Genomic DNA, 142,968 nt, shown 5'->3' on the forward strand with positions numbered 1-142,968 from the left:
ATTTGAAATGCAGGGATTTCATGCTTAAATGTGAGGCATCTCACTACTCTGTAGAATTGATGCATTTGTTCTTAATGTATATTTCCAAGGTCATAAAGAATGTCATTTGAGTGCGGTTTTCATGTGTGTTATTACATCTACAAAGATGGTGTACCAATATGGTGACTGATAGCCTATTTCAGAGCAACCTTTTCCATTGTGCTGATGGCTGCCGTCGACAGCAATTATCAGTACACCATAATTGACGTTGGTGCTCAAGGTTGGCAGAGTGATGGAGGAATATTGAAAAGCTCGGAATTCGGGAAGGCACTGGCCAGTGGGACTCTCGGTACACCTTCTGCAAGCTGCCTGCCTGGTACAAGAACTGTAGCACCCTATGCCTTTGTTGGGGATGAGGCATTTCAATTACGCAAGGATTTCATGAGACCCTTCCCGGCAAAGCAGCTCACTGATGAAGGGAGGGTCTTCAATTACAGGCTGAGCAGAGCAAGGTAAAGCATGGGAAATACTTTCAGTATTGTAGGTCACTGCGATGATGTTGAAGAAGCCTGTACTGCATGTGTATGCACTGCATGTGGTATGTTACTTTTTCTACGTCCTTCGTGTTTTTAGCACTCTGAGCTTTTATTAATTATTCAAAAGTGCAGAAGTATTAATTTATCTGATATTCTTGTTGCATGGATAGCAGATTATCTTTCTGGTTGCATGCAGCTTGTTTCAATTGATGGTAACAACTCTAGCTATCTCCCCGTTACATCCGGTATATGGCCATTGCTGTTTCTATTGTACATTAATGATATTGTACACCTGATGCAAAAATTCGACTCTTTGCAGATGCCTTCATTTTTTGTGAAATATCTTTCAGTGCATGAGCAAACTGAACTTGATTTAAACCTACAATATATAGTGTGATGAGTGGGGCACGGCTTTGAGCAAAGGCAGAGCGGTCCGTCGTTGCAAAACACATAAGAACCTGCTAAAATAAGAGTACACACTGGCCTCTGTCCCGCTAAAGGAAGTTAAAAACTACAAATACCTAGGTGTAACATTCACTAATACCCCTTGGAAATCACATCTTAACAATATTTTCCCTTGTGTTTTCCGAAAAACTTGTTTTAATGACACAAGCTCAGAAATTAACCTGCCAGTGTTAAATTACTTAGCAATGTTACTTTTATTAGACGCAAGCTAGAATATGCTATTATTATATGGGACCCGTACACTAAACATAATAGAAAAATTGAAAAAATGAACAGAAAGGCTATTCATTTTATCTACTGCAAGTTTAAATGTACCGATGGTTAATGCACCGAGTGCTTTAACAATAATTTTTTATTTGCTGACAGTGTCCTGCATGTTTGCCTTGCAGAAGGTGTGCCGAGAATGCCTTTCGGATTACAGCAGCAAGGTGGAGAGTGCTCCTACGCACAATAAACCTCCATCCGACTAACGTCGATTATACCGTCAAAGCAGCCTGCATCCTGCACAACTTCATAATGAAGTTAAATGCACAGAGGCATGGGTACGTGGACAGAGAAGATAGCTTTGGAAATGTGATACCAGGCCACTGGCGGCAAAGTGTGGGAGGAGAAGCCCCGGATGGATCACAACCAAATTATTTTTCGCTTGCTTCTACACATGCTCGAAATTTCCACACACAGGCAGCAGATGCGCGAAACATCTTCACTGCCTACTTCTGCAGCACATTTGGGGAAGTTCCTTGGCAGTGGCAACAGCCGGGCGTGTCAAAAGATGCTGCTTTAAAGCATCTACAGGAGCAACAGCTTTTGCCACTTGCAAGGAAGTAAATTTCATTGAATGTATTTATTCAAATATAGGTCACATGCCTTCCCATGAGTTTTCGATGTTCAAAATCTGTCGGGTAGCAGCAGGATTCCTCACCTTTGAGATGCTCTCTGATGAAGCTGATGTTCTCTATGTAGTATTGGTTGCTTTCATCTCAAACAGGCACAACCACTTGTCCACAGAAGCATCATCTTTGGTGTACTTGGTCAGGTCGATCTTCTTAGATGTGCTCATGGTGCTGTTGAGGTAGATCCTATCGACTTATGCGATGAATCAGTCATGGCGTCAGTCAGAACACCAGTTTATTGACAATCGGCACCCATCCTCATCTTCATTCCCTATCCACCCGTGAACCGTCACATGCAAACATAAATCCTGGGGCAATTTCATATTGTGACGCACAGTTGAGTGACGGTACTTTAATCACTTTACCTTGGGCGAACTTGTGCCTGACAAACAGCGAAACGAGAGCCTCACTAGAACGTCCAGTCTTTTCACAAGAGACCCGCACCTCTTCTTCTCTTGTGCCACTATCTTTCGCAGGTAGCAGTAAACAACTGGACGGACGCAGGAGGCGGCTAGCATGTGTAATTTGAAATCATCTTGTCATTGTCCCCCTTCCAAGAGTGCATCGTCCCGATGCTCATACAGAGGGCGGAGTTTTCTAGACTGTCATGAATTCGCAATGCTTGTAGGCGGAAGCAGTTATTGCCTGTCGTAGTACGGCTTCATTCAGACGACATGGACGATTTCTGTTCGATGCCGCTGTTGTGATGAGGTTACTTGACCTTCTGGAGCAACCTCGTAGTTCAAGGGACTAATTCGGCTAATTATCCTATCCAGGTGCATACTTTACGTCTCTTCGTCGCAAGTTGTATCGCTCCGCGTCAGTTTGCTGTTGCTGCTGAATGCGGTGTTGCGCCAGCTGCCGTGCTTCTTCAGCTCTTTGTGTGAAGTCACTGACGTCATTGTCAATTTCGGAGGTCATATCTACTGGTAGCATTGCATCTAAGGTCGTGGTGACGGTCCGGCCAAAAACGAGTTGGAAAGGTGTCATTTGAGTCGTCTTTTGCACAGCGGTATTGTACGCGAACGTTGCGTATGGTAGTATCCTGTCCCATGTTCGGTGCTCCGTGTCCATGTATACTGACAACATATCAGTCAGCGTTCTGTTAAGTCGTTCAGTCAGTGCATTTGTCTGGGGATGACATGAGGTGGTTTTTCGGTGACTGGTGTGCGTCAATTTCATAATGGACTGTGTCAAGTGGGCAGTAAATATGGTTCCTCGATCCATGATGAGAACTTTAGGAGCGCTATGCCGTAGTGCTATGTTAGTGACAAAAAAAATCGGCTACTTCACTGGCCGCTCCCTTGACAAGAGACCCTGTGTCGGCATATCGAGTTAGGTAGTCAGTTGCAACTACAATCCAACACTTTTCTGATGATGATGTGTGATAGGGGCCAAGTAAGTCCATTCCCTTTTGTGCGAATGGAGTTTTCGGTTGCTGTATCGGTTGTAGGAGATCTGCTGGCTTGAATGGTGGTATTTTACGTCTTTGACAGTCCCGGCAGGTTCTTACGTAGTGTTGCACAGAAGTCAATAACTTTGGCCAGTAATACTTCATGCGGATGTGTGCGAATGTTCTGCGTAAGTCCGGTTCAGATTGCTGATGCTGAGCCATTTGCGATGTTGTCACAGCTCCTAAGAACGGGCAATCCTGTCTATTTTCCCTAAGCGTAGATTCCGTGTATTCAATTGGTGCACGTGACAAGCAATCAGCATCACTGTGCTTGTGACCGGACTTGTATACGACCGTTATATCGTATTCCTGCAGCCATAAATTCCATCTTGCCAGCCGTCCAGATGGGTCTTTGAGATTCGCCAGCCAGCACAACGAATGATGGTTGCTGATGGCTCGGAATGGTCAGCCATATTAGTATGGTCTAAACTTGCTGATGGCCCATATCACCGCGAGGCATTCTTTTTCTGTTGCCGAGTAGTACCCCTCAGCCTTGGAAAGTGTTGGACTAGCATGCGCAATGACTCGTTCCTCTTCGTTTTGCCACTGAATGAGGACGGCACCGAGGACTAAATTGCTTGCGTCTGTGTGAATATGAGTTTTAGCTTCCTCATGGAAATCAGAACCACCCGGTGCTTGCTAAAGACTCTTTCGGAGCTCATTGAAAGCATTCATCTGCTCATTGAACCAGCCGAAAGGCATGTCTTCCTTTGTTAGCTGCGTTAGTGGTTCAGCGATCCTTGAAAAATTTTTGACGAAGCATCTGGAGTAGGCGCAAAAGTCCTAAGAATCGCCTGACAGCCTTTTTGTCGGTTGGTTTTGGAAATTTCTCCACTGCTGCAGTCTTCTCAGGGTCTGGGCGAATGCCTTCTGAACTGACGACATGGCCGAGGAAAAGGAGCTCGCGAAAGCTGAAATGATATTTCTGCGGCTTTATCGTCAGACCTGCTAATCTAATAGCTTTCATCGCAGCCCGCAGTCGTTCTACATGCTGCTCACAAATAGCACTGAAAGTGAAAAAAATAATGGAAATTGTGCCATGCTGTGCCAAATCAGCTGTGGCTCCTCCAGGCATTGGCAAAAATTCGCCAGCGCAGTGTGGGCCGTAACTTTCATGTTCTGGCCACTAGTGGGTGTGAACAGGTGTACACATTCACTTAGTGTGAACTCCAGATGTTGCAGTGCCTCAATCGTGAGTCTAGTAAGAGGCAAAGCAAAGTCAGTCATGAGCAGAAGCGAGCTTTGAGCTAGTTGAAGTGTAACAGCCCAGAAATTTCATGGCACTAGCTAGACGTGGACAGGGAACACGTACAATATGGCGTCCATTCCTTTGTGTTCTCTGTTAACATCTATTTGCGCTGCAGAGCTTTTTGATTCAGTCATGTGAGTTTATACACCTGTGTGGTTTTATAGCTGTTCAGCTGTTGCATTGTTAGCACCGTCTCCATATAAGATGCATTTATTGCCCGCATAGGGAACCTCTCATGTAGTCCTGCTAACAGTTTTGTTTTTCACTGATCATGCATATGGACCATCCTACAGTGACGGAGAACATGAGAAAAAAGCTTATTGGTGTTATTCTAATGATGGCTTTAGTGTGCTATAAGTTGATGCAGATTGTACATGTTTGCTTATTGTGCTTTCTGCAAGCTGGACAAAGTGCAGTCAATTTTTTGGAGGACTTCTAGTTTGATATTAACTGAGCTGTTACTTTGTGTGCATGTTTTTTCCATGTTTTGTTCTGTTATGTGCATGCTATTTTAATTGCACAGTGCACCTCATGGCTGTCTGCATGCATGAAGCAGTGACTATTATAGATTGTTTCGCGAGGAGAAATTTCACTCTGCATTTTTTCACAGTTCCAACATCTGAGCTTGCGGGCTACACAGTCTCATTTTACATACACTGGTCGTGCTGGCTGATTTTTGCATATTACAAACAAATAAAGATATGGCTAAGTTCAGAGAGACCACCTACTTCTAGCAAAGGGAAACTTGAGCCTTGAGGTTGCAATTGGAAATGCAACAGCAATTCTTTCGAGACATGAAGAGACTGGTATCTAATCATAATAAAGTATTTGAGGTGCTTCTATGCCATGCTGTTGCATTACTTAAAAATGTCTATGGTGTTCGTTTTCTTTTTCACATCATTTGTTGAGAAGCACCTCTTGTCACTTCACCAGCACCTAATACAAAAATAGTATGAAAAATGTCTTTAGGCTGCTTAACACTTTTTTAATGCTGCAGGTGCAGAATGCAAGGTGTAGCAATTGTAACCCCACTTTGCAGACTTGTATAAACAAGACTGCTCCAGAATCATTTTACATGCTTGAAAAATCACTGCAGGATCACTTTTGACATTCCCAACCCCTGTATGTGCATCAACTGTACTGTTTTTGTCAAAATGGAGTGACAATAAAAAATTCAGTTGTGGTGAGAGTCTGGTTTGTTTTCGGGTCATCGGTGTAGCACATCTCAGTACAGCAGGTAATTTACATTGTCCACGTTACACACATGAACACTAATTTCATGAAAAGTTAACTAGGTATATACTGCTACTTTCTGTCACGATTTTGTTCAGAAGAGAGTGGCTGTATTTATCATTTTTACTAAGCTAACATCAACAGGTGTTGCGAAACTTGTCATACTCAATGCCAGCAATGGTGGCACTGTGTGCACAGATGCTCTCTCTGCTCGCAGTTTTCAAGTACAGCTGGTTATTTTACACATACATACACATAGGGGCTGCAGTATGTGTAAAATAAATAACCAGCTGTACTGGCCTTTGCGATAAAATAGAATTCTGCGACATTATCACATTACATCAGAAGGCCATGCAAGCATTACTGTGCTTCTTGATTTTCATTGGCCTGAGTAAATGCCTTTTTCCGCTACCTCCTAGTACAGGGCAGCAAAGTCAACCGATTTGGTGAATGGAAGTGAACCTTTAAAATTCTTTGTTTGTGTAGTCCTACAATGCAAATGATATTTATTCTGGAAGACAAAATCAGTTTCATATGTCCATTTATTTTCACTAGTCTTTAAATTCTTTTACAACCTGCAGCAGCTTCAGCTGCAGGTCAATCTTCTTTTCCGGCCTTACAGTTCGCATGTGTTCCAACAACGCGAGGGCGAAATGTTCGTCCACATCTCTTGGTTTGTAATTATTGAGTTGGTTAGCGACATTCTGCAGCTCCTTTTCATACACGTCCCTATTTCGTTTCTTTTTTGGTTGTGGCTGGATGGGTGTACAGGTTGGCTCGTTCAGTGTGCTCTCGTCCGAGATTGTGTCCTCTGCTGTGCCGGATGCCGGTGTCAGTGGCACATCCTGTGTGCACTCGGATGTCACTGACACAGCATCTATATCGCTGCAGCTGCCTTGGCTGCTGATGTCAAGCAGCAGTTGTTCGGCCGTTTTCATGTTGTCAGATGTTCTGAAAATGTATATATGATCACATTCAACACCAGTAAAAAAGACTAACAAGCATCCACATTTCTCCAAGTTGCCAAATGATGTTTGCGACATTTGATAAGTTGGGCTGCCAGCCTTTTTAAGGGAGCTATTTTAAGATGAACGCCCTTTCTCCAGAGTTTACAAGAATTGCTCACCATCTGACCAATCTGTTTATCATAAAGAAAAAGCTGCTGAAAGCACTGTAGCTTCTACCATGAACAAGCTATCCTACCTGCCTGAGTGTAAATGAGTCAAAGGTACTTTTATTTCTCCATGAGAAATATTGTGGTAGTGGGGAAAGAAAGCTGCATATTGCAGCTTGACGAGCCCCCTACAGAATTCAACAGCAAGAGAGCCGTGGTTTACGTCTAAATTATGTATGTGCAGGAACAAAAACTAAGTTCTGCACACCCAATAAACACAGAAAAAGGTATCAGTTGAGATGCATTCTTACAAAAAGCTGTGCAAAGCATTAAAAACCAAAACTATGACCGAAATAGAATAACACTTGGCTTATTAAACCCCAGGGTGTGCACTGAAGACAGGTTAGAATGCTAGCCATCCCGAATCTGCTATCTACTTGCACCACTCATTCTTCCACGAGAGCCTGTGACTGGTAATAACAATTGGCAATGAATTTTTAGATGTTTATCGCAACAACCTGTTGCACCATTCCACACCATGTATAAATGAAGGCCCCCAGTGATGCAAAGCAGAGATAAAAACTCTGAAAATACTTTAGAAGTGCAATGAACTGCAGTCCGACTATACACAGCATAAAGGAAGCGAGATTGATCTACCGATAATTAGTTCGTTAAAAGTGAACTTACAACTAATGTGTGCAGCAGCAATGTGTCACTATTTTTTTCTTTAGCTGAGCTGTAATGCTAAAGTTTATTTTAAGTCTGCGCTAAATCTGGAAACCTAAGTTTTTTTTTTTTGCTTTCAACACAGTTTATGGGTGTTCTTTCTGCAATACAGGTTTTACAAAGTAGGCACTGCTGCCTAAACAGGTTCACCGATGAAAACATGACTGGTTCTAGAAGGTCACAAAATTTACCCCAAAAAACTTACGGCCTTCCTTCAACACTGTCTTTCAAGAACATTAGCAGTTCGAAATATGGCCAAGCCACGTGCTCTGTTGTATCTGTCTCCTCCGCACCGGCTCCACTCTTTTGTTCTTTCTTCATTGCCATAAGCAAGCGGCGGAACTTATCCCGCAGGGATTTCCATCGGGTCTGCACAATATTCTCTGCAAAAATCATAACACCTGTTAGCTTCGCAACTCCACACCTGGCAACCATGAACCTCAACTGCCCCGGACACTACACCTGCGTGTGGGGGGGGGGGGGCAAAATGGCATGCATCTTTTTCTAGCCATGAACACTATTTGACGCATATATTTACCTTTTATTTAAGATCATTCACCTTCGGATGCAGCACACGCGGGGAAATAAAATTGGCACGGCACCCACTGACAAGAAACAGTCTTTAGTTTGCAGTTACTGTTTCAGTAGCTTCAACATTGTCAACTTTGCCTGCTTAAAGAACTTGTCTCTTGAAGTGTGTAAAAATTGGAAGCTTTCCAATAACGAGAAGAATATGGTCCTACTGCAATCAATCATCGAATCAAATAGTCATATTTTGAAATAAAATGCTGCGAATACTTTGTAGCGAGTACTCTGTTGCCGACAGTACATGATGAAACAATGCAGTTAAGCAAAAATGCGATATTAATCCAATCCACAATGGCCATAACACACTGGAGCACGAAGCATTGCTCATTTGGCCACACTTTCTCGGCTAAACATTATCACATGCAATAAATTGTTTAATCGCGGAATTCAGCAATGGGTAAAGTTTGACACCATTTACAGATTCAGCACCTGTGTCCACTCATCGCAGCATACTTTATACCATAGTAGTAGCATCAGCTGTGACAATTCAAAGAGAAAAAACAGCTTTCTGTTACAGCGAAGCTGTACATGACACCCGGGATCGTCTCCGTCGACACATCAATCTGCGAATTGAAGCAAAAAATGCACACTCCAGTGTTCGTTCAAATAAAAAACACGCAAGAGGTGTCAAAACTACATGCGCGTTCGAACAATGCAAAGCACACGGGGTCATTGCATGAGTTTCCCGGGAAGCAGCACTGTAGCCGTCACAGTGTGGATTGGTGCTGATTTTTTTTTCACTAACCCTAATTTTTTTTTTCACTCTGCCATCGCCGCAGACTAGCATATCTGGTCGCGATGGTATGCTGTGATATTACGTTGATACGACATTCGTAAAATATTGTTAAACGATCCTGCATTCGTAAACGTTAAGACACATTTCAGAGAGTTGGAAGGCATGCAATTCAAACGCAGAAATCTTACCAGCATTTGGTACACCCGGTAGGACGATGGCGGCGACTTCAATCCACAAAACGTTTTTTTTAACACGATTCTTGTGTTCCTTGTGTTTGGTCTGCCACAATATCGGCCTTGCTTCTACAATGGCTATAAGAAGCTCGTTATCGATGTTCGCCGGTAGCATGATTGAAGCAACCAAACAAACAGCAATGGCGGCGCGAACTGCGAATCTGCGGAAGTTTCTTGCAAGAGTTGCCAGCAGCGCGGCCACGCCCTGCCACGCGCTGATTGGTCGGCGCTGTCGAGCCGCTTCCGACGGCGGCGGCGAGATCTGGTGTCTCTTGAGCACGACGTTTTGGCTTGGCGCCAGCCTCAGCGTCGACGCCGAGCGACGCCGGGTGACAAAACGCCAGAAAACGCCGGGAAAACGCTGAATGTGGGACGGCCTTTACGCGGTGCGTTCGTCGTCGAGCGACCGCATCATAGTTAATTGAGACGTATGTGCTAATTCGCGTGAGCTTTAAAGTGTGCGAAGCTTAAGATGCGGCGGTGGAGCACTCGCAAAGAAAACGTGCGGTCGCCCGCCCGTTCCCTGGCTGCTTTAGTCGTCGTTCGTGCCTAGTCGTTTGCTCGTTCTTTCGCACGCTCGTTTAGTCGTTCGTTTAGTCGTTTGCTCGTTCGTTTAGTTCGCGCGCTCGTATAATCGTTCGCTTGCTCGTACATTCCACTATTAGTTTCTACAGCCTAATTGAGACGCGCTTGCTGTAGGACTCTTAGGCTGGTGCGTTTATTTACGCAATGAGACAATAAATGGTGCACACGGACTTGTGACTGCAAAGGCAAATCTGTAATGCTTATATGTGAAAATAAACTGTTAACTTGCAACTCGAATGGCGTTTCATATCATTTAACCTATGAATAAAACATCGTTTCACTTGCCGCAATTTCGGCCGCGTCATGGTCGGGGGATTCTTTGCGCGATCATGACTTCACCAATAAAGTCATGTCTCGCAAATGTTACTTTGAAGGGAGTGCAACCGCCCTGAATGCATGCACCTCAGTGCAACTCGGTTCGCGACAAGTACGTCACTTAGTGAACGGATGAACCAACGCACGATGAAGTGTTATTTGTGATAAGTCATTAACCTGAAAAAAAATACTGAAGGCCACAGTGGTCTTGTTTGAAATTGAGTCAAGCATTGTTATCGCGCTCCCGCTTCGCGCACGATGCTAAAAACTTATTTTATTTTCTTGTGTACGCACAGTCCCGACTCGATGATCGGACGCGGTATTTCTGTCGACGTTGAGACACGAGAAACATAATAGCACCAGCGCCCACCTCTGAGGCTTTGCGCGCGCTTAGATTGGCAAGCACGCACGTTGGCCGCACTGTAGCTTGTAATGCACTTTCGAACCTCCAGAGCAGTGATCTCCGTCAGCCTTTGTACGTCATAGCTGATACGCGCCGCGAATTCACATGGTAAGGCCGGCGCGGATTCTTTAGGCTGAGTGCTTGCTGGAAGCCAAGAGGTTGTCATTCGATCGTAAACGTGTTATTTACAACCATTCGCAACAAGATCTTGCGACACGCCCTTAACAAATATTACGTACCTAATTGTAGGGCACGCGATACATTCGCAGTCGTCAACGCACAGCGTTAACACTCCTTCAGATACTTTTTTAAGAAATAGTTATCAAAAAATGAAACAAAAGCTGCCGTTACCGAATTTGTATAACCATCCGACTAGAAATTCTATGCTGTACACGAAGTTACGCGGAGCTGGAAAGCCAACGTGAACGCCTAAAGAGCACTGCCTTGCTATGCGTGCATTCACTGTGCGAAAGGTCGTCTGCTGCGCTCGAGCATCGTAGGCGGCGCCATGGTCGAGGAGGGAGCGTGAAAGAGAGGAGGAACCGGGAGGAGTGAAGGCGGAGGAGGAGAGTGGCACTACTTTACGAAGTTTCAGGGGTTTTAGAAGGAGGGGCAGAAGCGCGCCCTCTTCTGTCACCCACGAGGCACGGGGGTGAGGCGAGGTAGGGCGGGGGGGGGGGGGGGTTGTTCTCCGGCGGCTGCTGCTTATGGCGCGGCCTTGCGGGTGCCGTATCTTGAAAGCGATTTCCGACGTGACCAAAGTGCGCGCCCGCGCGGGCCTCACCGTCAAAGCGATCTGAGATGTTTGCCGAGTGCGCCTTGTGGCGGTAGCTTCGTATGCACTGTGCTTCCGACGTTTCGTCTGTGTAGATGTGAGAGATACACGGAGGCCCATTAGCTCGCTGCTGCTGCCGCGATTTCTCACTCCAGCGTTTCAACAGCGGGTTTCCGCGGTGATCGAGTGAGACATGCTCGTGTTTACGTGTGCGAGCGTGACACCATGCTTGTTAATATAGTTAGTAACCGAATGTTTACAAGTTCATAAGGCCAACAAGACTACTATCCCTACTTCGTATAGCTATCTACTAATTTGCTATCGCAGTCGATGCTTCGTCTTTCCGGCGACACTGCGACTTTCTTGTTATGGGTGGCGAATCCCCTAAATGTGGTTTGAATACATGCAGGTTATTGGATGTTTCAGTGTCTCATAAGAACTACCAATAGCTTCTAAGCTTCGTAAGAAAGGCTTCAAGTCTATGGCAGGGACAGCTACAGAGTTGCTGGCCTTTGCTGCTACCGATGTGGCAGTTTCGTCTGCCAGCACATTGCCCACGATGCCTCTATGCTCAAAAATCCAGCATATTGTGACACGCAGACTAGACATGTATGCTGTACACAAAAGGCAATAAAGATAACTTAGTACAGCATTACTTAAAGATCTTACAACACTTAATGAGCATGTGACTATAAGGCTTTTTGTAGATTTGTGTTGCTCATAATTTCACAGGCGACAGTACTGCGTAGGTTTCAGCCGTAAATTACTCATTACCGGGTGCAGCACATCCGACTCTGAAGAGGATGGCTCGAGTGCTGCAAAGGTCACGCGAGCCTGTGACCTTTAAGCACGAATGTAATACACCGGGCAGGAGTACTTCGCATGAGTATACAGTGCCCTGTATACATTAACCCACTAGAAACCGAGAAGAATTAAATTATAGCCCGTCTAACGTAAAAGCATAACAACACTACCCATACTGCAACACTGGTGAAGGAAAACGAAATTCAGATAATACAGGTAAATAATTTTGGCACTAACTGTAATGGGGCGAAACGACCTACCTCATCTTTGACATTCGCCCTTTCCATAGCTCCACCCTGCGCAGAGCTCGTTTTTCCTTCGGGGAAAATAAAGCCGCTGCGGATCCCACGTACTCTGATGATCGGTTTAAGCGAAATGTTTGTGAATTGGCATTTCTGAAAAACGGTATTGCTGTTTAGCGACCTTTTGCAAGTTGAGGCCATACAACCCAAATTAGCATTTCCACTGAGAGTGGCCTCGCTTAACGTGCACATGTATGACGACGAATGAATGACAAGGATGAAATAACCGCGATGGCACGAAATGATGACGAAGACGTCCTGAGAACGGCATAAGGACACTAAAACACCTGCGATGGAATTACAACGTCATAACTACCACAACGGCATCATGACGAGTGCAGGAGGTATGGCGACGGCGATGTGGCGACGAAGGCGCGCCAAAGATGGGACAGGTGTACTGGTGTGGCGATGTGGTATGACGACAATGGCGTGAAGACCATGAGATGACAACGCTGGAGTGCCGATGACGTAGAACAATGTTTGTGTGACGAAGACGGCGCTACGACCATGGAATGATGACGATGGTGTGATGACGACGTTATGGCGACGATAGTTTGGGGAAGGAAATGACAGAGTTGGAACGACGGCGTGGTCGCAAAGGCATAACGACAACGGAACGACGACCTCGGAAGATCCCACGGCAAAAATGACAACAATGAAACGGCCACTACTGCATGACAGAAACCCTGCGATGAGGACTCGACAATGGAGTCATGACGATGGAATGGCGACGATGATTCGACAGGGAAGGAATGATAACAATGGCCCGAAAGGCGATGAAATGACCACGACGGCGTGTTGCGGCTCACGTCCGTACTAACGCGCGTAACTTGCCGCCGCGGGCCGCATTAATTCGTGCTATATCTGGTGCTTGCTTTCCCTACATCGGTACCGGCCAGTCGGACCACTCTAATTTTCACTATACCCGGTGTTTGCTTTCACAATGTTTGGTGTCGGCCACTCGTAAGACACTGTGGCCAGGGTGGTGCGACGAGGACGGCGTAATGACCACATTACTTTCAGTATATGCCACACATTCAGCCATAGTTAATCGCCAAAAGAGCAGCCAGCAGCAGCAGTAGCGTAGCGGTAAGATCGATGAGGCAAGATAAGCTTGCGCTTTAACGTTTTAAAAGTTGATCTGTCACACCATTCTGAGCCTCCAAGCTTGCATCTGGCTTGTTTTCCGTCAAGCGAAAATTCATCTGCCACAGAATTTCGAGAAGCCGCGCGCGCGCAGACGCTTCCTATCTCCTGTGTGCATCTGTAGTTGATCTTGCCCCTCCCTGGACAACGATAGACGCCCTCTGGGCAAATTTTGCGACTAGCGGTGTGCCTTACAGTGGTCATGCACTTTAGCAGCAGCGGCAGTGGCGAAGGGACCTACCTACGTTTTCGCACTCGCCACTTTACAGAGCTACAGCCTGCACCTAGCTCTTTTTTCCCTCGAACAAAAAGTTGATCGGCCCCAGAATTTCGAGACTTCAGCCTGTGCCCGGTTTCTTTTCCTTCGAGCAAACAGTTGAGCGGCCACAGCGTTTTGTGGAGCCACACAGGCGTAGACGCTTCCGATGCACCCTGGACAATGACAGACGTTCCCTGTGCGAAATTTGTGACCGATGGTGGGTCAACGCAATGGTTACCTTGGTGGCAGCGGTGGTGGCGAAAGGACCGACGACCTCCTTCTTCACATTCGCCACCTTCCAGGTAAGTGCAGTTTTGGGCTTACGTAAACAGCTCTGTTTCTCCGTCCGCACCTCTTGCTACCAAGCTGCTTCCAGTGTTAGTAAATACTTTTAGTGCGTTTTTTTTCGTAGTCTTTAGCACGTACTTGCACGGTTTCGTACAGACATGTCAGCACGGGAGAAAAAAAGGGCTGCGTGCAACACTTCAAGTCATGACAGGACAGCAAATGTTGCGTCACACGTTGCAGTGAACAAAGACCCCCTTTGTGTTAAAGATAAACTTTCTACAAAATACTTTTCTCTGGTGTTTTAGAAGCATAGCTGATAACCGCAAAATGGTACTTTCTAGCCCTTTCATTTTTTTGCTGGTGCAGTGTTTATTCCACACGTACGCACCTTCGCTCATACATTTGCGGTAGGATGCCTCCCCACGCTCCAGTCTTGCATTTCTCTTAAACATACAAATTGGGTAACAGCGTTATTTCTGTACATTGGGAAAAGTAGTTCCTAAATGCAGCGTAACGCTTGCGAACATGTGCTTCACCCCCGCAGGGGCGTCTGCGTAAGCAGGCGTTTGGTGTGTTGCGACACCACGGACCCGAGCACACGAGGGTTGGACCCTCCCGCGTGTAGCCGTGCGCGGCATAGCCGTGTCTGGGGAAAAGGGGATCCTGGAGGTTGAGCCGAAGCTGGGTGTTTGGACCTTTAAGGCCCCCCGGCGGAGGCAACACACCTCTTCGGCCTCGGCTTCACATAGACGGCACCCCCGGACTGACCCACCCGGGGGAAATCGGCAGTCGCTTTTTCCTGTCCTCCTCTCCAATCTTCGTCTTTCTCTCTCCTCCTTTTGCATCTTTCCTGTCTTCTCATCACTTCTACTCACTTCCTAGTTTCCCGGCGGCAAGGGTTAACCTTGTGTAGCTAGCCAGCCTTGGTTATGCTGTATTTGGTTATAGCAGCGATGTACGGCTGGCGTTGGCAGGGTTTCCCTTGCAGGAACTTCTGTCACGTCCCCTTGTAGGGCTCCATGGTGGGTGGCCGGCATCGCGGCCGAAAAGCCAACATTACTTATGGAGCATGCTTTCCCTAAACTACTTGATCGCCCTCAGAAACGAGGGCGCACCGAAGAAGTATTTCAGTTTTTTGGACGCCAAGTCCACAATTTTCCTCGTTTTCATGTGATCCACACAGAAAAACCAGCGAAACAAGTCCGAACGATCTCCCCGTTCCTGGTATCTAAGACCCTTACCGAAGTTTTTGGCCCAGGTTATAAGGCGTCGAGGATGGCCAGCGGTGACCTCCTCTTGGAGCTCCGCGATCAGAAACAATTTGAGAAACTGCCTAAACTAGTATCATTTGGAGAGACCCATGTAGTAGTAACCCCGCACCGCACGATGAATACCAGCCGAGGCGTTGTCTCGGACGATGATTTGCTGGAGCTCACTGAGGCTGAACTCTTGGAGGGCTTCAGCGAACAAAATGTCATAAATGTCAAAAGAATCAAGATTAGGCGAGATGGAAAAGAAATCCAAACAAAACACCTGATACTCACTTTTAGCTCAAGTGTCCTCCCCGAGTCCATCGAGGCCGGTTACATCAAACTTCGTGTTAGGCCGTACGTGCCCAATCCCCTCAGATGTTTTAAGTGCCAAAGGTTCGGCCACAGTTCACAGAACTGTCGAGGCCGGCTGACATGTGCCAAGTGTAGTGACACTGAACATTCCTCTGAAACATGCCAGAAGACTCCACACTGTGTCAACTGTGATGGCGAGCACGCCGCATACTCGCGCGCCTGCCCGTCCTGGAAAAGAGAAGAAGAGATTGTGACAATCAAAGTCAAAGAAAACATATCTTTCAAGGAGGCACGTAGGCGGGTGTCATACCTGTCAAAGAGTAGCTTTGCCGATGTGGCGCGTAAGGGGGCAGCGCCACAACGGCCTCCAGCGGCTGCCCGACCCACAGGCAGTGAGTCGGCAGTTACGCCATCTGCCCCCGCGGCGGTTGCAGCTAGCGCTGCTCCGTCTACCCAGCAGACGGGGCCATCGACCCCGAAGGTGGACGCAGCCGAGGCTGCCCCAGCCTCCGAGGCCCCTTCCAGCGCTGGCAACGGCCAGCGCAGCCAAATCCCTCTGGGAGCCCCATCGACCTCCGGGCTGGTGGGCGCAGGGGTCTTGCCCTCCAAGGCGGGACTCCCTCTGAAAACTTCCCGCTCGCAAGAGCACGTGTCCGGCGCCTCACAAGAGGCAATGGACACCACACCTATCCTCAAGGCGCACCAGGCGCCTAAGGAGCGTCGAGAATCGCTCGAACGCTTCAAAAAGAACAAAACACCTATTACAGGGCCTCGAAAGGGCTCTGTAATCTAAGGCATCTTTCCGTTTCCGTAGACACAGCACTAATTTACATTAAATATGGATACACAAATCATACAATGGAACGTCAGAGGTCTCCTTAGAAACCTTGATGACGTACAAGAGCTCATACACAAACACAATCCAAAAGTGCTGTGTTTACAGGAAACACACCTAAAATCAAAACACACAAACTTTCTCCGACAGTATATAACTTTTCGCAAAGATCGCGATGATGCTATCGCATCATCGGGAGGTGTAGCTATAGTTATCCACAAAAGCATTGCGTGTCAACATTTACAGCTCCAAACGCCTCTTGAAGCAGTGGCAGTCCGAGCTGTCCTCCTAAACAAACTCATCACCATTAGCTCGCTTTACGTACCCCCACACTACAAATTAAACAAACATGAATTCCAGTCATTTATAGACGAATTGCCAGAACCTTATGTTGTTCTTGGCGATTTCAATGCGCACAGCTGCCTGTGGGGCGACTCTCGTACAGACGCGCGAGGTCGTCTCGTTGAACAGTTCCTTTTCTCTTCTGGTGCTTGTCTTGTGAATAAGAAGGAAGCGACATACTATTCTCTCGCAAACAAAACATTTTCTTCAATAGATCTTAGCCTAGTCTCCCCGTCACTACTGTCTGAACTTGAATGGGAAGTAAACGACAATCCTTACGGAAGCGACCACTTCCCTATACTTCTAAGAACATATAAAGAACACGAATGTCTGCCACACGCTCACAGGTGGAAAATCGATACAGCCGACTGGGAGAAATTCCGAACTCTCACCAGGATCTCATGGGATGACATGTCCTCTTTAGAAATTGATGCTGCCGTTCAGTATTTTACAGCCTTCATTATAGGTGCCGCGTCTAAATGCATATCTGGAGTAGGTGGTTTCGCATGCAAACGGCGCGTCCCGTGGTGGAACGACGAGTGTAGGACCGCCCGTAAGAAACAAAACAAAGCGTGGGGGTTGCTACGCACCTCTCCCACTGCGGAGAATCTTATTAACTTTAAAAAAGCAAAATCTGAAGGAAGGAGAACGCGCCGACAGGCCAGAAGAGAGAGCTGGCAGAAGTTTTTATCGGGTGTCAACTCTTATACTGAGGAGGGGAAAGTCTGGAACAGGGTTAACAGGATAAAAGGACGACAAACTTATTCACTCCCTCTAGTAAATACACAGGGCGGTACACTGAAAGATCAGGCCGACTCACTTGGGGAGCACTTTGAGAGTGTATCAAGCTCAAAACATTACTCGCAATCCTTCCTAAAATATAAACAAATAGAAGAATGCAAGCCACTCGTCAATAAATGCCGACAGAATGAACCGTACAATTGCCCTTTTAGTGCTGCTGAGTTGAAAGCTGCCTTGAGCGCATGCAAGAGCTCTGCACCGGGATCCGATAGAATCATGTATGAAATGCTCAAAAACTTACACAATGACACGCAAGTAACACTACTTACACTTTTCAACACTATCTGGGACGCAGGGTACCTTCCAACGGCATGGAAAGAAGCCATTGTGGTCCCTGTTTTGAAAGAAGGGAAAGACCCTTCTTCAAAGGCAAGTTACCGCCCGATAGCCCTCACAAGCTGCATGTGTAAGGTATTTGAAAAAATGATAAATCGGCGACTCATCCATTTTCTTGAACAAAACAAAATGCTTGATCCCTTTCAGTGTGGCTTCCGAGAAGGGCGCTGCACAACCGACCATCTTGTACGTATTGAAGGACATATTCGTGACGCGCTTGTACACAAACAGTTCTTCGTATCGATATTCCTCGATATGGAGAAGGCGTACGATACGACCTGGCGCTACGGAATCTTGAGAGATTTGTCAGAAATGGGCATTCATGGTAAAATGCTAAACGTAATAAAAAGCTACTTGTCCAGTCGTACCTTCCGGGTGAAAGTCGGCAATGTGCTGTCACGTCTTTTTACACAAGAAACTGGTGTACCCCAGGGAGGCGTGCTCAGTTGCACACTTTTTATTGTTAAAATGACAACGCTTCGTGCGTCCTTACCACCAGCCATCTTGTATTCCGTCTATGTGGACGACATTCAAATAGGCTTCAAATCCTGTAACCTCGCAGTATGCGAGAGACAGGTACAGCATGACTTGAACAAGGTGTCAGGGTGGGCAGAGAAAAATGGTTTTAAAATCAATCCTCAAAAAAGTTCTTGTGTGCTGTTTACAAGGAAGAGAGGCCTAGTTCCGGATCCTTGCTTACAAATGTGTGGACAACAGATTCCTGTAAACAAAGAGCACAAATTTCTAGGTATTATACTCGACAATAGACTCACTTTCGTCCCACACATTAAACAACTCAAAGAAAAGTGTCTGAAAACAATGAATCTAATGAAACTTCTATCCCAGACTACGTGGGGTAGTGACAGGAAGTGCCTAATGAATCTGTATAAGAGCCTCATCCGGTCACGATTAGATTATGGTGCCGTGGTATATAACTCTGCCGCCCCAAGCGCGCTAAAGATGCTAGACCCGGTTCACCATCTAGGCATCCGTTTAGCCACGGGCGCTTTCAGAACAAGCCCAATTGAAAGCTTATATGCCGAATCGAATGAATGGTCTCTCCACCTACAGAGATCATACAACAGCTTTATATATTTCCTTAAAGTACGCTCTAATCCTGAACATCCATGTTTTGATACCGTTACCGATATGACGTGCGCTACACTTTTCAGCAACCGTCCCTCCATAAGACAGCCTTTTTCGCTGCGTGTGAAGGAGCTTAGCAATGAAATGCATGTCCCACTCCTCGAGCATCGCCTAATGCACACAATCAAGCTCTTACCACCCTGGGAGTGGCAGGTGATACAATGTGACATATCCTTTATAAAAGTTACAAAGCACGCTCCTGAGGCTGAAATCAGAATGCATTTCCTAGAACTACAGCACAAGCACTCCTGTGCAGATTTCTACACAGACGCTTCGAAGTCAAATGCCGGGGTATCCTATGCAGCAGTCGGCCCATCCTTCTCGCAATCCGACGTACTGGATCCCGAAACAAGCATCTTTACGGCCGAGGCCTACGCATTACTCTCTGCCGTGAAACATATAAGAAGATCAAAACTTTCAAAAGCAGCGATCTATACAGACTCCCTAAGCGTCGTGAAGGCCTTGATGTCAGTCTATACACACAAAAATCCTGTACTTAGTGAACTCTACACCGTCTTGTGTAAAGCGTACATATCTAACCAGCGTATCATTATATGCTGGGTGCCTGGCCACAGGAGCATTGAGGGTAACGTTCTGGCGGACGAGATGGCCACGTCAATCGCATCGCAAACTGTTAACCCTACCGCTGCGGTGCCTGTCACAGATCTGAGGCCTTTCTTGCGAAGGAGATTGCGGGACCACTGGCAACGCATGTGGGACGCGGAAACGAATAATAAGCTCCACCTGATAAAACCACAGTTAGGATTCTGGCCCTCTACTACAAAATCGCGCCGAACAGATGTCCTATTCTGTCGGCTCAGAATAGGACACACGTTTGGCACCCATAATTTTCTACTAACCGGAAGTGAGCCTCCAACCTGTGGTAGATGCGGGGAGAGGCTGACCGTGCTCCACGTCCTTCTGGAATGTCGCGAAGCCGAATCTGAAAGAACGAAACATTTTTCCTTAGCTTACAGACAGCACATCCCTCTCCATCCAGTAATGTTCCTCGGTCCAGAACCGCTTTTTAACACAGACACAGTCCTAGGTTTTCTGAGAGATGTGGTCCTACATGTTATTAGCCCCATGCATTCCTAGCGCTTCCTCTCTTTAGAGGACGCCGCTGGGATAGTTGTACGGTATAGCACATGCCTCCAGACCCTTGTGTTTCAAGGGCTCCAAGGAGGCAGTAGTGCTCTGGCATTTCTTATAATCGTGATATATTTTACTTATGGTATCATTCTTTTTATATGCATCTAAATTTTCATAGAACAAGTCATACGTCATCGCCATAATTTTATCATACAGATTTTACGCACTTTAGCGCGTATATTTTAAGGCCTCTTTACAGCCACCTCACACCAACTTCATAGCAATCATAATTACACCGCAAACTCATTACCACAGACATGGCGCTCTTTGGCCACACCTGGCCCTTGCGCCATAAAACTCCACACATCATCATCACGTGCTTCACGAACTTTTTGCGAAAGCTGTATTTGATCCACGCGCAATTAACTTCGGACGCACATTTGCCGTATTGGTCCGCCAATTGTTGCCAAGTTCGATATTGGTGGTGTTTGTAGTCATTCCGCGGCTGCGCTCGAGTCACTAGGGCGACTCGAGCCCCGCTTCATCTGCTACTTGGCCGCCCGTTTGCTTGGCATGCGCTGGAGAGCCGCCTCCGTTTTTATCTCGCCGCTGCTCTGCCTGCTGCTCGGGAGTAATCAGCAAGCGGAAAAATAAGTTCTTTTTTTTTCTGCTTGCTGATTACCGTCGAGCAGCAGGCAGAGTGGCGGCTAGATAAAAACGGAAGCGTTCTCCAGCGCTGAGGCCGCCACTACAAAAACTGCCGGACCATTTTCACAAAAGTTTCTTCTTTTTTTCCGATAAGCTAGTCATGTGTTTCACATACTGCTCGCAGCAACTGGCCACCATTGATAAAAGACAAGGCAATTGAAGCCCGATGCAGCGAGCATACGAAGCTTGCCCTTCCAACCATGATATGTCAGCCTATTCAACAAGCGGGAGGCAGGGTTGGTATCAGTTGCTTCATAATGCGAAAAAGAAAAAGCCGGAAGGGACAGCGTTCGCTAGCACGCCGGGTGCTGGGGCGGAGAAGTAGCAGACGACGCGGGGCACGAACAGCCCTCATGAATCTATGCGCATGCTCCGCGCTTCCAAAGCTCGCCTGCAGTTAGAGCTCCGCGGACTGCTGAACCGATCAATGAGCCGACTTGAGAAATTTTACCGGCAGAACGCTCCCTAGAGGACATGTAACAACTTCTAGCGTATATGCAAACTTTACTATGGGTCTTGGTGAGGGGTCCTTTGAAGTGGACATGGCGAGCGTCTGGCTGGGCCCAGTATCTTCTCGTCAAGCTCCTCGACAAGTCGCACGTGTGGTCCGGTAGAGAGCGGCACAACCGTTCGCAGGCCATTGCTGAGGGCGCGCCTTGCTTTAGCATCAGTCGTCTCATTACCATTGAATCCGCAGTGTCCCAGGATCCATTGGAACTTTGGTAGTCTTTTTCTTGAGCGCATGAAAGGAGGTCGGTGATCTCCAGCGCCAGAGCCTGGTAGGCGGTGTGGCGCAGGAAGCATACCAAAATTTGCTGCGCGGGTTTCGAGTCCCGTGAAGATGCACCACTCTTGAGCTCATTCCCAGCAGACGTGGCGAATCGTTTCCCGAATGGTCCACAAACTCTGCAACGGTTGATTGTAAACGTAAGGTCTAAAACCAAACTTCGAGTCGTCCGCTGGGCGGGTATCACCACGGCTGCTGTCGATGCCCTTGGGGACGCAGATCCGTCAGTGTACACATGAACACAGGTCTGGTATTCTGACCAGATGTATTCCAGAGCAAGTCGCTGCAGTCCGCCAACACGAACCAATGGTTTCTTTAGTATGCCGGGGACATGCAGGCACACTGAAGGTTGAACCGATCCCTCCTGTTGGTTTGACGGGTAGATATGGAAGGAAGGCTAAAACTGCGCGAAAGAACGAGGACGAGCGGAAAGAGCACACAAGCACATAGCCTGTTCTTATGTGGCGTAGATGGCGGCGGAGTGCACTTGCGAAAGCGCTGTCCGGCTGCTCATGCAGAATCGACATCCCTGGGTGCCGATGGTGTCGTGTGAGTAAGCGTAGATACACACGAAGTGCTTCGTGGTTCATGTATACCGATAATGACCAGACGCGGGTTTCCTCAATTGTGCCTTTGTTGGAGGTACGCCGTGGCAAGCCAAGGCATATTTTGAGTGCCTGCGCTTGAACGCTCTCTAATGTCGATAAACAGGAAATACTCAAGTTTCAGAATATCGGGAGGATGTAGCGAATATAGCCTATGCATGGACTCGTAAAGCCGTAGTCAACGTTAGAAACGTTGGTCCTAGTATGGAGTCCTCCGTGGGGCCCGACTTCATGCCTGCTACGAAGCGAAGCACATGGCAAAAAATGAAGAGTAAGCTTTGCTTCAGCATATATTAACGTGCCTCGAACATGACAAAACCGCGGTCAATGATGCCGAAGAATCTGTGGTGGGAGACATAAGGTATCGCAACACCGTTAATCTAGATCTATGCCGCTGAACATGGGACACTTTGGCCCGTTATATTTTGTCAATACAGCAAATGAGGAAACATATTATCGCACCAAAGTTTTGCCCGACATAAACGGTCTTCCATTCAAAAATTTTTTTCAAGAATTGGAACCGGTTCTCTTATATTTCTTAAAAATGAGCTTCTTTTAAAAAAAAAACATGTGTAACTATTTGTTTCTTCTCATGCGTTTATGCTTTTATGCAGGAAATAATGTTTTGTGTATATCTGGCAAATAGAACGTTCTATGTTTCACACTTCTTTCCAGTTTCTCTGTGAAACAAATCGCGCCAAAACTCACCTGAGTTACAAATTTTTTGGTGATTTGGCCCATGTTTGGAACTTTTATGTTCTATTTAGTTTGTGACAGCAATAAAAACCATGGAACCTATTCACTGTGAAGAGTATTAAAATGAGCTGAAATGTTTTTTGACGCGTTTTCGGTTTGCGTTTAGTTCGGCTGTGAAATCGGAAAATATTGTAAGCAATAGAAGGACGCTCGCGCCGCCACCTTCATATATCTTTTTGGCTTCCTGGGAACGCTTTCTGAGAATAAGATTTTCGGTGTCGTGCTGTTTGAATATTCCTTCATGCCATATAAAAAAAACCAAACAAAACAATTATCAAGAGAACATGCATGTTCGATCTCTCGTGCAATCATCCGTAGGATGATTCCGCTGTAATGCATGTACATGCACTTGCGCTTCTTTACGTGAGTGCCAGTTCTGCATGCAATAACAATGATTCGTTCAGAGGCCATATCTCGCGTTGATCACGTTGCAGTTAGTCATCGAGGCATACTTATCCAAAATTTTCTGCATGGGGGTCTTCTTGGCAGCCCAATTCAAGTTATTTGCAGGCTTTATTTTCTTAGTAGTGACTGCAGTGAAGGACATGCTACCCACAATATTTTAGAATTGGGAGGAATCTTGGAGGAAAAGCGCATCTTATTGAAATCTTTATCTTTACTACTATGTAACTACTGTTACTACTATGTTATATGTTACTACTACGTGAACACCGGTAAATTAGCAAACCTAGCCTACACAATAATACATAAGGCTCCTACGACCACTGAACATATTCAACGGAACAGAATGCAGTCTTCCATACTTTATGTTCTATCAATAAATATAACCTCGGTGTACTTTATTTTAAAATATTGTTCATATGGGTTGTCTGAAATAGCAGAATTTCCATGTTATTTGCAGACTAATTCACTTGCTGGTGAATGAACCAGTTTGTATTATTTGCTGACAAGGCGTATATCTTAACCATTTCTCTACGAGTCTGATCATTGCGAATAGGAATAGAAAACATTCGCTTGTAATTATTAAGAACTGTTGTAGTTAACTTACTGCCTGTTTCTGTTAAACGAAATTCTAAGATCCGTTCGTCCAATATTACCTTTGGCTAACTGCATCGCTGAGGAGCCTTTGTTGATAGAAGTCATGAGCCTATTGTGAGATTATGATTATTTTGCAGCTTGAATTGTCATGCCGAATGGTTGATTTGCGGAGGCTTAGTGATACTACCATTTCACAACCCGTTCCAGTGTACGCTTGCTTGGGGTGCTTTCCTTTGTTTATTGGCTATACGAGTATAATATGACCCCGAACACACCTATATGCAATCCTAAACTATATAGATTCTATTGCAAATGCACTTCTGTTAGACTTATCTAAGCTGACCACATGGCTTCTATCCCCGAACACCTATCGAAACGTTGCTTAAAATATTGTCGGCACATTTAATTTTATATAATCGTTGCAGTGTTTCATAAAGTACATTTCCAGTGTAAAACGTGAACAAGGTGAATGCAGGAGCCAACGTTTCGACAAGTGAACTTGTCTTCTTCAAGGCGACGTATGCTTTCCTCGCCACAGTATATATATAGGGGGGGTTCTTCTAAAAGGTATAGAGGGTGAGGAGGGCGGATGCGGAAACGAGGGAAAATGCGTTAGCGTGTCGAATTGAGAGTAAAGGAACGCTGTGTACAAGGTCAAAGCCAGGGCACAACTGGGGGAATGCTGCTGGCTGACTTTTGCGTGCACTAACATGTCTTTAAAGTTCTTGTTTCGGCGATAGGTAACCCTGGGTACATCCGGGAACGCTTTTCGCAGACGCTCGTTACTTGATAATATTGGGTGGTATTTTGTTAGGATGTTGTTTATGTTTGGGAGTGCATTAGAATATTTTGCTATAAAGGCCGGCGGTCTGTCAGATTCTAATGTGGGCTGTCTCTTCGCCAATTCCGACTGTCTCTCCAATCCTGACGCGGTATCATAAGCTCTATCGAGAGCAACTTGCGGATAGTTGCTTTCTGCTAGCGTTGATTTAAGGTCATTTAGGTGGTGGCTATAATCGTGGTCTTCGCTACAGATTCTTCTTACACGTTTCGCTTGTCCGACAAAAATCCCTTGCTTGCAATGTCGCAGGTGATGACTGCTGTAGTCTCAATATTGCTGGCTATCTGTAGGCTTCCGGTAAAGTGTCGTTCTCAGTTTTCCGTTTTCTTGTAGATCGTCGTGTCCAGGAAGTTGAGCTGACTAGGAGAGTGGTGAGCAGTAAATTTAATACTCTAGTGAAAGCGATTGAAATGGCTAATTAGGTCGGTTAGGGCGCTTGTGCCGTGTTCCCATATAAATATGTCGTCAATGCAACGAAGATAGGTGTGGGGTTTTAAAGGGTAGGATTTCAGCAGGTCTGCTTCAAGCTTTCTCATGAAAATGTTCGCATACGTGGGAGCGAATGGCGTACCCATGCTAGTGCCGAAAATTTGCAGGTAGTGTATAGAATTGAATTCGAAATAGTTGAGCGTGAGAACTAAGCTAAGGAGCGATAAGTAAACTTCAGGAGCGTGCGCTTGGGTATTGATTGCGAGGGATCTAGAAACGGCTTCAATTCCTTCTCATGGGAATGTTGGTGTAAAGGGCAGAAACATTCAAAGTGACTAGAATAGCGCGGTCGGAAAGGATTTGGTTGGCGTTGATGCCGTCGATAATTCGAAGGAAGTGCGGCCTGTCTTGAACGAAAGATGGGAGGGTGGTGGGTATGTTTGACAGGTGGTGATTTAAGAATTTAGATAGTGACTCAGTAGGTGTGTTGTTATTAGACACAATAGGCCGACCTGGGATTTCTGCTGTAAATATTTCTTCGACCGGAACTTTACGTATTTGAGGAAGAAGATAAAAGCGGCCTGCTGTTTTGTTCTTGGGCATCATGAAGCGATATTCAGATTGCGTGATTAGTTCCCTGTACCGGAGCTCCGCTATTGTGCTTAACACAATATTGCTGTAATCTGAAGTTGGGCTAGTCAAGTTTTCTGTAATGGGTGTGGTTGCTCAGTTGTTTAGAGCCCTTATTCTTGTACTTTTCTGTAGGCCAGATTACGATACTGCCGCCTTTGTCTGCTGGTTTTATTACAATATCATTCTTTTTGGCAAGTTCTTTAAGGATTTGGTGTTGAGCGGGGGTAAAATTTTTGCGTTTTCGGCAATGTCGCCTTGACTCTAGAATTTCCTTTGATATCAGTTTTAAGTATAAATCGAGGTCTGGGCACTGTTCGGCTTCCGGTGTCCACGTGCTAGGTGGTCTAAGAGAGTCTCTATCTTCTTTTCCTACATCTGGTCTACCGAAAAAGAACTCCTTGATGCGCATGCGTCGTGAAAACTCTGTTATAGCTTTGTTATATCTTAGTAATTTATGCGCGATAAAAACACTGAATGATAAATGAGCAGTCTTGTGCTTACAGGAAATAGGTATCGATGCCTGTAGATTAATCCTACAGTGCGAGCTAGGGTCGTGGTAAGATGATTAGTGTGCGAGTCCCAGAGCATGTGCGCTGAAAAAATTACGCCTAGAGTTTTAAATTCTGTCACAGTTTCTATCGACTGACACTGTACTTGAAGATTATTTGGAACAATGTCTCTGCCCTTTGCTATGACAACGACCGCTTTAGATTTTTGGGTATTAATAACCAAGCCGTTGGAGGAACACCAATCGTGAAGTTTACTTAAAGTGTTGTTTGCGCGATTAACAAGTTTTTCGTAATCGTCACCCTCGAAAAACAGGCTGGTGTCATTTGCGTAGATCAGGAATTTCGTATCATCATCAATGCTAACAATGTCATTTATGTAAATATTAAATAAGTACGGTCCCAAAATACTGCCTTGAGGAACACCAAAGTAGATTTAAATGTGGAGGTGCTGTTTACTGAAACAGACTGCATGCGATTACTAAGGTATGATTCAAATAACTTCAAGACAACACCACGAATTCCGCAGAATTCGAATTTTCTCAGCAAAATACCTCGGTTAAGAGAATCAAATGCCTTTGTAAAGTCTATAAAAACTCCCAGTACGTAACGTTTTTCTTTAAGCTTTTTTAGAATAAACTCTTTTTGATGAAGCAGAAGTTCGGTGGAACAATGTTTCCTAAAAGTTCCATATTCTCGTCTTTTTCATACACGTAGGAGAAAACTACGCTAGGCTTTTCGCAGTTTACCGGGATATGTCCTAGTTTGTGGCACTTGTAGCAGCGAATCGGTCTGAATGATTCAAACATTTTTTTCTGCTCTTTTTGTATGGTTTCTTCGTTTAATTTCTCCTCGCTCTTTCCTGAGGGCTTTCTTCCACGTCTACAGGCTCCTGTCCCCCGCAGGGGCGTCTGCGTGAGCAGGCGTTTGGTGTGTTGCGACACCACGTACCCGAGCACACGAGGGTTGGACCCTCCCGCGTGTAGCCGTGCGCGGCTTAGCCGTGTCTGGGGAAAAGGGGATCCTGGGGGTTGAGCCGATGCTGGGTGTCTGGACCTTTAAGGCCCCCCGGCGGAGGCAACACACCTCTTCGGCCTCGGCTTCACATAGACGGCACCTCCAGGCTGACCCACCTGGAGGACATCGGCAGTCGCCTTTTCCTGTCTCTCCCTCCTCGAATCTTCGTCTTTATCTCTCACTTTTTGACCTTTCCTGTCTCCTTCTCTCTTCTTTTTACTTCCTTTCTCCTGGCGGCAAGGGTTAACCCTGTGTGGCTATCCAACCTTGGGTACACCATATTCGGTTATAGTGACGGCGTACGACTGGCGTCGTGCAGACTTGTACGCAAGCTCTGCCGCGTCCCCTCGTTGGGCTCCGTGGTGGGCGGTCGGCGCTGTTGCCGAATGCATACATTTTTTCATGGAAACTTCTTTCCCCTCCCTTACTGATCGCCCTCAGAAACGAGGGCGCACCGAAGATGTCTTCAAGTTTTTTGGACGCGAAACCCAGAACTTTCCCCACTTCCATGTTATTCATTCCGAAAAGCCAAACAAAGCAGTGCGAAACATCTCACCATTCCTTGTTTCAAAGTCCCTAACTGATATTTTTGGTCCAGGTTACAAGGTGTCGAGGATGGCAAGCGGCGACCTTCTCTTGGAGCTCCGTGATGTAAAACAGTATCAGAAACTACCGCAACTAGTGTCATTTGGAGAGACCCCCATAACAGTAACCCCGCACCGTACAATGAATACCACCCGCGGCGTTGTGTCAGACGATGACTTGCTTGAGCTGACTGAAGCAGAACTCCTGGAGGGCTTTAGTGAGCAAAATGTTATCAATGTTAGAAGAATAAAGATCAGGCGAGATGGTAAAGAGATTCAGACGAAGCACTTAATAATCACCTTTGGTTCAAGTTTCTTGCCCGAGTCAATCGAGGCAGGGTATATCAAGCTCCGTGTCCGGCCGTTCGTGCCAAACCCACTCCGTTGTTTCAAATGCCAGCGCTTCGGCCACAGCTCGCAGAGCTGCCGAGGTCGCCAAACTTGTGCTAAATGCAGTGCCCAAGAACACACCACTGAAACTTGTGAGAACGCTCTCCACTGTGTAAACTGTGATGGGGAGCACGCCGCGTACTCGCGGTCGTGCCCATCCTGGAAAAAAGAAAAGGAAATAGTAACAGTTAAAGTAAAAGAAAATATAAGTTTCAAAGAGGCACGCAGGCGGGTATCTTACCTGCCCAAGAAAACATTTGCCGATGTGGCGCGTAAGGGGGCAGCGTCACAACGGCCTCCGGCGGCTCTCCGACCCACAGGCAGTGAGTCGGCAGTTACGCCATCTGCCCCCGCGGCGGTTGCAGCTAGCGCTGCTCCGTCAACCGAGGAGAAGGGACCATCGACCCCGAAGGTGGGCGCAGCCGAGGCTGCCTCAACCTCCCAGGTCCCTTCCAGCGCTGGCAACGGCCGGCGCAGCCAAATTCCCCAGGGAGCCCCATCGACCTCCGGGCTGGTGGGCGCAGGGGTCCTGCCCTCCAAGGCGGGACCCTCGCTGGTAACTTCCCGCTCGCAAGAGCACGTGTCCGGCGCCTCGCAAGAGGCAATGGACACCACACATGTCCTCAAGGCGCAACAAACTCCTAAGGAGCGGCGAGGCTCCCTCGAACGCTCCAGAAAGGGCAGAACTCCCGTTAGAGGGCCTCGAAAGAGCTCTGTAACCTAAGGCATCACCTCCGTATCCGTAAACACAGCACAAATTTTTCTTTAAATATGGATACACAAATCATCCAATGGAATGTCAGAGGTCTTCTCAGGAATCTCGATGATGTGCAAGAGATTATACACAAACACAATCCAAAAGTGCTGTGTCTACAGGAAACACACCTAAAAACACAACACACAAACTTTCTCCGACAGTATGTTACTTTTCGCAAAGATCGCGATGATGCAATCGCATCATCGGGAGGTGTTGCAATTGTAATCCAAAAGAGCATAGCATGTCAACATTTACAGCTACGAACGGCCCTTGAAGCGGTGGCGGTTCGAATTGTTCTGCTAAACAAACTTATCACTATTTGCTCGATTTATATACCCCCACACTACAAACTAAGCAAACATGAATTTCAGTCCTTCATAGATGAATTGCCAGAACCTTATGTTGTTCTTGGCGATTTCAATGCACACAGCACCTTGTGGGGAGACTCTCGTATGGATGCGCGAGGTCGTCTCGTTGAACAGTTCCTTTTCTCTTCTGGAGCGTGCCTTCTAAATAAGAAAGAACCCACATATTACTCTCTTGCGAACAGAACCTTTTCGTCAATAGATCTTAGTATAGTTTCCGCCTCTTTACTGCTGCAACTCGAATGGGAAATTACGAGAAACCCTTACGGGAGCGATCACTTCCCCGTATTGCTAAGAACATCTAAAGAAAATGAACTTCCTCCACGAGCTCCTAGGTGGAAGATAGATACAGCCGACTGGGAGAAATTTCGAACACTCACTAACATCTCATGGGCCGATATGTCTTCTTTAGAAATTGATGCGGCTGTGGAATATCTTACATCATTCATAATAGATGCCGCATCAAAATGCATATCCGAAGTGAGTGGTCTGGCATGCAAACGACGTGTGCCGTGGTGGAACAGCGAATGTGGGATCGCCCGTAAGAATCAGAACAAGGCGTGGGGGTTGCTACGCGCTTCTCCCACTGCAGAGAATCTTATGAACTTTAAAAAAATAAAGTCCCAAGGCAGGCGAACCCGCCGACAGGCCAGAAGAGAAAGCTGGCACAAGTTTTTATCAAGTATTAACTCGTTTAGGGATGAGGCCAAAGCCTGGAACAGAGTAAATAGGATTAGAGGGCGGCAAACACATTCACTCCCCCTGGTAAACACACAGGGAGATACACTGCAAGAACAGGCCGACTCCCTTGGGGAATATTTTGAGAGCGTGTCAAGTCCAACAAATTATACGCAATCCTTCCTAAAATATAAACAAATAGAAGAATGCAAGCCACTCATCAATAAATGCCGACAGAATGAACCGTACAATTGCCCTTTTAGTGCTGCCGAGTTGAAAGCTGCCTTGAGCGCATGCAAGAGTTCCGCACCAGGATCTGATAGAATCATGTATCAAATGCTCAAAAACTTACACAATGACACGCAACTTACACTACTCACACTTTTCAACACCATCTGGGATGCAGGGTACCTTCCAACCGCCTGGAAGGAAGCCATTGTAGTCCCTGTTTTGAAACAAGGCAAAGACCCTTCCTCAGTGGCAAGTTACCGCCCGATAGCCCTCACAAGTTGCATTTGTAAGGTGTTCGAAAAAATGATAAATCGGCGACTCATTCATTTCCTTGAACAGAGCAAAATGCTTGATGCTTATCAGTGCGGCTTCCGAGAAGGGCGCTCCACAACCGATCATCTCGTGCGTGTTGAAGGGAATATCCGGGACGCATTTATACATAAACAGTTCTTCCTATCGATATTTGTCGATATGGAAAAGGCGTATGACACAACGTGGCGTTACGGAATCTTAAGAGACCTGTCAGAAATGGGCATCCACGGTAATATGTTTAATATAATAAAAAGCTATATGTCAAATCGTACCTTCCGGGTAAAAGTCGGCAATGCACTCTCACGTCCTTTTACGCAAGAAACGGGTGTACCCCAAGGAGGCGTGCTCAGCTGCACGCTATTTATCGTGAAGATGAACACGCTTCGTGCTTCACTACCACCCGCCATCTTTTACTCTGTCTACGTGGACGACATTCAAATAGCTTTCAAATCTTGTAACCTCGCAGTCTGCGAGAGACAGGTACAGCATGGCCTGAACAAAGTGTCAATGTGGGCAGACAAGAATGGGTTTAAGATCAATCCTAACAAAAGCTCTTGTGTTCTTTTTACAAGAAAGAGAGGACTTATCCCAGATCCTTGCATAGAACTGCGTGGACAACAGATACCTGTAAACAAAGAACACAAATTTCTAGGTGTCATACTTGACTACAGACTCACTTTCGTCCCCCACATTAAACATCTTAAAGAAAAATGTCTGAAAACAATGAACATAATGAAACTTCTGTCCCAGACTACGTGGGGTAGTGACAGGAAATGTTTAATGAATCTATATAAAAGCCTCATTCGATCGCGACTAGACTATGGTGCCGTGATTTATCACTCTGCCGCCCCGAGCGCACTAAAGATGCTAGACCCAGTGCACCATCTAGGAATCAGACTGGCCACTGGCGCTTTCAGAACGAGTCCCATACAAAGTTTATATGTAGAATCAAATGAGTGGTCACTTCATCTGCAGAGAACATACATCAGCCATACATATTTTCTGAAAGTCCACTCAAATCCTCAGCATCCCTGTTTTAATACCATTAATGACATGACATATGCTACACTCTTTCGCAATCGTCCCTCCGTAAGACAGCGTTTCTCGCTGCGTGTGAGGGAGCTTAGTGAAGAAATGCACGTTCCACTCCTCGAGCTTCGCCTAATGCATCCAGCCAAGCTGCTACCTCCTTGGGAGTGGCAGCTCATACAATGTGATATATCTTTCGTGGAAGTCACAAAGCATGCTCCAGAGATTGAAATCCTAATGCATTTCCGGGAACTCCAGCACAAATACTCCTGCACGGAGTTCTACACAGACGCATCAAAGTCACACGACGGGGTGTCCTATGCAGCCGTCGGTCCATCCTTCTCGGAATCCGACGTACTGCATCCGGAAACTAGCATCTTTACGGCTGAGGCCTACGCACTCCTGTCGGCCGTAAAACATATAAATAAATCACAACTCCCGAAATCAGTTATATATACGGACTCCCTCAGTGTTGTGAAGGCCTTGATGTCTTTCCGTAATCACAAAAATCCAGTATTTAATGAGCTCAACTCCGCACTGTGCAAATCATATTTATCTAACCAACATGTGATCATATGCTGGGTGCCTGGACATAGGGGCATCGAGGGAAACGTTCTAGCCGACCAGATGGCCACATCAATCTCATTGCATGCAGTTAACTCTACTGCTTCGGTCCCTGTCACAGACCTGAAGCCTTTCTTAAGAAGGAAACTACGAAACCACTGGCAACGCATGTGGGACGAAGAAATAAATAATAAACTGCATGTAATAAAGCCACAATTAGGTTTCTGGCCTCCTGTAACAAAATCCCGCCGGACAGATGTCCTATTCTGCCGTCTAAGAATAGGACACACTTTTGGCACACAACTTTTTACTCACGGGAAACGAGCCTCCAACCTGTGGTAGATGCGGGGAAAGGGTGACCGTCCTCCACGTCCTACTGGAGTGTCGGGAAGCCGAATCCGAAAGAAAAAAACATTTTCTCTTAGCATACCGCCACCACATCCCCCTTCATCCTGTTATGTTACTAGGTCCAGAACCACTCTTTGACACCAGCGCCGTCCTAGGTTTTTTGAAAGATGTTGTGTTGCATGTTATTAACCCCACACGTTCGTAGCGCTTCCTCTCTCCAGAGGATGCCGCTGCGACAATTATTTTGAATAGCACATGCCTCTAGGCCCTTGTGGTTCAAGGGCTCGGGTGAGGCAGTAGTGCTGTAACCAATTTAGCATCTCGCATATTTTAAAGAATGCATCATGCTTTTACGGTGGATTTTAATGTTCATAGTCATCGCCATAATTTTATAGAACGTAGATTTTACGCACTTTACAGCGACTATTTTTAGGCCACTTTACAGCCAAATCACATCTTTCATAATACATCGTTAACGCTACCACTTGTCATGGCGCTCTTTGGCCAAACCTGGCCCTTGCGCCACAAAATAACACACATCATCATCATCACAGGCTCCTGTCGTTTAGTCTGCGAACCCTTTTTGAACAGAAATGGCTTCCGTGGTCCATTTCTACTATCCCAATTTTCGTACTCTGCGTTCAGCTTTCTACGCGTTGCGTACTCTTCGGCTAATTCTGCTGCCCTTTCCACAATGTTTACATTCCCTCTGTCTTGCACTCCCAGTTTCACAGCTTGGGGGATGCTTTTGTAAAACTGCTCTAGACACATGTATTCAATGATCATGTCTCTGCTGTCGTTCGCTTCTGCGCTTTTCGGCCACTCGACTAGGTTTGCCTTTAAGCTATACGGAAACTCGATATATCCCTCGCTATCCTTCTTGCATGTGCTTCTAAACCTTTGCCGAAAAGCTTCGGCTGAAAGGCGGTACTTTTTCAAAAGACCAGCACTAACTTTCGCATAATCATATGCATCCTGCGCACTGAGTCTGGCGATTACTTCCGCAGCCTCACATGACAACATAGACAGCAACCGCTTTGGCCATGTACTCGGGCCGAAGTTCATCTTCTCGCAAGTTCTTTCAAAATTTTCTAGGAACAAGCCTATAGCCTGTTTCAAATGCTGCGACTGGAACGACGAAAATCAGTGCTGTCGCACGCGGCGTAGAGCAATTTTTAGAGGGCCCATGTCACATGATTGCGACTTTAACAATGCGACTGGTGCGACTCCCAGGGTTGCTTACTGCCAGGTTTCGTGGCACGCGCTGCATAATTCTTTTATTGTAATGTATAAAACGTTTACGTTATGTTGACCTTTCTTTATTAGGAGCAAATATTATACTTGTTTTGTAATATAAAAATGTGTTGAAGTTAACATTTGTTTTGGAGTGCGCAACGGTGGTTGTCGAAGGTTTTTAGAGTGATGTGTGTTATCTCGTGCCTTCTATGTCTTTGTCATTTTGTCTACGCTACGTTCTGTCTACCTTTAAGATAACGTATCAACAAGTTCATATAGGTACCCTTACCGCATATGCAGTCCCCGCAGGGGCGTCTGCGTCAGCAGGCGTTTGGTGTGTTGCGACACCACGTACCCGAGCACACGAGGGTTGGACCCTCCCGCGTGTAGCCGTGCGCGGCTTAGCCGTGTCCGGGGAAAAGGGGATCCTGGGGGTTGAGCCGAAGCTGGGTGTTTGGACCTTTAAGGCCCCCCGGCGGAGGCAACACACCTCTTCGGCCTCGGCTTCACATAGACGGCACCCCCGGACTGACCCATCCGGGGGAAATCGGTAGTTGCCTTTTCCTGTCCTCCTCTCCATTCTTCGTCTTTCTCTCCCACTTTTCCATCTTTCCTGTCTTCTTTTTACTTCTTGTTCCTTCCTTTCCTGGTGGCTAGGGTTAACCTTTGTGTGGCTAACTACCCTGAGTTACGCCATATTGGGTTATAGCCGCAGTATACAGCTGGCGTGGGCAGGGCTTGGTTGCAAGCTCCTGTCCCGTCCCCTCGTTGGGCTCCGTGGTGGGCGGCTGGTACCGCGACCGAAAAATACAATTTTTATGGCCAACTCTTTTGCTTCAAGCGATCGCCCTCCTAACAAGAGAGGGCGCACCGATGTCACTGCCCAGTTCTTCACGAGAACCAAAAACAACTTTCCCAAATTCCACGTGGTTCATAGCGAGCATTCGGAAATTTCTGCACGATATGTCTCCCCCTTCAATGTTACAAGGACCCTAACCGACACCATTGGACAAGGATATAAAATAAAGAAACTAGCAAATGGGGACCTTCTTTTGGAATTGTTGTACCAACATCAGTACGAGAAACTTTCAGGAGTAACAGCCTTTGGTGACATTCCCGTAGCAATCAGCCCTCACCGATCACTGAATACCGTTCGTGGCGTCATTTCTGACGATGACCTTAAGTATATGACCGAACAAGAACTCCTTAACGGACTAAAAGAACAAAATGTCACAGATGTGTACAGAATAAAGATCAGACGGGAAAACAAGGAAATCGAAACAAAGCACTTCGTCCTTACGTTCGCATTGAGCACACTGCCTGAATCTGTGGAGGTAGGCTACACCAATCTGAAACTCCGACCGTACATACCCAACCCGCGACGCTGTTACAAATGCCAAAGGTACGGCCACGGCTTACAGAGCTGCCGGGGCCAAACAACATGCGCTAAGTGTGCTTCCCATGATCACCCTTCAGAAAACTGTGAAGTTGAATTACACCATTGTATAAACTGCGAGGGCAATCATCCTGCCTACTCGCGTGCCTGCCCAACATGGAAACAAGAAAAAGAGATCATCACACTCAAAGTAAAAGAAAATATCACTTTCAGGGAAGCGCGAAAGCGACTTTCATTGGTGCAAAAAAAAAGCTATTCCGTTGTGCTGCAACAGGGCGCGGCAACACAGCGGCCTTCCCAGCCTGCCCAGGTCACACAGAGTGAGGCTCGGGCAGAGACTCCAGCGCCCACAGTGGACGCAACTAGCGTTGCGCCACTACGTCAAAAACAAGCCGTGCAGACCCCCAGGTCAGCAGGCTCTAGGGTCCCTCCCCACACGGCGAGGCCCAACTCGAACGAAACCGCGCGTCCGGCACGGGTGTCCAGCGTATCTGAGGATACAATGGACACAAGTCAAGGAAACCCTGTACCGTCGACGTCGGGTGAACGGCGGGGCTCCTTGGATCGCCACCATAAAGATAGGCTCCCAATCAAGTGGCCTGAAAACAAAACTTAGATCCTCTTTCACCCCACACATATAATACAAAATGGCTTTCGTACACTGGAATTGCAGGGGACTTTTACATAATATAAATGACATAAAAGACATACTGACCACCCTCTCCCCCGTGGCCCTATGTCTCCAAGAAACAAACTTAGGTTCCAAACATAAAAACATACTCAAAAAGTATAAAGTCTTCCGCCGCGACCGTGAGCACGCAAACAGGCTCTCAGGTGGCGTTGCTATTATAGTTAAAGAGGGGATCGCAGCTAAAGAACACCATCTTAACACTAAATTAGAAGCTGTGGCAGCCATCCTGCACACATTTAAAACAATTACATTATGCTGTCTATACCTGGAGCCACATCTAGGATTAACTATAGATGAACTGGAGCACCTTATAGAACAGTTACCCGAGCCATATTTGATAGTCGGAGATTTTAACTCGCACTCTAGCTTTTGGGGTAGTGACAAAACCGATAAAAGAGGCCAAATTATTGAGGATCTTATACTGAGTAATAACCTATGTTTACTAAACACTGGAAAACCAACCTATTGTTCACCTAGCTCAGGAAAAATGAGCTGCATCGATCTCTCCTTTTGTTCACCCTCTATTTTCACTGAATTAGAATGGGACGTACTAGACAACCCATATGGAAGTGATCACCTACCTGTACTAATCAGCTTAAAATCCTCACCGGAAGTAATCCCGACAAAACCACAACGGTGGAAGCTCCATTTAGCCGACTGGGCCCTTTTTGAAGAGAAAGCCAGCCTAGAAAAAATTGTCAGATAATCTCACCATAGACGAACTAAATGAAGCTTTTACAAACTGTATTATTGATGCTGCAACCATAGCTATACCTCAGTCGTCCGGAATAGTAAAACAATATCAGAAAATTTGGTATACACAAGAATGTAGAGAAGCGAAAAAAGAACAAAACAAAGCTTGGGGAATATTTCGCAGATACCCAACAGCAGAAAACTTTATAACCTTTAAAAAAGCGAGAGCAAACGCTCGATATATCCGCCGCAGTGCTGAAAAAAATTCATGGAAAAGTTACGTGTCCTCTATAAACAGCTCAACCACATCAAAACAAATGTGGGAGAAGGTACGAAAGCTAAATAACAGCTATTCCCCATTTACAGTTCCACTTCTCACAGCCCCCGGTATACAGACAAGCATAGAAGAACAGGCAAATATACTGGGTGAATATTTCTCAGCAGCTTCCAGTTCATCACACTATACAGAATCATTTCTAAAAATCAAAAAGACAGCTGAGAAACAAAGTCTACCGATAAATAGCAGCAGAAATGAACCATACAATACTTTAATTAAAATTCAAGAAATCCATAGGGTACTGTCCGCTGGTAAAAAAACTGCACCTGGCCCCGATAGAATACATTACCAAATGCTAGGCCACCTCTCTGAACATGCCGTAAAAGCCCTTTTAAATTTTTTTAACAAAATTTGGATATCGGGGAAGATACCTGAAGCATGGAAGAAAGCTATAATTGTTCCATTTTTGAAACCCGGAAAACCATTAACCTCCCCCAGTAGCTATAGGCCTATAGCCCTTACCAGCTGCCTTGCGAAGTCCTTCGAAAATGTCCTGAATATTAGATTAACCTTCATGCTAGAAATCCGTGAGCTGCTCGATATCCATCAATGTGGTTTTAAAAAGGGATCATCCACTAATGACCATCTAGTTCGTCTTGAAAACACAGTACGAGAAGCATTTATACACAAACAACACTGCCTTGCTGTTTTTTTCGATTTAGAGAAGGCATATGACACAACCTGGAGGTTCGGGATTCTTAAAGATCTGGCCGATCTTGGCATCCACGGCAGGATGTTGAACTGCATAAAAGATTTTTTGTCTAACCGTTCGTTCCATGTGCGCCTAGGCTCAACCCTGTCGAAAAATTTCGTTCAGGAAAATGGAATACCTCAGGGGTGTATTTTAAGCACAACACTTTTTATTATCAAAATGAATTCCATTAGTAAAATAATCCCCAAGTCCATTATGTATTCAGTATACGTCGATGATCTTCAGATAGCCTGCACATCATCAAACATATCAACATGCGAAAGACAGGTACAGATTACAATAAATAAACTAGCAACATGGGCAGACAGAAATGGTTTCCGCTTTTCTCCACAGAAAACCGTGGTCATACTCTTTTCACTCAAACGAGGAGTACAAACAGACCCCACCCTACACCTGAACGAAGCCACATTACCTGTCCAAAACGAGCACAAATTTCTAGGCATAACTTTTGACAAAAAACTCACCTTCCTTCCGCACATCAACGCGCTGAAAAAGAAAGCATCTCGATCCCTGAACATACTTAAGGTCCTTTCACGCAAGCACTGGGGTTCTGATAGGGTATGCCTGCTACACATCTACCGTTCTGTTATACGCTCCTGCTTAGACTATGGGTCCATAGTGTATGGCTCAGCAAGGAAGTCATATTTGAACCGCCTTGACCCAGTACATAATTTAGGTTTACGTCTTTCAACTGGTGCATACAGGACGTCTCCTATACACAGTCTATATGTAGAAACAAATGAACCACCCCTTTCCGACAGAAGAACCATGCTTACATGCTCATACATCCTAAAAATTCGTTCACTGCCGAAACACATCTGCTACCCAATAGTTACAAGGTGCCCATCACGAATACTATTTGCAAACAAACCCCAAGCAATAAGACCACTTCTTCTCCGCTTCGAGGAAAGATGCCAAGAACTAGATATAAGGGACGCACTGCCTCAGATAGCCCGAAAACCCGATCCACTCCCACCTTGGTATTGCCAGCCTTCAGTGTGTGACTTCACATTAACACATCTTCAAAAAAAACAAACACCACATGAACACATAATACAAGAATTTTTAGCACTAAACGAAAAATACGTGGACTACACAGCGTTTTATACTGATGGCTCCAAATCGGCAGGATACGTTGGCAGTGCCGCGATACAAAACATATGGGAAAAAACGGTACGCCTACCTCAGTGTGCATCCATTTTTACTGCAGAGTGCTACGCAATTTCTTTAGCTGCAGAAAAAATATTAAATGAGAACATTGAATACAGCATAATTTACACAGATTCACTAAGCGTACTAACAGCACTTCACCCTAGAAATGCAATTACACCATTAATCGGCGACATCCTACATAACATAAGAAAAACCATTAGAAAAGGACACAACATAAAATTTTGCTGGGTGCCCAGTCACGTCGGAATCAGTGGCAACGAAAAAGCAGATGAATGCGCAGCGAAAGCTCGACATAAAAAAATCACCCAAACAAGAATCCCTTACAAGGACTGCATGAAATTAGTGAACCATAAACTGAGGAATAAATGGCAGACTACATGGAATAACGAAGAAACCAATAAACTACACCTAGTAAAACCTGTAATAAAAGAATGGAAGACATGCTCACACCAAGAGCGCTTCATCGAAGTAATTTTATGTCGTCTTCGCATAGGACACACGCACCTTACACACAATTTCCTCCTGACAAAACAAGACAAGCCTTGCTGTGAAAAATGCGGAAATGAACTTACTGTAAACCACATCTTATTAACATGCGTAAAACTCGAAACACTAAGGAAAAAACACTTCACTTCGTTTTATAATCAGCACATTCCCTTTCACCCGGCATTAATTTTAGGCGAAGACGCACTTGTGGATACCACACATGTTATTAGCTTCTTAAGAGAAGCAGGTATCATTGAAAAACTATAAATGAGCCTATTCCCAACTTCATCTTGATATACACCTCACCCACCTTCTCATATATGAGAAGAAGATTGAGGTCTTTAGTTTGTTGGGATCCTCGAAATCCTTGCCCAGACAAGGATCGTCGCTGAGGTGACGCAACTTTTTAAAAAAGAAATTTGACCTTGCGTTTGGCGCATGATAGCCTGAGTTGCTTATGCGCCATTAAACCCAACACAACACAACACAACGCATATGCAGTATTCTGAATTCGGCTACAGCGAAGTCGTCGTATCAGCTCAACGAGACCTTCGCGCTACACCTGCTCTGCTTCATCTTCTAGAGAAATTATGTCTGTATATTGCTCGTGTTTGCGCATAAGTGGTTCCTGCTCAGAGCCATATTCTTGCACCAACCCGAAAGCCCACGCATGCCCCTGAACGAAGCCGCAAATGATCTGTGTGTGATTGCTGAACGTGGAATGCAAGTTGTGTTGTGACATCAAACTTTAGAGCTAGCCTGGTTCGTCCATCCTGGTTCCTGGTGCGTGTGTGTGTGTGTGTGTGTGTGTGTGTGTGTGTGTGTGTGTGTGTGTGTGTGTGTGTGTGTGTGTGTGTGTGTGTGTGTGTGTGTGTGTGTGTGTGTGTGTGTGTGTGTGTGTGTGTGTGTGTGTGTGTGTGTGTGTGTGTGTGTGTGTGTGTGTGTGTGTGTCCTCTCTAAGTATTTGTAAAGGCCGACACATCAAATTTTTGCGCGGCTACCATCACTTGTGTAGAAACCTGTACGTGGCATCATAGCATTCTCAGACATGCCTGTCGTTCGCTTTGTTGTCTTATGTCTCGTGCTGTTAGTATACTGTGAACCCCTGAGAAGACCATATGAATACGTGCTGTACATAATGCAGGAACGTAGGCCCACGGCATGCGCATTTGCCGTAGAATTGTTCACCTTTCTGCTAAGCCTTGCACACCGGTCACGGTTAGCCTGTATTGTGAAAATATTATTATAAATGTATTAGATGTTATAGTTCCTTCACAGTAATTTATAGCAATCATCCAGATTTCTTAAGCTAGTCATGTATTTAACCGGTGTCAGATCAACATTATGACATGGTAATGGAAGTCATTTCAAACTTGATTACTCAGTAAAAGGATGTACAAACGGAAGCCTTAATCTTCATTCCTATCTGGTATTCCCAAACAAATTCCATTTGCAGAATTGTACGCCTCCTTGAATTGCCTGCAATTTAATGCTCAAAGCTGCTCAGTGCTCATTCCTTTTCTTGTCGTCGAAAGGCTGCTTGAATTTCAAAGCAAGCTATAATTATTAGTTTCAAAAGTGTTAAGCAATGACTATATCTCTAAGCTTATCAATGCGATTTTGTTCCATGAACACAATTTTTATTCTCCCTCATTAACCGCCTCGGAATGAAACTGTTCCCTTTCATAAATGATGATGATGATGATATGTGGTGTTTATTGGCGCAAGGGCCAAGTGTGGCCAAAGAGCGCCAAGACAGTGGTGATGAGTTTGCAATGTAGTTATGGCATCGATGGGGAGAATGTAAAGTGGCTGTATAGGGGCCTTAAGAATAGTCGCTCTAGAGTGCGTAAAATCTATCTGCAATAAGAATATGTCGATGACAATGACGTGTTCTATGTGCAATAAAATCCATCGTGAAAAGAGTCATGCAAAATAGAAAATATATAAGCTGGTAAAATCACTTGGAGCACTGCTGCCTCGCCAGAGCCCTTGACACGCAAGGGACGAGAGGCATGTGCTATACGGAAAAACTATCACAGCGCTATCCTCTATAGAGAGGAGGCGCTGCGAACGTATGGGCTAATTACATGTAATACAACATCTTTCAGGAAACCTAGGACTGCGTTAGTGTCAAAGAGCGGTTCTGCTCCGAGTAACATAACAGGATGGAGGGGGATATGCTGCCGGTATGCTAAGGGAAAATGTTTCTTTCTGTCATGTTCGGCTTCCCGACACTCTAGGAGGACGTGGAGGACGGTCAGCCTTTCCCCGCATCTACCACAGGTTGGAGGCTCGTTTCCCGTGAGCAAAAAGTTATGTGTGCCAAAAGTGTGTCCTATTCTTAGCCGGCAGAGTAGGACATCTGTCCGACGTGATTTTGTTGCAGAAGGCCAGAACCCTAATTGTGGCTTTATTACGTGCAGTTTATTATTTGTTTCCATGTCCCACGAGCGTTGCCAGTAGTTCCGCAGTTTTCTGCGCAAGTAGGGCCTCAGATCTGTGACAGGGACTGCTGCGGTAGGATTTACAGAATACGATGCTATTGATGTGGCCATCTGGTCCGCCAGAGCATTGCCTTCGATGCCCCTATGACCCGGCACCCAGCATATGGTGACATGCTGGTTACATATATACGTTTTACATAGGACGGAATAGAGTTCATTGATTACTGGGTTTTTGTGCTTAGAAAATGACATTAGGGCCTTCAGAACACTTAGTGAGTCCGTATATATAACTGATTTCTCGAGTTTTGATTTCTTTATATACTTTACAGCTGACAACAGTGCGTAGGCCTCAGCCGTAAAGATGCTTGTTTCCGGATGCAGTACATCGGATTCCGAGAAGGATGGGCCGACGGCTGCATAGGACACCCCCTCGGGTGACTTCGATGCGTCTGTGTAGAACTCCGTGCAGGAGTGTTTGTATTGGAGTTCCCGGAAATGCATTTGTATTTCAATCTCTGGAGCGTGTTTTGTAACTTGCATGAAAGATATATCGCATTCTATGTGCTGCCACTCCCAAGGAGGTAGCAGCTTGGCTGGCTGCATTAGGCGGGGCTCGAGGAGTGGGACATGCATTTCATCACTAAGCTCCCTCACACGCATCGAAAAAGGCCGTCTTACGGAAGGACGATTATGAAAGAGCGTGGCATATGTCATATCGTTAATGGTATTAAAACATGGGTGTTGAGGATTAGAGTGGACTTTCAGGAAGTATGTTTGGCTGATGTATGTTCTCTGCAGATGTAGTGACCACTCATTTGATTCTGCATATAAACTTTCTATGGGACTTGTTCTGAAAGCTCCAGTGGCCAGTCGAATTCCTAGATGGTGGACCGGATCTAGCATCTTTAGCGCGCTCGGGGCTGCAGAATGATAGATCACGGCACCGTAGTCCAACCGCGATCGGATGAGGCTCTTGTAAAGATTCATTAAACATTTCCTGTCGCTGCCCCATGCTGTGTGGGATAACACTTTAAGTAAGTTCATTGTTCTTAAGCATTTGACCTTGAGGTACTTTATGTGTGGAATGAAAGTTAATTTCGAATCAAGTATGATGCCTAAGAACTTGTGTTCTTTGTTCACAGGAATTCGCTGACCATACATTTCGATACTGGGTTCTGCAATGAGTCCTCTCTTTCTTGTGAAAAGCACACAAGAACTTTTGTTGGGGTTGACTTTAAATCCGTTTTCTTCTGCCCATTTGGACACTTTGTTCAAGCCCTGTTGAACTTGCCTCTCACATACTGTAAGGTTGCAGGATTTGAATCCTATCTGTATGTCGTCTACGTAAACAGAATAAAAAATGGCTGGCGGTAACGAGGCACGAAGGGTGTTCATTTTCATGATGAAGAGCGTGCAGCTAAGTACACCTCCTTGAGGTACACCAGTTTCCTGTATAAAAGGTCGCGACAATACATTGCCGACTTTCACGCGAAATGTACGGTTGGACAAATAGCTTTCTATTAAGACGAGCATATTGCCACGGATGCCAATTCCCCACACGTCTCTCAATATTCCATAGCGCCACGTAGTGTCGTACGCCTTCTCCATATCGAGGAATACGGATAGGAAATATTGTTTATGTAGAAAGGCGTCGCGAATGTTTCCCTCAATGCGCACAAGGTGATCGGTTGTGGACCGCCCTTCTCTGAAGCCACACTGAAAGGGATCGAGGATATTGTTGAGTTCAAGGTAATGTACAAGTCTGCGGTTAACCATTTTTTCAAAAAGCTTACAAAGACAATTTGTAAGAGCTATCGGACGGTAACTTGCCGCCAAGGAAGGGTCCTTGCCCTGTTTAAGAACAGGGACCACAATCGCTTCTTTCCATGTGGATGGGAGGTTTCCCGCAGCCCAAATAGCGTTGAAAAGCGTGAGTAGTGTAAGTTTGGTGTCAGCGTGTAAATTTCTGATCATTTCGTACATGACCCTATCAGGTCCCGGCGCAGAGCCCCTGCATGTGGTCAAGGCAGCTCTCAACTCAGCAATATTGAAAGGCCGGTTATAAGGTTCATTCTGCCTGGATTTTCGTATTATGGGCTTACATTCTTCTATTTGTTTGTATTTCAAAAATGATTGCGAATAATGGTTTGAACTCGACACGCTCTCGAAGTGTTCCCCAAGTGAATCTGCCTGATCTTTTATTGTTTCACCTTGTGTGTTTACCAAAGGAAGTGAATATGTTTGGCGCCCTTTTATCCTATTAAACCGGTTCCAGACTTTGGCCTCATCTGTATACGAGTTGATACCGGATAAAAACGTCTGCCAACTCTCCCTTCTAGCCTGTCGGCGTGTTCGCCTGCCTTGCGATTTCACTTTCTTAAAGTTAAACAGATTCTCCGCAGTGGGAGAGGCGCGTAGCAATCCCCACGCTTTGTTCTGTTTCTTACGAGCGATCCTACAGTCCTCGTTCCACCACGGGACACGCCGTTTGCATGCCCAGCCATTTCCTTGTAATATACATTTAGTTGCGGCATCTATTAAAAAGGCTGTAAAGTATTCCACGGCAGCATCAATTCCTAACGAGGACATCTCATCCCATGAAATATTACTGAGAGTTCGGAATTTCTCCCAGTCAGCTGTATCAATCTTCCACTTGGGAGCCTGTGGTGGATATTCGTTTTCTTTAGGTGTTCTTAATAGTATGGGGAAGTGGTCGCTTCCGTAAGGATTGTTTATAACTTCCCATGCGAGTTCAGGAAAAATAGAAGGAGAAACTATGCTGAGATCAATTGAAGAAAAGGTTTTGTTGGCAAGACAGTAATATGTGGGTGCCTTCTTATTAAGCAGACACGCACCGGAAGACAAAAGGAGCTGTTCAACGAGACGACCTCGCGCATCGATACGAGAGTCGCCCCATAGGGAGTTGTGCGCATTGAAATCGCCAAGAACAACATAAGGTTCTGGCAATTGATCTATAAAGGATTGGAATTCATGTTTCGTTAATTTGTAATGTGGGGGTATATAAAGAGAGCTAATGGTGATGAGTTTGTTTAGGAGAACAGCTCGAACCGCCACTGCTTCGGGAGGCGTTCGTAGCTGTAAAAGTTGACACGCAATGCTCTTATGGATAACAATGGCGACACCGCCCGATGATGCGACAGCATCATCGCGATCTTTGCGAAAAGTTATGTACTGTCGGAGAAAATTTGTGTGTTTAGATTTTAAATGTGTTTCCTGTAAACACAGCACTTTTGGATTGTGTTGGTGGATCAGTTCTTGTACATCATCAAAGTTTCTAAGGAGACCTCTGACGTTCCATTGTATGATTTGTGTATCCATATTTAATGTAAATTAGTGCTGTGTGTACGGAAACGGAAAGATGCCTTAGATTACAGAGCCCTTTCGAGGCCCTGTAATTGGTGTTTTGTTCTTTTTGAAGCGTTCGAGTGATTCTCGACGCTCCTTAGGCGCCTGGTGCGCCTTGAGGATAGGTGTGGTGTCCATTGCCTCTTGTGAGGCGCCGGACACGTGCTCTTGAGAGCGGGAAGTTTTCAGAGGGAGTCCCGCCTTGGAGGGCAAGACCCCTGCGCCCACCAGCCCGGAGGTCGATGGGGCTCCCAGAGGGATTTGGCTGCGCTGGCCGTTGCCAGCGCTGGAAGGGGCCTCGGAGGCTGGGGCAGCCTCGGCTGCACCCACCTTCGGGGTGGATGGTCCCTTCTCCTCGGTTGACGGAGCAGCGCTAGCTGCAACCGCCGCGGGGGCAGATGGCGTGACTGCCGACTCACTGCTTGTGGGTCGGACAGCCGCCGGAGGCCGTTGTGACGCTGCCCCCTGACGCGCCACTTCGGCAAAGCTGGCCTTAGGAAGGTATGCAACCCGCCTGCGTGCCTCTTTGAATGATATGTTTTCTTTTACTTTGATAGTGACTATTTCTTTTTCTTTTTTCCAAGACGGGCATGACCGCGAGTATGCGGCATGCTCGCCATCACAGTTCACGCAGTGTGGAGCGTTTTCGCACGTTTCAGAGGCATGGTCACGGGAACTACATTTTGCACATGTCTGGCGGCCTCGGCAGTTCTGTGAGCTGTGGCCGAATCGCTGGCACTTAAAGCATCGTAGGGGATTCGGAATGTACGGTCTCACTCGGATTTTCACATAGCCTGTCTCGATAGTGTCTGGTAGGTTGCTTGAGCCAAATGTAAGTATTAGGTGCATGGTATTGATTTCTTTTCCGTCACGTCTTATTTTAATTCTCTTAACATTGATCACGTTCTGATCATTCCAACCATCTAGAAGTTCAGCTTCAGACAATTCAAGCAGATCAGCATCCGATACAACGCCACGGGTAGTATTCATGGTACGGTGTGGGGTCACTGTGACTGGAACACCCCCAAAAGATACAAGTTTGGACAGTTTTTCAAATTGTTTCTGATCGCGGAGCTCTAGGAGAAGATCACCGCTAGCCATTTTCGATGCTTTGTATCCGGGACCAAAAACTTCTGTCAGAGATTTCGAGACAATGAAAGGTGAGATCATTCTTACAGTCTTCTCAGGCTTATCGGAGTGGATGACATGAAAGCGGGGAAAGTTCTGTGTACGATTGCCAAAAAACTTAAAGACATCTTCGGTGCGCCCTCGCTTCTGAGGGCGATCAGGAAGTTTGGGGAAACCAGTTTCCATGAAGATATATAAAAATTCGGCAACAGCGCCGACCGCCCACCACGGAGCCCAACGCGGGGACGCGGCAGAGCTTGCATACAAGTCTGCACGACGCCAGTCGTACGCCGCCACTATAACCAAATATGGTGTACCCAAGGTTGGAAAGCCACACAGGGTTAACCCTTGCCACCAAGAAGAAGGAAGTAAATAGAAGAGAGAAGGAGACAGGAAAGGTGGAAAGTAAGGGAAAGACGAAGGTTGTAGGAAGAGAGAGACAGGAAAAGGCGACTGCCGATTTCCCCCGGGTGGGTCAGTCCGGGGGTGCCGTCTACGTGAAGCAGAGGCCAAAGAGGTGTGTTGCCTCCGCCGGGGGGCCTTAAAGGTCCGAACACCCGGCATCGGCTCAACCTCCAGGATCCCCCTTTCCCCGGACACGGCTAAGCCGCGCACGGCTACACGCGGGAGGGTCCAACCCTCGTGTGCTCGGGTACGTGGTGGCGCAACACACCAAACGCCTGCTTACGCAGACGCCCCTGCGGGGGTTCCCTTTCATAAGTTCCAGGAACCAAACGTTCTTGAGTTTGTCCTTATCATTTGTCCACATCCTATAGTGTGCGTGTTTGTATCAAGTTCAGGTGCTTTCAGTGAAGTGATGTACGCATTTTTATAAATATGTTGCAACAAAGCAATTTATTGAACTGTTTTCAAATCTACAAGATGTGGCCACGCAGTAACGACCACATTAATTAGCCAAAAAACTGCAGATTCAGTAGACATGCTGGAATCGATGCGAAATGAAGTTTGTCAAGTGTAAATCTGGTCAAGTAATTGCAATAGATACAGTTCGTCCTTATTTTCGACAATCCAACGTGGAATATTATGCAAGGTTAGTTTATGCATAGCATAGGTCACGACCTTAATATCATGCAATGTTTGCTTATGCACTACACCGTTCACAAGCTAAACCAAAATGCAAGCGGCAGTTAATTTGGATGCACAGTGACGGATGCACAATGTGGATGCAACACAGCGACGTTTGTTGAAGGCGATATGGTGCGAGATGTGTGCAGGGAATGGAATGGCACATGCTTGTGTATTTATTTATTTATTCTTTGTATACCTCAAAGGCCGCAAGGTTGGAGTATTAGGTGAGCGGGAAGTAAAAAAAAAGTTACAAAAGGAAGAAAGGCACATCCTTATGTAATACTTAGCAAACGATAACAGAAAAAAAGGATAAACAAGGCTCTTGCAAACACAAATGGAAGTAAAAGAAAAATGATTACAGGGCACTAAAACTCGGGGAAGGCGGGAGATGGAAATTCAAGATGATGAGCAAAACGAGAACAAGGTGCAGCCAACATTTCGACAAGTGGACTTGTCTTCCTCACGTCCACTTGTCGAAACGTTGGCTCCTACTTTCACCTTGTTCTCGTTTGGCTCATCGTACAGGGCACTAAGTTATACAAAGTCAAATGATAAAAGACGGATAACGAACAAGGTTTTCACAACTATAAAAAGGCCCATGTGTCACGGTGGCACGCACGCGGTGGCCACAAGAATGGACTAGGTTAAACATAAGAAATTCAAGAAAATCATTTAAAATCGTGAATCTTTGTGTGCTCCAATTTTTTGTTACAAAGAAATTCGCTAGTTGGAGCCTGGCACAACGAGACAATCGCTACTTCAGGAATCTTTTTACCCTTGCTCGTTACCTCGGTGCGTAGTAGGAAGCCAGGGACATGCTCCTTTGGCCAACTTTTCCGATTTTTCTCTAATCAAGTATTCTCTCTCTATCAGCCTATTTTACCAATTGTGACGTGTTTCACAAAGACGGGCCTAGCAATTGTAGGGATGGGGGAGTTCTTATTGCTTCAAAATGTGATCTAAATCGCACACCAGTGAATATATTGCTTCCCTTGGAAATGCTGTCGGTTTGCTGACACTTCCTTTGTGCTATTGCTCCATGATGCCCTACTACAGCTATCAACGTTCCATCAAAAAGCCCTCATTCTGTTATTCAGGGACTAACATCCCATTAGTTCCTTGAACAAGCCTTTGCTGACAACTGCATCTCACCTCCCAACATAAAATCTCCCACTTTTGTCTTTTCCACAGGTTCCACCATACCCTGCCATCAAATAGCACACTTATCTTTCATGGCCATGGCATCCCATTCATGCGAATTCAGTTTGCCCACCACGTGCTCACAGTTACATTTTAGCACTTCTTTGTCCATATAGCACATGACTGTAATGATCTGTCCATTTTTATCACTACTGCAACTGACAACTATTTCAACTCACTTCTTACCACTTATTTGTTATAAACTACTCAACATATTCAAACATTATCTATATGCCCACCCCTCATGTAATGTCCCATGCTGTGCCTTTGAGGTACAGTAAAGAAACAAAAAGCTACATTTAAAACTTCTTGTTGCACTATCACAGCACAAAAATGTAATCACTCCTACTTATTGCGCTGCTGGCGTGGTTCTGCTGGAGCACTATCGTCAGCGACAGGTCAAGAATGCAATGGCAAATGCTTTGGAGGGAAACATACGATTATGCACTTGTAAATCAGTTTATGTGGGGCTGAACTCGCAAAGATATTTGTTCATCAGTGCTTTTGGCAGTTGATTGAGTTTCCTGTTGGGAATAATTCTAGTGAAAGTTCTTGTGAATGCTGTCCTTGATTCATCTCCTCTCTGCTGTGCCCATGACCATGTTGACCTTACTCAGGCGCTGTTGTCTCAAGCTCTGTGTAGTGACTGTTTGTAACACAATGTTGAACAGGGATGTTGCAATCACAACTAGGTGCACTATACAAGATTGCGATGGGGTAGAAAGTTGCGCTAGTTGTAGTGGATGTATACTTAAATTTAGCGTGAAAAGTAATGGCAACACAATGAGAATGACACAGGAAGTGTGCTGTCTAACAACTGAAGTTTAATTATAGGAACACACAAAAGGCAAACATACTTGAATGTGCATGACATTAAGTCACATCATGGAATAAATTAACAAGCAGCTGCATCTCACTATCTAGCAAAGAGAAGGTTGAGGTACCCAATTATTGTGCCGCCTCTGTATTAATGTGAAAAAGCTTCTGAGTTCCTGCAGATTTTCATCTTCACGGTTCTAATTTCGGTTCTTAAAACAAAGGCTTGCAACCATACCTGTCACAGCGTACCGAGAGCAGTGATGTAGACATTCCCTTTGATGTATTGTGCTGCCATAGACACTCACTTACACAGTTGCCAGTCTTCCCAAAGTGAATTTGTAGAAGCTTTCCTTCTGCAAAAGGGCCTGTTAACCTTCTATCTCCTTGTTGATCGTAGGATGCAGCTGCTTGCTTATTTCTTCCATAATGTGACTTGATGTCACATACGTTCAGCTAGTGCTTTCCTTTTGTGTGTTCTATTAAGCTTCAGCTTCAAGAGTGCTCGTGCTGTTACCTTCTCTTGGTGTTGCACCTGGTTTCCACGCTTATTTTAAGCGTGCGCACAGAATTAGACTAGGTACACTATTTCCATGGAGTGCAGTAGTATGGCAAATGGTGTCAGCAACTTCTATGCAATGGCTACTACTGCACTCTTGACTTGTGACTAAGTGTAGGCTCTAAAGGGACACTAAAGAGAAATATTATTTTATCTATATTAATAAAGTAGTAATTTAGCAAACGTAGAAAAAGCTTGCTTACCATGAGAACAGACACGGTAAGTGAGGAAAGGTGCACAAACAAAATATGGGTAGCAACGTCGCATTGATATTCCTGCACTGGCTCACCACAGTGTCATAGATTTTGGTCGTGTCTGCTCGAGGCTAGCTATTTTGTCCTTCATGATTCAGAGCCAGAAACTGAACTGACAAGGCAAAAAATTTCAACTTTAATATGGATGAAGACAAAGTATACACATAAGCCCACCCAGCTCGCCTATATATCTGTTCTTATGAAAAACTGAGCTTAGGAAGTTTCAATAACATTTACTGTGCCACAATGACTCAATTACGCAAAAAAATTTGAAATCCGACATCTCACTGGCATACCAGCTCTGAGGTGCCATTGCAATATTAGAAAAACTGAATATTTACTTTTTTTCTCGTCTAATAAAAATCCTACTACTGCAAAATTAGTGAAAATTAAGTTTTTAATTCATTGGGTCTACACTGGCAATGTTTCTCCTTAGTGTCCCTTGAGCAAAATGGTTTTATTCATTTTCTGGTCCATCTTCGAAGATGCCAGTGTTTGGGTCTGGTTTCCGCACAATCAGGTCAGGGAACACTCCACGACTACATGACTCAACCACATTCGGCATTTCTTGTCATAGTTATGGCTGCATATTTTTAGAGGTTTCACTCATCGCTTCCTCTAGTGAGAGTAGAAAGTAGCCTGTAGATAATAATGGCATAAATGCTGCTAATGCTGTGTTCACAGCTGCAAGTTGGGCATCGACTACCTCCAACTCTGTTCCTCCTCTTTTCCTTTTAATACCTTGCCTCTATGGCCGGGGGGCTGGAGTGCCCGAGGGTCCAGGCGTCTCAGGAGGGCATTCTGGAAAGTTTTAAATATCCTCAAACAAAGGTTGTGTGGAATGCCCGTCGTCCGAGGTCTTTCTCCCTTGCTTGCTTCCCGGCTGGTCATCGCCTTCTGGCTCGCGGTCGCCTTCTAGCTCGCAGTCGCCTCCTGACTCTTCTGGCTGGAAGTCACTTGCCGGTGTGCCAACCTCGGGTAGGTCATGTACTTCCACTTCCGCGTACATATTGCTGTGGCTCCTGCAGAATTTGAATTTATTTAAAATTTATTTAAAAAGTGTTCCTGCTTGAAAGCATGCAGTGTGACTCACTGGTTCTTACTGGCGTGGTTCCATAAAGTCCGACATGAATCGCATGCGCTCCATGTAGGGCCATCGTCGCGATTTGGATTTCAAGCCAGAGCCACTCCTTGTCTCAACCTTCAGTTCTTTCAATTTTCTTCGGTACGGGTCCTTCAAATTTCGCCACCGGCTTTGGATCTCCTCCAGTGTAACTAAGAATTGTACAGAACAGAAAAAGAAGTGTAATGTGTAACACTTACATTTTCTAGATTTAGTTCTGATGCTTTACAATTCACCAACAATTGCAACTTCTGGAAATATAAATACCAATGCCTAGTGATGACTGGCCACTAAAAACCATGCATGAAAATTCTACTGCACATTCATGACTTCTGCTGAGAAAGTAACTGGCTTTCAAAAAGATCATTACATTATGTGGCATTTCACTTGCATTTAGCCACACCCTATGAGCTGTACTTGATTAATGCCTCAGTCATGCTGCCATGTAATTGTGAACAAATACTGATGTCAGTGGAAGGTTGCTACAGAATTCATGAACCTATGCTACGTTCGAGATTAAAGTGCTACTGTATGATTGCATAAGTTCAGCAAGCAACAATAAACGAAGTGCATTGGCCACCTATTTCTTCTTATTGGATTTCGGAACAATAGACCTGATACACTAATAACGGTGCATGTGCTGGTATACTAGTTTTGTATGAGGGGGTGCACCAAATGTATTGAGCTGTACCACAACAAAAATCCCAATGCAAATAATAGCCTATAAAGTTATTGACAATGAATAGCCTATGAGCCTTGGGATTTAGTTGGACGCAAGAAATGTTTGAGACTTGTAAATTGTATCAAAATTCACACACACTCCATCGCAGTTCACTTCAATTACTTGCCCATCATTTCACTAGGTGCGATCTCTTGCACACTGTATATATCTGCTAGAAAATTTGGATCAATTATGTGCCATTTGGTGAAAACAAATAAGTAAATATTTAGTTTTCTAAGTTGACAGAAAATTTATATGCTCCCTCACTACAAACGTATCTCATTTCGGCACTGAAATTATAGTTACGCTATTGCCATAGATACGCTATTGCTATAGTTGCGCTACTGGCCTTTCTTTACTGAAAAAAACCACTCGGGATGACATATCAGATGAGTTAACCATAGATGAAATGAATGGGAAGATTACCACCTGCGTACTCGTTGCTAGCAGAACAGACAATACCACAGTCCTCTGGCTTAAGAAAAAAACCTGAAACCCTGGCGGACGAAGGAATGTACACAAACAAAAAAAACTACAAAACAAAGCGTGGGGTATCTTGCGCCGATACCCAACAAAACATAATGTACTCTTTCAAAAAAAGCAAAAGCGAAAGCCAGGTACACACGCAGACAAGCCGAAAGACAGTCCTGAAAAAATTATGCCTCGTAAATAAATAGCTCGATAACTTCCAAAAGAATGTGGTATCAGGTTCGTCAGTTTAGAGGCGACTACGCTCCTTACACGATACCCATACTTTCACCCCCAGACACACAAACAAATTTAATAGAATAAGCAGACATATTAGGGCAGCATTTTCATTATATATCAAGCTCGGTAACCTATGTTGCTGCATTTCTAAAATATAAACACTCAGCGGAAAAATAAACTTCCGAGCACTGGAAGTTCAGAGATCGTATAATGCCCCCTTAACACTACCGGAAATCAAGAGTACTCACCACTGACAAAAAAACAGCACCTGGTCCGGACAGAGTACATTACGCAATGCTCGCTCATCTATCTCCTGATGAAGTTAAAACCTTGCTTCGTTTTTTAAATATAATCTGGGAAACGCGAAAAATGCCGAAACAGTGGAAGAAAGCCATCATTACCCCTTCCTTGAAAGCTGGAAAACCTCCCACAACAGCAACCAGCTACAGGCCTATAGCACTCGCAAGTTGTCTTGCAAAGTCTTATGAAGCCATTATAAACATAAGATTGTCCCCTATTGAATGTATATTTCCTCTAAATATGAAATTTGTCGTTTATGGTCTGCCCACGGAAAACGGAAAACTTTTAAAGAGTCTCAAATAACGCATCTAAACAGGCTGAGAACGCGGGTTGGACAGCTCTCGTTTATTAGGTACCTGGTGCACACATTTCAAAATTTTCTTAATTTGCCCGTTGCTGCTAAATATTCCCACAATCTCTCAAATTACAGCCTTGGTGAATAATTCAGTTCATTTCCAATGCCGTGAAAACTGCCGTGTAACGTTTTGAGTTGTTTCTAGTCACATTGACTTCGTTGTGAACATTTCATCTAAATCGAGAAAGCCTATACCTCAAATGTAGCCGAAGAAATGAAATCTCCTATGAAGGAACAAATAGGTGTACAAGTGATTAGAGAACACATATCACATACAGACACATTTACCAACAAACTTACGCACTTCACAAAAACTTACAAGATACGGGATGTTCCTTTCGTACTTTTCAAGATTTAATACTACGGCAGGGTGAGAATGCCAATGTCGAGAAATTATTAAAAGTTTTCATAATTATCTGGGGGCCTGCCCAATCGTAACCACAGAAACACTTCAAAAAATTAGATGACAAGCAAAACAGAACCTGAAGTTATCAAGAACAAGTAAACGTAAAAAATTAAACGTCATGGTACGGAAAATCAGCGAGACTATATCACATAGCTCAACACACAGATACATTACAATTAAAAAAAGTACAAAGGAACATCTATCAATTAACAAACACAAAAGTGGTTGTGAAAAAGAAGTGGAGCCGCAAAACCATTTTTGGTGAGGTTGCCTCAGCTCTTACTTCTTATCAAGCTGCTAATCAACCCAATCATGCACCAAAGTAACATAACAAAAATCATGGGCTATAATCAAAGATGAGACAAGTATGCCGAAAATGTCCAACTATGTACAAAAGCAAACTCCCAGAACCCCCTTCAACACCTCTAAGTAGAGGGGAGCATCAAGAACCAAATATTACCAATGAAAATTATCAAAGGTTCAAGACAAAGCATGAACAGCCGAAAATTAAAGATACTTGTTTCAATAGAGTTTTCGATTAGGGGGACGCAAGCGTTGGGGCGCCCTATTGCTTGGGGCGACGGTATTGCGCATGCGCACACCTCTCTGCGGATGCGCAGCACCGTCGCCCCAAGCGCTAGAGACCCTAAAGCTTGCGTCCCCTTAATATAAAACTCTCTAACAAATGCCCGGTTACAGGCGCGTTCCCGTGGCGGAGGTCACTGATCGTACCTTGCTTTTTATTAGAATATATTTTCCCACCCCACATCTTAAGTCATCCTACCCTCTCGCTCCTGGTCGCTTTTTCGGCGTTACTTCGCCCTCGTTGCTCCTTTATTTTTACCCCAATAAGATGCGACACCTTAGTGGTGCTGGTTGGGCGCGCTCCTTGTCCTCCGAAAACGTCGTGTGGAACTTCAGAGTTCAGCAGAGAAGCCAACGCCAGAACTGCACTGTCCATGTATTGCTGACGTCAGCACTGGCAGCGCCAACACTTGTAATGCTGCCTGTGTAGTATGCACTTACCCTTGATACGTATAATCGTCGTCGGTGCTGTACGAAACTAGAACTGCGCCAATTCGTTGCATCGTTATCAGGGACGCAATGTTTTTTCTCTAGTGCCCTATACCGTTTCCAATGTGATTTAGCACAACGATGACCATCGCAGGCTTTTTACCTGTACATTATTTTGCTTTATTAGTGGTCCTGTTTAATCTAAACAAAATTAACGATAATGAAGGCGGCGCCGTAAAGCCTTAAGGCCAGAATACATGGAGCGAATATGCGACGAATAGTCGGCGTTCGACGCCCGGCGGCGTACGCGCGACGCGCGGCGGCGAAGAAAACGTCGTTCGCCGCCGATCCAGCTGGCGCAGAAAAGTTCGTCGGGCGGCGACGATACCGGAAGCGGCAAACGAGCGGCGCCCCAAAGCGAGCCAATCAGGTCTCACTATTCGTCCCGACTTCCGGCTAGGCTCCCCCGCTTGTCCGTGTATCCCGATCCCGCTCTATCGTTCACGCCGGTCTCCCGCTTTTCGTATTCATGGCATCCAAAGCGGTTAATAAGTTAATAACAGCCATGGTTAGACAAGCTCACGTGCGCTACTTTCGGGTCTGCTTGCTTCGGCCGCGCGCGCGTTGAGCCACAGAACAGAGCCGCGGAGTTGGAGGAGCCGAAAGTTGTTTGCCCGCCCAGTGTTGCCACAGCGCATAGTATCGCCGCTTTCTTTAAACTACATCGGCACATGAATGTCTCAAACACATAAAAAACATTAGAAATCATTTCTAAACAAAATTTTACGCGTTTTTAGAGTGTTCCGCAATTCAAAAGCGATAATAGTTGTCGTAAAGTTCTTTTTTTTTTTGTTTCATGTGTTTGACTACAGCGCATTTGCCTCGTCTATATTTGAAGTAGTGGCTTAGCGCGAATTAAACTGCCTAGCCACACCGATAACAACGCAGCGACTCGCCGGCGGCGGCCGCCGTGTCTTCGCTCCATGTAGCGCAGCCCGACGAACATTCGGCGTCGCGGCGTGGCAGATTTTCTGCCGCCCGAACTTCGTCGTGAAAGTTCGCTCCATGTATTCTGGCCTTTATACGGCGCAAGGGTGTTTAGAGGCGTTTCCTCTCCCTCGTTGCGTTTAAGGTGGAGACAACCGCGTCTTGTACGATGGAGCCCATCGCATTCGCGCTGGCTGTGTAGCGACGCACGCCTGGCTTTAAGAATAGTGTTTTGTGCAAGTAGAGGGTTTCAAATGCAGTGCGGAACATTGCGAGTAGCGGCCGTATGGAAGCACGGCATGCCAAACGTTTAACCGCGTCGCTGCGTGTTTCTTGCAAGGTGGCATTTTATCATATTACTACAAAATTGTTCTAAAGCGTCTTGTTCACTTCGCCGAAAGCGAGAAGCTGCGGGCAGTTTGTGTGCGACCTGCCCGCAGTTTTTGTTTCCTTGAATTGATCAACGCGGTCAAACATATTGTTAAATATATTGATGTACACATACATGTACATGTATATATATACATGTACAATATATACATGTACACATTCTGTACATGTAATACACGCTGCATTGTTCATTGACTACCGCAGTTGTTATCCTGCGCCGTTTAATTCGGAAACGGCATATACAAGAATGAGAAGCAAAAGCAGCGCGTGTATAGAATGTGCTTCTGCACAATGACTTCCTTCTTCCGAAAACTGACTCCCGTAGAGGCGTACGTGTGCGAGCGTCAGTCGGCCTTAAATGCAGCAGTCACCTTGGTAGGGAATGCAAGGCTTTTATGTTCAGCGACGAGGCGCCACGCGCGTGCGTCAATCTTCTGTGCACGTATTAGGAAATGATAGCGTACCTAAACGCTATATATAATGTGTGTATATATATATATATATATATATATATATATATATATTGTGTGTGTATTGCGAAAGTGATGTCACGCAGGCGATGAACAATGCTCGCGCCTTTTGTTGCGCGCTGTCTGTCATCATGCAATTGACGCACCCTCCGAACCTGCCGCACATACTGCTCACATCACATCGCCACTACTACAAATTGGGTGGCGACTACTGGATGCGTTCGTACTCATCACCAGCGCAGCGATTGTTCGAAGCCCACCTGCTTTAATGCGAACAAATTTCTGCCTGATACCATACAGGCACCATGATACCATGCATGCCTGATACCATGCAAAATCGCCTAGCCACCGCCACTTTCTCTCGTTATAGAAAACAACGCGAAAACAACGTGACGCGATGCCGCGCGCGCTTTCACCTACTGCAGTGGAGAGCTCTGTCACGCGATGCGAAGCTCGGTTTCATGGAGCGCCACAAGGTGATCGTGCCCTCCTCGCTTCACCAGTGTTATACCTGTGTCACACGGGCACATTTGGAAGGCCTTCCAATCGACGGCCTTCGAAACGCCACAACTCTATCGACTCAAAGGAGTTGTCGCGCTGCTACACGGCACTTTTGAAAGGCCGTTAAAGGGACACTAAAGGTTACCAGAAAGTCAAGTTAAAGTGGTAGAGCAATGTTCTAGAACGTCTAAGGCGTCAATATAATCGCGAACAGAGCTTTAGTAACCGAGAAATTGAGGTATATGCATGACACGATTTGAGACCCCCCAGCGACATTCCGGTACTAAACCGATGACGAAACGTCTCCCCGTAATTTATGTTACTAATACTCAACTACTCGTATTAAAATATCATTTCATTCGATTATAAGACGGAAGAAAATGCTACTTGTCTACGTCTACTCAATTCTAACAAAAAATAAGATTTTGACGTTACCCTTCAGTAGTATGGGTGGTAGAAAGGTTTCGTTTTCGCTCGACTCTGCGCGCACGACTCTGCGTCGCGCACGCGTTGGAGTTTCAGTAGTTTCGGTATCGCGTCGTGCTGTGCGGGTTCTGCTAGCTCGTGAAACTTTCATTTGGAACAAGCAGCGAGAATGCCACGTCCATGTGATGTCGTGGGATGCCCGAACGGTCCGCGGAACTTGGCCAAGGGCAAGCGCAACGGCGAATCCAACGTTACCTATCGCCGCGTGCCAAGGAGTGAACCTCTCCGTTCGAAGTGGTTAAGTGCCGTACCTCTGCTACAACTCCTTGGCAAAGAGCCGAAAAATCGCGTAGTGTGCTCGCTGCACTTTCTTCCAGAGGATTACGAGTTGAACGCAGACTTAGTGAAGTCGTCTGGTGTGCCTATCAGAGCAATGCTTTCCCGTAGCGATGTTCCGTCGGTCTTGCCTGCATTCTCCGAAGCGCAAGAACAACTGCAGGACGAAGACGTGGCGGTGAGTGCGGCATTTTGTTTCCACGAATGAAAAGCTACAAATGTGCGAATATGTACAGCCATGACATAAAGTTGCTTGTATTTTCAGGCTGAACGTAGCGAATCACAAGCCAGCGCTTCGACAGTCGACACCTCCTACAAAAGCGACGTACAGGTACGCAAAATGCGCGAAAACTGGCTATTACTGGCGCTCTCGCTCGATGACTGCAATGACAGAAATCACTGCACAAACTTGTTGCACCTGACGTGTTCGTTATTTTCTAGGCGACTCGTGACGCGGGGACAGATGCAAGCCTCTCGTCGAGCACTGCCGAACAAAGTTGCAGTAGCGTTGGAAATACGAAATCTGTAAAAGTTCGTCTGCCCGGCAACAGCATTGGTGAGTTTGCTTCTGGTAATGTTGGCATCAGCACTTACATTCAAGGAATGTTCATTTTGATCACAGGTAGTCTCATTTCCATTTACAGTAATATTTAAAGCAATTCTCACCTACAATGGTCAGTTGAATAGCTTTTTTCCAACGTGACTTTTATTGCAGGAGTTCAAGTGAACACAACAATGAAGGAAACAAAGGAAAAGGGAACGCAGGTTTGCAGGCGAAGGAAGCCCGTGACGTCAACACCTGTGAAGATGTTGATGTTGATGTTGAGTTTAATGGCGCATAAGCAACTAAGGCCATCATGCGCCAACAGCAAGGTATAATGTAGGGAAAAGCTGGGTAACCTCAAAAGGTCCTTTTCTGATAGAGGACCCCGAGGATTCCAACAAATTAAATAAACACCTCAGCGTTCTTCTCAGACATGAGAAGGTGGATGAGGTGTGTCACTGGATGTGAAAGAGAACAAGGTCAAGCTTTACAATTTTTCGAGAAAACCGGTTTCTTTTAAAAAGCTAAATACATGAATTGTGCCAACCAGTGCATCTTCGCTTAAAATCAATGAAGGATGAAAAGGAATGCGTTCTCTGTAAAATGGCGTAAAATATTTTTTTCTCAATGTCTCAAGTCGTCTGCAGGAGAGTAAAATGTGGGTTACTGTAAGTTCGTCTCCGCATTTGTCACAAACAGGCTTGTCTTTTTTTGTCAGCAAGTAATTATGGGTGAGGTGTGTGTGTCCAATGCGGAGTCGACATAGGACAACTTCAATAAAACGTTCTTGGTGTGAACATGACTTCCACTCTTCGATGATGGGTTTTACAAGGCGTAGCTTATTATTCGTTTGGTTGTTCCATGCGGACTGCCATTTTTCTTTCAGTTTATGGCACACTAATTTCATGCAATCTCTGTAAGGAATTCTTATGTTTTTGATTTGCTTATTTCGAGCTTTCGCTGCACTCTCGTCTGCTTTCTCATTTCCACAGATTCCTACGTGGCTCGGCACCCAACAAAATTTGATGTTTTGTCCCCGCCTCGCGGCTTCTGTTATGTTGTGTAGGATGTCACCGATTATTGGCAGAACTGCATTCCTAGGCTGAAGTGCTGTAAGTATGCTTAGTGAGTCTGTATAAATGATGCTGTTTTCAATGTTTTCATGTAATATTCTTTCCACAGCCATGGAAATTGCATGACTCTCTGCAGTGAGAATTGATGCACATTGCGGCAGCCGTACTATTTCTTCCCAGCTATTCTGTATCACAGCACATCCCACGTAGTGTGCAGCTTTGGAACCGTCGGTGTAAAATGCTGTGTATTCCACATATTTTTCTTTTAGTGCTAAATATTCTTGTAATATATGTTCCTGCGGCGTTAGTTTTTTCTGAAAACGTGTTAATGATAAGTCACAAACAGAAGGCAAGCAATACCATGGTGGCAGTGGATCAGGTTTCTGGGCAATATTAGGCAGTGTGTCCGTTACATGTAACTCTTGTAATTTCTCTTCAAAACGGAGAAGGAGTGGTCTGATAGCCTGGGGTTTGTTTGTGAATAATATTCTAGATGGGCATTTGTTAACTATTGGGTAACATATATGTTTTGGCAAGGAACGGATTTTTAGAACATACGAGCATGTCAGCATGCTTCTTCTGTCGGCAAGTGGGGGTTCGTTAGTTTCTACATACAAACTGGTTATGGGCGACGTCCTGTAGGCACCAGTTGACAAGCGTATACCTAAATTGTGTACTGGGTCCAATCGTTTCAAATATGATGATCTGGCAGAGCCATACACTATACACCCATAGTCTAAGGAGGAGCGTATGACGGAGCGGTATATTTGTAGAAGGCATGCCCTATCAGAGCCCCAGCGTTTCCGTGAAAGGACTTTAAGTATGTTGAGTGCTCTAGAGGCCTTGTTTTTCACCGTGTTTATGTGAGGTAGGAATGTTAGCTTTTTGTCAAATGTAATGCCAAGAAATTTGTGCTCGTTTTTCACTGGGAGTTCGGTTTCATTAAGGTGTAGGGTGGGATCAGCCTGTAAACCTCGTTTCAGCGAGAACATAACGGCCACTGTTTTCTGTGGAGAAAACTGGAACCCATTTTTATCTGCCCATGTTGCTAGTTTGTTTATAGTTAACTGTACTTGCCTCTCGCATGTTGATACGCTTGATGATGTGCAAGCTATCTGCAGATCATCGACGTAAACTGAATACATAATGGATTTCGGAATTATTTGTGCTAGGGAATTCATTTTTACAATAAAGAGTGTAGTGCTTAAGATACACCCTTGTGGTACCCCATTTTCCTGACTGAACTTCCTTGAGAGAGTTGAACCGAGGCGCACATGGAAGGAACGGTTGGACAAAAAGTCACGCAGGCAGTTTAACATCCTGCCGCGAATGCCCAGATCTACTAGGTCGCGGAGAATGCCATACCTCCAGGTAGTATCATAAGCCTTGTCTAGATCAAAAAAGACGGCAAGGCAGTGTTGTCTGTGTATGAATGCCTCTCGAATTGTGTTTTCTAGTCGAATGAGGTGATCAGTTGTAGAGCACGTTTTTTTAAAACCACACTGATGGATGTCGAGTAGTTCACGCGAGTCTAGAATAAACATCAATCTAATATTCAAAATGCTTTCGAAAGATTTCGCCAGACAGCTGGTAAGGGCTATTGGCCTATAACTACCGGGAGATGTCGGTGGCTTTCCGGTTTTCAAAAAGGGTACAATAATAGCTTTCTTCCAGGCCTCCGGTATTTTCCCTTGTAACAGTATCTTGTTAAAAAAATTCAGAAGTGCATTTATAGCGGATTCGGAGAGATGTGCCAGCATTTCATAATGAATTTCATCGGGCCCTGGTGCAGTTTGTTTCCCGGCAGACAGTACTCTAGTGATTTCTTGATGAGTGATTAAACTATTATATGGCTCATTCGTGCTGCCACTAATCGGAAGCCTTTGCTTTTCAGCCACGTTCTTATATTTTAAAAATGACTGAGTGTAGTGTGAAGAACTAGAGACTGCAGCGAAATGTTCTCCTAATATGTTGGCCTGTTCCTCTATACTTGTTTGGATGCCGGGGGTTGTCAGGAGAGGAATTGTAAATGGGGAGTAGCTACCATGGAGCTTACGTACCTGCTCCCACATGTTTTTTGATGTGACTGTGCTATTTATTGATGAAACGTATGCTTGCCATGACGTCTTTTCGGCATTACGGCGGACATATCGTGCTTTAGCTCGTGCCTTTTTAAAGATTAGGAGGTTTTCCTGAGTGGGATATCGGCGAAGGACACCCCAGGCTTTATTTTGTTTTCGCTTTGCTTCTCTGCATTCCCGAGTCCACCACACCTTGTGATTTTGTCTCACCACTCCTGAAGTCTGGGGGATAGCTAAACGGGCAGCGGCTAAAATACAGGTTGTGAGTTGTTCATTGAGATCATCGACACTAAGGTCTTCAGAAAAGACTTCATCTAGATTGGCTTTTTCTCTAAACAGTGTCCAGTCAGCTGCTTGGAGCTTCCATCGTCGTGGTTTGTTTGGAATGATTGCAGGTGAGGATGGAAGAGTGATTTTAACTGGTAGATGATCGCTTCCATATAGGTTATCTATGACGTCCCATTTAAAATCGTTAAAAATACAAGGTGAACTAAAAGATAAATCGGTACAGCTCATGTTTCCTGAGCTTGGGGAGCAGTATGTTGATTTGCCAGAATTCAACAAACAAACATTATTGCTTAAAATAAAATCTTCTATAATTTGTCCTCTTACGTCTGTTTTCTCGCTTCCCCAAAAACTGGAATGCGCATTAAAATCCCCAACTACCAGATAGGGTTCTGGCAATTGTTGGAACAGGTCCTCTAACTCATGAAGGGTTATTTTTAGGTGTGGTTCTAAATACACGGAGCACACCGTAATCGTTTTGTATGAGAGCAAAGTGGCTGCCACAGCTTCAAATTTGGTTTTTATTTTGACTTCACGAGCTGCAATGCCACTTTGTACAATGATGGCTACCCCTCCTGAGAGCCTGTTTGCTTGCTCTCGGTCACGGCGAAAGACTTTGTATTTTTTTAGTACATTTGTATGCTGAGGACCTAAGTTCGTTTCCTGTAGGCACATTGCTACAGGAGAGAAAGAATTTATTATCTCCTTTATATCACTAAAATTATTTAGGAGTCCTCTGCAATTCCAGTGTATTAGGAACGCCATATTGATTTATGTGTGTGGGGTCGGGATACGTTTAATTGGTTTTCGCCCCGTGATTCGGGGGTTTTCTTTATACGCAGTATCCAAGGAGTTCCGCCGTCCCTGTGACGTTGACGGCACGGAACCACCCTGGCTCGTCTCCATTACCTCATCAGAGGCGCTGGAGGGTCGTGCAGACTGCACGTCGGCACTTTTTTCAGACCTCTCCTCGTGGGCAGAGGCCTTGAGGCTTGCCAACTCGAGGGACGGCATAGCCTGCTTTGCGGCTGGTGGAGCAGCGTGAGCTGCTCCCACCGGGGGCGAGGATGGCTCCGTCCCAGCCTCACTATGTGTGGTCTGGGCAGGTGCCGGAGGCCGGTGTGGTGGATCGCCCTGTCGCACCACATCGGCGAAGTTCATGTTCGGTTTCAGTGAAAACGTGTTTTTAACTAGGATGCGGTTTCTAGCCTCTTTGAATGAAATGTTCTCAATTGTTTTCAATGTAATGATTTCTTTTTCTCTCTTCCATGAGGGACAAGATCTGGAGTATGCAGCATGCTCTCCTTCACAGTTCGCGCAGCGAGGTGCTGCTTCGCATATTTCAGAAGCATGGTCTTTGGATGCGCATTTCGCGCAGGTCTTGCGACCACGGCAACTCTGGGAGCCATGGCCAAATCTCTGACAGTTGAAGCAACGTCGAGGGTTCGGTATGTATGGGCGAACTGCAACTTTCGTATACCCAACTTCAATTGTCTCTGGAAGTGTGCAGCAAGTGAAAGTCAAAATTAGATGCTTGGTAGGTAACTCTTTGTTGTCTTTTCTTATTTTAATTCTCTGAACGTTGCTGACATTTTGTTCGGAAAGCCCATTTAGCATTTCTTCTTCGGAGAGATCCAAAAAGTCAATTTCAGAAATCACCCCACGCACTGTGTTCAGCGATCTGTGGGTTGAAATTAAGACGGGGATGTCTTCAAACGACACGATATTAGCAAGTTTGCACACTTGAGCTTTGCTTTGGATTTCTAGCAGTAAGTCACCGCTAGCGAGCTTTGTTACCTTATAGTTGGTGCCTATGGCTTCTTTCAGACATCTTGCTACTGTGAACGGGGATATTTTTCTAGCCGGTTTTTCTGGCTTTTCACTGTGTATCACGTGATACTTAGGGAAGATTTCTTTGGTTTTTTGAAAAAAATCAGCTGTGACATCGGTCCGCCCTCTTTTGTGAGGGCGATCTGGTTTGGAGAGAGGAGGTGCCATGGGAAAAATGTATTATTCGGCCGCGGTGCCAGCCACCCACCATGGAGCCCTACAAGGGGACGGGAGAGGAACCTGTAAGCAAGTCCACCCCACGCCAGCTGTACAGCGCAACTATAACCAAATATGGCTGAACTCAGGACAGCTCGCCACACAAGGTTAACCCTAGCCACCAAGGAAAAAAGGGAAAACGCAAGAAGAGATGAGGAGATAGGAGAGTTGTGAGAAAGGAGATAGGAAAGTGAAAGATATAGGGGAGGACAGGAAAAGGCGACTGCCGATTTCCCCCGGTCGGGTCAGGCCGGAGGTGCCGTCTACGTGAAGCAGAGGCCAAAGGAGTGTGTTGCCGCCGCTAGGGGGCCGTAAAGGTCCAAGCACCCGGCATTGACTCAACTCCCAGGATCCCCTTTTCCCCGGACACGGCTAAGCCGCGCACGACTACACGCGGGAGGGTCCAACCCTCGTGTGCTCGGGTCCGTGGTGTCGCAACACACCAAACGCCTGCTGACGCAGACGCCCCTGCGGGGACACCTGTGAAGAGGCGTTATAGTGCTCGAAGAGCTGATGGAGCCAAACGACGGCGACAAACATCTAGACAGGAGGCCAGCTTTCTCACCTCACCTGATGCATCACCGGTAGCTTGCAAAGCTGACAGGCATGACACGACATATGAGCCAGACAACTCGACTTGTACCTTGGATGCAACATTAGCTGATGAGTGAGCAGGACTCATATTTTACTACATAGGAACCCATGCTCAATAATAGTGACATGCAATGATAAAGAGATGAAGTAGCAACTCCCGACACTAATTCCGTTTCTTAGAACCATTCCCCTTTGCAAAAAAGAGCTCAAGTGCCATAAGTCTTGGAGCTTGACTTTGGACAGTGTTTTTTGCAACTTTAATCAACACAAATTAGAGAGCAAGGTTCAAGATTACCGTTAGAATTTATAAGGAAAAAAACCCTCACAATCAGGATGAAACTTTCACAAAATTATTTCTAGCGCTTTCTATTATGAGTGTCATCACAAGAAGTGTTTCCTGGAGTAATTGGTGCAGCATAATTTATGGAACAGTACCTCCCAGATATAGTGAGGCAATTTATCAATCATGGTTTAAACAGTGTGTATTGTCAAATGCATATATTTGTGAAACCTGACAGTGAGCACTTCCTTTTCCAGAAGCGACGAAGAAGCGCATGCAAACCGGAAGGACTACTTCCTTGTCCACAGCACCTGCCTGGTCACCCTTCTGAGTCAGTGCCGCACTTGTTTAGCAGCTTCATGCACAGTGAAGCTGTTCTACACTGGCACACGCATTACAGCAGAAACTGAATGTCCACACGCACATGTGCATACGTGGTCCAGCCAGCCACTTGTTGGAACCAAGCCGAGGGGCAACATCGACCTGGCAACGGCTCTGCTTTTTTCCGGCTCAAGTCCTACTAGTGCTCTCAGGATGATGCGGCTGATGGGTGTGCAAGTCATGAGCGACCAGGCTTTCTTCAATTACCAGAAGGCGTACCTTCTTCCTTCAGTCACCACGGTAAATGCACAGCTTCCACTTTTCATAATGCCAACCTGCAGTACCTCTGGCACCATTCAAATATGCTCAAAAGGCACTTTATTTCGAACCTGAGTATTAGTTCTGTGCTTACTTTCACCAAGAGAGAGAGAGAGAAATTTATTTACAGAAAGGCAGAGAGGTCGGCCTGAGCTATAACTTGCTCTGGCCTGCTACTCTACACTGGGGAGAAGGGACGGGGAGGAAAAGGGCTGATGAGTGATGATGGTATAAGGAAGAGATGCGTATAGACAAATTCAGAGTTGTGGCATCTCTAAAGCCGTGCCTCCAGCTCAGTGGCTTGGAGAAAAGCTATAGCGGCACTTGTTACCAGGGCTGCGCTGTTTGCATTAGGCCAAGGACCTAAAAGAAACTCGTCTGATAGCGGTCTCTTATGGATCACTGCAATGGAAGAGACCATTTGCTGTCGCTGTTGCGTGTACGCGGGACACACGCAAAATGTATGTTCAAGTGTTTCTGGCGCCGCGCAGTATTCAGTTTGGGCTAGTATCACTGGCACCTATCGTATGTCTATAACAGTTGGTGAATGCGACACCATGGCGAATCCGGTGCACCGTGCTTGTGTGGCTTTTTTTGAACTTGTGAGGCATACGAAATTTCATTTCTTGGTCCCATTTGTGTAATCGCTTGTGTCGTCGATCTGGTTGGGTCCAGTGTTCCAACGTACGGTTGCGTATTACTTTCACCAATGTGAAACATTTACCCCAGCCAACTAAAATATGGCATGCAACGTTGACATGCAATCCGAGCCGTTCAGTAGCTCATCGCAGTAAAGAGGTGGTCCTTCTTTCGAGATTTCTAAACTGGGTATTGTTACGATTATATTTTTCAGGCTGTATATTAATACCTGAAATACCAGGCACTGAATAAGAAACACCAATGTATGAAAGCCTCTAACCCTACAGCTAGAAAAGAACTAGCAGAACTTTCCAAGTTAATCAACAAGCGAAAGACAGCTGACATAAGGAAGTGTAATATGGATAGAATTGAAGATGCTCTCAAGAATGGAGGAAGCCTAAAAGCAGTGAAGAAGAAACTAGGAATAGGCAAGAATAAGATGTATGCGTTAAGAGACAAAGCCGGCAATATCATTACTAATATGGATGAGATAGCTCAAGTGGCTGAGGAGTTCTATACAGATTTATACAGTACCAGTGGCACCCACGATGATAATGGAAGAGAGAATAGTCTAGAGTAATTTGAAATCCCACAAGTAACGCCAGAAGAAGTAAAGAAAGCCTTGGGAGCTATGCAAAGGGGAAGGCAGCTGGAGAGGATCAGGTAACAGTAGATTTATTGAAGGTTGGTGGGCAGATTGTTCTACAAAAACTGGCCACCCTGTATACGCAATGCCTCATGACCTCAAGTGTACCAGAATCTTGGAAGGACGCCAACATAATCTTAATCCATAAGAAAGGGGACTCCAAGGACTCCAAAGCAGGAGGCAGCAGAAAGTTAGGTGGGCGGATGGGATTAAGAAGTTTGGAGGGACAACATGGCCACAATTAGTACATGACCGGGGTGGGCGAAGCATAGGAGAGGCCTTTGCCCTGCAGTGGGCATAGCCAGGCTGATGATGATATCAATACCAGCGGTGTTTTCTGTGCATTCCTGTTTTGCAGAGTGAACAAGTGCAGGCAAGTGCCCAAATGGAAAAAGAGGGCCTCGTAAGAGGTCTCAAATTTCTTTGAGCAAGGCGTGACTGTGGGCTCATTGACTACGGACCGCCACTCGGGAATTAAGAAGCACATGCGGCTGCAACGTCCGGACATCGATCATCACTTCGATGTGTGGCATGTTGCAAAGGGTACGAAGAAATTCATGTTGTTCGCTTGCAACAGATGGCCTGTGCGTCACCTAGTGCACTTAGTGAACGTACATGCCATTGTATAATGGAATGTTCAGTGGACACGTATGCTAAGAAAAGGAAATTCATACAATCACGATTATGCCGCTGCTGTGATGGTTATTGCAACATGGTCACGTTTGTCGTAATGTGCTCATTACTGCTTTCGTCACCCCATCGTGATCATGATACTTTCGTTGTACTGCCTTCATCATTCCATCGGCATCACTATTCATAATTTCATCGTCCATGTCTCATGAGTGTCGTCATACACTTGTCATGCGATCATGATCATGGCTAACCCTGGTGATGAAAAAAATTTCAGTACGAAGCATAAATTCTTTAGCATGTCAAATTTCACCAGAAAAGGATTTCAGATAAGGAGGAACAATTGTGCTTTGTAAAAAGTCATACTTCTTATTCAGCACTTGGCCCATTTGTCTGCGTTGTTCTTTACACTATATTAAAATTTCCTGAAACTGAACTAGTCCATAAATAAATACTACTACATGCCTGTTGTGTGCACATTGTTCGTTCAGCTCCTACAGGAAGTTGATTTGGGATTTTGAAGGAGTGGTATGGCTTTTATCGCGGTAGGCTATTCACTGCCCTCATGGCTCCTCTGTTCATACCCCTTTAGTATTCAAGCTGTATCAGCCTTGGTTAGATTCTCAGGCACATGATTCCTTTAATGAGTTTGCTTGCAACCTTGGTTCATACAATGCATACCAGTGCTGCTATATCTTTACGAGGCTTATGGCATGCAAAATGCAGATCCACCTGACATGGAGCAATAGTGTATTGTGCTGTTGCCTTGTTGCAGGCATCAGGAAAAAGCTGACTGCAGCTTCCCGAAGGGCTGGATGCAGTGCCATTACAGAATGGACTCAAGCCATCACCAACCACCTGTACTGGTGTGCATGCGCTTGCGGTGGCAACGGGGACATGCTGGTGGCAGCATGGAGTAGCATGCTGAACCACATTAAGAACAGACATGAAGGACATGGTGGCCTGTACCCCCGCTGTCTTCATGGACAATCCCGCCGCATGCGATGGCTCACTGCTGGTAGGCATAAATAACCAAAGAGCACCAAGATAAAGTGCATGAAAGAGCTGTATTTATAATTCCCTTTCTTGTCAGACTCTCCAGCCTACAAGCAAATTGAGCGCATTGTGGCAGCACCACTGTTGCTGAACGACATCCGCCAGTTGTCACCATCTGTCCAGACATACAGCCTGGAGTCCTTCCACAGTGTTCTAAATGGTTTTGCCCCAAAGTCAACTGCATTCACATATGAAGGCATGAAGGCCCGGTGAGTTTGCATAAGCTAATGTTTTAGCAATGAAACTACAGTGGATTATTAATGCTGAGACAAAATAATTTTCTAGCACACTGATTGCTGCGCTTCATTTCAATGAGAACTCCCAGCGAGAGCAAGGAAGGAGCTGTGATGGTGCAGAACAGTGGCGAATAAAGTCATCCAAGGTCAGGCAAGGTACCTCAACAGCATGTGCACTCAAGACAGCTCCCACATTTGGCAAGTCAATTTGAAAATACTTGCTGTGCTATGCTTTGCCTACTATTGCAATATGTTATGCAGCAATGTTTGTAAAAAAGGGAATGTTTTAGTCCTCCTGTACTGTCTACCAAAAGCATCGATATCTCTTGCAATGGAGAGTGAAGTGACTGCGACAGCTGTTTTTCACAGAAATTTTCTTAACCTTCATGGCAGTCTGTCCAATGAAGACATTTTGCCAGATCAGTGGAATTTTGCTCAAGATTGCCATGTACTGCCAAAAGCTGCACATCATAGAGATGTGTCACTGAAAGGGTGCAATGACAGACTCTCCGCGATACATAACGTGGGACATTTGAATGGCCAATGCTTCCGGAGCAACGATGAAGTCAAAGAGGTGAAACGCTTCCTCAACGGGCTGGCGGCGGAGGTCTATGACATTGGGGTACAAAAATTGGAGCAGTCTGCAAAAATGCGTAGAAAAAAGATGGCGATTATGTAGAAAAATAGAGTAAAGTTTCACTTTTCCAATGATGTTAATTTTTATGAGATTAAACAATGTTGTCTGTTTGTGAAATTGATGGTAACCTTATTCCTGGATGAACTCTAGCATATGGAGTGTTTGTATATGCCTTAGGACGTCCCCCCTTTTAGGTGTGTGCAGGTATGAAAGGGAAGAAATGCAATAATCTGTTGAACTTTTCTTTTTTTTAGACTATGTGAAAGACCTGCACAAGAAAGTGATGGAGCTGTGCGCAGAGTATGAAACATTCTCCAAAGCACTTGCACAAGTAGAGGAAAGTGTTCCAGCTGCATTCTCATCTCGGGATGACCAAAGAGTGCCCAAGAGAGACCTTGCATCCCATGTTAAATAAGTGCCCACCAGGCACTGAAAGTAAACAAGCACAGTTGTAGATCTATTCGTCAGCCAGCTGGACTATAGTGGCTTTACTTCACAAGCCTAGAAGGGGGTGCTCTCTCCCTACAATTTTTTTTTCTCATAAAACTGCTCCATGTTCAATGTAAATACGTTTATAATGTCTTTTTAAGTGGCTAGTTCCCTGCTCATATATTACGTTACATAATGTGCCATAACTTTACTTCAACATTAGGTAGCAGTCGACAGCCAGTGTACAAATCCAATGTGATATCAGTTTTTCATTGTTCGTATGTTTACTATAACATGAATGTGTTGCTCACAGTTCTATTAGGAGGTTCCTGTTGGTGTCAGTGAATCCATCCATGTCAACCATGTGTATTAGTAATTTTTTAAAAACTCGATCTATTCTTCTACCCATCCGCTACATCTTGTTGCCACCCATTTTGCCACTGTCAACCGAAAGATATTTTGTACGCATAAACCTTGACCTCTTTTGCTGCATTACTTTATGAATGAGCATACTCAACTGTCCATTTGTATTTTTATTTTGTATATCTAGCATTCTAACTGTCATTTTTAATATGTAGCAGTCATTATAGATCAATAGTCCTTGTAAATAAATAGACTTATCTGCTGTTTGTTGGATTCCTTCTAAATTCCTAACCATCCTGAACTGCTTCTATCACTGCATGAATAAACAAAGTGTTTTGCCAAACAGCTGTTTCAACACCTATTAGCTTTGCTGTTGGGATATGTCATGCAGTATGTGTACATCAAGAGGCTTAGTGGCACAATGTCACAATGAGAAGGCTGGCTAAAAAAAATAGAAAAATGATGCCTACAGACACACCGACTAAGTATTCCTGAGTGAACCCTTGACAATTCCAAAGTGTGTGATGAGGCCACTATGGCAAATAATGTTAATAAAACAGTGCGCATGACCATTATAAATGAGACAATGCTTTGATGTGCAGCTGTTTCTTAACCAATGCTGAAATTAGGTGCACCACAGGAGTAACAATCTGGGTGTAACAACTGTATGCAATATGAATTGCATTAAGAGCATCAGAAACATATTTGGATTCATTTGGAAGATCAACTTTACAACAAAAAACTATAGACGTCTGCCCAGTGGTACCTGCGGCCTCCTGGATGAGCATCAGCTTGATCAAACTATATGTATGCCAGGCACATACCCGGAATTTTTTTTCTGCTAGGGGGGGAACACCCAAGGTTTCTGTGCAAAATCGGGGGCGGGTCTACTTTTACTAGTACAAACTTTAAAATTTTCCATCGCTCACTTAAAGGCGCGTCGCAAACCCACAAAATGGAAAAGAAACAAGGTGCATCTGACAAGTACGCCTATGGTATACACCTCTGCTTGAATTGGCAAGCAAACAAGGAACCACATCACATTGACTCACGCAGGAAAGAGGCACAGAAAGGGCACTGCCAAGAACAAGCAAAATGAAGATTTCTAGTAGTGTTTTTCTAAGTAGCTCTGGATGAATTATAGTGAAAGATGTGTTTGCAGAACAATCGCAGTTCTTTTAGGTCCCTCGTTTCCTGCTCTACCAAGTGAAGTACTAAGGCCCCTGGAGTTTCACACAATAATTACTAGATAGAACTCTGGTGGTAGTGTCTAAGGGAGCTGCAATGGGAGCAGTTGAGCAAGCATGGCAATTATGGGAAGTACACGGATTTGCCTAAACTTCATTCTTTCGGCTTGATACGGCTTTGCAAACTCGTCATTTTCAACAATGTACCGCACAGTAAATAATTAAATAAACAAACATTATTAAAATTGTCCGACCGCAGGATTCAAACACAGGACCGCTAGGCATAGACGTCCGATACTGAAATCATTATGCTGCGGTGGTCCGCATCGACACGTGACAACGCCCTTATGAATTTATTGCGGGCACGCCAGTACTTTGAGATGCTAGGCGCGTTTCGATTTGGCCACCTCAACAAGCTGAACCGTTGCAATTAGCAGTGATTGTTTGCGTTTGTAGCGTCTTCTGCACTTGGAAAAGTATGATGATGATGATGTGTGGTGTTTTATGGCGCAAGGGCCAGGTTTGGCCAAAGAGCGCCATGACAAATGGTAATGATGACGATGTATTACGGATGGCGTGCACAATGAATTCCTCATGTATTCCTCATTCCTCATGGAAAAGTATACATTGCTTTGAAATTTATGACAATGAATGCATACAAGGTGTGATAAACAAATCCACAAGCACGAAGATCAGACAAATACGTGTACTTCCCATCATTTCCATGGTGGCTCAACAATTGAAGCACCAGAGTTACTTATTGTTCGAAACTCTATGTCAAAACCGACTCGTAGTGTTATTTGGAAAGTTGTGTAATGATGCGTGGCCGCTAGTCCCATACAACCGTGTGGAGCACAGGACGCTATGGTTGTAGACGTACTGCGCCCACCGTGGAAGGTTATTATTATGGGGTTTTCATGTGCCAAATCCACTTTCTGATTATGAGGCACGCCGTGAGAGGTTAGAAAAGCGCCCACATAGGCACAGCAAATAAGTGCCTACGTCGGGCGGCTTGACTGATAACTGTAGAAGAGCAATTCAAAATGCACGGAATCATTCTCCACTTCTGGCGGCGTTTTCTCTACTTCCTTTTTAAATAAAAAGATTTTCATCCATAAATATTTTCATAAACAACGGCTTAATTTTTTCCATTTTTGCAACTCTTTTTTTCCCGTTGCCACTTTTCCACGAAAGATACTCTAGATTTAAGGGAAAAACCAGACGAGGTAACGGGTGACATTGCTTATGGGTTCAAGAGTTATTGCAAGGTTTGATTCAAATTTTCAAATTTTTAGGGATGACTAGGAAATGTAGATCGTTGAAAATATATCAATGGGGCCTTTCTAATGGCAGCACCTTCAGATTTTGAAACAAACATCGAAATAATGAGAAAGGCGAAAACATTCCGCCATTCTTTAGGCGGGAGAATATCGGTCTATTTCACGCCCTCAGTTCAGTGACTTTTACCTTTCCCTTGACCTGATCAGGGATCGCTTCTATGCCTTGGCCATAACAATACTGTAACAGCAGCCCAGTGTTGACCACGGAATAGCTGGCAAGTCTCAAGATTGATTTGGCGGTGCTTTAGGCGTGGCCGGGAGGAGATAGGGGGGCACCCCCCCCCCCCGGGCCCCTCCTTGGGTACGTGCCTGATGTATGCTCTCCTGCCCTACACACACCTAGAGATTTGATGTGCAAAAAATTTTCATTTCTGATGCCAACAATTGTCGACTGGAAGTCTTGACCTTGCTGTCTTTGCAAACTAATTCTGTTAACATACTGAAAGAAATACTTCATGTTCTCTGTTTGTCCCTTCCAAAACAACCCGAGTAGGCGAACAGCATTTAAAAAAGTTGACGTGTTTGCTTGTTTAATAAGCTATGTGTTTTAGCGATGCACGTTTATTTCATTGGTCCAAAGAAAGCTGTGCAAGAACAAGAACTTACTTGTGCATTTCATCGTCCATGGTGTGCCCCCATGAACGAAGTTCCAGGTAGGCCACACGGAGCACGGCAACGTTCAGACACAGAACATTGAAGTCGGGATGTTCCGTGATGCAACCCTGCGGTTGGGCGAGACTTACGGGTGCACCCATCTCGCGACAGCACAGACACTCGTGCTCGAGGAAGTTCGCGAGCACCTGGCAGTGTCCACATTCGCACCTGTAATGTGTAATGTAAAAGTAACAGCAATGCACGAACCAGAAGCCGGTACAGATTACACACGCAATTCGCAATGTTGCGTCCGGCACTGTTGACAGCTCGACTCATAGGTCCATCCAACACGAAGCTACAGGCACCGTGCTTGTTTAGGGCTTGGCCCTGAAATGCTTTCAATTGTTAAAACACGAAAATGACACGCCGCGTCATAGCTGGCCGCGAAGGAGAAAACGAGCAGGTTTCGATTAGATTTAACTGCGCATTGCGAATTGCAGGTAACGTTTCTAAGCCACCGATGCAGCACGTAATAACAAGCATCTGTACGTACCAGTCTGTGCTTGAAAGTCGCGACGGCATGTCCATACTGTCTTCTTCGCCCGAGGTCGCATCGCTGCTCCCCTCGATGCTTTCCCGCTCCGGAGAGCCGGTGTCGAGGGCGCCGTCATAGTACGCAACGACGCCGGCAGCGCGAGCCCTCAGCAGCAGGTCGCGCTCGTCAGTGCTCAAATCGCTGAAGTTGAGCCCAGAATCGCGAGCCAATGTGTCGTTGTCAGGGTCCATCGCGACGAGCGTCGAAGTTTGCGTCACAGAATGAGGTACCAGCTTATGGTCGCGCGTTTCTCGTTCCGCTAGCCATCATACTGCCGCCATGCTGCCGCTTTCGCTCTGCTGTTGGCTCTGTCTTGGCTCCGTTTCTGGCCGCGCGTTCGCGTTTTGCGCAGAAAAGCCGTAGCGCCGTCTGTGGACGCCGTTCCACTCACCGACGGCGCAACGTCACTATGAGACCGTGATGTCAGTGCTCCTCGATCGGAGGGCGGGCGATTTAAACTGCGCTAGAGGCACGCGGACGCTTCAAAACGCATTTTCTCTTAAAATAAGTCTCTCCTTGGCACGAAACAAGCGTTTCGAGGTTTCTGGGGTGGTATTTCAACAGTCCACGTTGAATTAATAGTAACCTTTAGTGTCCCTTTAAGTGGTTCAGGCGTTTCTCGCGAAATTCTGTGGTGCTGCGGACCTTTATTTTCGTTTTCATGTCACAAAAAGTTAAACATTAAAAGCACTATAATTTCTCTTATGTTTGTTTATACATTAAAAAAAATGTTTATACATTGCTATACATATATGTTTAGGTTTTAAGTTGTTGAGTAACGAAACTGCGGCAACGTTCGCTCCACTCGATGCTGCTGCCGTTCTGGTGTGTGTTGACATGTTTCTCTTCAAAGTGCGCCCATAGAGAAAGAAATTGTGCGCCTTGCGCTTCGACTGCATTCTTGCTCTACCGCTATGGGTGACAGAGAGACAGAGGCTCAAGATGACAAGACTGCTATCATAACCTATATGGGTGCGATCATGCAGCTTGATGCCGAGATTGAGGCGGCAAAAGCGGAAGCCGACGCCATCGAGGAAGAGCTGCTGATCGTCCACAATTTGATGATGACGATAGACTCGGTGACCGAACGAAGCGTCAACAGAGATAGATGGTCGTTCTCTCGCCGGACGAGGTGGTTTGAGGAGACTGTGCCATTGCTTGGTGAGAATTTTTTCAAACGTGCATTCCGCGTAACGCCGGCGACATTTCGCTACATCGTGGACGCCATGAGACCGCTGCTCGAGCGTCAGAACACGAACATGCGTGAAGCCATCACGCTCGATAAACGTGTCGCGATTTCCTTGTACCGGTTGTGTTCTTCAGCCGAAGACCGTAGTGTCGCCGAATTGTTTGCTGTGGGACGCTCAACCGTCAACGTGGCCTATAGAGAGTTGTGCGAGGCTGTTATCCACACTATGGAGGCGGAGTAGATCAAGATGCCCACAGCTTCAAGCATGGCCGAGCACATTCGCGAGTTCACGGCCACGTTGGAATTCCCGCAAGCCATGGGATCACTAGACGGGTGCCATTTCCCCGTTTCACCGCCCAGGGAGAGCGCCACCGACTATAGGAACTATAGAGGATGGTAAGTCGTACCTCTGACATGGTGTGCACTTTCATTACATCACCTACAGCTTCCAAGCTACGTCATATTTTTAGAGTACGGAGAATGGGTAAATACTACCAATCCGAATTAATGAGGTCTTTTTTTATGCAGGTACAGCATCATCCTCCTCGCACAGGTCGACCACAAGTATAGGTTCTGGTACATCAATGTGGGTTCTCCTGGCCGCTGCCACGATGCATATGTGTACCACCGGTCAAGACTAGCAGACGCAGTCAAGGGCCCCCTGTTCCGCCGACTACTATTAACAATCAGTGGTACAGCTGTGCCACCCTTAATACTATGCGACCAAGCATTTCCGCTCACTGTAAACCTGATCAAGCCATTCAGCCACAGGGCACAGTTAAGTGAAGAACAAAGGTTATTTAATTACAACTTTTCCAAAGCTCGACGGATTGTGGAAAATGCCTTTGGTAGGCTCAAGGCAAGATTTCGCTTTATCTTGAAAAGGATGGAGTGCAACATCGACAATGCCCGCCTTGTCATTCGTGCCTGCTGTGCTCTGAACAATGTGTGCGAGCATTTTCGTGACACTGTGCTCGATTTAGCACACATTGAAGAAAGTATTCACAGAGCGATTTAGCACACATTGAAGAAAGTATTCTGTGCAAAACCCACAAGATGGGTGAAGTGAGAAATGGAAAATGAGGCATCCATACAATTGCAGCAAATTCCTACAATGAAAACCCGTACACTCTTGACCAAACAGGTTTCCTTTGTAACAATCTGTTGCGATTGGGTGGATGCTGCATTTTCCATTTCCTAAATACAGCAACTTTATTTGGAACTTCTAAATATTTTGACATTGAATTAAACTTTTCTTGCATTTGCATGTGTCTCTCTCTTCGCTCGTACTCTCTCTGACGGCTCGCCACCAGCTGCTCCCTCAGCAGTACGTGTTCAGCCAGTATCTGCTGCTTGAAGTCATCACCCGTCTTCCTCTTCTTTGGACCCCGGCTTGTAGTAGCCACACTAGCAGGGGTGGCACTGCTGATGGCAGGGCTGGAGGAGGCCGGGCTGGGAGAGGCCGGGCTGCACGTGGACGGGGAGTTCAGCCCTGGGCTGTCCAAAGGTCTGATGGGCGCACTCTCCTCCCATTGCAGCCTGTTCTCATTGTCAACGACAGCATTTTCGCTGCCGTTTATCATCTCCATGATGACCTGCACAATGATTTAATGTTACTTGCATCTTTGATAACTTCAGAATGTTTTGAAAGATGACATGCCGTCGTGGGTCTCAGCACTCTGAAGCAATAATGCGCACACCAATGCATACTCTACTGTAAGTGCTGTAGTTGAACAGAGAACGCCATCAAAATGGGAACGCACCTCGTCTCTCTTTTACGTGATTGCAATGACTGGGTGCCAGCAAACAGCTGTTATTTTTATGCGCTCATACTATCCTGCGGACTGTACACGCATGGAAAAGTAGTACCTGCAACCAGCAGTATGAGCCACAATTTACGACAATGCTGCACTTCATCCTACAAAGTAGCATGTCATAGAACGAGTTGTGCACATTTAGTTACGTCATCGAGCAAGTGAATGGCTTCACAGATTATTCTGCACTTACTGGAGGCTTTTAAAAAATGCTGTACCTCTTCAACAGTAACTTGGCTCTCTTGAGCCCTTGATGGGTCGTTGGCCGGGAGTGTCCCCAAAAATCGCCAGAAATGCGTCCACGGTATGGCGCCAGCACCAGTCTTCAATTTTTGGGCCAAAACCTGAAATGTTATAAAAGAGAAGGTTTGGTTAACTATAAAGATGCATGTGCGGGCACAGATGCAAATATGTACTGATCAAATCGCCTAACCAAGGTATCGATAAGTGGAACAGGAACACCAGAGAGTCTTATTATATTTCATTCGAACGTAACCAAATTGTTTTTTGAAATCCTCGTCACGTGACTATAATTTTCGCACAGTATGCTGCGGTGTAATTTTCCGCAACGGACCTCTGAAGTCACATTAGTCAGTTACCTTGAGTTTAGACACTAACCAACTGCATCATGCACAAGCAATATTCTTGAAAAGTTATGCTCATTCGATGATGATGATGATGTGTAGTGTTTTATGGCGCAAGGGCCAGGTATGGCCAAAGAGCGCCATGACAAATGGTAGTGTTAACGATGTATTATGGAAGATGTGACTTGGCTGTAAAGTGGCCTAAAAATAGTCGCTGTAAAGTGCGTAAAATCTACGTGCTATAAAATTATGGCGATGATTAATGACGAAGACTGTGAAGATTAAAATCCATCGTAAAAGAATGATGCATTGTTTAAAATATGCGAGACGTTAAATTGCTTACAGCACTACAGCCTCGCCAGAGCCCTTGAACCACAAGGGCCTAGAGGCATGTGCTTATTCAAAATAATTATCGCAGCGACATCCTCAGAAGAGAGGAAGCGCTACGAACGTGCGGGGCTAATAACATGCAACACAACATCTTTCAAAAAACCTAAGACGGCGTTGGTGTCAAAGAGTGGTTCTGGACCAAGTAACATAACAGGATGAAGGGGGATGTGGTGCCTGTATGCTAAGAGAAAATGTTTTTTTCTTTCGGGTTCGGCTTCCCGACACTCCAGTAGGACGTGGAGGACGGTCAGCCTCTCCCCGCATCTACCACAGGTTGGAGGCTCGTTTCCCGTGAGTAAAAAGTTATGTGTGCCAAAAGTGTGTCCTATTCTTAGGCGGCAGAATAGCACATCTGTCCGGCGGCATTTTGTTACAAGAGGCCAGAAACCTAATTGTGGCTTTATTACATGCAGTTTATTATTTATTTCTTCGTCCCACATGCGTTGCCAGTGGCTTCGTAGTTTCCTTCTTAAGAAAGGCTTCAAGTCTGTGACAGGGACCGAAGCAGTAGGATTAACTGCATGCAATGAGATTGATGTGGCCATCTGGTCGGCTAGAACGTTTCCCTCGATGCCCCTATGTCCAGGCACCCAGCATATGATCACATGTTGGTTAGATATATATGCTTTGCACAGTGCGGAGTAGAGTTCAATAAATACTGGATTTTTGTGATTACAGAAAGACATCAAGGCCTTCACAACACTGAGGGAGTCCGTATATATAACTGATTTCGGGAGTTGTGATTTGTTTATATGCTTTACGGCCGAGAGCAGTGCGTAGGCCTCAGCCGTAAAGATACTAGTTTCCGGGTGCAGTACGTCGGATTCCGAGAAGGATGGACCGACGGCTGCATAGGATACCCCGTCGTGTGACTTTGATGCGTCTGTGTAGAACTCCGTGCAGGAGTACTTGTGCTGGAGTTCACGGAAATGCATCTTGATTTCAATCTCTGGAGCATGCTTTGTGACTTCCACGAAAGATATATCACATTGTATGAGCTGCCACTCCCAAGGAGGTAGCAGCTTGGCTGGATGCATTAGGCGAAGCTCGAGGAGTGGAATGTGCATTTCTTCGCTAAGCTCCCTCACACGCAGCGAGAAAGGCTGTCTTACGGACGGACGATTGCGAAAGAGTGTAGCACATGTCATGTCATTAATGGTACTAAAACAGGGATGTTGGGGGTTTGAGTGGACTTTCAGAAAATATGTATGGCTGATGTATGTTCTCTGCAGATGAAGTGACCACTCATTTGATTCTACATATAAACTTTGTATGGGACTCGTTCTGAAAGCGCCAGTGGCCAGTCGGATTCCTAGATGGTGGACTGGGTCTAGCATCCTTAGTGCGCTCGGGGCGGCAGAGTGGTAAATCACGGCGCCATAGTCTAGTCGTGATCGAATGAGGCTTTTATAGAGATTCATTAAGCACTTCCTGCCACTACCCCACGTAGTCTGGGATAGAAGTTTGATTATGTTCATTGTTTTTAGACACTTTTCTTTGAGATGTTTAATGTGGGGGACGAAGGTGAGTCTGTAGTCAAGTATGACACCTAGAAATTTGTGTTCTTTGTTTACAGGTATCTGTTGTCCACGCAGTTCTATGCAAGGATCTGGGATAAGTCCTCTCTTTCTTGTAAAAAGAACACAAGAGCTTTTGTTAGGATTGATCTTAAATCTATTCTTGTCTGCCCACATTGACACTTTGTTCAGGCCATGCTGTACCTGTCTCTCGCAGACTGTGAGGTTACAAGATTTGAAAGCTATTTGTATGTCGTCCACGTAGACAGAGTAAAAGATGGCGGGTGGTAGTGAAGCACGAAGCGTGTTCATCTTCACGATAAATAGCGTGCAGCTGAGCACGCCTCCTTGGGGTACACCCGTTTCTTGCGTAAAGGGACGTGAGAGTGCATTGCCGACTTTTACCCGGAAGGTACGATTTGACAGATAGCTTTTTATTATATTAAACATATTACCGTGGATGCCCATTTCTGACAGGTCTCTTAAGATTCCGTAACGCCAAGTTGTGTCATACGCCTTTTCCATATCGAGAAATATCGATAGGAAGAACTGTTTATGTATAAATGCATCCCGGATATTCCCTTCAACACGCACGAGATGATCGGTTGTGGAGCGCCCTTCTCGGAAGCCGCACTGATAAGGATCAAGCATTTTGCTCTGTTCAAGGAAATGAATGAGTCGCCGATTTATCATTTTTTCGAACACCTTACAAATGCAACTTGTGAGGGCTATCGGGCGGTAACTTGCCACTGAGGAAGGGTCTTTGCCTTGTTTCAAAACAGGGACTACAATGGCTTCCTTCCAGGCGGTTGGAAGGTACCCTGCATCCCAGATGGTGTTGAAAAGTGTGAGTAGTGTAAGTTGCGTGTCATTGTGTAAGTTTTTGAGCATTTCATACATGATTCTATCAGATCCTGGTGCGGAACTCTTGCATGCGCTCAAGGCAGCTTTCAACTCGGCAGCACTAAAAGGGCAATTGTACGGTTCATTCTGTCGGCATTTATTGATGAGTGGCTTGCATTCTTCTATTTGTTTATATTTTAGGAAGGATTGCGAATAATGATTTGAGCTTGATACACTCTCAAAGTGCTCCCCAAGTGAGTTGGCCTGGTCTTGCAGTGTATCGCCCTGTGTGTTTACCAGGGGGACTGAGTATGTTTGCCTACCTCTAATCCTATTAACTCTGTTCCAGGCTTTGGCCTCATCCCTAAACGAGTTAATACTCGATAGATACTTTTGCCAACTTTCTCGTCTGGCCTGTCGGCGGGTTCGCCTGCCTTCGGATTTTACTTTTTTAAAGTTAACTAGATTCTCTGCAGTGGGAGAAGCGCGTAGCAACCCCCACGCCCTGTTCTGTTTTTTACGAGCGATCCTACAATCGTCGTTCCACCATGGGACACGCCGTTTGCAGGCCAAGCCTTTTACTTCTGATATGCATTTAAATGCGACATCTATTATGAATGCTGTAAAAAACTCGACTGCAGCGTCAATTCCTAACGAAGACAGGTCAGCCCATGACATACTAGTTAGAGATCGAAATTTCTCCCAATCAGCTGTCTCAATCTTCCACTTAGGAGCGTATGGTGGATATTCGTTTTCTTTATATGATCTTAGCAGTATAGGGAAGTGGTCGCTACCGTAAGGGTTGTCGGTAACTTCCCATTCAAGTTCAGGCAGTACAGACGGGGAGACTATACTAAGATCTATTGACGAAAAGGATCGGTTTGCAAGAGAGTAATACGTGGGTTCTTTCTTGTTGAGAAGGCACGCTCCGGAAGAAAAAAGGAACTGTTCAATAAGGCGACCTCGCGCATCTATACGAGAGTCGCCCCACAGGGAGCTGTGCGCATTGAAATCGCCAAGAACAGCATAAGGTTCTGGCAATTGATCGATCAAGGAGTGAAATTCATGTTTGTTCAGTTGGTAATGCGGGGGTATGTAAAGGGAGCAAATGGTGATGAGTTTGTTTAATAAGACAACTCGAACCGCCACTGCTTCAAGGGGCGTTTGTAGTTGTAAAGGTTGACACGCAATACTTCTATGAGTAAGAATCGCAACACCACCCGATGATGCGACGGCATCATCGCGATCTTTGCGAAAAGTAACATAAGTACGGAGAAAGTTTGTGTGTTTAGATTTTAAGTGTGTTTCCTGTAAACACAGCACTTTTGGATTATGTTTGTGGATGAGTTCTTGCAAATCATCAAGGTTTCTAAGGAGACCTCTGACGTTCCACTGAATTATTTGTGTATCCATTTTTATAGTAAATTGGTGCTGTGTTTACGGAAACGGAGTGGATGCCTTATATTACAGAGCCCTTTCGAGGCCCTGTAATAGGTGTTTTGTTCTTTCTGAAGCGTTCGAGCGATTCTCGACGCTCCTTAGGCGTTTGGTGCGCCTTGGGGACAGGTGTAGTGTCCATTGCCTCGTGTGAGGCGCCGGACAAGCGCTCTTGCGAGCGAGAGGTTTTCAGAGGGAGTCCCGCCTTGGAGGGCAAGACCCCTGCGCCCACCAGCCCGGAGGTCGATGGGGCTCCCTGAGGGATTTGGCTGCGCTGGCCGTTGCCAGCGCTGGAAGGGGCCTCGGAGGTTGGGGCAGCCTCGGCTGCACCCACCTTCGGGGTGGATGGTCCCTTCTCCTCGGTTGACGGAGCAGCGCTAGCTGCAACCGTCGCGGGGGCAGATGGCGTAACTGCCGACTCACTGTGTGTGGGTCGGACAGCCGCCGGAGGCCGCTGTGACGCTGCCCCCTTACGCGCCACATCGGCAAAGCTGCTCTTAGACAGGTATGACACCCGCCTACGTGCCTCCTTGAAAGATATATTTTCTTTGACTTTGATTGTGACAATCTCTTTTTCTCTTTTCCAGGACGGGCAGGACCGCGAGTATGCGGCATGCTCGCCCTCACAGTTGACACAATGTGGAGTGTTCTGGCACGTATCGGAGGAATGTTCTTTGTCACTGCACTTGGCACATGTCAGCCGGCCTCGACAGTTCTGTGAACTGTGGCCGAACCTTTGGCACTTAAAGCATCTGAGAGGATTGGGCACGTATGACCTAACACGAAGTTTGATATAACCGGCCTCGACGGACTCGGGGAGGACACTTGAACCGAAAGTGAGTATCAGGTGTTTTGTATTGATCTCTTTACCGTCTCGCCTGATCTTAATTCGCTTTACATTTATGACATTCTGTTCACTGAAACCCTCCAAGAGTTCAGCTTCAGTGAGCTCTAGCATGTCATCGTCCGAGACAACGCCGCGTGTGGTGTTCATGGTTCGGTGCGGAGTAACTGTTATTTGGGTCTCCCCAAATGAGACAAGTTTCGGGAGTTTCTCGTACTGATTCTTATCGTGGAGCTCCAAGAGAAGATCACCACTTGTCATTCTCGACGCCTTATATCCTGTTCCAAAAACTTCAGTTAAAGACTTCGAAACAAGGAACGGTGAAATGTTACGCACTAGTTTGTCTGGGTTTTCAGAGTGGATTACATGATATCTAGGAAAGTTCTGGACTTGTCGTCCGAAAAACTGAAAGAGATCTTCGGTGCGCCCTCGTTTGTGAGGGCGATCAGGGAGTTGAGGAAAAGCGTTTTCCATGAGTACAGTAGGGTTTTCGGCCGCGATGCCGACCACCCACCATGGAGCCCAACAGGGGGACGTGACAGGAGTTCCTGCTAGAGAAACCCTGCCAACGCCAGCCGTACATCGCTGCTATAACCAAATACAGCATAACCAAGGCTGGCTAGCTACACAAGGTTAACCCTTGCCGCCGGGAGACTAGGAAGTTAGCAGAAGTGAAGAGAAGACAGGAAAGATGAAAAAGGCGAGAGAGAAAGACGAAGATTGGAGAGGAGGACAGGAAAAGGCGACTGCCGGTTTCCCCCGGGTGGGTCAGTCCGGGGGTGCCGTCTACGTGAAGCAGAGGCCAAAGAGGTGTGTTGCCGCCGCCGAGGGGCCGTAAAGGTCCAAACACCCGGCATTGGCTCAACCCCCAGGATCCTCCTTTCCCCGGACACGGCTAAGCCACGCACGGCTACACGCGGGAGGGTCCAACCCCCATGTGCTCGGGTACGTGGTGTCGCAACACACCAAACGCCTGCTGACGCAGACGCCCCTGCGGGGTATGCTCATTCGAGGACGAGTTTACGGCTCATTAAAAGTGCCATGGTGTGGCGGAACAAAAATTCCACGACAAATGAAATTCTGCAAAGATCCACCTGTTCATTTTTTCTCAATAAATACCTTTCTCTCTTACGGCCAAGCCCCTGCAAACGGTTAATCGTAAGGTCATCGGACAAATTTATGAAAGCCACTTACCGATAAGTCTGCGCAAGATTTTCGATCTTGTGGTGAACTTGCAGCCGAGTTCTTCCAAAGCCCACCTGTCGCAGGGCCGCGGCGATATTGTCGTAAACGCCGCTATTTCTCTTCTGACGGCGTAGGTCCATAAGGCGGTCCTCCCACAAATCTATCAGGAACTCCGTTTCGCGCTCTCCCCACAGCTGCCGCGCTTGCGATGGCTCTACTTTTTTTTTCCTTCTGCGGCTGGGCGCGCTCCATTTCAAACTCACACACGCACAAAAAAATTCACTCGCCCGAGAAAACACTTCTGTGAGGTGAGGAAAAAAAGTTATACACTACTTATTACGTTAATGATTTAAAAACTGCAAGATAAACTAAACATGCGGAACTGGAAAAGCAAGCAAGAAAGTACGCAGACAAAAACAAACAATGCAGAGAGCAATATGGCGGCGATATGACGGTAGCTGGAGTAGAGGGAGTGTACTAGACAACATGGAGGAAGGAACACAAGCACGTCGCTGCTGTCGAGAGTATGTGCAGTTCGCACGTATCAAGTGGCAAAAAATACTTTATTGAATAATTAATAACACTCATATATAGTATATTTAGAGCATTTTGGTTTGATTTGTTCTTTTTAACCGTGGAGTACGAGCACACTGTGAACGAGAGGGCACGTTAGCGCTGTTTCCGTGGCTCAAAGGCCATCGAGATTTCGATAGAGTTGTAAGGTGATCCGTTGACTCGATAGACTATTGACTCGGCGGTCTTCGAAACCGTCCGTGCAGCAGCTCGAACTTGACCTTTGAGTCAAATGACTATCGGTTGGAAGGCCTTCTAAACGCGCGTGTGACAGGGGTATTACTCTTCCCACTGGGAGCAAGTTTTGCGTCTCTTCTCCACGCGCGCTCACGCTGTCAAGTGGCGCTCGAGACCTCAGGAGACAAACTCACTGACCATGCATTGCATTTCTGAAGGTCGACTGTATACTGCTCGTTACCTTCACTTAATGCATCAATGACATCCTGTAGAGATAAAGGAAATACACATCCGTGAGTTCATTGTACAGAGGTTGATTAATGCGATAGTATCATAGGTGAATTTCGCCCATTTTGAGCATATCTAAGGAGTAAGAAAATGTGACCGGATGGAAGCGCCTTACGTTTGAAGTCGTGCACAACAGAAGCGCGCGCTGCGACGCGGGAAATTTTCAAATTTCTACGTCCCGTACATTTCCGAAAAGTAACGTTGGTGTGATAGATTGAAGCCATGATCACTTTATAGGTATGCTTCACCAATAGGGTAATATGACTGGGAGTGGGCGAAACCGCCTTTCGTGAAAAGGCTTCGAGTATGCTGCGCAAGCCATAGCTTCTTGATTCGTTACCTTAGCGTGCTTTGAAATGATAATAAAAAGCAGTCCATTGCGAGTACCTTTGCCAATGAAATAGTAAAGTCGTGCATTCTTCGCCGCACTTCCAATAATTTCGCTGTTGCTTTAGATAACCATTTCATAGATTACAGTAGGATTGCAAACTTTCCAGTCATCGCTATCATCTTTTGCGATGTTTCACATGGCCTCCGACGGTTTCCGAGATCGAGAGATATCGAGAAAGGTACCCCCCATAATAAAATATGAGATGAGTTTCACATGAGCCTCCTGAGTTTTGACATCACAGTCGTTTAACTTATGTGTTTCCTTGGAATTTGGAATATTGGCCACCCTATTTCTGGTGGATACTTGAGTGTTTTTCTAGTGTGCTTCTAATGAGCTTACGCATTCAATTGCTTGCATTTATAGCATTCCTATAAAAAAATTAGGCACCACGTGGTAACGTTTTCTGATGTGTCCCGATGCAGTCACATATTAGTCTACTTGTGCTTGACTGCCTTTGCTGCTTGATATATGCCGCTTATATAATGTATATATCTCAAGTGAAGACGCAGCACATTTTACATGTACGTGGCGCGTACATATGCTGCACAGACGATCATTCTTACAGGAGACAGGTGTACCGCAGGGTGGAGTGCTGAGCTGTACACTATTGTGAAAATGAACTCCTTACATACCATCATACCTCGCGCACTCTTTTACTCGGTCTATGTGGATGATGTACAGGTAGCTTTTAGGTCGGGCACTATTAGCATCTGCGAGAGACAGCTACAGATTGGCCTAAACAAACTCTCAAAGTGGTCAGAAGAAAATGGTTTTAAATTTAACCCATAATAAAGCACATGTGTTCTCTTCTCAAACAAGAGAGGCATATCACCAGAACACGCTACTGACCTTAACGGAGAACGACTATCGGTCAGCCTTGAACACAAATTTCTAGGAATTATTTTGGACGATAAACTTAATTTCATTCCCCACTTGAAATATGTTAAAGCGAAGTGCCTGAAGATTATGAACCTGCTGAAGCTACTTTCTCGAACAAACTGGCGCAGTGACAGGAGGTGTTTGCTTAGCTTGTATAAGAGCCTTGTGTGATCATGCCTCGACTACGGAGCCGTGGTGTACTAATCCGCATCGGACAGTGCTCTCAAAATTCTCGACCCAGTCCACAATCTAGGTATACAGCTGGCAACAGGCGCATTTATGACAAGCCCTGTGGAAAGTCTGTGTTGAAGCGAACGAATGGTCCTTACACCAACGCAGAACATATCTAAGCTTCTGCTACTTCTAAAATGTAAATCGAATAACGAACATCCGTGTTACTCAACTGTACTTGACTTGTTTTCTGCAAGACTTCACCGTAACCGCCCTTCTTTTCGAGCTCCTGTCTGTGCGCTTAGAACGACTGGCTAATGAAACCGGTATTCAACACCGAGAAAGTCCTAATGACGCTCACTAACCTTGCACCACCTCGGGAATGGCAGACTATCCAGTGTGATATGTCTTTCGTCGCAATAACAAAACATGCGCCTGAGGTGCACATTCACAATTTCTCGAAATCCAGGCGAAGTTCTCCTGCGCGGAGTTTTATACAGACGCTTCAAAGTCTACTCATGGTGTAGCTTATGCAGCACTCGGACCTTCATTTTCAATGTCCGGTGCAATAAATCCAAACAACAGCATTTTAATAACGGAGGCATACGCGATCCTCTCTGCTGTGAACAATATAAAACAAACAGGTACAATAAAGGCTGTCATATTCAGATTCATTAAGCGTTGTTAGTTGCATATCAAGTCTACAAAAACACCCCCCCCCCCACTCTATCCTTAATAAAATCTACAACCTCTTATGTTCAGCATACATGTCGAACCAAATGATTGTACTTTGTTGGGTGCCCTGCCATAGAGGCCTAGAGGGCAACGTAGCTGCTGACGAAAGGGCTACATCCGTACCTTTTTGTGATGCAAACATTAATATACATGTATCCTACACAGACCTTAAGCCATTTTTACAGTATAAACTACGGAAATATTTACAACGTCAAGGGGACACTAAGGTATCCAAAAAATTGCACCTAATCAAACCCAATATAGGGAACTGGATCTCAGAGAAAACAAGACACCAGGAAGTACTGCTCTGTAGATTAAGAATTGGGCACACGTATAGCACTCACTCGTATATTCTAACTGGAACTAACCCTCCGACATGCAAGGTGTGCCCATTATTTCAGTTCATTAGTTCAGTGCCCATTATTAGAAGAGAAGAGAGAAACGTTCTTCCCTTCCTTATACCGTCATAATATACATTTGCACCCAGTCTTATTTTTAGGCAATGACCCTCTATTTCATTTTAAATGAGTACTCAAGTTCTTAGAAGAAACAAATACCATACCATACCTTAGAATATGAATACCATTTGGCCAGGCTATTTGTAGCACAGCCACTGCTTAGAGGCTGTAGCTGCAATGAAGTCACAGAGCACATGCCTCGCAGCCCTTGCGCTGAAGGATCTGCAGAGGCACTGGTGCTGCTATAAATTAATGTTTTAGCATCTTATCCTTCACAACGTACTTTTAAAACCATACGACTCACTTTTATTCAACATTATTTTAATAGATACATATTTTACACAATTTACAGCGAATATTTTAGGACAATATACAGCCACTCAAATTCCACCATATTCAACTATACTTATTGTCATTCACCACCAAGTGTCATGGCATTCTTTGGCCATTTCTGGCACTTGCGCCATGAAACAATATCCATCATCTATGTCACCTAACATCTTCCTTATCTGCTATTCACTTCCTAATGCCATTTCTTACCTTTTAGTTTCATAATGGCTTTTAATATCCAGTGGAATTATAGAGGTCTCTTACAGAACTTGAGTGACATCAAAGACATGTTAAACTTCTGTCCTGTAGCCCTGTGTTTACAGGAAACAAACCTACGCGAAAAATACAAAAAAAAACATTTTAAAAGGTTTCGCTGTTCTACGGCGGCGAACCGGCTGTCAGGTGGTGTAGCCTTTGTTCTGGCAGGTGGTATAACAGGCAGAGAAGTTCCCATTAACACTAACTTTACTTTTAAAGGAAAGTTTCTTTACTTACTCGGTGGAGCGGGAAACGGACCATTGAGTTGTCCACGCTTCTAGCGCCAAGCGATGCGCCCCCGGTGTCCTTTCGGGGCGGTGCCGATCGGGCCTGCGCGACCTGTTCCGAGGACAGTGTGAGGCGGGGAGTTCGACTGGGGCGGTACATCTGTCAAACGGTAACGCAAGTGTCCTAAGGCGAGCTCAACCAGGACAGAAACCTCGCGTAGAGCAAAAGGGCAAATGCTTGCTTGATCTTGAATTTCCGTACGATTCGAGACCGCGAAAGCGGGGCCGCTCCATCCTTTTGGCTTTAAGAGTTTTAAGCAAGAGGTGTCAGAAAAGTTCATAGCCACGTCGCTTTTTGATTCTTCGATGTCGGCTCTTCCTATCATTGCGAAGCAGAATTCGCCAAGCGTTGGATTGTTCACCCACTAATAGGGAACGTGAGCTGGGTTTATGATGATGATATGTGGTGTTTATTGGCGCAAGGGCCAAGTGTGGCCAAAGAGCGCCAAGACAGTGGTGATGAGTTTGCAATGTAGTTATGGCATCGATGGGGATAATGTAAAGTGGCTGTATAGGGGCCTTAAGAATAGTCGCTCTAGAGTGCGTAAAATCTATCTGCAATAAGAATATGTCGATGACAATGACGTGTTCTATGTGCAATAAAATCCATCGTGAAAAGAGTCATGCAAAATAGAAAATATATAAGCTGGTAAAATCACTTGGAGCACTGCTGCCTCGCCAGAGCCCTTGACACGCAAGGGACGAGAGGCATGTGCTATACGGAAAAACTATCACAGCGCTATCCTCTATAGAGAGGAGGCGCTGCGAACGTATGGGCTAATTACATGTAATACAACATCTTTCAGGAAACCTAGGACTGCGTTAGTGTCAAAGAGCGGTTCTGCTCCGAGTAACATAACAGGATGGAGGGGGATATGCTGCCGGTATGCTAAGGGAAAATGTTTCTTTCTGTCATGTTCGGCTTCCCGACACTCTAGGAGGACGTGGAGGACGGTCAGCCTTTCCCCGCATCTACCACAGGTTGGAGGCTCGTTTCCCGTGAGCAAAAAGTTATGTGTGCCAAAAGTGTGTCCTATTCTTAGCCGGCAGAGTAGGACATCTGTCCGACGTGATTTTGTTGCAGAAGGCCAGAACCCTAATTGTGGCTTTATTACGTGCATTTTATTATTTGTTTCCATGTCCCACGAGCGTTGCCAGTAGTTCCGCAGTTTTCTGCGCAAGTAGGGCCTCAGATCTGTGACAGGGACTGCTGCGGTAGGATTTACAGAATACGATGCTATTGATGTGGCCATCTGGTCCGCCAGAGCATTGCCTTCGATGCCCCTATGACCCGGCACCCAGCATATGGTGACATGCTGGTTACATATTACTGGGTTTTTGTGCTTAGAAAATGACATTAGGGCCTTCAGAACACTTAGTGAGTCCGTATATATAACTGATTTCTCGAGTTTTGATTTCTTTATATACTTTACAGCTGACAACAGTGCGTAGGCCTCAGCCGTAAAGATGCTTGTTTCCGGATGCAGTACATCGGATTCCGAGAAGGATGGGCCGACGGCTGCATAGGACACCCCCTCGGGTGACTTCGATGCGTCTGTGTAGAACTCCGTGCAGGAGTGTTTGTATTGGAGTTCCCGGAAATGCATTTGTATTTCAATCTCTGGAGCGTGTTTTGTAACTTGCATGAAAGATATATCGCATTCTATGTGCTGCCACTCCCAAGGAGGTAGCAGCTTGGCTGGCTGCATTAGGCGGGGCTCGAGGAGTGGGACATGCATTTCATCACTAAGCTCCCTCACACGCATCGAAAAAGGCCGTCTTACGGAAGGACGATTATGAAAGAGCGTGGCATATGTCATATCGTTAATGGTATTAAAACATGGGTGTTGAGGATTAGAGTGGACTTTCAGGAAGTATGTTTGGCTGATGTATGTTCTCTGCAGATGTAGTGACCACTCATTTGATTCTGCATATAAACTTTCTATGGGACTTGTTCTGAAAGCTCCAGTGGCCAGTCGAATTCCTAGATGGTGGACCGGATCTAGCATCTTTAGCGCGCTCGGGGCTGCAGAATGATAGATCACGGCACCGTAGTCCAACCGCGATCGGATGAGGCTCTTGTAAAGATTCATTAAACATTTCCTGTCGCTGCCCCATGCTGTGTGGGATAACACTTTAAGTAAGTTCATTGTTCTTAAGCATTTGACCTTGAGGTACTTTATGTGTGGAATGAAAGTTAATTTCGAATCAAGTATGATGCCTAAGAACTTGTGTTCTTTGTTCACAGGAATTCGCTGACCATACATTTCGATACTGGGTTCTGCAATGAGTCCTCTCTTTCTTGTGAAAAGCACACAAGAACTTTTGTTGGGGTTGACTTTAAATCCGTTTTCTTCTGCCCATTTGGACACTTTGTTCAAGCCCTGTTGAACTTGCCTCTCACATACTGTAAGGTTGCAGGATTTGAATCCTATCTGTATGTCGTCTACGTAAACAGAATAAAAAATGGCTGGCGGTAACGAGGCAGAAAGGGTGTTCATTTTCATGATGAAGAGCGTGCAGCTAAGTACACCTCCTTGAGGTACACCAGTTTCCTGTATAAAAGGTCGCGACAATACATTGCCGACTTTCACGCGAAATGTACGGTTGGACAAATAGCTTTCTATTAAGACGAGCATATTGCCACGGATGCCAATTCCCCACAAGTCTCTCAATATTCCATAGCGCCACGTAGTGTCGTACGCCTTCTCCATATCGAGGAATACGGATAGGAAATATTGTTTATGTAGAAAGGCGTCGCGAATGTTTCCCTCAATGCGCACAAGGTGATCGGTTGTGGACCGCCCTTCTCTGAAGCCACACTGATGATGTGTGGTGTTTAATGGCGCAAGGGCCAGGTTTGGCCAAAGAGCGCCATGACAGGTGGTAATGTTGACGATGTGTTGTGGGTGACGTGCACAATGAACTCATCATGGTAGATGAGATATGGCTGTAAAAGGGCCTAAAAACTTCCGCTGTAAGTGGAGTAGAATGCATAGGTGCTAAAATAATGACGATGACTAGGGTGTGATATGGGCTATGGCAATGGACTTTCGTTAAAACATGATGCAATAAAACTTAACACTGGCAAGAGAGTTTCAAGAGAGCCCTTGAATGCAGGGCTGTTAGTCGTGTGCTAAAAGTTGCCTGGCCAGATGATTTTCAAGGTGTCCGTTTCGGCTAAAAACTCTAAGACTGTTTGCAGATTAAAAAGCGGTTCATCGCTAAGAAAAAATGCAGGGTGAAGGGGTAAATTCTCGCGATATGCACCAGGGAAAAACTTTTTCCTGTCTGTTTCTATTGCAGGGCACTGAATAAGAACATGCAGGACTGTGAGACTATTGCCGCACTTAACACAAGTTGGAGGATCGCCCCCAGTCAAGAGATGAGAGTGGGTACCGTATGTGTGGCCTATCCTTAAACGGCAAAGAAGTACTTCCTTGTAACGTGCTGTTTTCCCACTTATCCAGTTCCCCAGTTTTGGTTTTATTATGTAAAGCTTATTCATTACTTGTGTATCCCACTTGCCTTGCCAATAATTCCTTAATTTACGGCGTAGAAAAGGCTTTAGGTCTGTGGTAGGGATGGGAATATTTCTATCTCTGTCGCTAAAGGTTACTGATGTAGCGCTTTCGTCAGCTACTTCGTTCCCTTTTATACCTTTGTGACCGGGTACCCAGCATATGACAATCACTTGATTGCACATATATAGGATGCACAATAAATTATACAGCTCATTCAAAACGGAATTCTTATGTTTTTGTAAACTAATCAGTGCTTTCACGACACTTAATGAGTCTGTGAAGAGAACAGCCTTAGCGATGTTTGTGAGTCTGATGTGTTTAATAGCCGAGAGTATAGCGTATGCTTCCGCTGTAAAGATACTTGTGTATGGGTTTAGTGTCCCAGATATTGAAAATGATGGTCCAAGAGCTGCGTAAGCAACACCATCAGCAGATTTCGAAGCATCCGTGTAAAATTCAGCACAGGAATACTTCTCTTTTAGTTCAAGGAAATGTGATTGTATGTGAGCCTCAGGCGCTCGTTTCGATATTTCTAAGAATGATATGTCACATTGGATAGTTTGCCACTCCCAAGGCGGTGGGAGCCGAGTAGGAGCCATTGGGATATTTTCTAGAAAAGGGACGCCTGTTTCTTCTGACAGTGCTTCCACTCGGAGGGATAGAGGAGGCCTGATGGCTGGGCGGTTACGGAATAGCCTGGCAGTTGACAAGTCGCTAATTGCAAAATGACATGGATGCTGAATGTCTGATTTAACTTTCAAGGCGTAAGAAAAAGATAGATATGCCCTTTGTAGATGAAGAGACCATTCGTTGGATTCAACGTACAGGCTCTCTACAGGACTAGTCCTGAAGGCACCTGTAGCAAGACGGATACCCAAGTGGTGAATCGAATCTAACATCTTCAAGGCACTAGGCGTAGCAGAGTTATAAACTATAGCACCATAGTCAAGGCGTGACCTTATCAAACTTTTATATATGCTCAAAAGGCATCTTCTGTCACTTCCCCAGGATGTACGGGACAAGAGCTTCAGAAGATTCATTGTCTTCATGCACTTCGCCTTCAGATATTTCAGGTGGGGGATAAATGTTAATTTAGTGTCTAATATGAGGCCCAAAAATTTATGTTCTTGGCTCACTGGGAGCTGTTGTCCATGAAGGTAAATAGCGGGTTCAGGAAATATACCTCTCTTGTTCGAGAACAGAACACACGTACTTTTTTGCGGGTTTAATTTAAACCCATTCTCGTCAGCCCACATTGACAATTTGTTTAGCCCAAGCTGTACATGTCGCTCACAGATGGAAAGACTGCATGATTTAAAACCTATTTGTACGTCATCTACATACACAGAATAAAACATTGTACGTGGTATGATAGTGTAGAGTGAGTTCATTTTTATAACGAATAGAGTGCAGCTAAGCACGCCACCTTGTGGTACACCTGTTTCCTGTGTAAATAGACGAGATAGCACATTACCAACTCTGACGCGGAACGTGCGGTTAGACAGGTAACTTTGGATGACATTCAGCAAATTATCTCGGACTCCCATTTCGGCCAGGTCACGGAGAATTCCGAACCGCCACGTGGTGTCGTAAGCCTTCTCCATGTCAATAAATACCGACAAAAAGAACTGCTTGTGCACAAAAGCATCACGAATATTCGTCTCGATGCGGACAAGGTGATCAGTTGTGGATCTACCTTCCCTGAAACCACACTGTAGGGGATCTAATAGTTTGTTACATTCAAGAAAATGAAGGAGACGCCGGTTAACCATTTTTTCAAAGAGTTTACATAGGCAACTTGTCAACGCTATAGGCCTATAGCTGTTGACTGAAGTTGGGTCCTTGCCGTCTTTTAGTATTGGAATAATTATTGCTTCCTTCCAGGCGGATGGAATGTAACCAGCGGAGAACACAGAGTTGAAGAGTGACAGTAGTGTTTTGTGGGTTTCAGGGTGTAGGTGTTTGATCATTATATACAATATTCTGTCACTTCCTGGAGCAGACTTGTTACAGCCATTCAGCGCAGCCTGAAATTCCGTCATGCTAAATGGGCGGTTGTAAGGTTGGTTGCTATTGCCTTTCCTACCCAGAGGCAGTCGTTCCGCTTGTTGTCGGTATCTCAGAAATGTGTCTGAATAGTGGGATGAGCTAGAAATCCTTTCAAAATGTACCCCTAGAGAGTCGGCTTGGTCAATGAGGGTGTCTCCTTGTGTATTTACCAATGGTAGAGGATGAGTTTCGCGGCCTTTTATTTTGTTTACCCTGTTCCAGGCTTTTCCCTCGTCTGTATAAGAATTAATACTAGAGATGTATTTTTGCCAGCTTTCCCTTTTGGCAAGGCGGCGCGTTCTTCTACCTTCTGATTTTATTTTCTTAAAGCTGATCAAGTTCTCGGTAGTTGGGCAGTCGCGAAGGCGACCCCAAGCCTTATTTTGATTTTTGCGGGCTTCCTTACATTGCTCATTCCACCAAGGAATACGCCGTTTAGAGGGTGATCCATTCGTTTGAGGGATACATATTGACGCAGCATTAGTTATAAATGCCGTCAAATATGATACTCTATCATCGATTGAGAGGGTACAGATGTCATCCCAGGTCAAATGCGTCAGCTCTCTGTATCGTTTCCAGTCAGCACAGTCGACCTTCCAACGTGGCAGATGTGGGGAACACTTATCGCCTTGTGTTAATTTTAAGAGAATTGGGAAATGGTCACTACCATATGGATTTTTGATCACGTTCCACTCCAGATATGGCACTAGTGTACTTGATGTTATGCTTAAGTCAATAGATGAGAATGTTTTATTTGCCATGCTGTAGAATGTAGGTTCTTTCTTGTTCAATATGCATGCATTGGAAGATAAAAGGAACTTTTCTAATAAACGCCCTCTTGCATCACAACGAGAATCTCCCCAGAGGGTGTTGTGTGCATTTAAATCACCTACTACAATGTAAGGTTCGGGGAGTTCTTCGATAAAACTCTGGAATTCTGTTGTAGAAAGTTGATGGCATGGAGGGATATACAAAGAGCTAACGGTTACTAACTTATCAAATAGCACGACTCTGATCGCCACTGCCTCAAGGGGTGTTTGCAGATGTAAATGTTGGCAGGCGATACCCTTACCAACTATAATAGCAACACCACCTGACGAAGCGAGAGCGTCACTGCGATCTTTGCGGTAAATGGCATATTGTTTCAGAAAGTTAGTATGTGAAGGTTTGAGGTGTGTCTCTTGCACACACAGCACCCTTGGGTTAAACTTGCGAAGGAGTTCCTTAATATCATCAAGATTGTGTATTAAACCTCTCACATTCCAATGCATTATCTGTGTGTCCATATTGGAAGTGTTTTATGGTGTGTGTGAAGAGATATTAGGTTGGCTCAAGGGACCTTTCCAGGCCCCTTGATGCGGGGTATTTCTTTTTTGTGGGCGCGCTCCAGGGAGCAACGCCGTTCCTTCGGCGTCTGAGACGCCGGAGAAGTTTTTGTTACATCCATCGCCTCGTCAGAGGCGCTGGATGAAGCCCGCTCAGCGGGCACTCTCGGGACTTTTTCGGGCCTATCTGCACGAGCAGTGGCCCTGGGAGCGGCAGGCTCGGAAGTCTGCTGACCCTTCGTGGTAGGGGGCGGAAGAGCAGTGGCTGCTCCCGCCAGGGGGGCTGATGGCGTAACCGCCGTCACACTCCGTGTGACTTGCGCGGCCGCCAGAAGATGTGGCGCTGCCCCCCGACGCGTCACATCACTGTAGGACGGATTCGATTGATTGTGGACACTAAAACGCTTGCGCGCTTCTGGAAAAGTGATGTTTAGTTTTACCTTGAGTTCGATTATTTGTTTTTCTTTCTTCCATGACGGGCACGATCGCGAATAGGCGGGGTGGTCTCCGTCACAGTTAGCGCAGTGGGTTGGAGAAGAACAGTTGTCTGAAGCGTGGTCTTTAGATGCACATTTTGCACAAGTGGCACGCCCTCGGCAGCTCTGAGACCCATGCCCAAAACGCTGACACTTGAAGCATCGGCGCGGATGGGGAATGTACGGTCGTACGCGTAGTTTACAATATCCCGTCTCTAATGAATCAGGTAGTTCACTTGTTCCAAATGTTAATATTAGATGCTTTGTTGGAATTTCCTTGTCGTCACGCCTTAACTTAATTCGTTGCACCTTTACCACGTTTTGGTCTTGCCATCCGTCCAACAGCTCGCTCTCACTAAGATCAAGGAGGTCGTCATCAGAAATGACACCACGCACAGTGTTCATAGTCCGGTGGGGGCCCACAGATACAGGGATGTCACCAAACGCAACAAGTTTGGTCAGTTTGCTGTATTGGAGCTTGTCACGCACTTCGAGAAGAAGGTCGCCGCTTCCCATCTTAGTTACTTTGTAACCAGAGCCGATTGCTTCAGTTAGACATTTTGCGACCACAAATGGGGATATTGTGCGAACTGTCTTGGTTTCATGCTGGCTATGTATTACATGGTATTTGGGGAAAATTTCTTTCGGTTTCAAGAGGAAGTTGAAAGTTTCATCGGTGCGCCCCCTCTTCAGGGAGCGATCAAGGAGTGGGGGGAAATTTGAAGCCATATATAGAATTGCTGTATTCGGCAGGAATGCCCGCCGCCCACCTCGGAGCCCAACCTGGGGACGTCACAGGATTAGAAACATTCTATTCTGCGTACGCCAGCGGTACAATCCCACTATAACCTAATATATATACCCAAGACTGGATATATTACACAAGGTTAACCCTTGCCGCCAGGAAATAAGGAAGTAATAAGAAGTGAAGAGAAAACAGGAAAGATGAAAAAGGCGACAGAGAAAGACGAAGATAGGAGAAAAGGACAGGAAAAGGCGACTGCCGATTTCCTCCAGGTGGGTCAGTCTGGAGGTGCCGTCTATGTGAAGCCGGGGCCGAAGAGGTGTGTTGCCTCCGCCGGGGGGCCTTAAAGGTCCAAACACCCAGCTTCGGCTCAACCCCCAGGATCCCCTTTTCCCCAGACACGGTTAAGCCGCGCACGGCTACACGCGGGAGGGTCCAACCCTCGTGTGCTCGGGTACGTGGTGTCGCAACACACCAAACGCCTGCTGACGCAGACGCCCCTGCGGGGCTGAAGCCACACTGAAAGGGATCGAGGATATTGTTGAGTTCAAGGTAATGTACAAGTCTGCGGTTAACCATTTTTTCGAAAAGCTTACAAAGACAATTTGTAAGAGCTATGGGACGGTAACTTGCCGCCAAGGAAGGGTCCTTGCCCTGTTTAAGAACAGGGACCACAATCGCTTCTTTCCATGTGGATGGGAGGTTTCCCGCAGCCCAAATAGCGTTGAAAAGCGTGAGTAGTGTAAGTTTGGTGTCAGCGTGTAAGTTTCTGATCATTTCGTACATGACCCTATCAGGTCCCGGCGCAGAACTTTTGCATGTGGTCAAGGCAGCTCTCAACTCAGCAATACTGAACGGCTGGTTATAAGGTTCATTCTGTCTGGATTTTCGTATTATTGGCTTACATTCTTCTATTTGTTTGTATTTCAAAAAGGATTGCGAATAATGGTTTGAACTCGACACGCTCTCAAAGTGTTCTCCAAGTGAGTCTGCCTGATCTTCCAGTGTTTCACCTTGTGTGTTCACCAAAGGAAGTGAATATGTTTGTCGCCCTTTTATCCTATTAACCCTGTTCCAGACTTTGGCCTCATCTGTATAGGAGTTGATACCAGATAAAAACTTCTGCCAACTCTCTCTTCTGGCCTGTCGGCGGGTTCGCCTGCCTTGGGATTTTACTTGTTTAAAATTGATAAGATTCTCCGCAGTGGGGGAGGCGCGTAGCAACCCCCACGCTTTGTTTTGTTTCTTACGAGCGATCCTGCAATCGTCGTTCCACCACGGGACACGCCGTTTACATGCCAATCCATTTACTTGTGATATACATTTAGTTGCGGCATCTATTATGAAGGCTGTAAAATATTCCACGGCAGCCTCAATTCCTAACGAGGACATGTCATCCCATGATATAGTAAAGTTTCGGAATTTCTCCCAGTCTGCTGTCTCAGTCTTCCACCTAGGAGCCTGTGGTGGATATTCGTCTTCTTTAAGTGTTCTTAATAGTACGGGGAAGTGGTCGCTTCCGTAAGGATCGTTCGTAACTTCCCATTCTAGTTCAGGCAGTATGGACGGAGAAACTATGCTCAGATCAATTGAAGAAAAGGTATTGTTTGCAACACAGTAATATGTGGGTTTCTTCTTATTCAGAAGGCACGCACCAGAAGAGAAAAGGAACTGTTCAACAAGACGACCTCGCGCATCTATACGAGAGTCGCCCCACAGGGAGCTGTGCGCATTGAAATCGCCAAGAACAATGTAAGGTTCTGGCAATTGATCAATAAAGGATTGGAATTCATGCTTCGTTAATTTGTAATGTGGGGGTATGTATAGAGAGCTAATCGTGATGAGTTTGTTTAGGAGTACAGCTCGAACCGCCACTGCTTCGAGAGGCGTTTGTAGCTGTAAAAGTTGACATGCAATGCTCTTATGGATAGCAATGGCAACACCGCCCGATGATGCGACAGCATCATCGCGATCTTTGCGAAAAGTAATATGCTGTCGGAGAAAGTTCGCGTGTTTGGATTTTAAGTTGGTTTCTTGTAAACACAGCACCTTGGGATTGTGTTTGTGGATTAGTTCTTGAACATCATCAAGGTTTCTGAGGAGACCTCTGACGTTCCATTGAATTATCTGTGTATCCATGTTGGTAGTAAATAGGTGCTGTGTGTACAGAAACAGAAGTAGTGATTATGGAAAAAACAGATTAGATTACAGAGCCCTTTCGAGGCCCTGTAACGGGGGTTCTGCCCTTTCTGGAGCGTTCGAGCGAGCCTCGTCGCTCCTTAGGCGCTTGGTGCGCCTTGAGGATGGGTGTAGTGTCCATTGCCTCTTGTGAGGCGCCGGACACTTGCTCTTTCGAGCGGGAAGTTACCAGCGAGGGTCCCGCCTTCGAGGGCAAGACCCCTGCGCCCACCAGCCCGGAGGTCGATGGGGCTCCCTGGGGGATTTGGCTGCGCTGGCCGTTGCCAGCGCTGGAAGGGAGCTGGGAGGTTGAGGCCGCCTCGGCTGCGCCCACCTTCGGGGTCGGTGGTCCCCTCTCCTCGGTTGACGGAGCAGCGCTAGCTGCAACCGCCGCGGGGGCAGATGGCTTAGCTGCCGACTCACTGATTGAGGGTCGGACAGCCGCCGGAGGCCGTTGTGACGCTGCCCCCTGACGCGCCACTTCGGCAAAGGTTTTCTTTGGCAGGTATGCTACCCGCCTTCGTGCCTTTTTGAACGATATATTCTCTTTCACTTTGATCGTTACTATTTCTTTTTCCTTCTTCCTGGAGGGGCACGACCGCGAGTACGCGGCGTGCTCCCCATCACAGTTTACACAGTGGGGAGCGTTCTCACACGTTTCAGTGGTGTGTTCTTGGGCACTACATTTAGCACAAGTTTGGCGGCCTCGGCAACTCTGCGAACTGTGGCCGAAGCGCTGGCACTTGAAACAGCGGAGTGGGTTTGGCACGTACGGCCTGACACGGAGCTTGATGTACCCGGCCTCCACAGACTCGGGCAGAATACTTGAACCGAATGTGAGTATTAGGTGCTTCGTTTGAATTTCTTTGCCATCCCTTCTCATCTTAATTCTTCTGACATTGACTACGTTCTGCTCACTTAAGCCCTCCAAGAGCTCAGCCTCTGTCAGCTGGAGCAAATCGTCATCAGAGACAACGCCGCGGGTGGTGTTCAGAGTGCGGTGTGGAGTTATTGACAGTGGAACATCCCCAAATGACACTAGACTGGGCAACTTTTCGTATTGTTTCTTATCATGCAGTTCTAACAGGAGATCACCACTTGCCAGCCTTGATACCTTGTAGCCTGGACCAAGGGCATCAGTTAAGGACCTGGAAACTAGAAAAGGGGAGATATTTCGGACTTGTTTATCGGATTTTTCAGAGTGGATGACATGGTACCGTGGGAAGTTCGGTCTTTGACGACCAAAGAACTGAAATACATCTTCGGTGCGCCCTCTTTTTTGAGGGCGATCAGGAATTGAAGGGAAGGAACTTGCCATAGAAAAATGTAGTTTTCGGCAATAACGCCAGCCACCCACCATGGAGCCCTACGAGGGGACGCTACGGGGACTGTATGAACAGGTCCCGTAAACGCCAGCTGTACGTCATCACTATAACCAAATATGAAATAACCTAGGTTGGCTATTCACACAAGGTTAACCCTTGCTGCCTGGAAAAATTGGAAGTAAGCGGAAGCTAGGAGAAGACAGGAAAGATGGAAAGTGCGAAAAAGACGAAGGCTGGAGGGAGAGAGAGACAGGAAAAGGCAACTACCGATTTCCCCCGGGTGGGTCAGTCCGGGGGTGCCGTCTACGTGAAGCAGAGGCCAAAGGGGTGTGTTGCCTCCGCCGGGGGGCCTTAAAGTTCCGAACACCCAGCATCGGCTCAACCCCCAGGATCCCCTTTTCCCCGGACACGGCTGAGCCGCGCACGGCTACACGCGGGAGGGTCCAACCCTCGTGTGCTCGGGTCCGTGGTGTCGCAACACACCAAACGCCTGCTGACGCAGACGCCCCTGCGGGGAAGAACGACATCAAAGACTTCACAACACTAAGGGAGTCCGTATATATAACTGACTTTTTGAGTTTTGATTTCCTTATATGCTTCACGGTCGACAATATTGCGTAGGCCTCAGCCGTGAAGATACTAGTTTCCGGATGCAGTAAATCGGATTCCGAGAAGGATGGACCGACGGCTGCATATGACACCCCCTCGCGTGACTTCGATGCGTCTGATGATGATGATATGTAGTGTTTTTTGGCGCAAGGGCCAAGTTTGGCCAAAGAGCGCCAAGGCAGTGGTGATAAGTTTGCAATGTAGTTATGAGTTCTATGGGGTTAATGAAAATTGGCTGTATAGGGGCCTTAAAAAATTGTCGCTCTAGAGTGCGTAAAATATATCTGTAATAAGATTATGTCGATGACAAATGACGTGTTCAATGTGCAATAAAATTCATCGTGAAAGAGCGATGCTTCGATGCGTCTGTGTAAAACTCCGTGCAGGAGTGTTTGTATTGCAGTTCCTGGAAATGCATCTGGATTTCAATCTCTGGAGCGTGTTTTGTAACCTGCATGAAAGATATGTCGCATTGTATCATCTGCCACTCCCAAGGAGGTAGCAGCTTAGCTGGAGGCATTAGGCGGAACTCGAGGAGTGGGACATGCATTTCATCACTAAGCTCCCTCACACGCAGCGAGAAAGGCTGTCTTACGGAGGGACGATTGCGAAAGAGTGTAGCATATGTCATGTCATTAACGGTTTTAAAACAGGGATGTTCAGGATTTGAGTGGACTTTCAGAAAATATGTTTGGCTGATGTACGTTCTCTGGATATGAAGTGACCATTCATTCGATTCTGCATATAAACTTTGTACGGGACTCGTTCTGAAAGCTCCTGTGGCTAAACGGATACCTAGATGGTGAACAGGGTCTAGCATCTGTAGCGCACTTGGAGCGGCAGAATGATAGATCACGGCACCATAATCCAATCGAGACCGAATTAGGCTCTTGTATAGGTTCATTAAGCACTTCCTATCACTACCCCATGTAGTCTGGGATAGGAGTTTCATTAGGTTCATTGTTTTTAGACATTTTTCTTTCAGATATTTAATGTGTGGAGTGAAAGTGAGTCTGTAGTCAAGTATGATACCTAAGAATTTGTGCCGTTTGCTGATAGGTATTCGTTGTCCACACAGTTCTAAGGAAGGATCCGGAACCAGGCCTCTCTTTCTTGTAAAAAGAACACAAGAGCTTTTGTTAGGATTGATCTTAAATCCATTCTTGTCTGCCCACATTGAGACTTTGTTCAGGCCGTGCTGTACCTGTCTCTCGCACACTGCGAGGTTACAGGATTTGAAAGCTATTTGTATGTCGTCCACGTAGACAGAATAAAAGATTGCCGGTGGTAATGAAGCGCGAAGCGTGTTCATCTTCACGATGAAGAGTGTGCAGCTGAGCACGCCTCCTTGCGGTACACCAGTTTCTTGCGTAAAAGGACGCGAAAGTACATTTCCTACTTTTACCCGGAAGGTACGACTGGACAGATAGCTTTCTATTAGGTTAAACATATTTCCATGGATACCCATTTCTAATAAGTCTCTTAGGATTCCGTAACGCCACGTCGTATCGTACGCCTTCTCCATATCGAGGAATATGGATAAGAAGAATTGTTTGTGTACAAATGCGTCCCGGATATCTGCTTCTACACGTACAAGATGGTCAGTTGTGGAGCGCCCTTCTCGGAAGCCGCACTGATAGGGATCAAGGATTTTGCTCAGTTCAAGGAAATGGATGAGTCGCCGATTAATCATTTTTTCAAACACCTTACAGATGCAACTTGTGAGGGCTATCGGGCGGTAACTTGCCACTGAGGAAGGGTCCTTGCCTTGTTTCAAAACAGGGACCACGATGGCTTCCTTCCATGTGGTTGGAAGGTACCCTGCATCCCAAATGGTGTTGAAAAGTGTGAGTAGTGTAACCTGCGTGTCATTATGTAAGTTTTTGAGCATTTCATACATGATTCTATCAGATCCTGGTGCGGAGCTGTTGCATACGCTCAAGGCAGCTCTTAATTCAGCAATACAAAAAGGACGGTTGTAAGGCTCATTCTCTCGACCTTTTCTTCTTAATGGCTTACGTTCTTCTGTTTCTTTGTATTTGAGGAAGGACTGTGTATAATTTGTTGGACTTGACACGCTCTCAAAATATTCCCCAAGTGAGTCTGCCTGGTCTTGCAGTGTATCGCCCTGTGTGTTCACCAGGGGGAGTGAATGTGTTTGCCGCCCTCTAATCCTATTAACTCTGTTCCAGGCTTTGGCCTCATCCCTAAACGAGTTAATACTCGATAAAAACCTGTGCCAGCTCTCTCTTCTGGCCTGTCGGCGGGTTCTCCTACCTTGGGATTTTATTTTTTTAAAGTTGACAAGATTCTCAGCGGTGGGAGAAGCTCGCAGCAACCCCCACGCCTTGTTCTGATTCTTACGGGCGGTCCGACATTCGCTGTTCCACCACGGTACACGTCGTTTGCATGCCAGACCACTCGCTTCGGATATGCATTTTGATGCGGCATCCATCATGAATGATGTAAGATACTCTACAGCAGCATCAATTTCTAGAGAAGACATGTCGGCCCATGAGATGTTTGTGAGAGTTCGAAATTTCTCCCAGTCGGCTGTGTCTATCTTCCACCTAGGAGCTTGTGGAGGACACTCGTTTTCTTTAGATGTTCTTATCAGTATCGGGAAGTGGTCGCTCCCGTAAGGATTGTTAATAACTTCCCATTCGAGTTCAGGCAGTATACACGTGGAAACTAGGCTGAGGTCAATTGATGAAAATGTTCTGTTGGCGAGAGAATAATATGTGGGTGCCTTCTTATTCAGCAGGCATGCACCAGAAGAGAACAGGAACTGTTCAACAAGACGACCTCGCGCATCTATACGAGAGTCGCCCCACAGGGAGCTGTGCGCATTGAAGTCGCCAAGAACAACATAGGGTTCTGGCAGTTCATCTATAAAGGACTGAAATTCATGTTTAGTTAATTTGTAATGTGGGGGTATATAAAGCGAGCAAATAGTGATGAGTTTGTTTAGCAGAACAACTCGCACCGCCACTGCTTCAAGGGGCGTTCGAAGCTGTAAATGTTGACATGCTATACTTTTATGTGTGAGAATCGCAACACCACCCGATGATGCGATGGCATCATCGCGATCTTTACGAAACGTAACATACGTACGGAGAAAGTTTGCGTGTCTGGATTTTAAATGTGTTTCCTGTAAACACAGCACTTTTGGATTATGTTTGTGGATGAGTTCTTGCAAATCATCAAGTTAGTTAGTTAGTTAAATGGGGGTTTAATGGCGCAAAAGCGGCTGAGGCTATGCTGCGCCAAACACGAGGTGTTTAAAAATTACGTTTATGAAGGAAAAGGCTTTGTTAATCTATATTTTATGTAAAAACCCAGTGTCGTGTAGAAATTTACGGACGTCACATAATGGGACTAGCGGATCATCACCTAAAATTAGAGCGGGGTGTAAAGGTATGTGTTGTTCATATAATTTGTGCAAAAGTGTTCGTCTGTGTGTTTCAGTCTGCATACATGTGAGTAATATGTGCATAACTGTTAGTGGCTGTTGACATTTCTCGCATGTTGGTGTGTCTTCTTTCGTAAGTAAGTAATTGTGCGTGAGGTGTGTGTGCCCAATGCGTAGTCGGCATAGAACTACTTCGATGAACCGCTCCTGATGATTGCATGACTTCCACTCGCCTACTATGGGTTTCGTGAGATGTAGCTTGTTGTCGGCACAACGGTCCCATTCGCGTTGCCATTTTACCGTGAAGGCTTTTCTAATTGCACGGATGCTATCATTATATGGTAGTTTCGTGTTTGTAATATTTTTGTATGCTGCCATCAATGCACAGCTATCAGCTGCTTCGTTACCTGGTATCCCGACATGGCTTGGGACCCAACAGAAACGAATTGACCTCCCGTATTCGTTAAGCACCAACATGTTTAAAATGTCTCCTATCAGGGGTTCACACTCAGATTTCAACTGTAGAGCTTTCAGTGAGCTTAAAGAGTCAGTGTATATGACTGCATGTTCGTGTTTATCAGTTATAATCTTTTTAACAACAACCCAGATAGCGTAAACTTCAGCCGTGAAAACAGAAGCGTGTTGTGGTAATCGAATACTTGTTTCCCACTTTTCCGCTACGGCCCCCACACCCACGTGGTCTTTTGTTTTAGAGCCATCAGTGTAATATTGCATGTTATTTTGATATTTGTCCTGAAGTGCACGGAATTCTTGTATAATGTGTTCGTGTGGGATGTCTCTTTTCTTTAGATGTGTTAACGTCCAATCACATAAGTGTGTCAAATCGTACCACGGAGCCAGCCGTTGTGGTTTCTTGGCAACCTGGAGGACTTCGTGGGGAATGTCATAATCCCGACAGTATTGCTCATACCACAGGACAAGTGGCCTAATCGAGTTCGGTTTATTTGTGTAGTGTAAGCGTGTGTTGCATTGTGTGAGGATGTTGTAGCATATGTGTTGGGGTGATGACTGAATTTTCAGTACGTAGGAAAATGTGAGGAATGCTCTGCGCTGCTGTAAGGAGGGTTCATTACACTCGACGTATAAACTTGGAATAGGTGAAGTTCGGTAGGCACCACTTGCCAGTCGCAGTCCGAGGTTATGTACCGGATCAAGTCGTTGGATGTAGGACTGTCTGGCTGAACCGTAAACCACGCAGCCGTAGTCTAAAAGGCTACGCACAAGAGACCGGTAAACACGTAAAAGGCAGGTTCGGTCGGAACCCCAGTGCTTATGGGACAAAATTTTAAGAATATTTAGAGCTTTATTTGCTTTGATCTTTAGTGCTTTTATGTGAGTTAGGAAGTTCAGTTTAGTGTCAAAGGTTACTCCTAAAAACTTATGATCTTGTTTCACCGGCAGTATGGTGTCGTTCAATTTTAGAACTGGATCGCTGTGTAGCCCTCGTTTCTGAGAGAACAAAACAGTAACTGTTTTCTGTGTGGAGAAACGGAAACCATTTTTGTTAGCCCATTGTGTAAGCTTATTTATTGTCATTTGAAGTTGCCTTTCACAGGTTGGCAAATTTGAGGCGCGGCAAGCCACTTGGAGATCGTCTACGTAAACAGAGTGCATAAGAGACGACGGTATAATCTTATTAACTGAGTTCATTTTTACTATAAACAGTGTCGTGCTGAGAACACAGCCTTGTGGAACGCCATTTTCCTGTGTAAACGTATGAGAATGTACTGTACCCAGACGTACCTGAAATGTTCTATTAGATATAAAATCAGCTAGGCAATTTAGCATTTTACCACGGATGCCGAGGTCAGCCAGGTCTCTTAAAATTCCGTATCTCCATGTGGTATCATAGGCTTTTTCCAAATCGAAGAAAACTGCAAGACAGTGTTGTTTGTGTAAAAACGCATATCGAATTTCATGTTCTAGACGGACAAGATGGTCAGTAGTTGAACAGCCCTTTTGATATCCACACTGGTGGGGGTCTATGAGGTTTCTTGATTCTAAGATAAATGAGAGTCTAATATTGATAATGCTTTCATATGATTTTGCCAGACAGCTTGTGAGGGAAATGGGTCTGTAGTTGCTTGCGGATGTTGGGGATTTACCGGCTTTTAGAAATGGAACTACTATTGCTTTTTTCCATTCTTCGGGCATTATACCAGATTCCCAGATTATGTTGAAAAACTTAAGGAGAGCTTGATGATGATGATGATGTTTGAGGTTTAATGGCGCAAGGGCCAGGTATGGCCAAAGAGCGCCATGCTAGTGGTAATGAATATGTCGTGGTGTGATGGGCTCTGTGAATTTAATGATGATGATGATATGTGGTGTTTAATGGCGCAAGGGCCAGGTGTGGCCAAAGAGCGCCATGACAAGTGGTGATGTTGACGGTGTATTATGGACATGTGACTTGGCTGTAAAGTGGCCTAAAAATAGTTGCTGTAAAGTGCATAAAATCTAAGTGATATAAAATTATGGCGATGACTAATGACGAATACTGTGAAGATTAAAATCCATCGTAAAAGAATGATGCATTGTTTAAAATATGCGAGACGTTAAATTGCTTACAGCACTACAGCCTCGCCAGAGCCCTTGAACCACAAGGGCCTAGAGGCATGTGCTTATTCAAAATGATTATCGCAGCGGCATCCTCTGAAGAGAGGAGGCGCTACGAACATGTGGGGCTAATAACATGCAACACAACATCTTTCAAAAAACCTAAGACGGCGTTGGTGTCAAAGATTGGTTCTGGACCAAGTAACATAACAGGATGAAGGGGGATGTGGTGCCTGTATGCTAAGAGAAAATGTTTTTTTCTTTCGGGTTCGGCTTCCCGACACTCCAGTAGGACGTGGAGGACGGTCAGCCTCTCCCCGCATCTACCACAGGTTGGAGGCTCGTTTCCCGTGAGTAAGAAGTTATGTGTGCCAAAAGTGTGTCCTATTCTTAGACGGCAGAATAGGACATCTGTCCGGCGGGATTTTGTTACAGGAGGCCAGAAACCTAATTGTGGCTTTATTACATGCAGTTTATTATTTATTTCTTCGTCCCACATGTGTTGCCAGTAGTTTCGTAGTTTCCTTCTTAAGAAAGGCTTCAGGTCTGTGACAGGGACCGAAGCAGTAGGATTAACTGCATGAAATGAAGTTGATGTGGCCATCTGATCGGCTAGAACGTTTCCCTCGATGCCCCTATGTCCAGGCACCCAGCATATAATCACATGCTGGTTAGATACATATGCTTTACATAACACGGAATAGAGTTCAATTAAAACAGGATTTTTGCGCTTACAGAACGATATCAAAGCCTTCACAACACTTAGGGAGTCCGTAAAAATAACTGATTTTCTGAGTTTTGTTTTCCTTATATGCTTCACGGTCGACAATATTGCGTAGGCCTCAGCCGTAAAGATACTAGTTTCCGGATGCAGTACGTCGGATTCCGAGAAGGATGTACCGACGGCTGCATAGGACACCCCGTCGTGTGACTTCGATGCGTCTGTGTAGAACTCCGTACAGGAGTATTTGTGCTGGAGTTCCCGGAAATGCATTTGGATTGCAATCTCTGGGGCGTTTTTTGTAACTTCCATGAAAGATGTATCGCATTGTATCAACTGCCACTTCCAAGGAGGTAGCAGCTTGGCTGGATGCATTAGGCGAAGTTCGAGAAGTGGAACATGCATTTCATGACTAAGCTCCCTCACACGCAGCGAGAAAGGCTGTCTTACGGAAGGACGATTACGAAACAGTGTAGCATATGTCATGTCGTTAATGGTGTTAAAACAGGGATGTTCATGATTAGAGTGGACTTTCAAAAAATATGTTTGGCTGATGTATGTTCTCTGGATATGAAGTGACCACTCATTCGATTCTGCATATAAGCTTTGTACGGGACTCGTTCTGAAAGCTCCTGTGGCTAAACGGATACCCAGATGGTGAACAGGGTCCAGCATCTTTAGCGCGCTCGGGGCGGCAGAGTGATAAATCACGGCACCATAGTCTAGGCGTGAACGAATGAGGCTTTTATAGAGTTTCAATAAAGACATCCTGTCACTACCCCATGTACTCTGGGATAGGAGTTTCATTATGTTCATCGTTTTTAGGCATTTTTCTTTAAGATGTTTAATGTGGGGGACGAAAGTGAGTCTGTAGTCAAGTATGACACCTAGAAATTTGTGTTCTTTGTTTACAGGTATTTGTTGTCCACCCAGTTCTAAGCAAGGGTCTGGGATCATTCCTCTCTTTCTTGTAAAAAGAACGCAAGTGCTTTTGTTAGGATTGATCTTAAAGCCATTCCTGTCTGCCCACATTGAGACTTTGTTCAGGCCATGCTGTACCTGTCTCTCACACACTGCGAGGTTACAGGATTTGAAAGCTATCTGAATGTCGTCCACGTAGACAGAGTAAAAGATGGCCTGAGGTAATGAAGCGCGAAGCGTGTTCATCTTCACGATGAAGAGCGTGCAGCTGAGCACGCCTCCTTGGGGTACACCCGTTTCTTGCGTAAAAGGACGTGAGAGTGCATTGCCTACTTTTACCCGGAACGTACGATTTGACAGATAGCTTTCCATTATGTTAAGCATATTACCGTGGATGCCCATTTCTGACAGGTCTCTTAAGATTCCGTAACGCCACGTTGTGTCATAGGCCTTTTCCATATCGAGAAATATCGATAGGAAGAACTGTTTATGTATGAATGCCTCCCGAATATTTGCTTCAACACGTACGAGATGATCGGTTGTGGACCGCCCTTCTCGAAAGCCGCATTGATAAGGATCAAGCATTTTGCTCATTTCAAGGAAATGGATCAGTCGCCGATTAATCATTTTTTCAAATACCTTACAAAGGCAACTTGTGAGGGCTATCGGGCGGTAACTTGCCACTGAGGAAGGGTCTTTACCTTGTTTCAAAACAGGGACCACAATAGCTTCCTTCCATGCGGTTGGAAGGTACCCTGCATCCCAGATGGTGTTGAAAAGTGTGAGTAGTGTAACTTGCGTGTCATCGTGTAAGTTTTTGAGCATTTCATACATGATTCTGTCAGATCCGGGTGCAGAGCTCTTGCATGAGCTCAAGGCAGCTTTCAACTCAACAATACTGAATGGGCAGTTGTAGGATTCACTCTGTGGACATTTTCTTTTGAGTGGCTTACATTCTTCTATTTCCTTATATTTCAGGAAGGATTTCGAATAATGTTTTGAACTTGACACACTCTCAAAGTGCTCCCCAAGTGAGTCTGCCTGATGTTGCAGCGTATCACCCTGTGTGTTTACCAGAGGGAGTGAATATGTTTGTCTCCCTCTAATTCTATTTACGCGGTTCCAGACTTTCGCCTCATCTGTAAACGAGTTGATGTTCGATAAAAACTTTTGCCAGCTCTCTCTTCTGGCCTGTCGGCGGGTTCTCCTGCCTTGAGACTTAACTTTCTTAAAGTTAACGAGATTCTCTGCAGTGGGCGAAGCGCGTAGCAACCCCCACGCTTTGTTTTGATTCCTACGTGCGACTCTACATTCATCGTTCCACCACGGGACATGCCGTTTGCATGCCGAGCCACTTACTTCACGTATGCATTTAGATGCGGCATCTATAATAAAAGCTGTAAGGTAATCCACAGCAGCATCAATTTGTAACGAGGCCATGTCATCCCATGATATGCTAGTTATGGTTCGGAATTTCTCCCAGTCGGCTGTGTCGACCTGCCACCTAGGAGCCTGTGGTAGATATTCGTTTTCTTTAAGTGTTCTTAATAGTATGGGGAAGTGGTCGCTTCCGTAAGGATTGTTCGCAACTTCCCACTCCAGTTCAGGCAGTATAGACGGGGAAACTATGCTGAGATCAATTGAAGAAAAGGTATTATTTGCAAGACAGTAATAAGTGGGTTTCTTCTTATTCAAAAGGCACGCACCAGAAGAAAAAAGGAACTGTTCAACAAGACGACCTCGCGCATCTATACGACAGTCACCCCACAGGGAGCTGTGCGCGTTGAGATCGCCAAGAACAACATAAGGTTCTGGCAATTCGTCTATAAATGACTGGAATTCATGTTTGTTTAATTTGTAGTGTGGGGGTACGTAAAGCGAGATAATGGTGATGAGTTTGTTTAGGAGGACAGCTCGAACTGCCACTGCTTCAAGAGGCGTTTGGAGCTGTAAATGTTGACACGCGATGCTTTTGTTGATAACTACAGCTACACCTCCCGATGATGCGATAGCATCATCGCGATCTTTGCGAAAAGTTATATACTGTCGGAGAAAGTTTGTGTGTTTTGATTTTAGGTGTGTTTCCTGTAAACACAGCACTTTTGGATTGTGTTTGTGTATGAGTTCTTGCAAATCATCAAGGTTTCTAAGGAGACCTCTGATGTTCCATTGAATGATTTGTGTATCCATGTTTAAGGTAAATTGGTGCTGTGTTTACGGAAATGGAGTGGATGCCTTATATTACAGAGCCCTTTCGAGGCCCTGTAATAGGGGTTTTGTTCTTTCTGAAGCGTTCGAGCGAGTCTCGACGCTCCTTAGGCGTTTGGTGCGCCTTGGGGACAGGTGTAGTGTCCATTGCCTCCTGTGAGACGCCGGACAAGCGCTCTTGTGAGCGGGAGGTTTTCAGAGGGAGTCCCGCCTTGGAGGGCAAGACCCCTGCGCCCACCAGCCCGGAGGTCGATGGGGCACCCTGAGGGATTTGGCTGCGCTGGCCGTTGCCAGCGCTGGAGGGGGCCTCGACGGTTGGGGCAGCCTCGGCTGTGCCCACCTTCGGGGTCGATGGCTCCGTCTGCTCGGTTGGCGGAGCAGCGCTAGCTGCAACCACCGTGGGGGCAGATGGCGTGACTGCCGACTCACTGACTGTGGGTCGGACAGCCGCCGGAGGCCGTTGTGACGCTGCCCCCTGACGCGCCACATCGGCAAAGGTTTTCCTGGGCAGGTACGATACCCGCCTACGTGCCTCCTTGAAACTTATATTTTCCTTTACTTTTATTGTTACAATTTCCTTTTCTTTTTTCCACGATGGGCACGACCGCGAGTACGCGGCGTGCTCCCCATCACAGTTTACACAGTGGAGAGTGTTCGCACAAGCTTCAGTGGCGTGTTCAAGGGCACTGCATTTGGCGCATGTTTGGCGGCCTCGGCAGCTCTGCGAGCTGTGGCCAAAACGCTGGCATTTGAAGCATCTTAGAGGATTTGGCACATATGGTCGGACACGGAGCTTGATGTACCCGGCCTCTACAGACTCGGGCAGACTACTTGAACCGAATGTGAGTATCAGGTGCTTTGTTTGAATTTCTTTTCCATCCCTTCTTATCTTAATTCTTCTCACATTGACAACATTCTGATCACTGAAGCCCTCCAGGAGCTCAGCCTCTGTCAGCTGGAGCAAATCGTCATCCGAGACAACGCCGCGGGTGGTGTTGAGAGTGCGGTGTGGAGTCACTGTTAATGGAACATCTCCAAATGATACTAGACTGGGCAACTTATCGTACTGTTTCTGATCATGGAGCTCTAACAGGAGATCACCACTTGCCAGCCTTGATACCTTGTAGCCTGGACCAAGGACATCAGTTAAGGACTTTGAAACTAGAAAAGGGGAAATGTTTCGTACTTGTTTTTCTGATTTTTCTGAGTGGATCACATGGTAAAGTGGGAAGTTTTGTCTTTGTCGTCCAAGGAACTGGAAAACTTCATCGGTGCGCCCTCTTTTGTGAGGGCGATCAGGAAGCGGAGGGAAGGAGCTAGCCATAAAGGAATTGAATTTTCGGCAACAACGCCAGCCACCCACCATGGAGCCCTACAAGGGGACGTTACAGGGACTGTAAAAACAGGTCCTGCAAACGCCAGCTTTACGTTGTCACTATAACCAAATATGAGATAACCTAGGTTGGTTATTCACACAAGGTTAACCCTTGCTGCCTGGAAAAATTGGAAGTAAGCGGAAGCTAGGAGAAGACAGGAAAGATGAAAAGTAAGAGAAAGGCGAAGATTAGAGTGAGAGAGAGACAGGAAAAGGCAACTACCGATTTCCCCCGGGTGGGTCAGTCCGGGGGTGCCGTCTACGTGAAGCCGAGGCCAAAGGGGTGTGTTGCCGCCGCCGAGGGGCCGTAAAGGTCCAAACACCCGGCATTGGCTCAACCCCCAGGATCCCCTTTTCCCCGGACACGGCTAAGCCGCGCACGGCTACACGCGGGAGGGTCCAAGCCTCATGTGCTCGGGTACGTGGTGTCGCAACACACCAAACGCCTGCTTACGCAGACGCCCCTGCGGGGTCTGTGAATTTAATGTGACCTGGCTGTAAAGGGGCCTAAAAGAGTGTAAATTGCATAAAAATTACAGGTAATAAAATTATGATGATGATGATGTGTGGAGTTTTATGGCGCAAGGGCCAGGTGTGGCCAAAGAGCGCCATGTCTGTGGTAATGAGTTTGCGGTGTAATTATGATTGCTATGAAGTTGGTGTGAGGTGGCTGTAAAGAGGCCTTAAAATATACGCTCAAAAGTGCGTAAAATCTGTATGATAAAATTATGGCGATGACGTATGACTTGTACTATGAAAATTTAGATGCATATAAAAATAATGATACGATAGGTAAAATATGTCACGATTATAAGAAATACCAGAGCACTACTGCCTCCTTAGAGCCCTTCAAGCACAAGGGCCTGGAGGCATGTGCTACGCAAAAACAATTATCGCAGTGGCATCCTCTCGAGAGAGGAGGCGCTACGAATTCATGGGACTAATAACATGTAAGACGACATCTCTGAGGAAACCTAGGACTGTGTCTGTGTTAAAAAGCGGTTCTGGGCCGAGGAACATTACTGGATGAAGAGGGATGTGCTGTCTGTAAGCTAAGGAAAAATGTTTCATTCTTTCAGATTCGGCTTCCCGACACTCCAGAAGGACGTGGAGCACGGTCAGCCTCTCCCCGCATCTACCACAGGTTGGAGGTTCACTTCCAATAAGCAGATAATTATGGGTGCCGAACGTGTGTCCTATTCTGAGACGACAGAATAGGACATCTGTTCGGCGCGATTTTGTAGCAGAGGGCCAGAATCCTAACTGTGGTTTTATCAGGTGGAGCTTATTATTCGTTTCCGCGTCCCACATGCGTTGCCAGTGGTCCCGCAATCTCCTTCGCAAGAAAGGCCTCAGGTCTGTGACAGGCACCGCAGCGGTAGGGTTTACATTTTGCGATGCGATTGACGTGGCCATCTCGTCCGCCAGAACGTTACCCTCAATGCTCCTGTGGCCAGGCACCCAGCATATAATGATACGCTGGTTAGATATGTACGCTTTACACAAGACGGTGTAGAGTTCACAAAGTACAGGATTTTTGTGTGTATAGACTGACATCAAGGCCTTCACGACGCTTAGGGAGTCTGTATAGATCGCTGCTTTTGGAAGTTTTGATTTTCTTATATGCTTCACAGCAGAAAGTAATGCGTAGGCCTCAGCCGTAAATATGCTTGTTTCCGGATGCAGTACGTCGGATTCCGAGAAGGATAGGCCGACGGCTGCATAGGATACCCCGGCGTTTGACTTCGAAGCGTCTGTGTAGAACTCTGCACAGGAATGCTTGTGCTGGAGTTCTAGGAAATGCATTCTGATTTCGGCCTCAGGAGCGTGCTTTCTAACTTGAATGAAAGATGTGTCGCATTGTATCAGCTGCCACTCCCAAGGAGGTAGCAGCTTGGCTGGATGCATTAGGCGAAGCTCGGGGAGTGGGACATGTATCTCATCACTAAGCTCCCTCACTCGAAGCGAGAAAGGCTTTCTTACAGAAGGACGATTATGGAATAGTGTAGTGCAGGTCATATCGTTAACAGTGTTAAAACATGGATGTTGATGATTGCAGTGTATTTTTAGGAAATATGTAAGGCTGATGTAAGTTCTCTGTAGATGGAGCGACCATTCATTTGATTCCGCGTATAAGCTTTCAATCGGGCTTGTTCTGAAAGCACCAGTGGCTAAGCGGATACCTAGATGGTGGATAGGATCTAGGATCTTTAGTGCGCTCGGAGCGGCAGAGTTATATACGACGGCACCATAGTCCAATCGTGATCGAATTAGGCTCTTATAAACATTCATCAGACACTTCCTGTCGCTACCCCATGTTGAGTGGGATAGAACTTTAAGCAAGTTCATTGTCCTTAGGCATTTTTCTTTAAGATATTTAATGTGCTGTATAAAAGTGAGCTTCGAGTCAAGTATAATACCTAAAAATTTGTGTTCTTTGTTGACAGGTATTTGATGTCCACTCAGTTGAACACAAGGATCTGGAACCAGGCCTCTCTTTCTAGTAAAAAGAACACAAAAGCTTTTGTGGGGGTTGATCTTAAATCCGTTTTCGTCAGCCCACTTGCAAACCTTGTTGAGGCCCTGCTGTACCTGTCTCTCGCATACTGCGAGGTTGCAGGATTTAAAGCCTATTTGTATATCGTCGACGTATACGGAATAAGAAATGGCCGGTGGCAGTGAAGCACGTAGTGTGTTCATCTTAACAATGAAAAGAGTGCAGCTGAGCACACCTCCCTGGGGTACACCAGTTTCCTGCGTAAAAGGACGTGACAGTGCATTACCGACTTTTACTCGGAAGGTACGGTTGGACAAATAGCTATCTATTAGGGCGAGCATATTGCCACGGATGCCCATTCCCGACAAGTCTCTCAAGATTCCGTAGCGCCACGCTGTGTCGTACGCCTTCTCCATATCGAGGAACACGGATAAGAAATATTGCTTATGTAGAAAGGCGTCGCGAATGTTTCCCTCCATGCGCACAAGGTGATCAATTGTAGCCCGCCCTTCCCTGAAGCCACACTGAAAGGGATCAAGCATTTGGTTTAATTCCAGGAAATGTATGAGTCGCCGATTAACCATTTTCTCAAACAGCTTACAAATGCAACTTGTGAGGGCTATCGGGCGGTAACTGGACGCCAACGAAGGATCTTTACCTTGCTTCAGAATGGGAATCACAATCGCTTCTCTCCATGCAAGTGGAAGATGATGATGATGTGTGGAGTTTTATGGCGCAAGGGCCAGGTGTGGCCAAAGAGCGCCATGTCTGTGGTAATGAGTTTGCGGTGTAATTATGATTGCTATGAAGTTGGTGTGAGGTGGCTGTAAAGAGGCCTTAAAATATACGCGCTAAAGTGCGTAAAATCTGTATGATAAAATTATGGCGATGACGTATGACTTGTTCTATGAAAATTTAGATGCATATAAAAAGAATGATACGATAAGTAAAATATATCACGATTATAAGAAATGCCAGAGCACTACTGCCTCCTTGGAGCCCTTGAAACACAAGGGTCTGGAGGCATGTGCTATACCGTACAACTATCCCAGCGGCGTCTTCTAAAGAGAGGAAGCGCTAGGAATGCATGGGGCTAATAACATGTAGGACCACATCTCTCAGAAAACCTAGGACTGTGTCTGTGTTAAAAAGCGGTTCTGGACCGAGGAACATTACTGGATGGAGAGGGATGTGCTCTCTGTAAGCTAAGGAAAAATGTTTCGTTCTTTCAGATTCGGCTTCGCGACATTCCAGAAGGACGTGGAGCACGGTCAGCCTCTCCCCGCATCTACCACAGGTTGGAGGCACACTTCCGGTTAGTAGAAAATTATGGGTGCCAAACGTGTGTCCTATTCTGAGCCGACAGAATAGGACATCTGTTCGGCGCGATTTTGTAGTAGAGGGCCAGAATCCTAACTGTGGTTTTATCAGGTGGAGCTTATTATTCGTTTCCGCGTCCCACATGCGTTGCCAGTGGTCCCGCAATCTCCTTCGCAAGAAAGGCCTCAGATCTGTGACAGGCACCGCAGCGGTAGGGTTAACAGTTTGCGATGCGATTGACGTGGCCATCTCGTCCGCCAGAACGTTACCCTCAATGCTCCTGTGGCCAGGCACCCAGCATATAATGATACGCTGGTTAGATATGTACGCTTTACACAAGACGGTGTAGAGTTCACTAAGTACAGGATTTTTGTGTGTATAGACTGACATCAAGGCCTTCACGACGCTTAGGGAGTCTGTATAGATCGCTGCTTTTGAAAGTTTTGATCTTCTTATATGTTTCACGGCAGAGAGTAATGCGTAGGCCTCGGCCGTAAAGATGCTTGTTTCGGGATGCAGTACGTCGGATTGCGAGAAGGATGGGCCGACTGCTGCATAGGATACCCCGGCATTTGACTTCGAAGCATCTGTGTAGAAATCTGCACAGGAGTGCTTGTGCTGTAGTTCTAGGAAATGCATTCTGATTTCAGCCTCAGGAGCGTGCTTTGTAACTTTTATAAAGGATATGTCACATTGTATCACCTGCCACTCCCAGGGAGGTAAGAGCTTGATTGTGTGCATTAGGCGATGCTCGAGGAGTGGGACATGCATTTCATTGCTAAGCTCCTTCACACGCAGCGAAAAAGGGTGTCTTATGGAGGGACGGTTGCTGAAAAGTGATGATGATGATGATATGTGGTTTTTAATGGCGCAAGGGCCAGTTATGGCCAAAGAGCGCCATGTCCATGTTAATGAGTTTGCAATGAAATCATGAGTTCGATGAAGTTGGTGTGACGTGGCTGTAGAGGGGCCTTAAAAATGTTCGCGCTAAAGTGCGCAAAATCTGTACAATAAGATTATGGCGATGTCTTATGACGTGTACTATGAACATTTAAGGTGCATTTAAAAAGAATGATACGATGTGTAAAAATATAGATGGTTATAAGATATGCGAGAGCACTGTTGCCTCCTTAGAGCCCTTGAAGAACAAGGACCTGGAGGCATGTGCTATGCAAAACTGTTATCGCAGTGGCATCCTCTGGAGCGAGGATGCTCTACGAATTTAATGGGCATATAACGTGTAGTACGACTTCATTTAAATAGTTGAGGATTGCCTTGGTGTCAAAAAGCGGTTCCTTGCCGAGAAACATAGCCGGGTGTAGAGGGATGTTATAATGGTAAGCAAGCGGAAAATGTTTCTTTCTCTCCGTTTCGGCTTCCCGACACTCCAGGAGCACGTGGAGGACGGTAAGCCTCTCACCGCATCTGCCACAGGTTGGAGGTTCACTTTCAGTAAGCAGGTAACTGTGGGTGCCAAATGTGTGTCCTATTCTGAGGCGACAGAATAGGACATCTGTTCGCCGAGATTTTGTTGGGGAGGGCCAAAAACCTAACTGGGGCTTTATAACGTGCAGTTTGTTATTTGTTTGCGCGTCCCACGTGCACTGCCAGTGATGTCGCAGTTTATTTCGTAAGAAAGGCCTCAGATCTGTGACAGGCACATCAGCGGTAGGGTTAAGAGCTTGCGATGTGATTGACGTGGCCATCTCGTCCGCGAGAACGTTACCTTCGATTCCCCTATGGCCAGGGACCCAGCATATTATGATGTTCTGGTTAGATGAGTACACTTTACACAATACCGAATACAGTTCATTGAATACGGGATTTTTATGTTTGTAGAGTGACATTAAGGCCTTCACGACGCTGAGAGAGTCTGTATAGATCGCTGCATTTGGAAGTTTCGATTTTCTTATGTGCTTTACAGCAGAGAGTAGTGCGTAGGCCTCGGCCGTAAAGATACTTGTTTCCGGATGCAGTACATCGGATTCCGAGAACGATGGGCCGACGGCTGCATAGGATACCCCGGCATTTGACTTGGAAGCGTCTGTGTAGAACTCTGCGCAGGAGTGCTTGTGCTGGAGTTCTAGGAAATGCATTCTAATTTCGGCCTCAGGAGCGTGCTTTGTAATATTTATAAAGGATATGTCACATTGTATCACCTGCCACTCCCAAGGAGGTAAGAGCTTGGTTAGGTGCATTAAGCGATGCTCGAGGAGTGGGACGCGCATTTCATCGCTAATCTCCTTCACACGCAGCGAGAAAGGCTGTCTTATGGAGGGGCGATTGCTGAAAAGTGTAGCGCACGTCATATCGGTAACGGTATGAAAACATGGATGTTCAGGATTGGAGCGTACTTTAAGGAAATATGTAAAGCTAATGTATGATCTCTGTAGGTGGAGAGACCATTCATTCGATTCGGCATATAAGCTTTGAATCGGGCTTGTTCTGAAAGCGCCAGTAGCTAAGCGGATGCCCAAATGGTGGACAGGATCCAGCATCCTTAGCGCGCTCGGGGAGGCAGAGTTGTACACTACGGCACCATAATCCAATCGTGACCGGATTAGGCTCTTGTAGATATTCATTAGACACTTTCTGTCACTACCCCACGTAGTCTTAGATAGAAGTTTCATTAGGTTCATTGTTTTTAGGCATTTTTCTTTCAGATATTTAATGTGTGGAATGAAAGTGAGTCTGTAATCAAGTATAATACCCAGAAATTTGTGCTCTTTGTTGACAGGTATTTGGTGTCCACACAGTTCTAAGGAAGGATCCGGAAACAGGCCTCTCTTTCTTGTAAAAAGAACGCAAGTGCTTTTGTGGGGGTTGATTTTAAATCCGTTTCTGTCTGCCCACTTGGAAATCTTGTTCAAGCCCTGTTGCACCTGTCTCTCGCATACTGAGAGGTTACAGGATTTGAAGCCGATTTGAATGTCGTCAACGTAGACAGAATAAAGAATAGCAGGTGGTAGCGAAGCACGAAGCGAGTTCATCTTCACGATGAAGAGCGTACAACTCAGCACGCCTCCCTGTGGTACACCTGTTTCTTGTGTGAAAGGTCGCGACAATACGTTGCCGATTTTCACTCGGAAGATTCGATTCAACAAATAGCTTTCAATTATTTTCAGCATATTGCCACAGATGCCCATTTCCGACAGGTCTCGCAAGATGCCGTAGCGCCATGTTGTGTCATATGCCTTCTCCATGTCAAGGAATATTGACATGAAAAACTGCTTATGTACAAATGCGTCCCGAATATATCCTTCAATACGTACAAGGTGATCTGTTGTCGACCGGCCTTCTCTGAAGCCACACTGATAGGGATCAAGTATATTATTGAGTTCAAGGAAGTGTATGAGTCTGCGATTAATCATTTTTTCAAAAACCTTACACAGGCAGCTTGTAAGGGCTATTGGGCGATAGCTTGCCGCCATGGATGGGTCTTTCCCCTGCTTCAAAACAGGGACCACAATTGCTTCTTTCCATGCAGTTGGAAAGTATCCCGCAGCCCAAATAGTGTTGAAAATTGTGAGTAGTGTAACTTTGGTGTCATTGTGTAGGTTTTTGATCATTTCATACATAATTCTGTCAGAACCCGGTGCGGAGCTCTTGCATGATGTCAAGGCAGCTCTGAACTCGGCAATACTAAATCGACAGTTGTATGGTTCATTCTTTCGACATTTTCCTATGAGTGGCTTACATTCTTCTATTTGTTTGTATTTTAGAAAAGATTGCGAATAATTTGTTAGACTTGACACGCTCTCAAAATACTCCCCAAGTGAGTCCGCCTGGTCTTTCAGTGTATCACCCTGTGTGTTTACCAGAGGGAGTGAATATGTTTGGCGCCCTCTAATCCTATTCACCCTGTTCCAGGCTTTGGCCTCATCTCTAAACGAGTTAATACTCGATAAATACTTCTGCCAGCTTTCTCTTCTGGCCTGCCTGCGGGTTCTCCTGCCTTGAGATTTTACCTTCTTAAAGTTAATAAGATTTTCTGCAGTGGGGGATGCGCGTAGCAACCCCCACGCCTTGTTCTGATTCTTACGGGCGGTCCGACATTCGCTGTTCCACCACGGTACACGTGGTTTGCATTCCAAACCACTTACTTCGGATATGCATTTAGATGCGGCATCTATTATGAACGCTGTAAAATACTCCACAGCGGCATCAATTTCTAGAGAAGACATATCAGCCCATGAGATGCTAGACAGATTTCGAAATTTCTCCCAGTCGGCTGTATCTATCTTCCACCTAGGAGCTTGTGGAGGAGATTCATTTCCTTTGGATGTTCTTAGCAGTACGGGGAAGTGATCGCTCCCGTATGGATTGCTCGTAACTTCCCATTCGAGTTCGGGCAGTATAGACGCGGAAACTATACTAAGATCTATTGACGAAAAGGTTCTGTTTGCAAGAGAGTAATATGTGGGTTCTTTCTTATTTAGAAGACACGCACCTGAAGAAAAAAGGAAGTGTTCAACGAGACGACCTCGCGCGTCTGTACGAGAGTCGCCCCACAGGAAGCTGTGCGCATTGAAATCGCCAAGAACAACATAAGGTTCTGGCAATTCATCTATGAAGGACTGAAATTCAGGTTTGTTTAGTTTGTAATGTGGGGGTATGTAAAGTGAACAAATAGTGATGAGTTTGTTTAGCAGGACAACTCGAACCGCCACTGCTTCGAGGGCCGTTCGTAGCTGCAAACGTTGACACGCTATGCTTTTTTGAATTACAATGGCAACGCCACCCGATGATGCGAGAGCATCATCGCGATCTTTACGAAAAGTTATGTACTGTCGGAGAAAGTTTGTGTGTTTGGATTTTAAGTGTGTTTCCTGTAAACACAGCACTTTTGGATTGTGTTGGTAGATGAGTTCTTGTAGATCATCGAGATTCCTAAGAAGACCTCTGACGTTCCATTGGATTATTTGTGTGTCCATATTGGAAGTAAATAAGTGCTGTGTGTACGGAAACAGTGGTTATGTCTTAGGTTACAGAGCTCTTTCGAGGCCCTGTAACGGGAGTTCTGCCCTTTTTGGAGCGTTCGAGGGAGCCTCGCCGCTCCTTAGGCGCTTGGTGCGCCTTGAGGATAGGTGTTGTGTCCATTGCCTCTAGTGAGGCTCCGGACACGTGCTCTTGCGAGCGAGAAGTTACAAGAGAGAGTCCTGCCTTGGAGGGCAAGACCCCTGCGCCCACCAGCCCAGAGGTCGATGGGGCACCCTGCGGGATTTGGCTGCGCCGGCTGTTGCCAGCGCTGGAAGGGGCCGGGGAGGTTGAGACAGCCTTGGCGGCGGCCACCATCTGGGTCGATGGTCCCTCATTCTGTGTCGACGGAGCAGCGCTAGCTGCAACCGCCGCGGGGGCAGATGGCGTAACTGCCGACTCACTGCATGTGGGTCGGACAGCCGCCGGAGGCCGTTGTGACGCTGCCCCCTGACGCGCCACATCGGCAAAGGTTTTCTTGGGCAGGTACGATACCCGCCTGCGTGCCTCCTTGAAACTTATATTTTCCTTTACTTTAACTGTTACAATTTCCTTTTCTTTTTTCCAGGATGGGCACGCCCGCGAGTACGCGGCGTGCTCCCCATCACAGTTGACACAATGTGGAGTCTTCTGGCATGTTTCGGAGGAATGTTCAGTGTCACTACACTTGGCACATGTCAGCCGGCCTCGACAGTTCTGTGAACTGTGGCCGAACCTTTGGCACTTAAAGCATCTGAGAGGATTGGGCACGTATGGCCTAACACGAAGTTTGATGTAACCGGCCTCGATCGACTCGGGGAGGACACTTGAGCTGAATGTGAGTATCAGGTGTTTTGTTTGGATTTCTTTTCCATCTCGCCTAATCTTGATTCTTTTGACATTTATGACATTTTGTTCACTGAAGCCCTCCAAGAGTTCAGCCTCAGTGAGCTCCAGCAAATCATCATCGGAGACAACGCCTCGGGTGGTATTCATCGTGCGGTGCGGGGTTACTACTACTTGGGTCTCTCCAAATGATATTAGTTTAGGCAGTTTCTCAAATTGTTTCTGATCGCGGAGCTCCAAGAGGAGGTCACCGCTGGCCATCCTCGACGCCTTATAACCTGGGCCAAAAACTTCGGTAAGGGTCTTAGATACAAGGAAGGGGGAGATTGTTCGGACTTGTTTAGCTGGTTTTTCTGTGTGGATCACATGAAAACGAGGAAAATTGTGGACTTGGCGTCCGAAAAACTGAAATACTTCTTCGGTGCGCCCTCGTTTCTGAGGGCGATCAGGTAGTTTAGGAAACGCGTTTTCCATAGGTACAGTTAGGTTTTCGGCCGCGATGCCGACCACCCACCATGGAGCCCTACAGGGGGACGTGATAGAAGTTCCTGCAAGGGAAACCCTGCCAACGCCAGCCGTACATCGCTGCTATAACCAAATACAGCATAACCAAGGCTGGCTAGCTACACAAGGTTAACCCTTGCCGCCGGGAAATTAGGAAGTGAGGCGAAGTGATGAGAAGACAGGAAAGATGAAAAAGGGGGAGAGAGAAAGACGAAGATTGGAGAGGAGGACAGGAAAAAGCGACTGCCGATTTCCCCCGGGTGGGTCAGTCCGGGGGTGCCGTCTACGTGAAGCCGAGGCCAAAGGGGTGTGTTGCCGCCGCCGAGGGGCCGTAAAGGTCCAAACACCCGGCATTGGCTCAGCCCCCAGGATCCCCTTTTCCCCGGACACGGCTAAGCCGCGCACGGCTACACGCGGGAGGGTCCAACCCTCGTGTGCTCGGGTACGTGGTGTCGCAACACACCAAACGCCTGCTTGCGCAGACGCCCCTGCGGGGTGCTGAAAAGTGTAGCGCACGTCATATCGGTAACGGTATCAAAACATGGATGTTCAGGATTAGAGCGTACTTTGAGGAAATATATAAAGCTGTTGTATGATCTCTGTAGGTGGAGAGACCATTCATTCGATTCGGCATATAAGCTTTCAATTGGGCTTGTTCTGAAAGCGCCCGTGGCTAAACGGATGCCTAGATGGTGAACCGGGTCTAGCATCTTTAGCGCGCTTGGGGCGGCAGAGTTATATACCACGGCACCATAATCTAATCGTGACCGGATGAGGCTCTTATACAGATTCATTAGGCACTTCCTGTCACTACCCCACGTAGTCTGGGATAGAAGTTTCATTAGGTTCATTGTTTTCAGACACTTTTCTTTGAGTTGTTTAATGTGTGGGACGAAAGTGAGTCTGTAGTCAAGTATGACACCTAGAAATTTGTGTTCTTTGTTTACAGGTATCTGTTGTCCACGCAGTTCTATGCAAGGATCTGGGATAAGTCCTCTCTTTCTTGTAAAAAGAACACAAGAGCTTTTGTTAGGATTGACCTTAAACCCATTCTTGTCTGCCCACATTGACACTTTGTTCAGGCCATGCTGTACCTGTCTCTCGCAGACTGCGAGGTTACAGGATTTGAAAGCTATTTGAATGTCGTCCACGTAGACAGAGTAAAAGATGGCGGGTGGTAGTGAAGCACGAAGCGTGTTCATCTTCACGATAAATAGCGTGCAGCTGAGCACGCCTCCTTGGGGTACACCCGTTTCTTGCGTAAAAGGACGTGAGAGTGCATTGCCGACTTTTACCCGGAAGGTACGATTTGACAGATAGCTTTTTATTATATTAAACATATTACCGTGGATGCCCATTTCTGACAGGTCTCTTAAGATTCCGTAACGCCACGTGGTGTCATACGCCTTTTCCATATCGAGAAATATCGATAGGAAGAACTGTTTATGTATAAATGCGTCCCGGATATTCCCTTCAACACGCACGAGATGATCGGTTGTGGAGCGCCCTTCTCGGAAGCCGCACTGATAAGGATCAAGCATTTTGCTCTGTTCAAGGAAATGAATGAGTCGCCGATTTATCATTTTTTCGAACACCTTACAAATGCAACTTGTGAGGGCTATCGGGCGGTAACTTGCCACTGAGGAAGGGTCTTTGCCTTGTTTCAAAACAGGGACTACAATGGCTTCCTTCCAGGCGGTTGGAAGGTACCCTGCATCCCAGATGGTGTTGAAAAGTGTGAGTAGTGTAAGTTGCGTGTCATTGTGTAAGTTTTTGAGCATTTCATACATGATTCTATCAGATCCTGGTGCGGAACTCTTGCACGCGCTCAAGGCAGCTTTCAACTCGGCAGTACTAAAAGGGCAATTGTACGGTTCATTCTGTCGGCATTTATTGATGAGTGGCTTGCATTCTTCTATTTGTTTGTATTTTAGGAAGGATTGCGAATAATGATTTGAGCTTGATACACTCTCAAAGTGCTCCCCAAGTGAGTTGGCCTGGTCTTGCAGTGTATCGCCCTGTGTGTTTACCAGGGGGACTGAGTATGTTTGCCTACCTCTAATCCTATTAACTCTGTTCCAGGCTTTGGCCTCATCCCTAAACGAGTTAATACTCGATAGATACTTTTGCCAGCTTTCCCTTCTGGCCTGTCGGCGGGTTCTCCTACCTTGGGATTTTACTTTTTTAAAGTTGGCAAGATTTTCTGCAGTCGGCGAAGCGCGTAGCTTCTCCCACGCTTTGTTCTGATTCCTACGTGCAATTCTGCATTCACTGTTCCACCACGGGACATGCCGTTTGCATGCCGAGCCGCTTAATTCACGTATGCATTTAGATGCGGCATCTATTATAAAGGCTGTGAAGTACTCCACAGCAGCATCGATTTCTAAAGAAGACATGTCGTCCCATGATATACTAGTTAAGTTTCGGAACCTCTCCCAGTCTGCTGTGTCAATATTCCACCTAGGACCATGTGGTGGATATTCATTTTCTTTAGGTGATCTTAGCAGTATAGGAAAGTGGTCGCTGCCGCAAGGGTTGTCGGCAACTTCCCATTCAAGTTCAGGCAGTACAGACGGGGAGACTATACTCAGATCTATTGACGAAAAGGATCGGTTTGCAAGAGAGTAATACGTGGGTTCTTTCTTGTTGAGAAGGCACGCTCCGGAAGAAAAAAGGAACTGTTCAATAAGGCGACCTCGCGCATCAATACGAGAGTCGCCCCACAGGGAGCTGTGCGCATTGAAATCGCCAAGAACAGCATAAGGTTCTGGCAATTGATCGATCAAGGAGTGAAATTCATGTTTGTTCAGTTGGTAATGCGGGGGTATGTAAAGGGAGCAAATGGTGATGAGTTTGTTTAGTAGGACAACTCGAACCGCCACTGCTTCAAGGGGCGTTCGTAGCTGTAAAGGTTGACACGCAATACTTCTATGAGTAAGAATCGCAACACCACCCGATGATGCGACGGCATCATCGCGATCTTTGCGAAGCGTAACATAAGTACGGAGAAAGTTTGTGTGTTTAGATTTTAAGTGTGTTTCCTGTAAACATAGCACTTTTGGATTATGTTTGTGGATGAGTTCTTGCAAATCATCAAGGTTTCTAAGGAGACCTCTGATGTTCCATTGAATTATTTGTGTATCCATGTTTAAGGTAAATTGGTGCTGTGTTTACGGAAACGGAGTGGATGCCTTATATTACAGAGCCCTTTCGAGGCCCTGTAATAGGTGTTTTGTTCTTTCTGAAGCGTTCGAGCGATTCTCGACGCTCCTTAGGCGTTTGGTGCGCCTTGGGGACAGGTGTAGTGTCCATTGCCTCGTGTGAGGCGCCGGACAAGCGCTCTTGCGAGCGAGAGGTTTTCAGAGGGATGATGATGATGTGTGGAGTTTTATGGCGCAAGGGCCAGGTGTGGCCAAAGAGCGCCATGTCTGTGGTAATGAGTTTGCGGTGTAATTATGATTGCTATGAAGTTGGTGTGAGGTGGCTGTAAAGAGGCCTTAAAATATACGCGCTAAAGTGCGTAAAATCTGTATGATAAAATTATGGCGATGACGTATGACTTGTTCTATGAAAATTTAGATGCATATAAAAAGAATGATACGATAAGTAAAATATATCACGATTATAAGAAATGCCAGAGCACTACTGCCTCCTTGGAGCCCTTGAAACACAAGGGTCTGGAGGCATGTGCTATACCGTACAACTATCCCAGCGGCGTCCTCTAAAGAGAGGAAGCGCTAGGAATGCATGGGGCTAATAACATGTAGGACCACATCTCTCAGAAAACCTAGGACTGTGTCTGTGTTAAAAAGCGGTTCTGGACCGAGGAACATTACTGGATGGAGAGGGATGTGCTGTCTGTAAGCTAAGGAAAAATGTTTCGTTCTTTCAGATTCGGCTTCGCGACATTCCAGAAGGACGTGGAGCACGGTCAGCCTCTCCCCGCATCTACCACAGGTTGGAGGCACACTTCCGGTTAGTAGAAAATTATGGGTGCCAAACGTGTGTCCTATGCTGAGCCGACAGAATAGGACATCTGTTCGGCGCGATTTCGTAGTAGAGGGCCAGAATCCTAACTGTGGTTTTATCAGGTGGAGCTTATTATTCGTTTCCGCGTCCCACATGCGTTGCCAGTGGTCCCGCAATCTCCTTCGCAAGAAAGGCCTCAGATCTGTGACAGGCACCGCAGCGGTAGGGTTAACAGTTTGCGATGCGATTGACGTGGCCATCTCGTCCGCCAGAACGTTACCCTCAATGCTCCTGTGGCCAGGCACCCAGCATATAATGATACGCTGGTTAGATATGTACGCTTTACACAAGACGGTGTAGAGTTCACTAAGTACAGGATTTTTGTGTGTATAGACTGACATCAAGGCCTTCACGACGCTTAGGGAGTCTGTATAGATCGCTGCTTTTGAAAGTTTTGATCTTCTTATATGTTTCACGGCAGAGAGTAATGCGTAGGCCTCGGCCGTAAAGATGCTTGTTTCGGGATGCAGTACGTCGGATTGCGAGAAGGATGGGCCGACTGCTGCATAGGATACCCCGGCATTTGACTTCGAAGCGTCTGTGTAGAAATCTGCACAGGAGTGCTTGTGCTGTAGTTCTAGGAAATGCATTCTGATTTCAGCCTCAGGAGCGTGCTTTGTAACTTTTATAAAGGATATGTCACATTGTATCACCTGCCACTCCCAGGGAGGTAAGAGCTTGATTGTGTGCATTAGGCGATGCTCGAGGAGTGGGACATGCATTTCATTGCTAAGCTCCTTCACACGCAGCGAAAAAGGGTGTCTTATGGAGGGACGGTTGCTGAAAAGTGTAGCGCACGTCATATCGGTAACGGTATCAAAACATGGATGTTCAGGATTAGAGCGTACTTTGAGGAAATATATAAAGCTGTTGTATGATCTCTGTAGGTGGAGAGACCATTCATTCGATTCGGCATATAAGCTTTCAATTGGGCTTGTTCTGAAAGCGCCCGTGGCTAAACGGATGCCTAGATGGTGAACCGGGTCTAGCATCTTTAGCGCGCTTGGGGCGGCAGAGTTATATACCACGGCACCATAATCTAATCGTGACCGGATGAGGCTCTTATACAGATTCATTAGGCACTTCCTGTCACTACCCCACGTAGTCTGGGATAGAAGTTTCATTAGGTTCATTGTTTTCAGACACTTTTCTTTGAGTTGTTTAATGTGTGGGACGAAAGTGAGTCTATTGTCGAGTATAATACCTAGAAATTTGTGCTCTTTGTTTACAGGAATCTGTTGTCCACACATTTGTAAGCAAGGATCCGGAACTAGGCCTCTCTTCCTTGTAAACAGCACACAAGAACTTTTTTGAGGATTGATTTTAAAACCATTTTTCTCTGCCCACCCTGACACCTTGTTCAAGCCATGCTGTACCTGTCTCTCGCATACTGCGAGGTTACAGGATTTGAAGCCTATTTGAATGTCGTCCACATAGACGGAATACAAGATGGCTGGTGGTAAGGACGCACGAAGCGTTGTCATTTTAACAATAAAAAGTGTGCAACTGAGCACGCCTCCCTGGGGTACACCAGTTTCTTGTATAAAAGGACGTGACAGCACATTGCCGACTTTCACCCGGAAGGTACGACTGGACAAGTAGCTTTTTATTACGTTTAGCATTTTACCATGAATGCCCATTTCTGACAAATCTCTCAAGATTCCGTAGCGCCAGGTCGTATCGTACGCCTTCTCCATATCGAGGAATATCGATACGAAGAACTGTTTGTGTACAAGCGCGTCACGAATATGTCCTTCAATACGTACAAGATGGTCGGTTGTGCAGCGCCCTTCTCGGAAGCCACACTGAAAGGGATCAAGCATTTTGTTTTGTTCAAGAAAATGGATGAGTCGCCGATTTATCATTTTTTCAAATACCTTACACATGCAGCTTGTGAGGGCTATCGGGCGGTAACTTGCCACTGAAGAAGGGTCTTTCCCTTCTTTCAAAACAGGGACCACAATGGCTTCTTTCCATGCCGTTGGAAGGTACCCTGCGTCCCAGATAGTGTTGAAAAGTGTAAGTAGTGTTACTTGCGTGTCATTGTGTAAGTTTTTGAGCATTTCATACATGATTCTATCGGATCCCGGTGCAGAGCTCTTGCATGCGCTCAAGGCAGCTTTCAACTCAGCAGCACTAAAAGGGCAATTGTACGGTTCATTCTGTCGGCATTTATTGACGAGTGGCTTGCATTCTTCTATTTGTTTATATTTTAGGAAGGATTGCGAATAATGTTTTGAGCTTGATACACTCTCAAAGTGCTCCCCAAGTGAGTCGGCCTGATCTTTCAGTGTACCGCCCTGTGTATTTACTAGAGGGAGTGAATAAGTTTGTCGTCCTTTTATCCTGTTAACCCTGTTCCAGACTTTCCCCTCCTCAGTATAAGAGTTGATACCCGATAAAAACTTCTGCCAGCTCTCTCTTCTGGCCTGTCGGCGCGTTCTCCTTCCTTCAGATTTTGCTTTTTTAAAGTTAATAAGATTCTCCGCAGTGGGAGAGGTGCGTAGCAACCCCCACGCTTTGTTTTGTTTCTTACGGGCGGTCCTACACTCGTCGTTCCACCACGAGACGCGCCGTTTGCATGCGAAACCACTTACTCCAGATATGCATTTAGACGCGGCACCTATAATGAAGGCTGTAAAATACTGAACGGCAGCATCAATTTCTAAAGAGGACATGTCATCCCATGAGATCCTGGTGAGAGTTCGGAATTTCTCCCAGTCGGCTGTATCGATTTTCCACCTGGGAGCGTGTGGTAGACATTCGCGTTCTTTATATTTTCTTAGAAGTATAGGGAAGTGGTCGCTTCCGTAAGGATTGTCGTTTACTTCCCATTCAAGTTCAGACAGTAGTGACGGGGAGACTAGGCTAAGATCTATTGAAGAAAATGTTTTGTTTGCGAGAGAATAGTATGTCGCTTCCTTCTTATTCAGAAGACAAGCACCAGAAGAGAAAAGGAACTGTTCAACGAGACGACCTCGCGCGTCTGTACGAGAGTCGCCCCACAGGCAGCTGTGCGCATTGAAATCGCCAAGAACAACATAAGGTTCTGGCAATTCGTCTATAAAAGACTGGAATTCATGTTTGTTTAATTTGTAGTGTGGGGGTACGTAAAGCGAGCTAATGGTGATGAGTTTGTTTAGGAGGACAGCTCGGACTGCCACTGCTTCAAGAGGCGTTTGGAGCTGTAAATGTTGACACGCAATGCTTTTGTGGATAACTATAGCTACACCTCCCGATGATGCGATAGCATCATCGCGATCTTTGCGAAAAGTTATATACTGTCGGAGAAAGTTTGTGTGTTTTGATTTTAGGTGTGTTTCCTGTAAACACAGCACTTTTGGATTGTGTTTGTGTATGAGCTCTTGTACGTCATCAAGGTTTCTAAGGAGACCTCTGACGTTCCATTGTATGATTTGTGTATCCATATTTAATGTAAATTAGTGCTGTGTCTACGGAAACGGAAAGATGCCTTAGATTACAGAGCCCTTTCGAGGCCCTGTAATAGGTGTTTTGTTCTTTTTGAAGCGTTCGAGCGATTCTCGACGCTCCTTAGGCGCCTGGTGCGCCTTGAGGATAGGTGTGGTGTCCATTGCCTCTTGTGAGGCGCCGGACACGTGCTCTTGCGAGCGGGAAGTTTTCAGAGGGAGTCCCGCCTTGGAGGGCAAGACCCCTGCGCCCACCAGCCCGGAGGTCGATGGGGCTCCCAGAGGGATTTGGCTGCGCTGGCCGTTGCCAGCGCTGGAAGGGGCCTCGGAGGCTGGGGCAGCCTCGGCTGCGTCCACCTTCGGGGTCGATGGCCCCGTCTGCTGGGTAGACGGAGCAGCGCTAGCTGCAACCGCCGCGGGGGCAGATGGCGTAACTGCCGACTCACTGCCTGTGGGTCGGGCAGCCGCTGGAGGCCGTTGTGGCGCTGCCCCCTTACGCGCCACATCGGCAAAGCTACTCTTTGACAGGTATGACACCCGCCTACGTGCCTCCTTGAAAGATATGTTTTCTTTGACTTTGATTGTCACAATCTCTTTTTCTCTTTTCCAGGACGGGCAGGCGCGCGAGTATGCGGCGTGCTCGCCATCACAGTTGACACAGTGTGGAGTCTTCTGGCATGTTTCAGAGGAATGTTCAGTGTCACTACACTTGGCACATGTCAGCCGGCCTCGACAGTTCTGTGAACTGTGGCCGAACCTTTGGCACTTAAAACATCTGAGGGGATTGGGCACGTACGGCCTAACACGAAGTTTGATGTAACCGGCCTCGATGGACTCGGGGAGGACACTTGAGCTAAAAGTGAGTATCAGGTGTTTTGTTTGGATTTCTTTTCCATCTCGCCTAATCTTGATTCTTTTGACATTTATGACATTTTGTTCGCTGAAGCCCTCCAAGAGTTCAGCCTCAGTGAGCTCCAGCAAATCATCGTCCGAGACAACGCCTCGGCTGGTATTCATCGTGCGGTGCGGGGTTACTACTACATGGGTCTCTCCAAATGATACTAGTTTAGGCAGTTTCTCAAATTGTTTCTGATCGCGGAGCTCCAAGAGGAGGTCACCGCTGGCCATCCTCGACGCCTTATAACCTGGGCCAAAAACTTCGGTAAGGGTCTTAGATACCAGGAACGGGGAGATCGTTCGGACTTGTTTCGCTGGTTTTTCTGTGTGGATCACATGAAAACGAGGGAAGGATTCTTTTTGTCGACCAAAAAACTGGAATAAATCATCGGTGCGCCCTCTTTTCTGAGGGCGATCAGGAAGTGGAGGGAAGGATGTTGCCATAAAGGAATTGAATTTTCGGCAATAACGCCAGCCACCCACCATGGAGTCCTACAAGGGGACGCTACAGAGACTGTAAGAACAGGTCCTGTAAACGCCAGCTGTACGTCATCACTATAACCAAATATGAAATAACCTAGGTTGGTTAATCACACAAGGTTAACCCTTGCTGCCTGGAAACTATGGAAGTAAGCGGAAGGAAGGAGAAGACAGGAAAGATGAAAAGTGAGAGAAAGACGAAGGCTGGAGGGAGAGAGAGACAGGAAAAGGCAACTACCGATTTCCCCCGGGTGGGTCAGTCCGGGGGGGCCGTCTATGTGAAGCAGAGGCCAAAGGGGTGTGTTGCGTCCGCCGGGGGGCCTTAAAGGTCCAGACACCCAGCATCGGCTCAACCCCCAGGATCCCCCTTTCCCCAGACACGGCTAAGCCGCGCACGGCTACACGCGGGAGGGTCCAACCCTCGTGTGCTCGGGTACGTGGTGTCGCAACACACCAAACGCCTGCTGACGCAGACGCCCCTGCGGGGGTTTTCAGAGGGAGTCCCGCCTTGGAGGGCAAGACCCCTGCGCCCACCAGCCCAGAGGTCGATGGGGCTCCCTGAGGGATTTGGCTGCGCTGGCCGTTGCCAGCGCTGGAAGGGGCCTCAGAGGTTGAGGCAGCCTCGGCTGCACCCACCTTCGGGGTGGATGGTCCCTTCTCCTCGGTTGGCGGAGCAGCGCTAGCTGCAACCGCCGCGGGGGCAGATGGCGTAACTGCCGACTCACTGCCTGTGGGTCGGACAGCCGCCGGAGGCCGTTGTGACGCTGCCCCCTTACGCGCCACATCGGCAAAGCTGCTCTTAGACAGGTATGACACCCGCCTACGTGCCTCCTTGAAAGATATATTTTCTTTGACTTTGATTGTGACAATCTCTTTTTCTCTTTTCCAGGACGGGCAGGACCGCGAGTATGCGGCATGCTCGCCCTCACAGTTGACACAATGTGGAGTGTTCTGGCACGTTTCGGAGGAATGTTCTTTGTCACTGCACTTGGCACATGTCAGCCGGCCTCGACAGTTCTGTGAACTGTGGCCGAACCTTTGGCACTTAAAGCATCTGAGAGGATTGGGCACGTATGGCCTAACACGAAGTTTGATATAACCGGCCTCGACGGACTCGGGGAGGACACTTGAACCGAAAGTGAGTATCAGGTGTTTCGTATTGATCTCTTTACCGTCTCTCCTGATCTTAATTCGCTTTACATTTATGACATTCTGTTCACTGAAACCCTCCAAGAGTTCAGCTTCAGTGAGCTCTAGCATGTCATCGTCCGAGACAACGCCGCGTGTGGTGTTCATGGTTCGGTGCGGAGTAACTGTTATTTCGGTCTCCCCAAATGAGACAAGTTTCGGCAGTTTCTCGTACTGATTCTTATCGTGGAGCTCCAAGAGAAGATCACCACTTGTCATTCTCGACGCCTTATATCCTGTTCCAAAAAGTTCAGTTAAAGACTTCGAAACAAGGAACGGTGAAATGTTACGCACTAGTTTCGCTGGGTTTTCTGAGTGGATTACATGATATCTGGGAAAGTTCTGGACTTGTCGTCCGAAAAACTGAAAGAGATCTTCGGTGCGCCCTCGTTTGTGAGGGCGATCAGGGAGTTTAGGAAAAGCGTTTTCCATGAGTACACTAGGGTTTTCGGCCGCGATGCCGACCACCCACCATGGAGCCCAACAGGGGGACGTGACAGGAGTTCCTGCTAGAGAAACCCTGCCAACGCCAGCCGTACATCGCTGCTATAACCAAATACAGCATAACCAAGGCTGGCTAGCTACACAAGGTTAACCCTTGCCGCCGGGAGACTAGGAAGTTAGCAGAAGTGAAGAGAAGACAGGAAAGATGAAAAAGGCGAGAGAGAAAGACGAAGATTGGAGAGGAGGACAGGAAAAGGCGACTGCCGGTTTCCCCCGGGTGGGTCAGTCCGGGGGTGCCGTCTACGTGAAGCAGAGGCCAAAGAGGTGTGTTGCCTCCGCCGGGGGGCCTGAACGGTCCAAACACCCGGCCTCAGCTCAACCCCCAGGATCCCCTTTTCCCCGCACACGGCTAAGCCGCGCACGGCTACACGCGGGAGGGTCCAACCCTCGTGTGCTCGGGTACGTGGTGTCGCAACACACCAAACGCCTGCTGACGCAGACGCCCCTGCGGGGTTAAGGAGAGCTTCTACAGATGCCTGGGATAGATGAGCCAGCATGGCGTAGTGGATACGGTCGTGTCCTGGCGCTGTGTTTTTACCTGCAGAAAGGACTCTGTTTATTTCTTGTTGTGTGAGGGGGGAATTGTACGGTTCATTTAACGCGCCAGTAGTGGGTAGCTTCTGTTTTTCAGCAGACTGTTTGTACTGTAAAAATTCTTTTGTATAATTCCCTGAACTGGATACATCCCGGAAATGTTCGCCAAGTATATCTGCCTGTTCTTGTATTGTTGTTTGTGTGTCTGGACTTGTAAGTAACGGTATTGTGTAAGATGAGTAATCTCCCCGAAACTTTCCTACCTGTTCCCACATGCGTTTAGACGTAACTGTACTGTTTATGGAAGATACGTATTTCTTCCACGATGATTTTTCTGCCTGCCTTCTGATAAATCGTGCCTTGGCTTTGGCCTGTTTAAAGCATAAAAGGTTGGTATAGGTGGGGTGTCTTCGTAACATACCCCAGGCCCTATTTTGAAGCTTTTTGGTTTCTGTGCACTCGGGGGTCCACCAGGGGAAACTTTTTTTGCGCACAAGACTGGATGTTTGAGGTATTGCCTTTTCTGCCGCTGAAACTAAAACTGTAGTGAACTTCTCATTAATTTCATTTACATTGAGTTCATTTAAACAGACATCTTCAAGTTTTGCATGTTTCATAAAAAGCGGCCAGTCGGCAAGATGTATTTTCCAGCGACGTGGCTTAGAGTTTATTGTAGGTAATATGGATGAGAGCTTGATAAATGCCGGCAAATGATCACTTCCATATGAAGTGTCGGGGACTTCCCATTTAAAATCGCTAAACACAGACGGTGAGCAGAAGGCTAAATCTAGACAGCTGAATTTGCGTGAGCTTGGTGAGAAATATGTTGGTGAACCCGAGTTTAAAAGACATATGCTGTTAGACAAAATAAAATCTTCGATTACTTGCCCTCTTTGGTCTGTTCTATCGCTACCCCAGAGGCTACAATGGGCATTAAAATCTCCTACCAGAATAAAAGGCTCCGGCAACTGGTGTATTAGATTTTCCAGTTGTCTAATAGTAAAATGAGTATGGGGTGGGATGTAAAGTGAACAGATGGTGATGGTTTTATGCGATAGAACGGTGACGGCAACAGCCTCGAAAGAAGTATTCAGTTGAACATTTCGTGTAGGGGTGCCGCCCTGAACGACTATGGCGACTCCTCCTGACAAACGGCTAGAGTGTTCGCGGTCTTTTCGGACAACGGTGAAACCTTTGAGAATGTTAGTATTTTTTGGACCAAGATTCGTTTCTTGGAGACACACTGCAACTGGCCAAAAAGTGTTGATAATGTCTTTGATGTCACCTATATTGTGTATAAGACCTCTGCAATTCCAGTGAACAATGAAAGCCATGTTTCTAAAATGAAAAATGTAGTGGTGTTTGCGAACTTAAAAAACTAAAGGTGACATGCGATACGGGACAGTACACGTTTAATGGGCGGCAACCGTTCAGGTTGCCTGTCCCTTTTTTTGTAGAGTTATAAGGACCTTGTCCTTCTTAGGGCGCTCAGAAGAGCGCTGTTCTTTTGGCGTCAATGACGCCGGGGTTTTAGTGTCGACCTCCATTGCCTTCTCTGAGGCGCTGGATGATCGAGAGCCAGGCGCCGAGACACGCGCCTCGGGCCTTGGCGTTCTGTTTAGCCTGGGAACCTGCGGGACGACTGTCTGCAGGGCCGTCTTGGATGATGGTGGAGTAGCACTAGCTGCTGCCACCGAGGGGGCGGATGGAGTTGCTACAGGACCACTGACTGTGACCTCTGTAGACTCCTGAGACCGATGTGGCGCTGCCCCCTGTCGCGCCACATTGGCATAGCTTATTTGAGGTAAGAGTGAAAGCCTCTTCCTTGCTTCAAAAAATGAAATCTTTTCTTTTACTGTGAGAGCAATCACTTCCTTCTCCTTCTTCCAACAGGGACATGATCGTGAATACGCTGGATGATCCCCTTTGCAGTTCACACAGCGTGGGGGAGCGTTACAGTTTTCAGATGGGTGATCGTTGGCACTGCATTTCGCGCATGTTTCTTTGCCTCTGCATGATTGTGATGCGTGGCCGAACCTCTGGCACTTAAAACATCGCCTCGGGTTCGGTATATATGGCCTGACATTTATCTTTAGGTATCCTGCGTCGAGAGAAGTGGGAAGAATACTAGTACCAAATGTGAGGATCACATGTTTGGTCGGGAGTTGTTCATTGTTTCTTCGGATTGTAATTCTCTGTACTTTAATGACATTCTGTTCTTGGAACCCTTCGAGAAGTTCCTCGTCACTCAAGCTGAGAAAATCTTCCTCTGAGATAACGCCCCTGCTGGTGTTTAGGGAGCGATGGGGAGAAATCGTGACTTTGATTTCACCAATACTGGCGAGTTCGGACAGCTTTGGCACTTGTTCTTTGTTTCTCAGTTCTATAAGTAGGTCTCCACTGGTCATTTTCGAGGCTTTATAGTCTTTGCCAATTTTTTCTACGAGGCATTTCGCCACCAAGAAAGGAGATAGCTTACGCATGCTTTGTGATCCTTCACTATGCAAGACGTGGTAACGTTGGAAGTTGTCTATGTCGGTTCGGAGGGTGAATTGAAAAGGTGCATCGGTGCGGCCTCTTTTCAGAGGCCGATCTGGAAGTCGCGGAAAAGCTTCTGCCATAATATGGTTTGAAATTCGGCGGCGGTGGTAGCCACCCACCACCGAGCCCAACAAGGGGACGCTACAGGTTGTGAGCAACCTGCACACGCCAGCTATGCACCGCCACTATAACCTAATGCATATAACCAAGACTGGATATACTACACACGGTTAACCCTTGCCGCCAGGAAATTCGGAAGTAAGAGGAAGTGAAAAGAAGACAGGAAAGATGAAAAGGCTAGAGAGAAAGTCGAAGATTGAAGAGGAGGACAGGAAAAGGCGACTGCCGATTTCCCCCGGGTGGGTCAGTCCGGGGGTGCCGTCTACGTGAAGCAGAGGCCAAAGAGGTGTGTTGCCTCCACCGGGGGGCCTTAAAGGTCCGAACACCCGGCATCGGCTCAACCCCCAGGATCCCCCTTTCCCCGGACACGGCTAAGCCGCGCACGGCTACACGCGGGAGGGTCCAACTCTCGTGTGCTCGGGTCCGTGGTGTCGCAACACACCAAACGCCTGCTTACGCAGACGCCCCTGCGGGGCAAATCATCAAGGTTTGTAAGGAGACCTCTAATGTTCCATTGAATGATTTGTGTATCCATATTTAAAATAAATTGGTGCTGTGCTTACGGAAACGGACGGGATGCCTTAGATTACAGAACCCTTTCGAGGCCCTGTAATAGGGGTTTTGTTCTTTCTGGAGCGTTCGAGGGAGCCTCGCCGCTCCTTAGGCGCTTGGTGCGCCTTGAGGATGGGTGTAGTGTCCATTGCCTCTTGTGAGGCGCCGGACACGTGCTCTTGCGAGCGGGAAGGTTTCAGAGGGAGTCCCGCCTTGGAGGGCAAGACCCCTGCGCCCACCAGCCCGGAGGTCGATGGGGCTCCCAGAGGGACTTGGCTACGCCGGCCGTTGCCAGCGCATGAAGGAACCTCGGAAGTTGAGGCAGCCTCGGCTGCGCCCTCCTTCGGGGTCGATGGTTCCTTCTCCTCGGTTGACGGAGCAGCGCTAGCTGCAACCGTCGCGGGGGCAGATGGCGTGACTGCCGACTCACTGCTTGTGGGTCGGACAGCCGCCGGAGGCCGTTGTGACGCTGCCCCCTGACGCGCCACTTCGGCAAAGCTTTTCTTTGGCAGGTATGCAACCCGCCTGCGTGCCTCCTTAAATGAGATATTTTCTTTCACTTTGATCGTTACGATTTCTTTTTCTTTCTTCCAGGATGGGCACGACCGTGAGTACGCGGCGTGATCCCCATCACAGTTTACACAGTGTAGAGAGTTCTTACATTCTTCAGTTGCGTGTTCAAGGGCACTGCATTTGGCGCATGTTTGGCGGCCTCGGCAGCTCGGCGAGCTGTGGCCAAAACGTTGGCATTTGAAACATCTCAAGGGATTTGGCACATACGGGCGTACACGAAGCTTGATGTACCCGGCCTCGATTGACTCGGGCAGGACACTTGAATTGAAGGTGAGTATTAGGTGTTTGGTCGGAATTTCTTTACCGTCTCGCCTTATCTTGATCCTTTTGACATTTATGACATTCTGTTCGCTGAAGCCCTCCAAGAGCTCAGCCTCAGAGAGCTCCAGCAAATCATCGTCCGAGACAACGCCGCGGGAAGTATTCATCGTGCGGTGCGGGGTTACTACTACTTGGGTCTCCCCGAATGATACTAGCTGAGGCAGTTTTTCAAATTGCTTCTGATCGCGGAGCTCCAGGAGGAGGTCTCCGCTAGCCATCCTCGACACCTTATATCCTGGACCAAAAACTTCGGTAAGAGACTTGGATACAAGGAACGGGGAGATTGTTCGCACTTGTTTAGCTGGTTTTTCAGAGTGGATCACGTGAAAACGAGGGAAGGATTCTTTTTGTCGACCAAAAAACTGGAATAAATCATCGGTGCGCCCTCTTTTCTGAGGGCGATCAGGAAGTGGAGGGAAGGATGTTGCCATAAAGGAATTGAATTTTCGGCAATAACGCCAGCCACCCACCATGGAGTCCTACAAGGGGACGCTACAGAGACTGTAAGAACAGGTCCTGTAAACGCCAGCTGTACGTCATCACTATAACCAAATATGAAATAACCTAGGTTGGTTAATCACACAAGGTTAACCCTTGCTGCCTGGAAACTATGGAAGTAAGCGGAAGGAAGGAGAAGACAGGAAAGATGAAAAGTGAGAGAAAGACGAAGGCTGGAGGGAGAGAGAGACAGGAAAAGGCAACTACCGATTTCCCCCGGGTGGGTCAGTCCGGGGGGGCCGTCTATGTGAAGCAGAGGCCAAAGGGGTGTGTTGCGTCCGCCGGGGGGCCTTAAAGGTCCAGACACCCAGCATCGGCTCAACCCCCAGGATCCCCCTTTCCCCAGACACGGCTAAGCCGCGCACGGCTACACGCGGGAGGGTCCAACCCTCGTGTGCTCGGGTACGTGGTGTCGCAACACACCAAACGCCTGCTGACGCAGACGCCCCTGCGGGGAGGCGAGGCTCGAGTAGTGGGACATGTATCTCTTCACTAAGCTCCCTCACTCGAAGCGAGAAAGGCTTTCTTACAGAGGGGCGATTATGGAAAAGTGTAGTGCAGGTCATATCGTTAACAGTGTTGAAACATGGATGTTGATTATTGGAGTGCACTTTAAGGAAGTATGTGAAGCTGATGTAAGATCTTTGCAGATTGAGTGGCCACTGATTCGATTCTACATACAAGCTTTGAATGGGGCTAGTTCTGAATGCGCCTGTGGCCAGACGGATACCCAGGTGGTGGATGGGATCCAGCATCTTTAGTGCACTCGGGGCGGCAGAGCTGTACACTATGGCGCCATAGTCTAACCGAGATTGGATAAGGCTCTTATAAATATTCATTATACATTTCCTGTCGCTACCCCATGTTGTGTGTGATAGCGTCTTTAGTAAGTTCATAGTTTTTAGACATTTAGTTTTGAGATATTTTATGTGCGAGAGGAAAGTAAGCTTAGAGTCAAGTATTACACCTAGAAATTTCTGTTCTTTGTTGACAGGTATTTGTTGTCCACCCAGTTCCATGCACGGGTCTGGAACCAGGCCTCTCTTTCTTGTAAAGAGAACACATGAACTTTTGTGGGGGTTGACTTTAAATCCATTTTCGTCTGCCCACTTAGATATCTTGTTCAAACTCTGCTGTACTTGTCTTTCGCACACTGCAAGGTTACATGATTTAAAACCTATTTGTATGTCATCTACGTACACGGAATAAAATATAGCTGGTGGCAATGAAGCGCGGAGTGTGTTCATTTTAACTATAAAGAGCGTGCAGCTGAGCACACCTCCCTGGGGTACGCCAGTCTCCTGTATAAATGGACGTGATAGTACATTCCCGACTTTCACGCGGAAGGTACGGTTGGACAGGTAACTTTCTATCAGTTTTAGCATATTGCCATGGATGCCCATTCTCGACAAGTCTCGCAAGATTCCGTACCGCCACGTTGTGTCGTACGCCTTCTCCATATCCAGAAATATCGATAGGAAAAACTGTTTGTGGACGAAAGCGTCGCGAATATATCCTTCAATACGTACAAGATGATCGGTTGTGGACCGCCCTTCTCTAAAGCCACACTGACAGGGATCTAGCACTTTCTTCAGTTCAAGGAAGTGAATTAGTCGTCGATTAATCATCTTTTCAAATACCTTACAAAGGCAGCTTGTGAGGGCTATCGGGCGGTAACTTGCCACTGAGGAAGGGTCTTTGCCTTGTTTCAAAACAGGGACAACAATGGCTTGTTTCCATGCAGTTGGAAGGTACCCCACAGCCCAAACAGTGTTAAAAAGTGCAAGTATTGTAACTTGCGTGTCACTGTGTACGTTTTTAATCATTTCATACATTATTCTGTCCGATCCTGGCGCAGAGCTCTTGCATGCGTTCAAGGCAGCTCTCAACTCTGCAATACTAAAAGGACGGTTGTATGGTTCGTTCTGACGACATTTTCTGATTAGAGGCTTACATTCTTCTATTTGTTTGTGTTTGAGAAAGGATTGTGAATAATTTGTTGAACTTGACACGTTCTCAAAATTCTCCCCAAGTGAGTCTGCCTGGTCTTGTAGTGTATCGCCCTGTGTGTTTACAAGGGGGAGTGAATGTGTTTGCCGCCCTCTAATCCTATTAACTCTGTTCCAGGCTTTGGCCTCATCCCTAAACGAGTTAATACTCGATAAAAACTTCTGCCAGCTTTCTCTTCTGGCCTGTCGGCGGGTTCGCCTGCCTTGGGACTTCATTTTTTTAAAGTTCATAAGATTCTCCGCAGTGGGAGAAGCGCGTAGCAACCCCCACGCCTTGTTCTGATTCTTACGGGCGATCCTACATTCGCTGTTCCACCACGGTACACGTCGTTTGCATGCCAGACCACTCGCTTCGGATATGCATTTTGATGCGGCATCTATTATGAATGATGTAAGATACTCTACAGCAGCATCAATTTCCAGATAAGACATGTCGGCCCATGAGATGTTAGTGAGAGTTCGAAATTTCTCCCAGTCGGCTGTGTCTATCTTCCACCTAGGAGCTTGCGGAGGATATTCGTTTTCTTTAGATGTTCTTATCAGTATGGGAAAGTGGTCGCTCCCGTAAGGATTCTTCGTAACTTCCCATTCAAGTTCGAGCAGTATAGACGGGGAGACTATACTAAGATCTATTGAAGAATATGTTCTGTTTGCTAGAGAGTAATATGTGGGTTCCTTTTTATTCAGCAAACACGCACCGGAAGAAAAGAGGAACTGTTCAACAAGACGACCTCGCGCGTCTGTACGAGAGTCGCCCCACAGGGAGCTGTGCGCATTGAAATCGCCAAGAACAACATAAGGTTCTGGCAATTCGTCTATAAATGACTGAAATTCATGTTTGTTTAATTTGAAGTGTGGGGGTACATAAAGCGAGCAAATGGTGACGAGCTTATTTAAAAGAACAGCTCGAACCGCCACTGCTTCAAGGGGCGTTTGTAGCTGTAAACGCTGACAGGAAATACTTTTATGAACCAAAATGGCAACACCGCCTGATGATACGACTGCATCATCGCGATCTTTGCGAAACTTGACATACGGTCGGAGAAAGTTTGTATGTTGTGGTTTTAGGTGTGTTTCCTGCAGACACAGCACTGTTGGATTGTGTTTTTGGATAAGCTCTTGCACATCATCAAGGTTCCTTAGAAGACCTCTGATGTTCCACTGAATTATTTGTGTATCCATATTGGAGGTCAGTAGGTGCTGTGTGTACAGAAACAGAAGTAGTGATTATGAAAATTACAGAGATTAAATTACAGAGCCCTTTCGAGGCCCTGTAACGGGAGTTTTGTCCTTTCTGGAGCGTTCGAGGGAGCCTCGCCGCTCCTTAGGCGCTTGGGGCGCCTTGAGGATAGGTGTTGTGTCCATTGCCTCTGGTGAGGCTCCGGACACGTGCTCTTGCGAGCGAGACGTTTTCAGAGGGAGTCCCGCCTTGGAGGGCAAGACCCCTGCGCCCACCAGCCCGGAGGTCGATGGGGCTCCCTGAGGGATTTGACTGCGCCGGCTGTGGCCAGCGCTGGAAGGGGCCGAGGAGGTTGTGGCAGCCTCGGCTGCGCCCACCTTCGGGGTCAATGGTCCCTTCTGCTCAGTTGGCGGAGCAGCGCTAGCTGCAACCACCGTGGGGGCAGATGGCGTAACTGCCGACTCACTGCGTGTGGGTCGGACAGCCGCCGGAGGCCGTTGTGACGCTGCCCCCTGACGCGCCACTTCGGCAAAGCTTTTCTTTGGCAGGTATGCTACCCGCCTGCGTGCCTCTTTGAACGATATATTTTCCTTGACCTTGATTGTGACTATTTCTTTTTCTTTTTTCCATGATGGACAGGACCGCGAGTACGCGGCGTGTTCTCCATCACAGTTCACGCAGTGTGGAGCATTCTCGCAATTGTCAGATGGGTGTTCTTGGGCACTACATTTTGCGCATGTCTGGCGGCCTCGGCAGTTCTGTGAACTGTGGCCAAATCTTTGACACTTAAAGCATCGGAGAGGATTGCGGATGTACGGTCTGACTCGGATCTTTATGTAGCCAGCCTCAATGGTCTCAGGTAGCATACTTGATGCAAAAGTTAAAATTAAGTGCTTTGTCTCAATCTCCTTGCCATCGCGCCTGATTTTTATTCTCTTGACATTGGTCACATTTTGATCGCTCCAGCCCTCTAGTAGTTCGGCTTCAGTCAGTTCCATGAGATCGGCATCGGAAACGACTCCGCGGGTGGTGTTCATTGTGCGGTGCGGTGTGACCATCACTGGAAGATTCCCAAAGGATACTAGATTAGAGAATGAATGAATGAATGTATGTGGTTTAGTGGCGCAAGGGCCAGATATGGCCAAAGAGCGCCAAGACAGTGTTAGTGATTTCGCGGTGGAATGATGAGTTCTGTGACGAAGATGTGACTTGGCTGTATAGTGGCCTGAAAACAGTCGCTGTAAAGTGCGTAAAATCTATGTGCTATAAAATTATGGCGATGATTAATGACGAGTACTATGAACATTAAAATCCATCGTAGAAGGATGATGCAAAATATAAAATATATAAGATGGTAAAATTTCTTGGAGCACTGCTGCCTCGCCAGAGCCCTTGAACCACAAGGGCCTAGAGGCATGTGCTATTCAAAATAGTTATCACAGCGCCATCCTCTGAAGAGAGGAGACGCTACGAACATGTGGGGCTAAAAACATGAAACACAACATCTTTGAGATAACTTAGGACCGCGTTGGTGTCAAATAGCGGTTCTGGGCCGAGTAACATTACTGGATGAAGGGGGATCTGCTGCCGGTATGCTATGGGAAAATGTTTCTTTCTTTCGTATTCGGCTTTCGGACACTCCAGAAGGACGTGGAGGACGGTGAGCCTCTCCCCGCATCTACCGCAGGTTGGAGGCTCGTTTCCGGTGAGTAAAAAGTTATGTGTGCCAAATGTGTGTCCTATTCTTAGACGACAGAATAGGACATCTGTCCGGCGTGATTTTGTTACGGAAGGCCAGAATCCTAACTGTGGCTTTATCCCGTGGAGCTTATTATTTGTTTCCGCGTCCCATAGGCGTTGCCAGTGGTTCCGTAGTTTCCTCCGTAAGAAGGGCTTCAGGTCTGTGAAAGGGACCGAAGCAGTAGGGTTAACTGCATGCAATGAAATTGATGTGGCCATCTGGTCGACTAGAACGTTTCCCTCGATGCCCCTATGACCTGGCACCCAGCATATGATGACATGTTGATTACCTATATGGGCTTTACACAGAGCAGAATAGAGTTCGTTAATTACCGGATTTTTGTGGTTAGAGAATGATATCAAGGCCTTTACAACACTAAGGGAGTCCGTATATATGACTGATTTCTGGAGTTTTGATTTCCTGATATGCTTCACAGCCGACAAAAGTGCGTAGGCCTCAGCCGTAAAGATACTAGTTTCCGGGTGCAGTACGTCGGATTCCGA

The 142,968-nt window shown here is 46.3% G+C and overlaps 7 protein-coding genes and 1 long non-coding RNA gene across 10 annotated transcripts; 6 read left to right on the plus strand and 2 right to left on the minus strand.

Moving 5' to 3' along the window:
* Positions 1–204: 204 nt before the first annotated feature.
* Positions 205–1,808, plus strand: LOC142574717 (uncharacterized). Its single transcript, XM_075683741.1, has 3 exons — positions 205–491; positions 1,370–1,580; positions 1,662–1,808. The coding sequence occupies exons 1-3, from the start codon at positions 205–207 to the stop codon at positions 1,806–1,808; spliced, it is 645 nt and encodes a 214-aa protein (XP_075539856.1).
* Positions 1,809–6,241: 4,433 nt separating this feature from the next.
* Positions 6,242–9,348, minus strand: LOC142576250 (uncharacterized). The gene is made up of 3 exons (XM_075686290.1): positions 9,161–9,348; positions 7,854–8,031; positions 6,242–6,759 (listed from the first exon to the last, which is right to left on the minus strand). The coding sequence occupies exons 1-3, from the start codon at positions 9,318–9,320 to the stop codon at positions 6,360–6,362; spliced, it is 738 nt and encodes a 245-aa protein (XP_075542405.1). The 5' UTR covers positions 9,321–9,348; the 3' UTR covers positions 6,242–6,359.
* A 2,993-nt stretch (positions 9,349–12,341) lies between these two features.
* LOC142576252 (uncharacterized) lies at positions 12,342–63,283 on the plus strand. Of its 3 annotated transcripts, XM_075686291.1 has the most exons (3): positions 12,342–14,096; positions 62,096–62,151; positions 62,884–63,283. In XM_075686291.1, exons 1-3 carry the CDS (start codon positions 13,975–13,977, stop codon positions 63,084–63,086), a joined length of 381 nt encoding a protein of 126 aa, XP_075542406.1. In that variant the 5' UTR covers positions 12,342–13,974; the 3' UTR covers positions 63,087–63,283. The 3 variants fall into 3 exon arrangements, 2 of the variants coding, with proteins under 2 accessions (XP_075542406.1, XP_075542407.1); XM_075686292.1 differs by lacking the exon at positions 62,096–62,151; XR_012826812.1 differs by lacking the exons at positions 12,342–14,096; positions 62,884–63,283 and adding an exon at positions 59,417–59,714 and having other exon boundaries at positions 62,096–62,281.
* On the plus strand, positions 58,291–58,858 carry LOC142576253 (uncharacterized). Its single transcript, XR_012826813.1, has 3 exons — positions 58,291–58,389; positions 58,500–58,614; positions 58,774–58,858. It is a non-coding gene; the product is annotated as an uncharacterized LOC142576253 (long non-coding RNA).
* On the plus strand, positions 63,109–67,331 carry LOC142574718 (uncharacterized). The gene is made up of 4 exons (XM_075683742.1): positions 63,109–63,160; positions 64,550–64,754; positions 65,219–65,582; positions 67,244–67,331. The coding sequence occupies exons 1-4, from the start codon at positions 63,109–63,111 to the stop codon at positions 67,310–67,312; spliced, it is 690 nt and encodes a 229-aa protein (XP_075539857.1). The 3' UTR covers positions 67,313–67,331.
* A 21-nt stretch (positions 67,332–67,352) lies between these two features.
* Positions 67,353–69,859, plus strand: LOC142574719 (uncharacterized). The gene is made up of 5 exons (XM_075683743.1): positions 67,353–67,428; positions 68,291–68,533; positions 68,609–68,780; positions 68,857–69,005; positions 69,699–69,859. The coding sequence occupies exons 1-5, from the start codon at positions 67,371–67,373 to the stop codon at positions 69,857–69,859; spliced, it is 783 nt and encodes a 260-aa protein (XP_075539858.1). The 5' UTR covers positions 67,353–67,370.
* Positions 69,860–72,732: 2,873 nt separating this feature from the next.
* LOC142574141 (uncharacterized) lies at positions 72,733–74,587 on the minus strand. Its single transcript, XM_075683301.1, has 2 exons — positions 73,911–74,587; positions 72,733–73,585 (listed from the first exon to the last, which is right to left on the minus strand). Exons 1-2 carry the CDS (start codon positions 74,141–74,143, stop codon positions 73,366–73,368), a joined length of 453 nt encoding a protein of 150 aa, XP_075539416.1. The 5' UTR covers positions 74,144–74,587; the 3' UTR covers positions 72,733–73,365.
* Positions 74,588–74,866: 279 nt separating this feature from the next.
* LOC142574720 (uncharacterized) lies at positions 74,867–75,382 on the plus strand. The gene has a single exon (XM_075683746.1). It carries the CDS (start codon positions 74,867–74,869, stop codon positions 75,380–75,382), a length of 516 nt encoding a protein of 171 aa, XP_075539861.1.
* The last annotated feature ends 67,586 nt before the right edge of the window (positions 75,383–142,968 follow it).

The sequence above is a fragment of the Dermacentor variabilis genome, chromosome 3, assembly GCF_050947875.1.
Source record: "Dermacentor variabilis isolate Ectoservices chromosome 3, ASM5094787v1, whole genome shotgun sequence".
Taxonomy (NCBI): Eukaryota; Metazoa; Arthropoda; class Arachnida; order Ixodida; family Ixodidae; genus Dermacentor; species Dermacentor variabilis.

Excerpts from the sequence above, each read along its gene's own strand:
- LOC142574717 (XM_075683741.1), top strand. The coding sequence starts at position 205 with ATGGCTGCCGTCGACAGCAATTATCAGTACACCATAATTGACGTTGGT. Across the intron at positions 492-1,369 it reads TACAGGCTGAGCAGAGCAAG|AAGGTGTGCCGAGAATGCCT; the intron begins GTAAAGCATGGG and ends TTTGCCTTGCAG. Across the intron at positions 1,581-1,661 it reads CAGGCCACTGGCGGCAAAGT|GCAGCAGATGCGCGAAACAT; the intron begins GTGGGAGGAGAA and ends TTCCACACACAG.
- LOC142576250 (XM_075686290.1), bottom strand. The coding sequence starts at position 9,320 with ATGCTACCGGCGAACATCGATAACGAGCTTCTTATAGCCATTGTAGAA. Across the intron at positions 8,032-9,160 it reads ACCGGGTGTACCAAATGCTG|AGAATATTGTGCAGACCCGA; the intron begins GTAAGATTTCTG and ends TGATTTTTGCAG. Across the intron at positions 6,760-7,853 it reads GACAGTGTTGAAGGAAGGCC|AACATCTGACAACATGAAAA; the intron begins GTAAGTTTTTTG and ends ATACATTTTCAG.
- LOC142576252 (XM_075686291.1), top strand. The coding sequence starts at position 13,975 with ATGACAGACGTTCCCTGTGCGAAATTTGTGACCGATGGTGGGTCAACG. Across the intron at positions 14,097-62,095 it reads TCACATTCGCCACCTTCCAG|TGTCCAGTCAGCTGCTTGGA; the intron begins GTAAGTGCAGTT and ends TTCTCTAAACAG. Across the intron at positions 62,152-62,883 it reads TTTGTTTGGAATGATTGCAG|TATCCAAGGAGTTCCGCCGT; the intron begins GTGAGGATGGAA and ends CTTTATACGCAG.
- LOC142574718 (XM_075683742.1), top strand. The coding sequence starts at position 63,109 with ATGGCTCCGTCCCAGCCTCACTATGTGTGGTCTGGGCAGGTGCCGGAG. Across the intron at positions 63,161-64,549 it reads TGGGCAGGTGCCGGAGGCCG|ACGCCCCTGCGGGGACACCT; the intron begins GTGTGGTGGATC and ends CTGCTGACGCAG. Across the intron at positions 65,583-67,243 it reads TTCTTCCTTCAGTCACCACG|AGTGAACAAGTGCAGGCAAG; the intron begins GTAAATGCACAG and ends CCTGTTTTGCAG.
- LOC142574719 (XM_075683743.1), top strand. The coding sequence starts at position 67,371 with ATGCGGCTGCAACGTCCGGACATCGATCATCACTTCGATGTGTGGCAT. Across the intron at positions 68,534-68,608 it reads CATGCGATGGCTCACTGCTG|ACTCTCCAGCCTACAAGCAA; the intron begins GTAGGCATAAAT and ends CTTTCTTGTCAG. Across the intron at positions 69,006-69,698 it reads CAAGACAGCTCCCACATTTG|ACTATGTGAAAGACCTGCAC; the intron begins GCAAGTCAATTT and ends TCTTTTTTTTAG.
- LOC142574141 (XM_075683301.1), bottom strand. The coding sequence starts at position 74,143 with ATGGACCCTGACAACGACACATTGGCTCGCGATTCTGGGCTCAACTTC. Across the intron at positions 73,586-73,910 it reads CGACTTTCAAGCACAGACTG|GTGCGAATGTGGACACTGCC; the intron begins GTACGTACAGAT and ends TACACATTACAG.
- LOC142574720 (XM_075683746.1), top strand. The coding sequence starts at position 74,867 with ATGGGTGACAGAGAGACAGAGGCTCAAGATGACAAGACTGCTATCATA.